This window comes from Pagrus pagrus, assembly GCF_965226575.1.
Source record: "Pagrus pagrus genome assembly, chromosome: 4".
In the NCBI taxonomy this organism is placed as follows: Eukaryota; Metazoa; Chordata; class Actinopteri; order Spariformes; family Sparidae; genus Pagrus; species Pagrus pagrus.
The window spans coordinates 28,652,385-28,796,563 of record NC_140188.1 but is presented as its reverse complement, the minus strand read 5'-3'; the positions used below and the strand labels follow the sequence as shown (position 1 = coordinate 28,796,563).

General features: G+C 40.9%; 1 protein-coding gene across 1 annotated transcript; it reads right to left on the bottom strand.

Moving 5' to 3' along the window:
* Positions 1-72,702: 72,702 nt before the first annotated feature.
* LOC311256405 (solute carrier family 12 member 9) lies at positions 72,703-143,272 on the bottom strand. The gene is made up of 13 exons (XM_084351459.1): positions 142,715-143,272; positions 138,090-138,224; positions 136,773-136,910; positions 135,764-136,084; positions 132,705-132,812; positions 132,482-132,593; positions 111,016-111,173; positions 106,720-106,802; positions 97,377-97,501; positions 85,618-85,810; positions 79,505-79,679; positions 77,434-77,580; positions 72,703-76,445 (listed from the first exon to the last, which is right to left on the bottom strand). Exons 1-13 carry the CDS (start codon positions 142,932-142,934, stop codon positions 75,484-75,486), a joined length of 2,877 nt encoding a protein of 958 aa, XP_084207585.1. The 5' UTR covers positions 142,935-143,272; the 3' UTR covers positions 72,703-75,483.
* Positions 143,273-144,179: the final 907 nt, after the last annotated feature.

Sequence of the window (144,179 nt, the reverse complement as noted above, 5' to 3'; positions counted from 1 at the left end):
TCTTTAATGGAATGTGTTCACAGTATCATCACAGTATTCTTTCATACAGTTAATAGTTCATGATAGATGCAAAAAGAAAATTGTCCTACAAGCTACGAGCGAGGCAGGATTAGAAAGCTTTTGGTAAGTGCATTCTGGACAAATGGGATTTTCAGATTTCCAACTAAAAGCTCACTCATGTTCCAGTAACATGAATGCGAGGAGCCAGAAAATGGGAGACAAAAATGAAAAATGCATGAAGAAGAGAAAATGTGACAACCTCTAAATTGGAGCGACTTGGGCACTAGTATATAAAGACACATCTAAACCTGCTAAAGTCTTCCATTTTCCAGTCTGCAGCCCTGTGCCGTTCTCTGATTCTCCAAGGGAGCCATAACTTTCATGTTTTCGAGTGCGACTCGGCGGCTCTGCATGGGAGGTCTGAGTGTACGGCCCGAACCCTCGCAGGGGGAAACAACATCAACCAAATGACTGAATAATTGAATGACCAAATGAAACAGCCTGCGCTGCCGAGCGGATCAATAGACTCCCCCACTTCCCATTAGGTATTCACTGCTACCCCTCTCTTCCTTTCCATCTCCTAATTTCTTTCTCGCTTTCCTTCTTCTCTCTTTCCCATTCCTTTCTTCCTCCCTCTCCACCCTCCTAATCTCACACTCTTGCTATATGTCATCTTATCTTTTCCCTATTATCTTTCTTCCTGTCTTTCTGTCCTGATGTCTTCATCCCTTCTTTCTATCACTCTCACTCAACTTTCTTTTTCCCCCTCCCCCCTCTCTCCACTCAAGTTTCTGTCTTGTTTTTCTTTCTCCCACTCTTTCTCTATAAAACCTTTTAAACTCTCCTGTCTGCATCTGCAGTGCCGGTCCCCCTCTGCTCCCTTCTCATACTCTCTTTTCATCTTGCATTGTAAACACGGAGAGGCAGTGTTCTGTTGTTTTCAATATTTATTCTGCTTCCATCGAGGGTACGACAAACCAGCATATAAATATTAGACTTTTATTAAAAAACAGACTTTGCCAAGTCAGTGTGGTCAACCACACGATGGATATGATGCAGTTTGATTGACGGTTCATTCACTGTAAAGCTGATGATATTTTGTTAATGTAAAGCCCTAACATGAGCTTTCTCTGTTGTGACAGCATCTACTGATCGGAAAACTGAGAAGAATAAAGCTCCGCAAAAAAAAATCAGCTACTGACGCAAAGCGGCTTCAGTTTAAATGTATTGATATCAGCCCCCACAGACTTAAAATAAAAGACTAGTTTCAATATTTATTCACTTCTTTGACTGAGAAAACCGCATTCGTCTTCGCCATGTTCCCTTCCTTACTTCCTGTCACAATCCAGCCTTGTAAATATGAGCCGGGCCCGCATCAGAGATCCCATCTCGGGGGACGGCGGTGTAGTCAGCGAGGCAGAAAGACACTGTTGGATTTCAGAAAAGAGGTTAACAGGTGAACGCAGAGGAGGGAAGAGAGATGGGAAATGGATGAGCGGAGGTGTTTTTCTGTGCTGCCACTCTGAGTGTGCGACCTCAGTCGAGCCTCATGAGCACCTTCATGTATCTACCTGATCAGATGAATAGTGGCTACTGAAGCAGAGAATCCCCCTGCCTTTTAAAGTACACTATGTAAGTGTGTGTGTGTGTGTGTGGTCTTGTGCTGGGATTAAATGTGTTTACAAGAGCAGAAAAAACTCTAAAAGTGTGGATGTGTTGCTGATCCTTGTCAATGCAAAATAGTTTCTGTTCAGGTTTATGCAAAGAATAACACGGTGGTGTTCAGGTAACAATTGAGGTTACAGTATGTAGCCTTTAGTGTTTTAGTGGTCTCATATTGAGACGTTTCACTTCTGCATTGATTGTTTTCTTAAACAGATGATGATGTTTCCATAACGACGACTTTTCTCAAGTCTTGAGAAACTGGAGGAAGTAGATTTTGAGGGGATTCATTCCCTGCACCACAAATAGAGATAAAACAAGTGTTGTGCATGCTGCCTTTGACTCATGCCGAGACCACACAAAAAAGATATTTGCTTGGTGAAATATCAGCATGCAGCTCACTGCACGTGCACTCTCTGAAATGTAGCTATCTACTGCTAGCAATATCCGCTTTGTAGCTGGTATTTAGTACAGTGCTCCTGGGAGGTCTGGATTGTTAAATACTGTGCTGACTAAGGAGCAGCTAAAGACCCTTGTTTTCCCCACTGTAATGTGAATAATTTTGAAGGTACTTAGGTGCTGTCCTACTTTGAGATCAAGTTTCTGAAGTTTAGCACGTATAATGTTTACTATATTCACCATCTTACAGCATGTTGCAACATTAATTAGTATCAAACACAAAGTACAGCCGGGCCTGATGTGAATATAATTAGTTTTGTTTGTATTTTGTTCACAAATGCAAGTATTGGAGAAATAAAAATAAAAAATACAAAAAAAGAAATGAAACAAAACTAACAAGAATCTACCTGAAGACAGCACCAAATTAAAATTGAAAGATGTACGATATGTCGATTGTAATCCCAAAAGACAACAAGTAATCTCTGGGCTCTCCTCCCGTAAGTAACAGTAAGTTTCTCTGGATCAGAGCAGAATCTGATTTGACTCTGGCTGTTTATTCCTCGAGAAGGTCTGGCTCTGCACCCAGCTCTCTTCTCCAGAGTTAACTGGCTCTGAGCAGCGGCTCTGCCCCACCTGGCCTCCCCACACAACACTGGACAAATGTCTTTTGTTAGAGTTTATAGGATCACAGAAGTTGTTATAATTCATCCTGAATTGTATCATCAACTCAGGTTATTTTCATGGCAATCCATCTAGTAGTTGTCAAGAAAGTTCATTCAAGAATACAAATTTCAACCTTTTGGTGCCACTTAAGTAACGGTACAAGGATCAGTAAAGTCAGCCATGTCCAAGCCGTTCTCATTCTCAGGTGGTGAGATACCGATATTTCATCGCGCCCCTCTTCATCGCTTACAGACGCAGAAGGTACGTACAAGATTTGAAGGTTTTGGCTTTATTCTCAGCAAGAACAGTGACTGTTCAGAACAGTGACAGTACCACTGTACCACTTCCAACTCCTTCCAAGAATTGTGGGAGAAATATAATCTGAATTATAACAACTTTTTTAGATTTCTTCATGTCAGGAAATCACACGTGCAGGACTACAGCACTGCAACAAACTCGACAACTCTTGACAACAACTAAGTAAGCAGGTGGATTCAGAGAAGTTGATATCCTATATCTACAATGTTTTGCAAAACATTATCGCCCCTCCTCTGAGGTCTACAAACATGCTTGGGAGGATGAGCTGGGCCTTAATATTTCCAAAGATATATGGTACAAAAGTTTACAGTATATACAAACCTGTTTAATAAATGTCAGCTGTTCCCTGATAAAGTTTAAGGTGTTGTACAGGCTATACTATTCAAAGTCAAAACTCAACAAAATATTCCCCTACACGTCCACTTATGTGACAAATATCAGTTCCAAGAAGCCAGTTTAGCCCACAGTGTTGTACTTTGCCCCACGACAGAAAGTCTATGGACTGAAATATTCAGCATACTCTCCTCTGTACTGAAACCCCCATGGAGCCAGATCCTGAATTGATTATATTGGGCGTTTTTCAGAGGCTTTTAGAAAGCTGACTACCCCTCAACAACACTTTTTCTCCTATGGGCTTATAGCTGCAAAAAAACTTGCACTTAAATTCTGGATAAAAGCAGAAGCCCCTCCAGTGAAGTTGTGGATCACAGAGCTGACTGATACACTCCACCTGGAGCGAATAAGGTTTGTCTTAAACAACAAACTGAAACAATTTATCTTTCTTGAACAACACATAAGATGAATACAAACTCCGAATACATGTCTGAATAATAATTCAGCAAACAATAATAGCACGAGGCCGCTCACCTCTTTTAAGCTTCGGTGCCAGAGTTTGATGCGGGGGGTCTACATCCACTGGGCCATCAAAATGTCCTTTTCCCTGGACTTTGGGGAAGAATGCAGCAGTGAACTGTGTTGGGTTCCAGCTTTGGCACCCTCCTCAATACTGATGAGCCTCAAGTTTTGTCTTCGGCTCTGTTTCTCAAGGTCCAGGCACTTGTCTTGTAGTTTTCTGTACTCCTTTGCCATCAAGTCTTGTTTTGCAGCATGGAGTGAGGAAAACTGGTTAGCTAGTTCAGAGCGGATGGAACATATGTCTGCTTTGGTTTCCTCACAGAGATGAGATATCTTGTTTGATTTCTTGGCGCAGGCTGGCTTTTACAGATTCAATGTCACTAAGCACAGCCTCACACGACAACTGCAGCTCGGTTCTGAACACATTGAGGGAGATGCAACCGTGTTGTCTTGATGGAGCCTACCGAAACTTGAAGTGCCCTGCTTACTTCTAACTTAACACAACAAAACTGTCACAGTTTGGCATGGCTGGTCACCTTCTTATTCCTACCTGCCCTGTCACCAGCCATTCTCACCTGATCAGCCAACTCCACTCACCTGTTCTCACAGCTGCTCCTCATCACCTATCAACACTCCAGCCTCACAGACACTTTTTGCCAGATTGTTCTTTGTCGCTCATGCAAGACTTTTCAGCACCTCTCTCCAGACTGATTTCCTGCTGCCAACCCTGCCTGCCTCTGACCAACTCATCTCGTCTGATCCCTGGTAAACTCATCTGCCTTCTGTCCCCAGCTTTGAGAGTTTCCCCCTCTTCTTTGGATACTGTTTTGCCTGTGGCTGCTCAGCGTAAACTCTCGCCAGCTACGCTGCAGGGTGAGTTTTTCATTCCTTCCCCCATTTTTCCCGCGGATCGGAGACTCTCGCCGTGTTGCTTCGCTTGCTGTTGTGTGGACGCCGTGTGCATTTTCACCTGTTGGCTTCCACCTTCACAAGCTCGTTGTCTGCCTGCCTCTGCCTGGTATTGTAACCCTTGTTCTTCTGTACTACAAGTGTGTTTGGACTAAGTGCACTGCACACCCAGCAAATATCCTGCCCAATTCTGTCTGCCATATCAGATAATCCACCAGAGACTTTGTTCAGAGACACTTTTTCTCACCCTCTTTTGCTCTGTTCCTGCTGAATCTGGTCATTAAAACTGCGTATCAACTATTCCTGGTTTCCCACGTCCTGCAGTTGGGTCCGTACACAGCCCGTTACAAAAACAACAAAACATCTAGTGTAGCACAGACAATATATGATCAATAATTCAATTATATTGACCCAAATCTGATTCCATATTAGCGTACCCACGCTAAAGTTTTGTTTCTCTGAGATGAAGTTTTGTGTTTGGCCTGCAAAGTAAACACAGTTCTTGTTTTGCTCCCCGAATCCAGCAATCCATTATATACAAAAAAGATCAAACCAGGTGACACAAAATATATTAAAACGCAGCGTTATAGCTGCCAATCTTCTCAGTGGCCGTTTTGTTTGTTTATGGTAATTATACCCTTGTTTCAACATTAATGTGGTAATGGTTTATTACCTCTGCCTGCTAATGTTGGATGGGGGGTTTATTTTTATTCGGTCTGTTCTCTGTTTGTCTGTTTAGCAGGATATCTCAAACACTTCTGAATGGATTTGCATAAGATTTTGTTTAACAGCAGGTCACCGGGCAAAGAAGAATAGACTTATTTCACTCTGTTTAACAGAAGCTGTACTCTATAGCATACCGATGATGCTGATCTGATAAATGGTTTTACTGATCATCAATTATAATTAATTTCACTTAAGATAATTATTGAAACTTCCGTGTTAATCAACAGACAACTGGGGAACTGGAGAGCTCATCTCTTGTTTACATCATAAACATTCTGAACATTTTACTGGGTAGATAAAGCAAGATCGTTTTGCCATCAGTTTTCGACACCATTCAGAATTATGGTGGAAAGTACATTCACCTATTTCTCCATTTCTTTTTTTTGTTTTTATATCAGACATATTATGGCACTGAAGTCCTGCAGAACCCTAAAAGTAGTATCTGTGCCCATTTCCCTCATTCAGTGATTTGTTTCAGTTAGTAGTTTTTACTTCAAAGATGGAGAGTGGCACACATTGTGAAATGAATATTCTATTAAGATGTTATTGTTCATTGGGGTACATTATCCTGCCTTTCATTGTGCCTTTCCTCTTTTAGTTATTTGGTCAACGGAGTTGTATCGCTTCAACACTTTCAGTCAAGTAAGTCAAGTGGAATGTAAAATTATTAACACAGAGAAAGACCTTGTTTTGTTAAAAGGTGAAACATAAGGTTCAGCCCCCCTCCTTCACCCCAAATATTTTCTATCATAGAATTATATGACCTTTTGAAATTTGATAAAAGTTTTGCATGTTGTAGTACTGCAACTAGATATAATTTGGCTGATTTTGATTAAGACCAAAATTCTGCCTGTTAATATTTATTACAGTTCTATACCTGCATTATCCTAAATAAGGGGTGTAAAAAATGAACCGATACGAATCGTAAATGTGTTTTAAAGTAAAAGATAGGACTACAGATCTACGCAGACCTCTGAATCAATCTAAATGTGCTGTCAACCTGTCGATGGCCCAATTTTAAAGTTATGAATCAGTTGAGTGAAGCTGCTAAGCTGCTACTTCCTCACAGCATCTTCAAACTCTTGGAAAATTCAAAGTTCAACGAATGGAATCACTCAAGAATAAAAAGAATCGTCCCTGAATCGTATCGTATCCAATTTATCTAGATAAGTCTTGAATTATCTTACAAGGGAGAGATGCACACCCCTATCCTAAACATTTCCAACAATGTTCGAACTCAAAACTAATTTTGTTCAAGGTGACACCGCATTTCATTTGGTCACCTGTCAGTATACATTTCTGGGAGATATATTTTGATTGAGAGGCCCCTAGTGGCAGATATTACATATTGCATGTTTAATTCTTAGAGGTTTGGGCTTGAGTACCACATTCTGCACTTGGGTATTCGACTTCGTCACAAGTAGACAGTAAAGATTGGCAGTCACACCTCCTCGACGTTAGTGCTCAACGCCGGAACCTCCCAGAGCTGTGTGCTCAGCCTCCTCCTGCCACAATGTACAACGTCAGCAAAACCAAGGAGCTGATTGTTGACTTTAGAAAAAAGGAGACATATACCCACACCCCTGTCTACATCACAGAAAACCTTCCCTGGTCATCACACAACACCATCCTGGTTAAAAAAAACTTCAGCGCTGCATGCTGAATCACCATGCTAACTTCTCATTTTAACCTGCATGAAACCACAGAGCTGTCCACTGACATATATCTGTACTCAATCTCTGGCTCCTCTATCTCCATGTAGAGGCCTCTGGTATCTGAGCCCTTTCTGCAGCTGTGGCAGAGCGTGAAGACGAGCAGCCAGCCAGCCAGTCATCCAGCCAGTCAGTCGGGCAGCAGGGGGAGCACTGCTTCTCTGAGACACTGATTTATTGGACAATTTCACAACAGTGTCCGCAGTAATGGGACAGGATAAATGGCTGACCCCTCAGTGACTGAACCGACTCCTGGGGAAGAGCAGAAATGGCTCTCACTGTGCGTGTGTGTGTGTGTGTTTATTGTGTGTGCAGTATGTGTCAATGCTATATCCTTTGTTGAGTGTCTACATTTTATTTCTCTCTCTCTCCAGTGTGTATTTTTTTTATACCTCCCTGTGCACCACCTCATCTCGATACACACACACACACACACACACACACACACACACACACACACACACACACACACACACACACACACACACACACACACACATTCTACTGTATCTCTTCATCCCTCCTCCACTATCCCGTTATGACTAATTTACTCTCGGCCTTCGTCATCCTTTAGCTGTGTCTCTGTCCTCTTGCCCTCTGAGTATGTGTGAACGCATGTGTGTTTCTTTTCTCTCTCACTGTGTGTATCATTACTCCTTCCTCTCCTCCCTTTCTTCTTTATCCTATATCTCTCTGTATGTTGTTTTTCGCCCGTAGCCCTGCAAATTCTTTTCTATGCGTGTTTCTTTCTGTTTTCATACTCTTTGTGTACATGGCAGTGTGTGTGTGTGTGTGTGTGTGTGTGTGTGTGTGTGTGTTGCCTTTTTCTACACAGTAAATTATTTCCCCCATTGGGCTGTGAGAGCTGCAATATGCTCAGATATGCAGGGTCACATTCACACCAACACGACAGTCAAACAGGACCTTTTCATAGCTTCCAACATTATTTGGACGCTGTGAAAAAAGAGAATGACTTTACATCGGCTCCAGCACTGGTGGAAGTCAGCTCTACACAAAATACCGAGGCTCTGTACATGTTCTGAAGGCTGGAGTATTCAATATCTTCAAAATATTCTAAGTTATAATAAAAAGTATTCTGTTTATTTTATTGATTTATTTATTTTCAAATCGAATGCAGATTATATTTGTCAGGTGGTAATTTCTTTGTGCTTGTCGGACTGAGACATTGCCCCAAGTTGATTGGATTGGCCCAGTTTATGTTAGTAATGCAGGTTTGTTTTGTTTTTTAACATTTATTTTGGCATGAAACTGAACTTGTTTCTGCTTACTCAGACCCCATCTTTCAAGATGCAAGGCAGGTTCTGTGGCCCTAAATTCAATTATTTATCCAGCTTCACAATTACTACAAATTTAAATATGTATTAAATACACTTTTTTTGGTCAAAGAGTGATCAGAGCTGAATAAGTATTTATCTATAACAGACTAAACTAACCCCATGGCCTTTGTTTTGTTGTTTCTCCAGATAAACCCCTGTAATTTGTATGGTTTGTTTGATTTCACTTAAGTTGCCAGATCATCTACACACAAGCCACACTTTTCAAACCATCTGTCACCAGTGTCGGGTAAGTTACCTCTGAAATGTAATGTATAACAGATTACTAGTTACTATCATTTGAAAGTAATATGTGTCTTTACAATATTACTGTCTGTGCAAAGTAATGTGTTACGCTGTTTTTGTTTTCACCAAAATAACTGCAGAAGGTCGGCTGGGCGTTTTATAATTGAAGAGGGTAATATTGTTGCGCTACTGTAACCTGAGATTAACCTGGTCTCTATTGACAATAAAACATTTTACTATCATTCAAAACGTATTGTTTATCGTCATTTTCCTTATGGTCTGCGTTCAGCTGTGTTTCTAAAAAAAAAAAAAAAGAAAAAAGATGCCTCTCACTGCTATCATTATTTTTATTATTATTATTATTATTATTACTACTACTATTAGTAAAGCTGCAAAAAAATCAAACTCAATTTGGAAATTGGTTAGATACAAATAAAGATAAAGACTGACTGCCAAAACTGCGCTCTGTCCAGTGTTAATTTGTTCGTCAGTGAGTTTTTTTTCCATGACTAAAACGAGACGATGACGAGCTTAAAATAGATCTTTCATCATAAAAACTATGACGAAATGTATGTTTTGTGTTAAGTGACGAAAAAGGAGGGGAAGAAAATGTATGTGTAACTCAAATATTCACGACGCGTCACTCGCGGCACCCAGCTCGATGAATTTCCCCCCGTCTTGAGTTGCGTCTGGATGGCAGCTTCCAGCACTACCTGAGGCTGAGCGGTGCCCAGACCTCAGATGCGGAGCACCTGTACATCTGTCTCTGCTGAGTGGCAGTTTCTTAATTGGTGTGTTCAAATCAATAAATAGAAACTTTGACCAGCAAGTAGATGTAGACTGAATGAATCTGCTTTACCACATTGGTATGAACCCAAAATGAGGAGATTTCTCTGTGATCTGACTGTATGAATGGGTCGAAAGGACACTGAAATAACAACATCATAATGTTGCCTTATGAAAAGCCTGAATTCATGCGTCATCAGGTCTGTTGGCCAGACGACAAGCTAACGACTTTTAAAAGTTACATTTTGACTGAATGTGATGAATGAAAGTTGACTAAAATATGTACTTTTCTTTGACTAGAATTGGACAAAAATGTTTCGAGTTGTCATCGACTAAAACTGAACGATAAAAATGACTAAATGTGACTAAAACTAATAAGTATTTTCGTTGAAAGACTAAGATGACTAAATCTGAAATAGCTGCCAAAATTAACACTGGCTCTGTCTGACCAGAGTTGATTGGCCTTCCAAACTGGGAGTACTTGCTCTACTCCAGTGGCTGCCCTGGGGTAAAAAAATCAAACAGAAAAAGGTGGCAACATTTTCATGTTGTCGGCAGCAACATAAAGAATCACACATACCCAGTGACACCGGGCTGGAAGAGAAGAAAATGTCTCCTGTGTGAAGAATTTATGTTTTTGTTTGATGAAGGAGGTTGGCAGTCAGCGAGCAGTGAACTTCACAGGACAATATTCAAACTTGAATTTAGATGAGTGGACCCTTACAGACAAAAATTATCCACAAATGGAACTAGGTAGCAAAATAGCATTAGAGACACAAAAGTGAACAGAAAACTTAATTTAAAGCGAAGTAGACAACTTTTCAACTTTTTTTCCACCTCCTAGCATTTCCCTCTGGTGTAACTGTTGACGCCAATGTTGCAAACAGAGTGTACTGTAGCAACACAGCTACCGCTAGTGGCCTGGCTTCTATATAGCTGCAAAAAAACACCATAAGAATTTGACCTAGAAAATTATCTAAGTGCTCTGCAAAGGCAGGGTTACACTTGGTTGTATTAATATGTAGACAGGTTTTGTTGTCGGTTTTGAACCGTCTCGGTGGTAAGAGGACACACATAACACTGGGGTAACAGATTTGACACAATACCGACACTCTCCATCATGTGAATGTCCGTCAGTTCACTCTTGTTTTACCCTGGTTTCTATCACTCTTCCTCTTCACCTTCTTTGCGTCCTCCATCAGCGGGGTTCTTTTTCTTTTACAGTGTAGTTTCCACAGTTATTCCAACCTATATTTTTGCAGGAAAAATCCAGCCCAGTGGCAGACTGAATAGCAAAGTAAAAGCGAGGATTAAAGGGAACTAATCTATGAGGATGTTGTCACTTTTCTGCAGCAAGTTTTTTATTGCTAGTTTAAAGCACCCTGTCTGATATCTTCACAGCTGTCTGCTCCAGTAGATGTAGCTTTATTATCGTTTACTCTCAAATAGATTTAAGAAGTTTTTAAAGGTCGAGTGTAGCGGTGAGGTTCTAGATTGCAACACTCCCTTGCTCACACCTCCCTTTCCGAAGACATTGCAGAAGCTATGGTGGCCCTCATGGACAAGAAACACATTTTCAAAATATGGACTCGTCCACAACAGCGTTGGGTATTTCTACTAATTCAAGTGATGAGGTGAAAATGTATTTAGTTATTTAATCTCTAATTCTCATATAAAGGGGAAATATTTGTTATGGTCAGTTATAACCTTTAATGTTACTCTTACAGTTTAATTCCACCAGATCCGTGTTCAGTCCGGCTCCGCTCCGTCATGGCTACGCCACGGCAGCTGGAGCTGATAGGTTTCACTCTAATCTACGTGTTTACTTCCACTGGCTCCGCTGCGTCGCATATCTGCTCCGTCCCAGCTCCTGCCAGAGCAGATACACAGGGCTTCTATTACTGCCAGATGCCGTGGCACAACACAGCAATTCCGCCAAATTCGGCACAGAGCAGACAGGAAGTCTCACACCGAAAGAACAACATAACATTCGGCTAATTTTCAAAATAAAACACTCCATGTTGAAGCCAGCACAAAAATCTCAAAAGAGAGACAAATACAAGGGGGACGGCCTTCCATTCTAAAACCCCTCCATTCCGAAACACCCCCACTCCGAAACACCGCTGTTCCGAATCCGATTTTCAAGTTCCAATTACTTCCCAATAGGGTCAGGATCAGGGGTTCCCCAATAGCCTTTTCGGAATAGCGGGGTCTTTAGAAAAAATGGGAAACCACGCCATTACGAAGAATGGAAGTCTATTTTCGGAACAGTGGGGTTTCGGAAAGGCGGGGTGTAACCAAATACAAGCACTTCTAATCCTTCAGTTGTGAACGCTTCATGTTGTTGTGTTTATAAGACATACCTATAACTGCGGTCGCCCGTTGTTATGCAATTATCGTGGGAACTCCTCGGTCTCGCAACTCCACCTCCAACTCAAAACGCAGCTGGTGGGGGTTGCTGGACGATGGATGACGGAGCAAAACCGTACCGGAGCTGGAACGCAACACACATGCATCCAGTGGAATCTTAGAGTTACCTGTCCAACAGAAAGCAGGCAACTTTGCTGTCAGTCTGCAAACATTTCTTCTTCATTGATTACCATCTTGGAAAGGAGACTCAAAAGTTTACTCTTGTTTTATATTGTCCCTTGTCCCGATCTCGTTTAGCGTCTTGGAGTTTTGGTTTCTTCAGCGACAATTCTTGCTCCTGTGATTTTCTTGTACAAAATAAATATAATCTGGCAAGTTTCAAACTTCTCACAATACAAATTGGTTGGCAGAAAACAGCAACCACTCACTCTTCACCTTCGTTTTCCAACCGGTTTATTTCCATCGTCCACATACTAAATTTAAAAACGCGAAAGGCCCCTCACTAGCACTAGGTTTCTCCTTTCTGGGCTACTGTAGAAACATGGTGGTGCAACATGGCTATGTAGATATAAATGGCTCATTCTAAGGTAATGAAACACAACAACTCTTATTTTTGGGTAATTATACACTAATTCCTTTCATTCCACTAGAACCTTTTCAGATGTGTGGTTACTGCAAATACCAGTCAGTCTTCCTTTTCTCTACAGTGAATTCCTGATTCTAATGACATCAGCTCAGATTCAAACTTCCTCTCCTACAATTGGCTGGCAAGCACCACTATAATCATGTGTTTTAATGGGTCCTGACATCACCAAAGGACATCCAGTAACAGTGATGACCAACCACGTTGGCATGGAATTGTCTAACCATTTTCTTTTTTACTCACTGATGGCTCTGTGTGAGCCATTGGCATGCTGGGAAGATATACATTTTCAGTAATTAAATCTGATGTACTTGTTTCTATGATTGGACAGTTAGAAGTTATTTTGATTAACACAGTCTTTATAAGTTTTTCTTGATGCTACCTAACCCGCAGATTCCACTGGCAACGGTACGGCTGCGTTACGGCTCCGCCACGGCGGCGGAGCTGATCCGTAGCACTCTAGTCTATGTGTTAACTTCCACCAGGTCCGCTGCGCTGCGTGTCTGCTGCGTCTGCTGCGTCCCAGCTCCCGCAGTCCGCAGCCCTGTGGGTCAGATACGCAGGACTTCTATTCTGGCGGACGCCGCAACACAACGCAGCAATTCAGCTGAATTTAGCACAGAGCAGACAGGAAGTCAGACACGAAACAACCACAAGACATCCGGTTGATTTTCAAAATGAAACACTCTGTGTTGATACAAACACAAAAACCTCAAAAAAGAGACAAATACAAGGTCTTCTTCTAATCCGTCGGTCGGAAACACTTTGTGTTGTTGTGTTTATAACACATACAGATAACTGCGGTCGTGTGTGATTATGTAATTATCGCGGGAATTCCTCGGTTTCGTTTCACCAGCTGATCGGCGGAGCTGCGCCGTGGCGGACTCAAAACGCAACTGGTGGGGGTTGCCGGACGAGGACGACGGAGCACAATCGTACCAGAGCCGTAACGCAGCCGTACAGTAGCTGTACCATATCCAGTGGAATCTGCGGGTAAGACTGTTTCTTTTTGTGTCTTGTGCTCTACATAAATCTGTGTTTTCTGCTCTAAGTCTGTCTTACACTTTGTGTGTCCTCTAACTTCTTTGTCCCCTATTCTACCTTTGTCCCTTTTCTCCCACTATCTCTGTTGGACTGGACCTCCTCTGCTTTGCTGAGGAGATAATGGGGCAAGCCTCTTTTCAAAGCCACACTGAGGCGTGCACACACACACACAAATCCCTTCATCTTTTGTTGTATACCACCTAATTGAAATCCCATTCCCTATTAGCTTCAGTGTTACATGCTGTTAGTATGTGTAGGTGCATGTCAATGTTTTTGCATTCAGGAGGGTGGAACATGGGGAATGGGCCCATTTCTTTCTGTCACAGTGGGATACCTTGGCAACAGGCAGGCTGTCACCACATCACCCCAGCAAGGCATCTTATTTGGCGATCAGGGAGCATCTGAAAATACATCAACCTGGAAGAGAATCAGGACTTCAGGTTTTGTCATCAGCACTGTCTTTGAACTGAGAATGATTCTGAAGAACTGGGAGAGGCATGAAACTACTCAAAGTTATTATTCATTGATATGTCTCTGGATTTCCCTTTATGGGCCTGTTGTGAAATGGGCTTCAGTGATTCATTCAGGCAAAATAATATTCTCCTCACATGGCCTATTTGTTTCAGGTGTGATAAATGAATTGTTGGAAATTATCTGGAAGAGTTTTAAAGTTCTGTAAAGTCTGATGTCTGATCGATGTCTTATTAGCATGTCTGTGTAAGCTCCAAATAAAGACTATTTAGTGAAAATAACAGTAGACGCATTTGGAAGTACTTCATATCATTGGGTGCAGATGTTCAAGAGTAACTCATGGATCTCTTGTACGATAAACTACCAACTTGAACTCTTTGTAGGTTTGTCCAAGGCTTTTGATATTTTTGATGATCATCATCATGTTCCATGGAATAATCCTGCTCACAGATGGTTGAAATCCCATCTTTCTGGTTGACAGACTTTTGTTGTCAAAGGTTTCAAATCAAGTCCGTGGAGGGTTGAAAAAGGTCATCCACAAGGATCAATATTAGGCCTCTTGCTGTTTACTCCAAACAGATATCTGCACATGAATGCAGACTGTAGGCTAGGGACAATATTTTTATTTAATTTTAAAAAAAAACATTCACTTCATTAATTTGCAGATATCTGTTTGTAGAGATTTGTTGAAATGTAATCTCGACATTTCAAGTTGCTATTCAGACTTTAAACAAAGAATAGCTCACAGAGTGGAACTCTTGGCCCAGATATTCATTATCTATTATCTGTATCTGCTGGCTACACTGGATGCCCCAACACATAAGGTGTTTACCAGAGATTATTCCGAGATCAATATGCTGATGATAACATCTTGTATGTCTTCCACAAACCATGGCTTCTCCAGATTACAGTCTGTTTTTGGCAAACTCCAGACCTTTAAAGCTTGTTCTAAACTCCAAAAGGAATGAAAGTATGCATTTCACAAGAGCATTTGAGGTTCATACTGCAATCAATACTCCTGATTACTCTTTAATGATTACCACAGTCATTTGATTCATCACAGTAAGAGGTCATCACTAGTATTTACAGAGCATCAGCATACCTTTCTTTCCATTTTCACTTGCTATCCAACATCTTTAACATCTTAAGTTGAGCTCAAAGTGAACAAGCAGAACACTGATTTAGAGGATTTGCTTTTAAAGTTCCTAAATCTAACTCTGGGAACTGGATTTCAGAATTATAGGCATTACTAACAGCAAAACACGGTTGAGTTAGACAATCGTGCCTTTAAAAGACTTTAAACTTATACTTACTGATATTTTATAGCCACATCAGCAGCTGGGTTGATGTCAGTTGATCAGTTGGTCAGTCTTCTGTCTGTTTGGCAACCACTTTGGTCCAGACTGAAACATCTACTGGATGGTTTGCCATGAAAATTGGTATAGACATTAAATTGGTCCAGATGATGAATCCTACAGACTTTAATGATTCTCTGACTTTGTGTAGCAGCATCATGAGTTTGATATGTAACCACTGGTGATGGTGGCAAGATGAAAATGTTTCAACTTGAGTTCAAAATGGCACATAACCCAGAGCTTCATGAATGTGGTTCATAAACCTACAGGGATAAGGGGGAAAGTGAAAGCAACTGGAAGGAAATTTGAAACAAAACTGGCGTGTCTGGTCAATACTGATTTCAGTCAGAGATTGAGCTGAACCCAAACACACAGACATACCACTACAGGCAGTCAGTGTGCCTGTTGCTAGCTAGCTTACAGCTAACGTACAGTTGGCACATTGGGCATTTTGGGTTTATTTGCCCCAAACTACCAATGTGTGATGACTGATTTGTGTGACTGAATTGTCTTGTGATTTATGTGGTAATGGAAGTAGTATACATGTATTTTTCATACCTTACTTCACATTACTGGATACTGACCGGTCAACACGGCTGTGCATTTTATTGTGTGTTTTGGACACTGCACAAACTTGCCAAAACTGTGTGCCAGTTTTGGCAAGTTTTCGTTAAAAGTGCTAAAAGTTGCAAGGGATCGCTTTAGACTCAACCTGCCACACCCAAGCCCACATCAAAGCAACTTTACCCCAACATTGGGGTGCATTAGTGGGAACTATTGAGCCCACTGACCACATCCAAGCCCTGTTACAGCAGAGGTTTGCAATTTTTGCCAACTATGACACCTGTGCCGAATTCCTTGAGTTTTCAGTTATTCCTACCCCATCTATTGAGCAGAACAATGATGACCTCTACAAAAACACAGGCGCCAAGGTCCATTCAGGCACTGGAACCCTTGACCCCCAGACATTTATTAGTTTATAATTCGGAAGCTTACTAGCACACTTGGAAACACACTTGAATAAATCCATCTGCTGCTACAGCTAGCACTGTGGTCTGATACATGTATTTGGTATTTGGAACCCACATAAACACAAAAAAGCTCAGAGTAAGAGACACACACTTTTTACACATGCTGAAAATGTGCAGAAAAAAAATGCATACATTTGGACTTGGACAGTGCTCTGGGAGCTGATAGCTGCCTATCTTTAGTGCTGAGTAGGAGCCTGCAGTCCCCTCTCCCCCCAAGTAAGCAGACAGGATAAATATCATTCTGGATAAACCTCTCTCTCATGCTCTCTTTCCCTTTACACACACACACACACACACACACACACACACATGCAGCAGCAGCTCTGTCTCTCTCTTCCCTCTATTCATACACACACACACACACACACACACACACACACACACACACACACACACACAGTCAGTCCCACTTGCATTTTGTTGCTCTACCAGATCTCCACCCTCCCCTTCATGATCTGTACACTTCTCCACTTTTGACCTCATGTATTTCATTTATGTAGCTCCACCCTTCGCTCATCGCATAACTCATCTTATTCCAACACAGACCACCATCCCTGTCCCCTCTCAGCCTCCCTTTCTCTGTTCATGTTGCTCCTCTACCTTCTTCTAATCCCTTTCCCTTTTCTTCCTCCCCGTTCTCTCTCCCCAGCTACATTACTCCACTTCCATGCATCACTGCCTCTCCCTCTCTCCCATCCTCCATTCATCGAATCCATACATTTGTACATTCATCTTTTGCTCTCTCCCTCCTTCCTCCTGTCTTTCGTCAAAGTCTCAGACACCCTCGGGTGCAGTCAGGTTCTAAGTTCCTCTGTTACTAAGAGTATTTTCACACCTAGTTGATTAAGAGTAGTTGCAGACCTGGAGCAGTGTCACCATCAGTTCGGTCTAGGAAACAGGCTTCCACTGATGCATTAACCTGCAGATGTCTCATGTAATGGCTGGGTCAACATAAACAAGGTCATCCGAATGTTAAAGTTGTCACTTGTTGTTTTTTAAATTCAGTGTTTGGTCACAACAGGACAGTAAAAGAAAACTAAATTGGATCTAGATAGGCAGTGATAATTAATGGGCACTTTTTAAACGATCTATAGTGCATGGTATAAAGTGCATGATGCAAATGCATTTAGGGTGTGTCCAAGTCAGTTTTGCTCTTTAAAATGCAGATAATCTGCGTGCAAAGTAAGTCACATGGCGCAAAGGGGTTGTATTTACACTTTGAATTAGTCATGGTAACATAATTAGACCAATCAGGGTGTCATTTCCCACTCCCTTTCAGAGCCAGGCATGCCAGGAGCTGGCACATTATTATTGAACAGTGCCACTCATTTTTGCTGAGGGACATGTATGTGGTCCTCTGCTGCTGGACGCTCTGCCCACAGTGTTTCATCATCTGTCCAATCAACAGCTCCATTTGACAGCATATGAGAACATTCACTAATATTTAACTGAAGAGGAGGAGGACTGGTCATAAAAATTATCATTCTGATCAATAACAGGTGGGATGCAAGTGGGTGTAATACATCTTTAATGAGGAATATGTTAATGACTTTACCTGTAGCGATCCTCCAGTAGCAGAAACCTTGTGTATCTCTCCCTTAACATGCACATTTGCATACGAGGAACACCAGATACACTATTTTAATCTCCTGACTCGCCAACAGGATTGGTTAGTATTTCATGTTAATTAATGTTCTGTGTTCTTCTTCACGTCAAAAGCTCACACACTCAGTCCAGATTCATACAGTAAAATAGTTTGGAGTGAAGCAGCTGTCCTGATAAATCCTGAGATCCAGTCTGAAATATTTATTACAGAAGATAAAAGTTGAATTCTGTTTTCTGTTTGGAGAGTTTCCTCTTCATCTTTTAGTTCAACTGTTTTAATGTGCAGCCGTACTTGTTATATGTACGGTTACATAACTGCATGTATGGAGATGTTTAAAATTACTTAAAGCAGCCTCTCTAATCCTAAAACCAGAGTGTATGCAAGTTTTGTACCTGTATGTGTACACATATCTTACTATCTGAATAATCTGCCCTTTAAATAGCAGGAAAAATACTGTGCCCTTGAATTCAGACTAGTATTTTGTTGGTCTATGGCGCTTTCAGTTTCAGCTGCCTTAACATAGCAGTGCGCCAACAGTGCGCCTGACCACATTTCACTTTAAGACCAACATGCCCTGGCGGATACAGATGTGTGCAAGTATATTAGCTGTTTACACAACGTGGGCACTGGGTGTGAAAATGACGACTGCATCAGTCTGACACTAGCAATGACACTTGCATTGCGCTGTGCAAAGATTTGCGCCAGGTGAAAAATTAATTAAGAATTAATTGGCTTCAGGCTTAGGTATGAGGAAATGCCCATATGTGGTTTAATCAAAAACCATGGCCATCAAGATAAAACCTAATGGTAGTTGTATTCAAGGTGCAGACCATCACATCTGGACTGAAAAGCTTGTTGAAAGGGCTGGTTGGTACGTTGGCGTTGTGAAAAGTGAACTGGTGTATTACCAGTCTTTTAAGTTTGGGTGTATTGTAAGAGTTTATTAGTGTTCATGTACGTTGCTTGGAGCCAACTTTCTGAAACATGTTCTACTTCAGTGTGAAATGAATCTACACCAGAATTCTTCTCATACAGTCTGTATACAGCACACTAGTGCTGGGTGGTGGGTGGTATGACAAGAAATGTCTCCTCATCTCATTTTCTTTCTGCTTTTCCCTATTGGGGTCACGGGGTGTTGCCGCTTTTATCCCCCCTTTTGGGGGGGTTGCGGGGCTACTGGGGCCAAATCCAGCTCACAGGGCGAAGGCCAGGGCACAGCCCTGACTGAGACGCCAGTTCATCCAGGGCCCTCTGATGGCAGAGGCTGCCTTGCATCTTGCAAGGTGCCAACTGCACGTCAGGAGCAGTGTAGGGGTCCAGCATCTTGCTCAAGGATGCTTCGGCATGTAGCTCAGTTCCGCCCAGGGGAGCCGGGGTTCGAACCAGCAACCTTCTGGTGGCTGGTCACCTGCTCTACCCACTGAGCTACAGCCGCCCCGACAAGAAATGTGTCATACCACAATTTGTGTTTTTATGGACTCCACTGCTTTTCTTGCCAGATCAGCCCTACTCTGCCTCTGATTGGTTGCCTTCAGTGGTGATGTTCTCTATGCTTGACTCAAACTGTTAAAGGTGCTTTTTTCTAAGAAAAGTTGATTTTCAAGTCTCATTCCCAACTCATCAAAAACTGATGCCTCCAATCTCAAAACTTCATTATTTGATGAGTATCGAAAATCAATTTTTCTTAGAAATAGCACCTTTAACTCACACTGTAGCTCCAATTTTGTCTGCTTTTCTTACAGTTCTGAAAGAGTTTATTAGCTGTAGTTTTCCAGGATAACACACATTTCTGTAGCCTCCTTCCCGGTCTTCTGCTGCTCCTCTCGGGGTCACTCATCCTCCGGTAGTAGTATTGAATGACACAAGTAAGAAATAAGCCTAATATTATTTCACATAGAGTGTGTTTATACAGTATGTGGGCTAGCATCCTGGTTTTATTCCATTTCTGGTCAATCCAGGTTATGTGTTTAACTTGTAAACATTGTTTGGTCTGGTTCTGATTTGGATCTGGTTTTGAGAAACTGGATATGCTATCTGCAGCAGCAGAATGTTCTTAAATAACGTTGCGACCGAGATGTGAGAGACACAACTAGAGGCAGACCATCAAAAAACCTAACCCTATGATCATATATACAGGGTTATGGATAACCAGGTTTTTCTTGTTACATAAAAACTACATATCCTGAATATAATCACAAACAGCACAAGACTCAAACCCAGGACTCATGTAACTGCAGGTATTGTTATCCCTCAAGCACAGGAATTCAAGTAAAGTAAAATGCCAGTTGGTCAGTTACAATTGCATTGGTTCTCCACTTAAACAACACAATACATACTGTAACTTTTAGAGCAATTCTAGAGAAAAATAGTTGATTGTTGTGTCTCATCCCCAGTTTGTCACATACTGATGCTTCGGGTTGGCGTCAGCTTTGAGTCAACAACCAAAGGCATCGTTGGTATTTGACAATCTGGGGATGAGACACAACAATCAACTATTTTTCTCAAGTAATTTGCATGTTGCTGCTTTAACAAATAAAACATTATGAATGTAAATTTTTCACTGTACGGTATTAAAGTATTCAAAGGGCTAAATTGCTCATGTTTTGTTCATTGGACAAATAAACAGTCTACATTTTAACTCACAGAAGTAGTATACTTTGATGCTAACATCTTCATACATTGCAACCGGAGCCGATCTTAGCCGTTCTAGACAATGCTCGTGTTTCCATCAGCTGCACCAAGGCATGTTTCAGCAGCGTCCCAGAAGCAGCTCTCTCTTCTGTCAACAAACACACTTAGCCTACTAGGGGTGGAGCCGAACCCGAATACGGTATTCGGAAAGGCACAAATAACGTTTTTTACAAATACTTATTTCGAACAAATACTTTAAAAAATATTTGTATACGGGAACAAGAAAAACATCATATCAAAAAGCTACGTTTCCTCATGAGACCGCAGTACATGCCCGGATGAGTGAGTGAGTGAGTGACGTTCAGGAGTCGGGGGTGGGGGCGGGGGGGTCGAAACACTGCTGTTCCGACCCCCCCGCCCTCGCAGCTGTCCATGGTGCTGCTGAACCAGGTGACGTTGTTGACACTCTGCGTTGTGGCTTGTCTGTGAAAGGCGCGCTGCTCAGGGACTGGGCAGATCTGTCCCACTTGCTTTGCCCCTCACTCCGTTGGGAGATCTTCCACAGAGTAAAAGAAATACACATTGTTTCTCTCCCCCACCCCATTTGAGCGCGGCTGAACGCGGCTTGAGCCCACTTCACGGGCGCGAGGCTGCTGCAGCCGGCGACCCTGCTGACAGCAGACTGGGGGAGAAAAAAAATTCTTTGCTCGGTGCTTTGGTTGGGTTTTAGGCAATGAAGAAAGGAGTTGGTTAAGTTTAGTAAAAAAGCCCAGGTAGAGGCCAGAAGCATAATGACCGTTAGCTACAGGCTACTATGTCATATTATTTACAGATCAAGTTTAGTTCTTGGAATTCTGTGCATTAGAAAGAACAGTTCTTTTAAGTATTATTTGTTTTTATTCTGTCTGTTCAACGTCCTCCAACAAGGACGGGTGGTGGTGGGGTTCATAATGTTCACAATGATATTTTATTAGTTGTTGGTTTAACCATGGATGAGGAAATGGCTGCTATGTTATTTTCATTGCAATGACATTCCTTGTTACATGTTCATTGCTGGATTTATGGAAAAACATCAACCAATATTGCATATCCATAATTATTATAATGGATAATTAAAGAATACTTACACTATAACGAAAATTAGAAGTGTATATTTTTACGCCTATTTTGAATTTTACTCGAATACAAATACAAATACAAATACTTTTCCCCCCTCAACAAATACAAATACAAATACAAATATCGGCTGCTCTGCACACCCCTATAGCCTACTCAACCATGGTAGAATATTGAGGAAAATTTACGAAATAATCAAAATTTGAGCAACTCAACAATATCAGGCAGCCAGTGAGATAGGAAGCTGCGTGGAGGACAAAACAAATGTCACACACGTCAGGTTACAAAGACATGCCTAGTGGAATCAAGGGGTAACAAATATAGGCTTTGGTAATCAAACCTCATCAAGGAATTACAGATTTTGTGCCAGGAAAACCAGTATGCCCACAGCATCTGGTTTCGTTGCGGACCTGTGGAAGGTGACAATGTCCCCAACGGTGCAGAAAGCTCTCAGATGGCACGCCGGTGGCTGGAATACACAGATACCTCCTGGCTAGCTTTGCTACACAAGGGAAATTTGTTTCAGCCACTCCAAAAGGTTGCAGCACTGTTGACTGTGGTCAGCGGGGAGCTTCTCAGCTCCACTTTAACAGTCTCCTCATCTGAGAAAGGTGTTCTGCTCTCAGCTGTGCTGCTGCTGCCCTGCTTGTTGAAAAAGCTGGCCAGTCTTTTTTCTTTTTACCTCAGGTTCCGCTGCTGCTGCTCCCTGTTGCTCTGTCAGCAGTGATTTGATCTCTTCTACTGCTCTAGCTTTGATGCCATCCACCTTTTCATTCTTGATGTAGGTAGTTTTGAAGCAGACATCAAGAATAGAGGCCATGTCTAGCAGGTCATCTGTGCCAGAATCTAACTTTTCAGCCAAGTAGGTTAGAGTGGTCGCTTCTATGTCCTTCTGTATCAGTTGACTGTTGTTTTCTCCCTCAGCATAAATTGGTTCAATTGAAGCGATGGAGCACTGGCCTGAGGTATGCGATGCTAACATAGTTTACCAGACAAGGCATCTGGGAATTAACACTTTGTTTACTGCCTCCAGAACACAACGTGGGCACTGGGCCACGTCCTGCCAACTGGACCTTTTTTTTTTCAACTTTCAACACCTGACTTATGGCTCCCTGCCGCACAGTCAGTCTTAAGACTATATTTTGTTGTGATCCCCACCTATTATGCATCTATATTGTGAGCTGGTGCTTTGGCAGGCCAAAGTCAGCCTGAGCAATGGCAAGTACTCTTTTGCTGTTATAGAAATATTGGACTGGACTAAGTTGTTAATGTAACCACCATCAACAACAAGAGAGGGTCGGCAAGCTTTGCAATATGTGGTCTTTTGGTCTAGGTTGGAGTCTCTAAACAATGCACACTGCTCCTCTATTGGGCACACGTTTGTTAGGTGCATGACCAGCAGAGGTGGCAAAAGTACACATCTTCTTCACTCAAGTGGAAGTACAGATACTAAGACTGGTAAAAGTAGAGGTAGTTATTCAACTTCTTTACTCAAGTGAAAGTAAGAAAGTACAGGCTCTGAAATATACTCATGTATATAGTATAAAAGTATCCCTCTGAAGGACAGCAATTGTTTCAACTATGCACTGATATGACTGACACAGCAGTATATAGTTAAATTCATATTGCATTGGAACAGGTATATTGTCTGACTGTATACTGTATAACAAATCTGCATTAAATTATTATCATGTTGGATTTTGTTTTTCGATTGTGAGGGGTTTTTATTGAACTTTGTCACTGGTCATTTTAAGTTTAGTGCTGTTTTCTTGTGTTTGTCTTATGTTATGACGTGTGACAGATTAAATGAAAAAACAGACTTATTACATCATAAGCCCACAGCTTCAATGCTTGTCATAGGTTGTCAAGTCTCTGAACTCTGAATGGACAGATGGACACCATTCTTCCTCCATTCATGGTGGTAGAGAATGCTGTCCAACATGGACAGACATTTTACAGTTTACTTAGCAAAAGGATTCCAACACTATTTGTAGCTTATGCCAGATATGATGTCCAGATACTGATTGCATGTTAATGACAGGTGATTGTTATTTTCATACTCATTAAGCCATCAGTGAACACCCATGTACTCAAGTTTTTCTTTTAATTTGTCCACTGTCACTAATCTTTCAGAGCTCCGAAACCGTCACCAGCACTGTAGAAAGTCTCTGCTGTGAATCACAATTTCAAAGGCAGCTACAGTACCACTGAGCCATTTTAATTAAGTTGAAAACCAATAAGCACACCAGATTGAATCCACAGTTTTTAGGCTTAAAGGAGGGAGTAATGCAAAATTAACAATGAGCTGCACTAAGCTAGTATTATCTGCAAGATATTGTAATGTAAAATGTTTTTGTTTATTGCCGAGTCGCTGCATGCTGTTCCATTTTTGCTTTATATTTATTGTTTTAGTGTTACGTGCGTTGCACAGACATAGTTTGCATGTAAGGTTGCTGTTTCACTTGCATACTGCGTCTCAGGGGGTTAATGTGTAAAATTGGTGGAGTTACCTTTTAACTGCACGGGGCTTTATCCTTTTATCCTCCTTTTTGCTTGATTTCATAGTCATAGATCATAGTGTTTCATGTCAGACTTTCATCCACTTTGACCCATTTTTTTTTGCTGCATTGATCCCATTTCCACAAATTTTATCTTCTACCACAGATTGGTGTGCGTGTGTGCATTTGTGTGTGTGTGTGTGTCAAAGCATTACAGCAAACATCATGATCCACAACACCAGCTGTCCTGCAAAAAGCTCCTGTCAACAGTTTTGCCAAATTTCTGGTATCACTGATAAAGGTCTGCTACAGTATGTATCACCGCTTTTCCACCAAAATTAGCAGGTCTACACAGGTTTTTTAAACGTTGGTACACCTGCTTAAAATAGCCTATTGACTCCATTACCACTTTTTATCCAAAGCGTAACGTTGTACATCACTGACGTCACGTTTCATGTCATGAATGTGCCAGAAACAGTTGTAACAGAAGAGAAAACAACAATAGACCCATTGTGAAAGAAGTGTCTGTAAAATGGTGGATACATTATTTTGAGCGTCACAACCCCCCGCGAAATGACTCGTTTCACTGTCATAATCTGAGCCATTTGGTCAAACAACATTTGGAAAGTAACTTATAAATTATTTTATCCCCGTTCAAGTTAGCCAGGCGCTAAACCGGAAGTTAGCCGGCTCGGCCAGCAATCAAGGTATTTTCATAGCTGGGAAGTGGCTTTTTTGGCTTCAAAACACCACTGAGCAGCTTTCATAGGAATGAACCTCCAACAATGGCCCAGTAATTGAAACATCCTTAATAGACCGCATCCAAATTCCTTCCTTCCTTACGCGACACCACTGGATGTTGATAAAGCATCATCACTATGCGTGGCTGAATTTAGCGTCTACACCCGGGTCTTATGTTTAGATCAAAGCCGAGCCGAGGTGATAAAAACCTGTGTCTACTGCAGAGTCACTTGACCCAGGTGTATATGCAGAGTTTACACATTCCCATTGCACAACAAATCCTGATCTTAGCAGCTTTAAGTGGGATTTTTGACCAGTAGAAAAGGGATATGTGATTCAAAGTGAGTTTAGATTTAAAAACTCTGACCTGCTCTGACTCCAAAATTCTTGGGCCTTTCCGCCCTAGACACACAGACACCCACCCTTCCCCCACCCAAATGACCTCAGCGCTAAATCACTGTGACACCCAGTGGCTAGTGCTGCTACTGCTCACATGAAGGGGTGTACGCACAGGAAAGCATACATCCACACATATGAATGCCCACACACAACAGCTCTTCATGCAAATTCTTTGACTAGAGATGAATAAAGACACCTTCACATTTTTATGGACTTAACATATGGACCATACCCCTGGTGTGTAATGTGATATACTGTGTGTGTGTGTGATGACTTATCCAGATGTTGTGTGGTTTCCTCTAGAATGGGTTTTAATAAGAGACAGCAGTGTAGGACAGCAGCAGCCTGGCACACAATACCTCTGATGTTAACATTATACTCTCATGCGCTCAGTTTCTCCTCTGATATTCACATTACACTGGTCATACATATTCACGCCCACACTTGAGTGCAATAACACATGTCTGTCATTTTACATGAAACACACACACACACACCTATAGACACACAGAGTCCAGACTGTGTCCCTTATGAGCAGGGTTGAGTCTGACTGATGGACTGACTTTCACAGATAGCTACATACTGATCTGCTTTCCCTCACATAACACACACACGCACACACAGAAATAGGAGCAGCGAGCATGGTCTTTCACAGCAGAATGGTCTCTTTCTTGGCTTCCTGTTTGATCTCAGCACCACTGATGGAACCGGAGGAGCAGGTCTAGGCCATAACACTCACCATATGTCTCCTGGAAACTACAGAGAACAAAACAAAGTCATCAACAGGCTGCCAGCAGCGAGCAGACCAAACTCTTTAACTCCCAAATGACCTCAAATTCATTCAAGCCGTGGCTGCAATGACACAAAGATTCTTATACGTTTCCAGCTCAGGACTGGAATGTGAAATTTATTCGTGCAATGAAGTCCCGGCTCATAGATACACATTATCGAGACCTTTGAGAAGTCTGCCTACTATTCTGTATGTATCAAGCTCCATGGTGGCATTATCAAAAAGCCCAGCTGGTCAGTCTGGTCTCAGCTCTGATGAATGTGATGTTTTTTGAATGCATATTCACATGAGAATCAATCAACACTTTACTGCGTGCTATATGTACGTCCCTTATACCCAAACTGATTAAAAACACATCAGTATTCTTATTCTGCATATCAATCAGGCTCAGATCCAGGGGGATACTGGCGCCTACAGTATGCTGAGCCTCCCACACACACTCATAAGCGAAAAGTTCAATCCTCTGTTACTTGTGACAACTTTTATCATCCACTCTCAAGCTGAGTAACGGTTAAAGGAGATAAGGCTAATCCTGGTCTGATTGGCTTAAACATTATTGCACTTGATAATACTGATATACAGCAACATAATACTGCCACATTAGTATGCAGGTTTAAGTATGGAGTTGTACAGCACAGGGTTTAGAGTTTATTTGTGCAGCACCTTCAAACTACAGGCAAATCAAAGTGCTTTCCATGACAGACATCTTATGATCATTTTCAGGTTCATAGTTTTACTTTGGGTTGCTAGACATACATGCTACAGTTGTCTCATACTGTCCAGTGCTGCAGCACTGTTTTCACCCTCTGTCTGAAATGCTCTGTTTTAGCTCCTGTCTCTTTAAGGCCCGCATCACAAATAACCCGTCTCCTCTGATTGGTCAGTACACATGCCTGACCCAGCACCGCTAACAACAACAGAGCAGCTGTGCTAAATCTTTTCTTACATGCCAAACTAACCGCAGGGCATTAACTATGCAATGTATGACATGGTGACGTAGTGTGATGTCACCATGTCACAGATTTGAACAACTCCAAATAACTGCTGGAACTTTCTGCCATCAAGTACAACATATCAACTTAAACTCTCTAACTCTCATTTATCTGTGATGGAATGAGTGGAACACATTACTTTCCACTTCTTTGTCACAAAAATGCAGATCAGCTGTTTGGGACTTGGGTCTGACGGCAATGTAACACACCAAATGTTAAATGAGAGTTTTAGAAATCATTGGAACTCAAGACTGCCATATTTTCTGTAAAAGTAAGCTTTCGTCCATGACTGTAGTATCAGTCAGTAGATGACTATTAAAGTCTACCAGCAATAAGCCTTTTTCAGACAGATTCCACAATAGTGTCACAACGAAGGGTCGCCTCTACACCCTATCTTTGTTCACAGCAAATGAAGCACTGAACCAGCCTAACTCCGCTCCAGAGTGTCATTTTATACAGTAGGCTGGCTGTACACATCGTAATGTTAAGATTAGTGTGGTGTTTTGTAGCATGTTTCCATCCAATTTCCACCTGCACCTCATATGGATGCTGTTATACTGTGTTGTGATTTAGATCCTGACCAACCCTACATCCTGGTAAGCAACAAGGATACATTTTTTGCTGGAAATTACATCACATAATCACCATCAGTAAATAGCGGAGAAAAAATTCTGATGGTTCAGACTTTTACAACCACAAGAAATATTTATCAGATAAACCACATATCAGTCACCTGAATCAGACTTGAAAATGTCAGAAGATGTGTGGGATTTGAGCTGTTCAAACAACATTTCTGAGGTGCAGATGAGAAATTAGATTTTGGCCAAATGTACCTGTTGCATTAACATACACAACTTTAGAAGAAACTGACAGCACCCAAATATTTGAATCCATTTGCACACGTCTCAGCTGTCTCTCACCCTACCCGTCTAGCTCCAGTACAAATATCACCTATTTGAAGCTTCAATCCCAAAACCATCAGTGACTGTTCTCAAAAGCCCACATTAGTTGATTCAAATTAATTGAATAGAGGACAGTGTGGTTCCATAGCACACAGAGCCAACAGGAAGCTCCAGGCAAAACTGATCCCAGCACCACCCCTGAGAGCTAGCTACCACCTGTGATGATCAAACACACACCGCGTAGTTAAGCCTGCCATCTGACCAGGGGAAGACAGGCTTTCAGGCCCAGAAAGGAAGCAAAAGGCTGTGTGCAGTTGAATCAGTAATCTTTGACTCCTTTAGTCCCCGTCTTATAATGGGTTGATTTTATCGTTGTTTTGGAGGTATGGATACCAGCGATAATGTGACCCAATATAAGCCAGACCAATCTATTGTTACCACATAGGATGTTAGTAACTGCTAAAAACAAGTCCTCTGTTGTTCTGTAGTCTACATTAGAAACAGGTTTCTCATCAGGGCTCTTAGACTTCAGATTAGTCTACTGAAGAGCTTTGCCTGTAAAACCTGTTACAACTTTTTAATCACTTCTCAGAAATTATTTTATAGACTTGCTCCTGCATCGGGCCATTAATGTGTGGGAGAGAAGTGAAAGAGACGTATTCACCCACCAGCAAAGCATTACATGACGGATCCACAGGGAAAAGTTTGAACTGGAGCTAACACAGTATAGGGCATGGTGTGAGTGGTGGCTGGGTTCCATTCATACACTACTCAAAATGAGTTAGAGATATTGGCATATGGGTGCATATATGCATGTGCATGGATATGCAATAAAAGTCAATGAAATGTGTTGCATTTTTGTGTGGACCAAAAATATTCACAAAACACAAAATAAAAACTCTAATAGACAACAAATAATAAATAATAAACAAACAATAAATAATGTTTCGCTTGATTGTTTATTCTTTGACATATTATGTCACAGAATAAACAATCAAGTGAAACACCAAAATATCCCCATATTCCTACCTAATTCTGTGTATTTTCTAATACTATAATATGTGATACTGATATATGTCATGCCATATATCAATACGACTGCTACTACTATAAGACTATTATAAGTGAAGGTCTACCAATAGGCCAACCAATTACTCTTATTCTGCAAGGAGCAAAACATTTTATTGGCCTCAGTGACCAGTAATTGATTTGTTTGGGCAGTTGTATTTTGTAAGGTGAGAATTATCTATTTTATTTAACTGGGGTCACACTATATAAAAAAGCTCCCTTAATGCCAGGTTCAGACTAGCTTACCTGCTATACAGAAAGATGAACCGTTTGACTTTGGCTCTTAATGTAAGCCCCTGTCTGGGAAGCTCAGTTCAGAGCATAAATCTCCATTTTCTGTCTTATTTTCAGTTCAGCGGTATCTGCAAAGTCACAGTCACAGTGAGTATCAAAAGATAATAGTTTCAACTTGAAACAAGAGTCTGAAATCATAGATACAGACAGATTGAGGACTAAATGAAACATTTTTTGTCACACTGCAACTATTTTACATAAGCCATCACCTAATGACTCCAGATTTATAATCAGATTAATAGTAATAGAGGAAGTGAGAAAAATTGCTCAGTGCGTCTTTTTACCAAATAATATTAGTTGCCTAACTTCCATTCTATTCTTTGATCACAAGTGGCAAAACATGGCCTTTCAGATTTAAGCTATTGTTACATACTATAGTGATGGAAGGAATAAAATCATTTGGCCTCATACAAGAACCACTTGTATTAACACATTTGTTCTTAAACATGCAAAAAAGGTTTTTTCAGCCACTTTGGTGCAGCACAAAAAGGTGTAGATACAAAATTGACACTAAGTTGATAGATAGCTCCAGGGCTGCTGACAACAGGGGAACACTGAGGCAGTTGACCTGGGCCCACGGCCCAAGGTCACCTATAAATAATATGTTGGAATAATAAGTAAAAATACATATTTATAAAAAATTTACAGTATATAGTATTTGTGATTTGTTAAAGCATTTTTGTCCTTCTTTAATTTTTCTCTACATGGTCGTAAACAGTTTTACTTTCCCTCCCTTTTATCAAGAAAAGGTTTGGTCTGTCACACTACTGCAGGTCAAAGCTGAGATACTTTCCTGCATGAGCAGTGAGTGAGAACTGCTGTAGCTCACACAGCAGTGTGTCTGTCCACACAGGCAGCCTTGCTGCTGCAGCACTGCTATTTTCTACATGGAGTTTTTGATAATTGTCAGTAAAGGTAATGATGTGATTTTCTTTTACCCTCGCTGAAAGAGAGGGAGAGCAGGGGAGAGAGAAACAGAGAGGGAGGAAGAGAGAAAAGATCAGAGATCATCTTGTCCCGGGCATGGGCAAGACACATGGTGGGCCTGGGTCACGCAAACAGCTGCTTGTTGACACATTTATTATTATTGATTAACACATTTAGCAGATACAGAGCAACATAAGCATTAAATGGAGCTGTGTCCTCCTGACAAATACAGGTCTATTAGTCGTTTTCCTTTGAGCTCTGTTTTGGTTTCCACCTAATGAGGAAGACATCTGGCTCGTTGGCTGCTAAATGTTCCGCCAGGTTCATCTGCTGTTTCGTGCTGAACAGGTAGTGTACAGTGGGTTTTTCTCATTGGGCCAGAATTCTGGGTTCACCACTACCAATTTCAACAACAGCTTCTATTTATATTTTTAGTGGTATGGGTAATTGCTAATTCTAGCACTCCAACCACTGCCTCAAGATCTATACGCAAGTCACTATGGATCAACATGAATTCCTCTGCTATAAAACTAGACTGCGTGATGTAATGAGGTTTTTACCAGACAGTGACATTTGTGATTGAAACCTGCACTCAAATGGAGCAGAACAGAAGCCTTAACAGGCAATTTGATTATGCTGGTACTCAAATTAATGAACATGCATCTCCTCACGTACAATTTACGACACATTTTTGCAGTTAAGAGAGTTTGGTGACTGACTTGGAAAACGTGTATGTGCCAAAAAATAAGAGAGAGTTAAGATAAGAATATGAAAATGTTCTTTCATGAGGCTCATTGTTGAGGCGAACAACTAACATCTCACATAAATTATTCCTGTAGAGTCCAGATGATTGAATTGTGTTTATTTCTTTTATCAGACCCTTAAACTGCTACAACAGCAAATGTGTCACCTGCATGAAGGTGAGATAAATCAAATGCTCCTCAAGTATTCAAAATGTATTCAACTGTTCTTTGTGCTCAATCTGCAAAGCCATTAACTCATAGCTGAGTCATTCTACTGCGTCTTAATTAATGAGGCCACTTTGGAGATTTATTCTTGAGTCCAATTACAGCATCTATGACTCGATGGCAAAATCAATCAGTGCTGCTAATATGACATCATAAGTGACTAAGCAACTCTCCTGAATGGCATTACAGCATCATGACTAGAAATTGCTTTGACAGAGCCGTAGAGTTTTAATTTTGGAGCCAGAGAGTTTCTGTAGAAACTAATAATGTAATCCAGGTTGTCAAATTATACCAAAATATTGTTTTAAATGAGCGAAAAATGCATTAAACATAATGATATCATAAAATGATAGAACATATTACTGCATGAAACTGTTATTAGAGTAATACAAAAACACTTATTTTAAAGTCATAATCGTCAGCAATATAGAACTTTAGGAAGTGCATATTTTGTTACAAAATCTTATATCTACTATGTTATCAGACCATCCTCATCAGAAAAATTATCACATAGATGGATTGTGAGCTTATTACAGGTTATTCCAACCCATAATTATGTTTAATGATAGACAGTGACCTCTAGTGGGCGTAGTAATTATCACAGCAGCAAAGAAGGCAGTCAGGTGAAGTAGTGTAAAGAACGACAAAGTCTGCAAAGGGAGGAGGTTTGGGTAGATAGTTTAACAAGCATAGAGCTTTCGCCCAGGAGACCACTGCTAGTTTGACACAAAATAGTCAGCTATTTTAACTTACTAGCATAGTTAAAGGAGTATATTCAATATTTACATGCTTGGTTGTGTAAATTGTTCATACAAATTTTGGAATCCTTTCAGTAGCTTCCTTCAGCTGGCAACTGCAGCAGCTGCAACATAATCCTTTGGGGCAACTGTTTTTGCCACTGGCAGGCTGTCATTTTGAAGTGTCTGACAACATTGCAGGAACGATTCCCATGGAAATGGACCTTTTTGTAAAATAATAATTTCCTTTTTGTTACCAGAAACACAAGTCCACCCAAGGAGATGTCTCTATGAAAACTCACAAGATGTAAGTTGTTGCAGGTATTCGACGGTGGAAACGTGAGCCAGAGTTGGAGAGAGGAGTTTGGGGTTTATCAAGCTTCTGGTAGTCCTCTAGCTGAATTTTTAACCACTCCTCTTGACAGAATCGGTGAAGTTCAACTTAATTTGTTGGCTACCTGGCACAAACTTGTTTCTTCAGCACAGTCCACAATATAGGACTTTGGGAAGGCTGTTCCAAAAGCTCAATTCTGGCCTGATTTAGCCGTTCCTTTACCATTTTTGATTAGTGTTTGGGCTTATTGTCCTGTTAGAACGACCAACTGCACCCAATACACAATCTTTTGGCTGATAATTTGGGGTTTTCCTGAAGATTTTGGAGAAAATCCTCCTTCTTCATTATTCCATTTACTTTCTTTAGAGCACCAAATCCACTGGCAGCTAAACAGCCCCCCAGCATCATATTACCATCATACTAAAGGCCTCACCTTCTCGTCTTCAAACAACTCAATTTTTGTTTCATCTGACCACAGAACTTTCCTCCTTCCTTCCAGTGATACAACTGCACCGTGCACTTTTTACCTAAAAACAATTGCTTGCACAGTTGATCTTGGGACCTGTAACTGCTTTGAAATGTCTCCTAGTGACTTTCCTGACTTGTTCAAATCAATAATGTGTTCTTTCAGATCAGTGCTGATTTCCTTAGACTTTACCATTATAGGGTTTTGTGGCTGAGTCTAATTGGTGTATCAAACAAACCCTATTAAAATAGGCCCAGTAAAGCTACAAGCTGTTATCAATCAGAATCACTCAGCAGAAGTTAAGAGGCCATGCTACAAAGCCAATTTGATTGACACAACTTTCTATAATCACCAAAATTAATCATTCAAGTTGCTGTATGTACGTTTTTGATCCAGCAGATTTGGTCACATTTTCAGAAGACCTGTAATAAATCTATTATGGAACCAAACTTCATGAATGTTTTGTGACAAAGTAGTCTGATTTCTACTCATTCCATCACAGAAAAATGAGACATTGGAACTCAAGACTGCCATGATATATGTTCTTTACAAGTGTATGTAAACTTTTGACCACGACTGTAACACTAGCTTAAACTTGACAGGCCATGCTTTGCCAATTTTTCTCATTTCTACAAGAGCATATAAACTTTTGATCTTGACTGTGTATATATATATATATATATATATATATATATATGTATATATATGTATATATATATATACACCGATCAGCCACAACATTAAAACTATTGACAGGTGATGTGAATAACATTGATCATCTCATCACAATGTGATGTTCTGCTGGGAAACCCTGGGTGCTGGCATTCATGTGAATGCCACTTGACACACACCACCATCCAAACACTGTTGTGGACCAAGTACACCCCCTCATCACAAAACACTACCTGATGGCAGTGGCCCCCCAGCAGGACAATGTGCCCTGACACACCGCAAACACTGCTCAGGAACAGCTCGAGGAACACAATGAAGGGCCCGAGGTGTTGACCGGGCCTCCAAATTCCCCAGATCCCAATCTGATCGAGCATCTGTAAGACGTGCTGGAGCAGGTCTGATCCATGGAGTCCCCATCCCCCAACATACAGGACCCAGAGGATCCACTATAAAAAGCGATTAAATTGCCATTAAATTTGGTACATTCACTGTCCCCAGACAACCAATTCTACTGGCTTTGGAGATCCTGGTTATTCAACACAGAAGGAGCCAGGAGGCTATTTGGAAGTTCCATTCACAATGAATGGCAGCTTGTTGTGCCTCCAAGTCAGTATTTGTGAACAGGGGGTTTCTCTTATTAGATCACATTAATTAGCACCAACCAAGTTCCAGCAGTAATTGAGCTCATCTTGACAAACTGAGCAGCAAATATTGATATGATTAGCTGTGGATTGAAAATACATACAGAATATGAATACAGATATGGATTTATCCTGGAGATCATGCCCAAATAGTTAGCACTAAAAGTACATTTTTGTGTTGAATCCCCAGTCTCTAAAATTGTATCAAATCTCATCTCTTCAGCCACTTTCCTCTCCGTACACTTACTCTACTCTCACATTTGAATAAAATCCAGTTAATGAGTCAATTTAAAGTGAGCTCATATCAATCCACAAGTTTGGTGTAGATATTCAGATGAAAATGTTTACCTCTTGCACTTGAATTGAGGCTAAAATGAGACTAAATTAACTCTGTGGAACAGCGATTACAAATGACCTGCTGTGAATTATGAGGAAGACAGTAAATGTTGGAGAGTAATGACTTTCCTGACAGTACTCCAGGCGGTTTTCTGTGTGACTAAACTGAGATTTGTTTGCATGCAGGAAAATAAATCAAATAAAAAGATTTAGGTTAAAGTTAAAACATAAATGTGAGTTGACTGTAGCATCATTTATTTCCAAATAACCCCCACATTGTGACTGAACCAGCTTGATGTATCACACTGTTTTCTGCAAACCTCTTATTTCCAAAATGTCCCCTTAGAGCTACCATAAGACTAACACACTTTGCATTTTTTACACCAGACAGTTCTTACCTGAATGTCAATCAAGTAAATCAGAGACATGAGAGTTTAAAGGCTGTCACATAACAGCAAAACACATGTGTATTGCCTTTGTAATGCATTTACAGTATGTGTGGACCAGTCTGTGATTCTTCACCCCTGTCTGCTGTTAGTCAGTTAGTGTACATGGATGAAGGAGTGTGTGCATTTATTTTTCATCTATTGCTGTGCCTGCACATATACAAAGCTATATTTTAGTTCGGAGGGAACACTTCTAATTCACCAATCTGTTTCTTCACTAAATGATTATTTAGTGGTATTCCACAGTAATAGCTCTGCTGTTTAGGACACCCCCAACCTGAAATTAAGCATGTGCCAAAGATTCAGCAGGGGGCACTTATGTCTTCGTTGTAATCACACTGAAACAAAGCAGTACTCAAATATCACTGAGATAAGGATTTTGCTAACCAAGTGTTCCTTTTAGTTATTCGTCAGGCAAACAAATGCTGGTTCCAGCTTCTCAAATGTGAGCGTTTTCAGCTATGTAGAATAATTTACAATCAGAATAATAATTTTCTCTGTCTTTTGGTTTGTAAATTTGAAATTATATTCAGATTCTCATGGTCACTTAGCTACAGTATGTGCCTCTCACTCTCACTGCACTTGAGAACTGCTGGCATTAAAACACCTGTAATTTTACTGCAACACCCACTTAACCACATCGCACAGGGTCACATCAGTTAATGACACCTGGAGCTCATTCTGGATACACTGTATGGACAGTACTAGAGCTGGGATGTGCTGTTCAAGGGAGCGAATGTGATAAAATTGTTGTTAATGTAGCATTGCACAGAATGATGTCACACAGGCTCAGTCTGGTGCAACACATTTAAAGAAGATTTTTCAGCAAATATATATTATTTTAGATTCACAATGCATTGTCTGCCTCCATCTTGTACACAGAGATTCTCATTATCTAATGTGTTCACCATAAACTATAACATAATATAATAAATGCAGAGAAAACTTAAACTTAAAGGGCAATATGTCTCAGTCATTAACAAATAAACAATATTTGCTCAGTATAACACGATATTTCTTATTATAAATTGATATGAAATATAAACGTCAGCAACGGGGGCTCCCTCACATGAGGGCTCATTGTCATGACTACCACCCCACACTGCTACCTCTGTAATGCCAGAGCAGCTTATTATTCAGCACTGATAGAGGAAAATAAGAACAACCCTGGGTTTATTTTCAGCACTGTACCCAGGCTGAAAGAGAGTCATACCTCTATTGATCCTTGTATTTCTATAACACTCAGCAGAAATGACTTTATGGGCCTCTGTAATGATAAAATTCTACTTACTAACACAATTATTCACCTTCTGACCTCAGATGGTACCAATATAGCCTCTAGCATAAAACCCTTAGAAACAGCTGTTAAACTAGATATATTATCTAGACTGCTTTTCTACCATTGACCTTCACCAGCTAACTGCAATGATTTCATCATCTAAACCATCAACATGTGTTAAACCCAATCCCAACTAAATTGCATAATGAAGTTCTTCCTCTAGTTAGCACTTCACTAATAGACATGATCAATCTGTCCATATTAACATGCTATGTACCGCAGTCCTTTAAAGGTGCTGCAATTAAACCTCTTTTTAAAAAGCCTACACTTGATCCAGAGGTTTTAGTCAAGTGTAGACCCATATCTAACCTTCCTCTTTTCACTAAGATCCTTGAAAACAGTTTACCTACTTACCCACATAATCTGTGAAAATACAGATCAGATCATTTGCTATTTACCGACATTGTGGATAATTTGATAGTTAATGGAAATGTCTTATTTACAGTAGTCTACAGTGGTGAAACTGTTATTTTTTTCTCTACAAAAATTGATTCCAGCTTGACCCAACAGACCAGCTTCTGTAGACTTTGATGAAGTTGAGGCTTAAACTGTTCCAGGATGATTTGGCTGAACGATTTAGAGTGTCCCAGAGCGTTGTAGGCAGAGTGTTTGGACTAAAGCACTTCAGAATTATTTCCCAGGTTGTGCCGATCAACCTTGCACCAAAAAGCGATAAAATCCTGAGAATTTGCTCTGCACTTTGTAGTCTGCGAGTTTGGTCTAGACCTGCTCAATTTGGAATGTGTCATGAGCAGATAACTTTTGTTGTGAATTGGTGCTTTATAAATACAAATTGATTGATTGACTTACCAACATTATAATAACCTTACTTTGGATCCAAGTGATGTGACTAGACTTATACTTACATGTACATCTCCTGGAGAAACTGTCTCCATACCTGTGCAACTTGTGTTTTGATGTAGAGAAGATTTGAAGTAGCTCACTTACCTTGACTCCATACTCTGTACTTACCTTCTTCCTCTGCCAATATGAGATTTGACTAGATACTTACAGATTCTCCATGATTCTCATTCTTGCAGTTTTTGCAGGAGTAATGCACGACCCACTTTACCACTCCTAAGGTACCTGTTGGCTTCAGTGCTTTTGTAATTTTTCATAATGGCACCATCTACTGCAGAGGAGAGCACAAAATAATTAAATATATCCCGATATGTTTTTCTCAGGTCATCCTCCCGTTCGCTAGTGGAAATCCTTGAAGAGTGCAGTACATTTACGCCGTCTGATCACCGCAACGTAGACATGGTATGCTCCGTGTGTTATTCATGTCGGCTAAATTACAGCAAACACACCATTTTTCTCGCTGTGCGCTGTGCCATTGCTTACACTCTTCCAGCAAGAAATCTGGGAGTTATCTTTGATCGGGATCCTTTGACTCCCACATAAAACACATTTCAGGGGCTGCCTTCTCCCACCTGCTGAATAGTGCAAAAATCAGGAACATCCTGTCACAAAAAGATGCAGAAGAGAAATCAGTCCACACTTTTGTTACTTCAAGGCTGGATAATTGCAATTCCCTCTTTTTAGGCTGCCCCAATAAGTCTCTTAAGACTCATACAGCTCATACAGAATGCTGTCAGCGTTTACTGACAAGAACTCAGAGAACAATTTCTCCCATATTAGTCTCTCTGCACTGGCTTCCTGTGAAATCCGGAATAGAATTTAAAATCCTCCTCCTCACGTATAAAGTCCTTAATGGCCAGGGACCCGCATATCTAAGATGCACCATATTACCCCACTAGAACACTGTGTCAATTACCTTTCTCAAAAATACCTACCGCAACTTTAATGCCGATATATATAAAGCTTTCATTTGCAGGCTAACATTACACTATTATTTACTTCTATGAGCTATATATATAAAATAACAATGTACTTTGCAATGAACATGAGTCAACTCAAGGCAACTGCGTCGCGACGAGTACGAGTCAAGTTCTCCAAGTAACTCTACTGAAGTTGCTCAACAAACCAGGGAAGAAGATGAAAGAACATAACCCGGCGTGGGAGAAGAGTCCCGAGCTGTTGTTAACCCCTATGGACACCGGACAGAGCGGCTGCCGATGACAGTGTGTGTGCAGCGCAGCAGAGCTGCAGGTTGTTGTGGGAGGAGGCCGGAGGAGTACTTTGCACAGAATTATGTGAACACAGCTGATTTTCCTTCATCACAAGTACAGATATGGACACATTTTACTTGAATGATACTCATGCTTGTAAAAAGTACATTTTCTGTACCCGATTCTCTTTTCAGCTGAGTACGTGTCATTCCTATTCAATACTCTGATGCAGCTCCCTGCAGTGTTTTAATGGAGAGCTGTTTTTTGTCTGAATGCCACTTAAAAGTGAACAGGGGGAGTCAGGGCTGGTGAAGGAAGCAGGTGTAGCTCATGGCAGGCAGAAATAAGAGGGCTGATTTCACAAACAAACCCTCCGGTTTACAGTGTCAGATGTGATTGGTGTTTGTTTGGATGAGCGGACTGAACTGATCTGCTGTTGTGCCATGCATGACTTATGTATCCTGTCTGAAACACCATAAAGCGTCACTTCTGTACATATTTGACTGCGGTGTGTTTATGGCTTTGACATTATGATGCAGGATCTGTGATAAGGTACCATTTCAGCCGGTGGCATCATGTCAGCGAGTGTGGGAGATGATTGGATGCAAACTTGCGCAAGCTTCCCCATAAAGTGGGCAGCAATGTGACTGGCTGAACAAGTAACCATTGGAGAATCAATCAAAGTGTAGCCATACTCCCGTTGCTTTGCAAGACAAACAAAACGGCTCCCAACAGTTTTTTTTTCCTCTGTCGCTGTTCCTCTCATCTTTTATTCCCTCTCCTCCTTCTTCCTTCCTCTTAAAACATTGGCACAGAGCTGAGCCAAAACTAATCGTTTTTTATTCATGCTTTTAGCAGGCCAGAGGAAAGTATTGGATTCCTTTAAGATGGAGCAGGAGGCACAGTTTAAAAACAGCATTATCCTTCCAACAACCTTCAATCAATTAGATTCCCTATTAAACAAAAACACTACTAATGGGGCCCAAAGAGCTCTGGCACCCACACACATACACACATAAATTTTTTTACCCTCTTCTTTCTCTGTAAGTCCTCCAAAGTTCTTTAGTGACTGGCCAACCACCATCTTAACGCTGGAAACACACGCTTGTTAAAGAGGGCGGATGCAGGCAGTTGGTCGGTAGGTTGAGATGCTGTTAACACATTGTAAACCAGTTTGTCTGCTGCCCTTGATATTAACACACATACACACTCTCTCTCTCACACACACACCTCACCAGACCTCATCAGACAGCGCAGCCAACAGAAAATGGACAGGGATGTTCAGGGAGTCAAGGCAGACACCCCCATTGGCTGAGCGACCAAAACAAACTCCCAATTAGAGCGGATAGTTAGAGGCTAGGCAGAATAAACAGCTGTTACTGTTTTGGACACTTAGCTGACTAGAACTATCAGCCAACAGGGAGGCTCGCAACAGCCTCAGTCACTTGTGACGGTATGAAAACGATCAGGACACTTTAAGAGGTGCGAACAAAGAATGTGCCGCCTGCAAATCAGCCAGAAAAATGATCCCTTTCTTGGGTTGTAGCTAACTGATGCCATCAAACTAGAATCAAACCGGCTCTTCCACCTGAGTTTTGTACTAAATATGATTCGGGTTTTGTGCTGAGAGGTGACTGAAAGTCTTGACTCACTGTGTGTGCAGACCATTAAACAACAACCAGCTCTCCAGAGAGGCTCCTCATTTCGTTTTCTTCATCTTCCAGCCAACACATCTACTCCCCTTCTTTTCAAACACTACCTCACTCTGTTTTCCTGACTGATTAGATCTCTCTTCTCCCTCATAGTTTAGATGGATTGCAAAGTTTCCTGAGCTATAAATCTATTAATATTCACTTTGGAGACCGAAGGAGATAAATCACATCCATAAAAGCGCCACACGGGACAGAATACCATCTCGCACACACACACACACACACACACACACACACACACACACACTGTACACGCACAGACATAGGGTGTCACATACACACAAATCAGGCAGGTCCTTAACTGCATGTGTGTCAGTGTGTGCTGTTTGCAGATGTAGTCTGTTTATATGATGGATTCTGGACACTGTATGTGTTGTTCTAAGGCTGATAAGGGTCACTAAAGCAGACACACACACTCTTTCTAATGGAAGCTGACCATTGATTTGCTGATTAGCAATTGATTTTTCCTGCATTAGGAATATTACAATACTTTGTATGGTTTCACATTTGTCTTGATATTTCAATTTCCTGTGGAATTAAACAATCAGCTTCTTCTTCTTCTTTTTTAGTGTCTGTTGACTTTAAATTTTTCACGAGCCTCTTGGTTTTATGATTTTCTCTCAGCAGCACGATCTGTAACTGCTTCTGGAAGCTGAAAACACGACAGAGCAGACCAGAGACGTGGTAAGCGGTGAGGGCTCAGACGTGTGTGAGCTGGCCAATCAGAGCAGACTGGGTATTTAGGAGGGGGGCCTTAAAGAGACAGGTGCTAAAAGAGAGCATCTCATGATTTATAGGCTGGACACACTGGATGACTGTACTGCATGGCGGCTAGGTTGCTGAGCTGCTGTTCCTCACTCGCATTTTCGTGTTCACAACAGCTGCATGCCTCTTTAAGGCTGCATGCCAGCTGCGTTGACGCCGTTTACACTGAGTTTGCCTTTGATAATTATCAATAAATATGATGATGTGGATTTCCGTTATCCCCTTTGAATGAGTGAGAAAGCACAAGAAGGAAAGAGGGAGGAAGGGAGAGAGAAAGTTAAAAGAAAGATGCAAAATGCAGAGGAAGAAAACTGCCCCTCACCTGTTGTGTGTATTCTCTTCATGTCTGTGACATGTTCTACACATACAGATATTACATTACTGTAGTAAAAACGCTGGTATGATGTCGATACGACTGTCTGCAGGTTGTTTTGAGGTCTATTTTTTGCGAGAACTGTGCTTGTGTCGTGGTAGAAATGAGAAGCGCCTCTCATGCATCCAGTGTGGCCAGTCTGACCTGTTAACATGGACGCTGAAATGAAAAGCGAGAGGTAACGCTGCATCCAGTGTGTCCAGCCTGTTGGAGTGGACTGGATCTTAATCAGAGATACCTCTGCTGAACAAAGAAACAGAACCTGTCCTGAGTCTTGAACTGGATGTGAGCTGCAATAGGGAGCCAATGCAGTGACCAGACAATCAAATGGTGTGGGAAATACCAAGTTCACCAATGGACAGGATCAGCATTCTGGACTCTACAGGTATCTAGGGATGACATTTCAGATGGTTCTCTAAAACAACCATCTGGTGCGTCAGGTTACATGCTGGTGCCTCGAAAAGGACTCGTCTCGTGTCCAGCAAGTGAAGGTGTGCTGCAGACTTGGTCCAACAATGATGACTTTTGAAACCTCTGAATTTCACAACATTTTGGTTCAGCTGATCTATTTTGGTTGCATCTTGTTGGTGGGATTAAACTCAAATTTAATTAACTTAAATTAAATTATTTCCCCAGCCAGCAATATTTAAGAGTAAGTGTTGCACCTATTCTTAATGTGTTTTGTACATTTCCAATTGACAGTAAATCCAAAACCTGATGACTACCCCAAGACACTTGGCTAGTCAGTGTTGATTGTCAGTAAGTTGACTTTTGGGACCATAATACCAATTTCTTTATTTAATTATTTAAAAACGTTATGCTCTCCATGATTTCTTATGCTATACCCACATTAAGGTACTCTAATATGTGCAATGATTATGTCCATGATTGTGGTACTTTCTAAATCCTGTGTTTAAAGCTTCTATGTCCACCTTTGAGTGGGATCACATCCCTCTAGAATAATGCTATCACAACACCCCCACAGGCTCTTTCCAGATAACCTCCCACTTGACATTACCTTCAGTGTCTGAGCAGTTTGCAGGTGTTGAGGAGGTAGCTAGTGTGCTATACTGCTGAAACAAATCAATGGTGCAATCACACCCGCTGTTGTTGCAATGTAATCATTTATTTATTAGGCTGCAGTGAGAACGAGGCCTTCCTGGGAGGTAGATGGTCTGAGTCAGCTGACCCTCCACAGCAAGAACATTTACCACCAAATATAGTTTATAAATAGCTTTGTCTAAAGCTCAAACACCCAGCTGATCTGACAGCTGTACTCTGTGTGTGTGTGTGTGTGTGTGTGTGTGTAGGTGTGTGCATGATTAGATCTGAGACAGAATATGTCAAATGATTGATCCCTGACTCTTTGAGCTTTGTGTTTGAATCTCTCTTTAATTTTTTTTATCTGCGTCAGCATATGAGTGTGTGTGTGTGTGTGTGTGTGTGTGTGTGTGTGTGTGTGTGTGTGTGTGTGTGTCTGTGTGTGTGTGTGTCTGTGTGCGTCAGAGTGAAAGTGAGTGATTTGGGTCGGTGCGTTCCTGAGAGAAGAACTTTGTGCTTATCTGAAACACCACATGGCCTTTCTCTCTCCTCACTCATTGTCAAAGCTGCTATGACCAGAGGGAGCTGTTACAGTGAGAGAGAGAGAGAGAGAGAGAGAAACTAGGTGGATCTAGAAAGAGAGAGCATTGCTGAATCTTTATGATGATTCATTTTATTCTTCTTATTATTATTAAAAGGATTAGTTTTAAAACGTGTTTATTTCTTTACATTTTTGGAAGCAATATTGTTTGGAAAACATACATCAATTTACTTTTTTACCTTATCTTTAAACAACAACATCTTGTCAGGGCAGGTAAGACTGAAAAGGTAAAATTAGAGCTCCAAATGTAACTACTTCTGTCATGGGTTGGGTTTTTAGTTCAGTTATCTCCTGTTTTATTGTGTAGGCTCTCTCCTCGTGTGTCATGTTTTATTTTCCGCTTCCTATCTTTGTCCGTTTTGCTGCCCTTTTTTCTGCTCACCTGTGTTCCCAGTGTTCAGTTTCCCTCCTGTGTTGTGTTCCTGTGCTCCTCCACAGCCTGATTTTCCCTCACATCAGCCTCATTAGTCCACACCACTCCTCTCACCCAGGTAACCTGTGCCCGTGGTTTATTTGAATAAACATTCATTCATCTTTCTGACTGCCATCTCCTGCATTTGGGTCCACCTTTTTCTGCTCTCCGTGTCACAACTCCACTATGTTCTATGAATCCTGCCTGACCACAAGAGAGTGGAATACCATCATACCCATGCACATGATGAATACACAGGTACTACATCCAGGTGTATATCCAGGTATCTATGGCAGTCAGCATAATAATAATAATAATAAATGAATCCAAAGTTTTGCAGAATTGTCCAGTGTTGCAGTTCTAGTTGTTTGTGTCTTTTAAATTTAACCCTAACCTTTACAGGTGACTGCTAGTGGGCTTGCAAATAAAGACTGTCAGATACCTAGGCAGAGGTTGTGTGATACAGTGTCGCATAACACCAAGCGGCTCCTACTTAATGGATCAGTCTCGCTCTGGGAGCAGCCTTTGCCATGATCTGAGAAGCCAAGTGGACCTGCATGACCTTGCCACTGATATATGGTGGAACCAAGTGGAAAAAAAGCACTTATATGGGTCATTCTGGAGGGCAATGACAACCATAATATATTGGACTTGGAACATTGAAACATTCTAAAATAATATTTTTTAGTAGTCTAGGTGTAATTGCAAGAAGACAATTCACATTTGAGTCCTGAACTAAGACACAGGTAGACACAGGTACAGAATGAAAAGGAGCTTCGACTCTGTTCCAGGCGGACTGTGTTGTCATGTCACTATGTCGGTTTAACTTTAGGCAAAGCTAAAGATGAAACAGAGCACATGAGACAAAGGAAAATGAAAAAGAAAACATCAGTAAAGCAGAAAAAAAGCTGTTTAGCAGGTAAAAACTGAAAAGGCTTGTCAGCACAAATAACACAAGAAAGTGCTAAAAAACGAAGGCGATCACATGCTCACAGAGAAATGAAAAGGTCAGAAGTAAGAAAAGCAATAGAATTCAGGGGGAAAAGGTCAAAATTATATAGACAGCGAAGAAAAGAGAATAAGGGGACGGGTAACCAATGAAGTCCCACAGTATGAAGTGAAGTGTGTGTGTGTGTGTGTGTGTGTGTGTGTGTGTGTGTGTGTGTGTGTGTGTGTGTGTGTGTGTGTGTGCGTGTGTGTGTGCGTGTGTGTGTCAGCGTGTTTCCTGCATTAATGGACTGTGGCTCAGTGAAGTGAGGAGGGCGTACAGGCCGTCTCCTCCACCAATCCCTCCTTATTAAACAGGCAGAGAGAGAAGGGGTGAGAGGGACAAAGTAACAGTAGAGAGAGAAAAATAAGATGGGGAGACTGAAAGAAGAAGGGATGAGAAGGAAGAGAGAAAGGGAGAAACGGTAAAGGCTAAGGAACCAGGAGAAAGAGTAGAGAGGTGAAAGGAAGTCTGCATAAACAGTGTTAATAGTTCAAATGTTTACAAAAATTAGGGGGGTCATTTATCAGTTTTTTCTAGGTGCTGTATCGTAGGCAACTGGACTTGTGTCAGTTTGTTGAAGACGTTTCACCTCTCATCCAAGAGGCTTCCTCGCTTCTCACTAACTGGACGGGAGTTTGCAGGCTTTTACACCCTGTGTGGGAGTGTCCTTACAGAGTCGTTAAGGACACGTGAGATCTCTCTCAAACCATCTGTCTTCTCTGGCCAAGATGTTTACATTGTTGTCCTGACATATGAAGGAGAAAAACCATTCCTATAAGTGGACAGCAGAGTCTTGACTTGAGGAGTTGGCCCTGCTATGTTGCGCTATTCATTTATGGACCATGCCCACTAAGTCGGAGGGGAAGGAGAAGGAACAGAAGCACATCAGGGGAGCACTTAAAATCTGTGGTTACCCAAATTGGACCTTTGTCAAAACCTCTGAAAGACCCAGAGCAGACAGAGAGGAGGAGATGAGAAAACGTAACAACATCGTCATTCCCTATGTCACGGGAACATCTGAGAAACTCAGGAGGATCTTTAATAAACATCATATCCCGGTTCACTTTAGACCTACCAACACAATGAGGCAGAAACTTGTCCATCCTAAGGACAAACACCCAGACATAAACAGAGTAATGTAGTTTATGCTGTTCAATGCAGCCAGGACCGCACAGAGTTGTACATTGGGAAGACAAAACAACCTCTCCATAAACTAATGGCACAACACAGGAGGACCAACTCCTCAGGTCAAGACTCTGCTGTCTACTTACATCTAAAGGAGAAAAAAACTCAGAGCTCACACGTGTCCTTAACGACTCTGTAAAGACACTCCCACACAGAGTTTAAAAGCCTGCAGCTCTCCTCCAGTTAGTTAGAACTGAAGAAGGCTCTTGGATGAGAGGTGCAACGTCTTCAACAAACTGAAACAAGTCCAGTTGCCTACGATACAGCACTTGTTTGGTCTTCTTTTAGCTCTTTTTTTGTCTCCACAAACTCTTGAGAAATATTTCTTGCTGTTAAATGCTCCACTCTGGTGGCCTGCCTGCTACTACTGGAATTGGGGTTGATGAGAGTGGTGAGAATGAACCAAAATAACAAAAGTTGCAGGCCATAAAATCAAAACATTTACAGGAAGAACTACTAGATACGGAATGAAAGATGGCGTCTATTCAGTCCAATAAAAATTCTAAGTTTTCTACCTCCAGGTTATGTGAATATGTGCAGCAGAGTTTCTTCCTACTTGGCCCATTGACTTTACATTGTGATGACATTACAGATTTTTAAATCACTTTTCTGTGCCAAGGCAAACTTTTGCTAAACTTACATATCCATGAATAAAAGATTCATTAAAGACAGAGTCATAATTTACATTGTTTGCAGTTTGAGTTGTCCTGCCAACAGTTTTACATTATGTCTCTTTTATAATGGTAGTGTATGGGGAAGATGCTTTTTTGGGCTGCAGGGGAATTTTTCGCTGCAATGCTGTGAGTGGCCACTGTGAACAATGGACCTAATTTTAGTTTGAACTTTGAAAAAATGAATAAACATTATCAACAAAGTGAAGAAACAACAGTACTGACGTTACATAGAAGACATGCATGTATTGTATCTACTGAAGTGAGCATGCTAACCAGCTAGCCCTGGCCTGTCCTGTTTGTAATACCACTTTGTATGATTTCATTCAAACTCCACATACACTAAATAAATGTCAATGACACAGTCTTCGCTTGTCTTTCCGACGTCACGTCTGGTTTGATCTAAATAAATCCTCAATTCACTGAGTAAGATGTGCAAATAATCCAGCTCTACATACCGTTTTCACCCACTGCTGATGTCCCACTCTGTCACTTCTCTCCTGCTGCATGCCTCTCCCATCTCTGCCTGCTGTGTCTTGTCATCCCTGAAGTCATCGTCTTGATCAGAGCCGCTGTAAATCACTTCCGCACTGTATCCCCTGTCTTCAACCTGACCTCAGTCAGTCTTGGAGGCTGTGTTCAGTCCCAGTTTGGTGTCCAGCTGTGTCCACTCTCACGTCAGGCGGCCAAATCCATTTGAGTGAGTTGCGTTGCCCACCATGAAATAGGAAATTGTTGTAACTTCAGTGTACATTGTCCAATCTTCTCCAAATTTGACATGATTGATTTACTACCAGGTCCAACATCAATGACAAGATAGAAAGTGTCATTTTTCCAATCCAGAGCAATCATGAAAAGGTGTAGATGGCAAGTTTTTAAAAAAACTTGCGCGGGTCCATTTTCCATCTAAAATCAGTCAAGATTTCCTTTATAAAAATGTTGTTGCGCTCACATCACACGAGGCACCATAATGTAGTGCTTCATGCAACAGTAATAGGGAGTTTTGGGTTAAATTTGGCTATCAATAATAATTAATAATAATTATCAGGAATAATTATTAATTATGACTACTAATAAGATCCAATTTACATTAGATCACCTCGGGGCACCACCCCTGAAGAAGGGAAAAGATAGCCAATTCACCAAATCAGTCTCAGAAAAGGTACTAAACTGTTTGTAACTCTGATTAATAATTAATTTAATAACTAGAACCAATATTACCATAACAGCTAGTAATGGTTGAAGGATTTTGGAGTTCTTGACAGAGTAGAGGCTGGCAACATTCATTCTTGTACAATATTAAATAGACAGCTTGAAAGTTCAAATGTCTTTTATTTTCACAAAGATGGAAACACACTAACTAACATGTACTATATACAGGTGTGTGTGTGTGTGTGTGTGTGTGTGTGTGTTTGACGTGATGCCAGGTTACAGAAGATGGCTAGTTGCATGTAAAGACCCTGAGTCTGTGTGAAGCATCATTCGACTAACGTCGAATTAGCCGTCTGGGGAAGCAAACTAACAATAACCTGACCTGAGATCACAATAACACTCAAACAGTGGACACACATAAATTGAACACACATGCATTACATCTACCAGAGTTTAAAGTCCTGTGCTTAGCCGTGCTATGCTATGCTATCTAAGCCCAGTTCAACGTTACCAGTCTTTGAAGAAAAGGTGCTGGTGGCTGCAGGAGAACGTTGGGATTCCAATGTTGAATGTTGTTCTTGCTGTGCAAGGACTGATGAGTTGGCAGAGGAGGAAACGGTTGGCTCCTTTCCTTTGCAGGGATAGCAGCTCAGTGCTAACCTGCTTGGTGTTCCTCAGATTGTGAAGTTAGCTGGCAAGCTTTGCGTCGCAGCTGCTGGTGCTAACTGATCAGGAATACTGGCAGGACCTTGTGTCGCTGCAGTGAGGAGAAGTTCTTTGGGCCTACTGCAAATGCAGCTTGCAGCTCTCCGCAGCTGTTAGGCCCAGAAGAAGAGATCTTGAGGGGCCCACTGTGGGGGGGAGATGGAGAGGAGCCCTTGAGGATAAGAAGTCGAAAGAGTGGAGGGCATTAGAGTAAGAGAGGCTTGAGGAGGAGAGAGGCTGAACAAGGAAGGCGCTGGAGTTTTGACTATCTGATCAGAGGGGGGTCTGTCACCCTGACCAACAGTAGCTCAAAGCTGAATTTTGCACCTAGGTGTGAAGAATGGGGAATTCTGGGACACTGAGTTCAGTTCAGAGTCCATTTTGAAATCCACAATGAATGACTTCATCTGTGGGTCCCAACAATGTCTAAAGTTCATGAGTGTACATTTTTTATGACTACAAAATATTTTAAATGATTCCAATAGTGTTCCTTTTTTGAATAAAAAGTGTTATAATGCCAGTTAAAAGTGGTGAGTGTACTTATTACTTTTAGCACAGTGACCCCTTGAACACACTCAGTCATGTACAAACTTGAAGCAACATTATGTAGAAATTGGCCTTTTGTGCGATTTGGTGCCCCACACAGTTTTTGAGTTTCTATCAACACCACTGTTGTTAATAGAAAGTCCAGGTCTGTAACAATTTGTCAGACGTAATGTAGGTGCTAACTACACACAAAACTCATTCAGTCATAACAATGTCATGTGTTGAAACTTGTATGTTGAAGTAAACATGTATATAACGCTGTGATCCTACCCTCTCGCTGAAGCTACATTGTGCAGAAATGAGCGATGGGGGGTGGAGTGGCTGACACCATTCACCCTGTTAAGGTAAAAAGTTACATAATGTTGCTTTAAGGTTTGGTATAGTCACACCCATACATATATTATTGTTTGGCCAGTGGATTTTAGCCTGATAATCAGACTGAATTGCAATGCTATTTCACAAGTCTGGAACCAGGCAAAGTGGACTGGTCATGACCACCCTTAAGCCACTGCTCCCGTAGAACTTGTAAATCTGTTTTAATCGTGTCCTGCTTTATACTATTGTTTCAAATTCCTTTTCAGCATTGTGTGGGCTTTGGCCATAAACACTTGTCTCGTTAATATTCAGTGGAGAAATTTAAAGTTGCCCTCGAGACCACATTGAGAAATGTCTCAGGGACAAACATGGAAAAGTTTGCTTTTCCAGTATTGTATGGAGAGAAAAAAACAAAAGAAAAACTAAACCATATGTTTGATATTAACTATGGAAGGAAAACATCCTTCCTGTTTCTATCTTCTGGAGATATTTTAGTGTTTTACCACTGTATATGGAGGAAGAAGAAAGGAATAGGGGAGAGTCGACTGAGAGGAGAAGAAGGGTAAGCTATAAACCAAAGATCACTTTCATCAAAAAAACAAGACTTACAACCTCATAAAGATGAGCCACATTAAATCATGCTCATTCAGTCCCTCCCCACTGTCCCTCCGTCTCTTTCATTTCCACATTTTTCACATCTCATCCAAACTTTACTGTTTTTTTATACATCCTCTCCTGTGTCTCACCAGACTAAAAAAAGGCTAAAAACCCACTCTTCTTCAACATCTATCCACTCTTTCAGCTCTTTCCCAGTGCCTCTTTCAGCTCTCCATCCATCTCTTTCTCTGTCTCTCTCTCTCATCATTCAGCTCCATCTCTGTTATTGTCATCCATCCGTTCTCTCACCAACGCTCTTTTTGTTCTCTCACTGGTGTTTTTTATTAAAGGAGAGGACTTGAGTCGGGGGTGATTCCTTGATTGTTCCAGCACATGTGAGTGGCCTATAAATCTATCATCGCACGTCTCTCTCTTTAGGCAGGTGAAAAACAAAAAGAGAACTTAAATAACTGAGCTTGAAGGTTAGGGTAACTAAAAACGTTAAACTATGACAGTGATGCGTTTTAACAGGATTTGCCAGTTGGTATGTCCAGCAACGCATGACCACCCCAGATTAAGTGTTTATAGATGTTTGTCAGCCTGGGCACACCCACCTGGTCACCGGTGACCCCTTTAAACCAGTTCACAGTGGCTTATAACGATACATATGTTTTAACATTTTATTTAACAGACACCATAAAAACCAATGAATAATTTAGTATAGATTTGCCAGCTTGGAAAGAAAAAAGAGACTGAGAAAAGTGGGGACTCCACTCACACGAGGCTACGTAATAAAGTCATGTGATGGCTGTTGCCTGCTCAGCTGTCATGAAACTACAACCTGAAGATGGACAACTAAAAGTGTCCTTCCCATATGGTCTTATTGTGCTGTTTAATCACGGCTTTACGAACATGACAACAGGTGAAAAGAAATGCTCCATTTGTGGTGCTGAGGAGGCTGCAGCAACACCTAAAACCAGGCGTTACTAAAACCATCAACCGATATAAAAAAAGGGTGATGCACACTCACAGCCAAAAAGGGAGGGAGGAGGATGAACATGATGAACGGATGAACATTATGACGGAGCCTCGACGTATTATAAAAACTTTGATCATGAAGACTAATGTCTGACTACAATTCTGTTTTTTCAGTGATCTGTATGAGTATACTGCAGACTGTCAACAGTGACAACAGACAGATTGGTCTCCTATATTAAACATCTATATTCTCACTGCGCTGCAATATTATATGATGAACTGTTGTGGGTTACATCTCCAACCCTATACTGTCCAGCCATGTCTCTCCATCTTCATCTCATTGCATAGTTCATGCATTCGTTGAGTGTGTTGCTGTGGCATACAGTTTAGTGGTACGATTGTATTCAAATATTTGTTAAAATGATGCAAGATAGGCATAACGTGTCCTAATGTTACTTTATTATTTTCTTACATTTCAACCTTGCTTAATTAAAAACATCCGGATAAAAACATTTCGTGTGACCTTCAGCAGATGCTTCCATCAGGGCGGCCAATCATTTTCCCTTTCCAACAGTGTATGTGAGGGTAGTTGTGTTGCATGGGAGAGAAACTATTTCAAAGCACTTCAGTGGTAAGTCAGACAGGGCACAGCTTTTCAGTGAGATCATCTTTTCCAGTTGTTTTCTACATGCTGCTGAACGCAGAACATAAGAAAAAGGATGATAAACAATGTTTTTCGAATGATAGTAAACGGTTTAGACCAGGTTAATTCCAGGCTATAGTAGCAAAACAATATTACCTTCTTACATTTTATAATGCCTCATACTCATGGTGTATTACAGTAGTATTGTAAAGTAATGTATTACTTTTAAATGATAGTAATTGGTGGGGGGGGGATTCACTGATATGAATCAGAAATTGGTTTTCAATGTTAAAGATGAGAGTACATGGATATAAATGTACTATGAATGGCCCAAATTTAAAGCTAATAATCTGTTGACTAAGGCTTAGCTTAGCTGCTAATTCTGCACAGCCTCTCCAGATCTTGTTTGAGGTTAAAGTTCAAAACGAGACTCTTAGGCTACTTTTTACGAAAGTTACGTTAGCACACCCCCTCTGTTCTAGCCATGAGTAAGTTGCCAAACAGTGGTGGTGGGCTTTGTAAAGAGTACAGGTTTTCACAATGAAGGTGAGGAGGGTACATTTGTAAGGTACAAACTGTAGCTCATGAGACACACACACACACACACACACACACACATGAAAGAGACATTTGGAAGCTTGTAATTTAAACAACAAGATGAGTTTTATATTCCAGAATGCTTTCTGGTGATTTATCTGTCAGTGAGACAATCTGCGAGACACACAGATGTTCCCTGGGAAAATAAACTTGTTTTAAAATGACAACCCATCCACATTACCACACAACATTCTTACAAAGTCGCAAATTACGTGAATCTGTTTGAAATGCTCAAATACATCCAGTAGCTGTTTTGCAGTGACTGATGCTTGCTTCATAGCCTCCAGCATAATATAAAAACATGTACCATTTAGGAAAACCTAGTTTGTAGAGAAATCCCGTTTGATGAAAGTTGTTTATGAAACAAGCTGGAGAATAGTTTTATTGTTTCTTTTGGGTTTTTGTCCTTTTTTTTTTGAAAAGCTGTATACTGTAGGTGTTCAGGCGGACAGCTTTAAAGATTTCAGGATTTATCTTTTCCATTATGGTCCTGTGGATTTTTCATGACTTGAGATCAAGCACTTCTATGAGTTTGTCAGTGCCATCCAAAATCTAAAAGCCCTATCTTTTTCCATGGAGTTTACCTTTGATAATAATTGATAAAAATGATGACGTGATTTTCCTTTACCCCCATTGAAAGAGCAAGAAAGACAGTTTAAAACTTCTTGCCAACTCCCATAACCCCTCCCCAAAAAGTTTTTAATTTTTTAAAACTTCTTCCTCTTGTCCCGTGTTCGTATCTGGCTTGAACTATTGGCCACACTGCCCCCCCGCCCCCCCGACTACCAGAGGTCCTGTTTTGTCGGTCACTATCTGTACCCTTTAAGAAAACGTGCAGAAGTGGGGATGAAATGAACGCAGAGCACAGACAGAGGGCTCCGTCCAGAAACGTAGGCTTATCTAAAGTAGGGCATAAATGAGGCTTTACTGCTGACACTTTGTTCAGCTCTTTTAATACATCTATGGTATTTTCTAAATGTAGCTGTACATTGTGCTGTCCACTTGTGTATGTGGTTCAGGAGCATTGAAAACATAAACATAGCCAGGACCATGTAAAAAGCTTAGCAGCTCAGCAGCAGTTGAGGAAACAGAGGAGTGACTGGCATTGATCAACAACACTTCTGAGCCGCCCTTCAAAACATATTATGGTAATTGCCTGAAAAGTGAACAGCCAATCTCAAAGAGGCACATGCTCATCCTTAAAATCTGTGCAGGTGCTTGTGAGAAATTATCTGCAGTGACAGATGAAAGAAAAACACCCGTTCTGTGTGCTCATTCCCAGTTGTTCTTTTTATTATATATAGACATGATTGACAGCGTGTCGACCACAGATGGTCTTCGCTGTCACCTTTCGCTGCACAGAATGAAATGAGGAATTGGCAATGAGTAAATGGATGTAGGTATTTCTTGTCTGTAACTGTTTGCAAAGTGCCAAAAAACACATTACTGATTACAGCTTGAAGCCTCAACATCCTCTCAATTTAACAATCATTTTCTAAAACCACAGCCAAGACTCACAAAGAGGAGAAATCCCATTCATTTAAATTGATTTGGAGGTTTGATGTTAGGGTGGAGCACATTATGATAACATGTTTAAACCCTGTGAAAGTGAGTGAGCTCCTCTAAGACGAAATGTATATTTAAATGGGTATTTTACAAGTTATTTTCATATCAGGGATGTTAGTGTCTCATCAGTAATCAGTAAGTTTATGAATGGGACAAACTCTGTGAACTCCTTTTAAAGCAGATATGAAATGGTGCAGCAGCGCTCTGATGTGCCTTTCCTTCTACCTGTGTGTGCTGTTGTGATTGCTGAGTCCAGGACGCAGTGTAGCGTAAAGCCGTCGCTTCAAACCGCACTTAATCACACACTGCAGCACCGAGTAAATATCTAATCACACACACTGGGCTGCATGAATGCTGATGCACACACTAATGTGTTTATTGTGCACACGCACACACTCAGCCTGAACATTTATGAACAAATAGGCACACACACAAACACATACTGCTACGTGTCTTTCAGAAATGGATGGGAAATTCTATCTTTTTCCACGTTGTGCAGCGGTCAGAGCAGGCAGGAGCACATGCAGACGCGCACACACATGCACACACACACATCACTGTTTGTGATCTATCTCAATGCCACGCCTCAACAGATTCAATCAGAGGGGAGCCTTTGTTTTTTTTCCTATCTGTGGTTTTATTTTCCTATTCTTTCTCTCACCCGCACACACACAGCCACACACAATCTCTCTTTCGTTTCTCGGTTGGAGCCAAATAACTTTAGTCTGAATGTTCCCATAGCTCTCGCTATGGAACTAAACACAGACGTACAACAGGACCACACACACACACGCACACACACACACTGAAAGTGCAAGAGTATTGTGTGTATGTGTGGTGGGGCAGGTGACAGCAGGAGTGAGTTACAGCTGCAGCTCGCTTTCTGTCCAGCCCTCAAGATTTATTACATACTCACACACTTAAGGTGTTACACGCTTAGAATGATTTACGCATTTTATTACGCACACACACACCCACACACTGAGTTTATAATACTTTATTTGTGTGAACCTTTGACTATAGTTGATAAAAGCTGATTATTGATCAATTATGGAAGATTTGTTGGTGTGTTGGTAGGATTTTTACCTACCACTTTTAGATATTTGTTCTAAACAAACCAGAGGCAGATCAGTTACTGTGGGTTGGTTCTCATTTAAGGTTTTTGGGTGTGCGAAGACTAACGCAAAAAAAAAGCATTAAGCTTTTCTCATGCCTGGCATGAAGTGCATTGTGAAAAGGTGGAAGCAGAAGCACAAGAAGAGGTGTTGGTGTTCCTGTAAAAAGTAGGTTTTTATGTTGTGCTGAGCATGGACGTCTGTAGATATGTGAAGAAATATGCAACACTATAAAATGTAACAAACAAACAACAAAAACAAAAATACTTTATACCAGCGGTTCTCAAACTTTGTCATGCTCACGTTCAGGAGCTGAAACAGTTCATGTTCCAACTTCATCATTTTGACTAACCAATCACTAGTAATGATTAGGGAAGCAACTCATAAAAAAAATGATCCAAGTTAAATTTTTGTAAAATAAAAGGTGCAAACTCTTTATTTTCCCTACATAACTCCTGTTCATTTAATGTTGTTTCACTCCATATTTCTTTCCTGGTCATCCAGGCCACCTGGAGTGGCTCTAAGCCTCCCTAAGGGGGGCTGTTCCTGAGGTTCAGAACCAATAGCGTTGAAATCACATTCAGATTCACATCAGATTTTGAGCTTTGATGAGCATATGATGAATCATTGCCAGTAAGGTAGGGGTATGCTAATGCTAAGCTATAGATCAGTAAATTAAAGCAGTATTCATAGATTTTTGACACAGCTAAGCAAGAGTAAACACAACATTGTTAGCACTAAATTGTATTTTCGGCCAATGACACACACACAACATTCATTTGGATGATTCATTTGAATGAGCGTCTGTGGCCCTACTTGTTGCAGTGGGTCCTGCACCGTTGACACTAGTCGGCCCTTGTCGGCTGCTTTTTGGCAGATTGAGCATGTAGAATGTGTGGTGGAGCCCGTTAGTGTGCCATGGCTGGTAATGCTGATCAACAGGTGTTTGATCAAAAAGTGACAGGGGAGGCAGCACGATAACTTCACTGATTTATTACTGAAGCTTACATGCAGACCAGAAGGCAGACAGGCAGGTACACAGGTAAGTAAACAGGCTGGCAGGTTCACAGGCTGGGTTTGAATTATGTGGGAGCCAATGGGAGCTGAGCTTATGAGGAGGGTTCTGAGCTCCTTTGAGAGCGGTAAAGTCACAGCGTGGTTTCTCCTCATTTGTTACCTCTGCCTCTTCTCCAGTGCAATTTGCAACTTTTTATCAAACATACTCTCAATTAGAACTTGCTGCATTATATTAGATTATAGAGTGGTGTAAAATAAAACACTGCTTATCGTAAGAACTGTTTGTAATGTCTCGGTTCAGTTTTTTGAACGCCGAACACAGACCACCGCCACCTGCTGGTATGGACAGGTTATTTCCTCTTGCGCAGGTGCAGAAGGTGCAAGCCAGCTGGTTGCTGGCTGAAGTCTTTGTGGTGGGTTCACATGCAGCTTTTTGGCCAAGACACAGGAGGCATGAGGCGATGCAGCAGCCTCTGTCCAGCTAGTTCTTTGATGTTGGTTTGGTGCCTGGACCCCAATTCCTCACATGACTTTTTAAAAGCTAATTGCTTTGATGTGTTCACCAGCTAGTTGCTAACTTAACCTATCTGCCATTTGATGTTAGGAAGGTGGTGCACATTGTTTTAATAGCTCTCTGCAGAAAGCAGCTGATAGAAACAGCTGGAGACAAGGTTAGAAGAGTGCTGAGACTGAATCAATACAGTGAAGTCTATTCATATGTGGTAATTTCATCCATTGCCAATATAAATATATCAATTAGAGCTGCTTGAAGTGATTCTGTCATCCACACGGCCTTTTTCTGTATCAAAGTGTTGATCTAAAGTTGATTAAATAAATCGCTGCAATCTTTCAAACGTACTACTAATTATGACCAATATGTGCTAAATGATAGACAGACACACAGAATGGGAAAGGATCATTTTTTTCCGCCTCAGTTATCCGTCGCAAAAGCACAATAATGTCACATCCATCCTCCTGTTATGTCTTCTCTTTCTTTGTCATTCTAGCTCTTTTCGTGACAGTTAATTGAGAAATATACACAATTCACAGCCCCGAGGTACCAACCGTACAGGTGGGGCCCTGAAATATGGCAGCGGATTGACTAATTAAAAAAGAAAATCCCATTTACGCATCGACTTTTCATATCCCAAGACCGATTTGATACGCTTGATTCAATACCAAATTCTAAAATCTCACCTGAGGCGGCGAATATTGCCAAGCGTCTGAGTCTAAAAGTCTAAATCCATCTGTTAGTGTGAGGAGCTAAGCCTGCTGCTGTCTGCCTGAGCAGAGCAGGTTGCACTGCGGAGTTAGGCAGATGTTAAAGCTAAATGAAGATGTCGTATCTCATTTCCTCCTGCTCCTCAGTGCCCAGATCACTGTGTCCCAGTCAGTGCCTTGTGCACCAGCACCCCCACCCACCCCCACCCGCCTTCCCTCGATTTTTCGGTTATGCCCAATTCTTTTTCTTCCTTTTCCCAGTATAAACTCTGCCGTGCACGAGTGACTTTTATACGACAGTACCATTTTCCAGCGGGGCTAAAGTACAGGCTAAGCAGTTAAAGTGTCAAGAGGACATCATTCTAACTTTGTGGCTACCTCAACAAACAAACGCACGCTGCTTCTCTGTATTCAGGCCTGCAGTTTTCAACAGGCGACAATTTCATCCATCAGCTAAACACTGCATTTTCTCGATTTGATATGCAGTTGTTGAGTGATTTTTTTCCACTTTGTATTTTTTTAGTGAAGCTCTTCAAAGCTTTTCAATGCTGTTTACACTTTTAAGCCGCCATGTATCTCCTGCTGAAAAGGCCAAACACAAGTCAAGTCTGTTCTGTTTATGTAGCTCAATATCACAAATCACAAAGGCCCTACAGTCTGTACATCCTCTTCCATGGAAACCTGATAAACATCACACGAAAACAAGAGATTTCATGGGCTGTCTTGATGAAAAGAACAAGTCATAATAAAATTATTAAAAAAAAGAGTCTAGATCTAGATGAAACAAAACAATTTACGGATAAGTTTACCCAAAGGTAATAGTCCACAAAACATTTCTGGAGCAAAACAGCATTCCATCATTCTCTTAAACAACCGAAGTAGATGGGGGCTTTAAAACATAAAAACAAAAATAAACATAAAATGGCTCCACACAGCATAGAGATGAGAGCAGGCATACATCACTTTCCTGTTGCCAGAAGGACCACGCCCCCTTTTGGGTGAAAACACGCTGTGAAAGTGCCAAATAAAAAATAAAAAACCCACAGTTTATGATTTTCTTTACTTTCCAGAAGAACGAAGGATCGTAAAAGAGATCTGTGGCTTCAGGCCGTCCGCAGAGAGGATGAAAATTGTAAACTGTAGGACCCGGCCAGTCAATACGGTGTCTGTGGCAAACACTTCATCACAGCTTCATTAATGATGTTAGCGAGTAAATGGCATGTGCCGGTTGTGCCAGTCGATTGAAGTGAATCAGAAGAGTCTTTGTGAGTACGGTTTTTACTCTGACAAAAATGTGACCCAACCATAAAACATCTGCTTTTAGAATGGAGTTTGCTTAACAGTCTGTCTACTCGTAAGACAGCAGGGAGCAGAGGGTATTTTAATGTTAATAATTAAATAAATTGAGTTGACCTACCCACTTATAATCAAGCTCACGAACAGTATAAAGTAGTGTAGGAATTGGAGCTTAAATCGACCTGTTTTCAGCTCCTCTTGGTTCATAGTAAAAGGTTGCGTAATAAACACAAACAGATATCAAAATAGAGACAGCGGTTGTGCTTCGCCACAGCAATAGCTCTCTGAATGTATCACTCACGATAAAACTCTTGGAAAGAGCTGTTTCTCATGCTGATGAAGGTTCTCAGTCATCCAGGTCATAATAATTGTAAGTGCTGTATCGGAGGCAACTGGACTTGTTTCAGTTTGTTGAAGACGTTGCACCTCTCATCCAAGAGGCTTCTTCAGATCCAACTAACTGGAGGGGAGCTGCAGGCTTTTAAACTCTGTGTGGGAGTGTCCTTACAGAGTCGTTAAGGACACATGTGAGCTCTGAGTTTCAGAGTCGTTAGGGCCACTTGTGAGTCGTTGGTCAAACAGGCCTTCATGTGGGTTGCTGAGGCTAGGTGAGCCCAGGTGTGAATGGTTGTTAAGCTGTCTGGGGAGAGAACTCAGTACAGCATGGTAGGTGGGTGATAAGTAATTTCTTAAGCCACCTCCTCTGTTCAAAGATGGTTTGGCATAGATGGATTCCTTCACTCCTCTTTCAAACCATCTGTCTTCTCCACATGTTGACATTGTTGTCCTCACAGGAATGATTGTTCTCCTTCAGATATAAGTGGACAGCAGAGTCTTGACCTGAGGAGTTGGCTCTCCTGTGTTGTGCCATCAGTTTATGGAGAGGTTGTTTTGTCTCCCCAGTGTACAAATCTGTGCAGCCAGCTCAGGTGTCCTCCTGGATACACACTCTTACGTTTAATATAATTTCCTTATATGAGATATTCTGTTAATGCAATTTGTAAACTGCGATTCTGTTGTTCTGTTCTGTAGATGTGACATCTATTGCATGTCTGTGAGAGGGATCCCTCCTCTGTGGCTCTTCCTGTGGTACCCCCCCCCCCCCCCCCCCCCAAAATAAAAAAAAAACCTAAACAGAGCACAAGCACAGCATTGTGACGAGAACAAATGGAAAGTTGCAACATAAAGAAACATTCAGTTTTAACTCATCAGTGGTTTAGCGGAAACATATTTAGCTAACGTTTATTCTGGCGATTGGGTTGTTTTTGTAGCTGGGAATTCAAATCAATTGTTCAAACCATGTTTTTCAGACCAGTATTTGGATAATGACTTATCATTGAGTTTTTTTCTTTATTTTTTTTTATCTATGTGAAGAATATTGTACTGAGGTACAATTAAGAGGGAAAACAAAATTGAACAGCTTCCTTATAATGGGGAGCAAAGGTTATTAAGACCTGTTTATCCAGGTACCTTAAAGAGCCATTAGTACATCTATTTGTGGCTTGAGTGGCCTCGTTGGGAACCGGCTGCCCGCCCTGACAACGTTAGAATGTTAGTCTTTTCATTGAACCTGACTCCACTGCTTGACTGTTGAGACCTTGCTGAACTTCTAACAGCACCCACACTAATTTACAAGGCTTTAAGTTGCCTTTCAACTTCTGAAATCTGATTAATCACACAGACCAATGATCATTTAAGTAAAACACTTGCAATTATCCTCCGTGACATTTTGTTTCTGTGTTTACTGGATGCACCCACAACCATGTGTGTTTGTGTGTGTTAAATGAACCCTGTGGGTGTGCTTTGGCGTAGGTAACACTCCATTACTTGTCCATTTCCTCTGCATGGCTGGCCTGAGCATTTTACCCACAGCATAATGCACTAATTACTGCTGTAAACACACACAAAGACAAACACTCATCACCATTTACCCTGCTAATTTCACTGAGCCTCTGTATTCCCGTCATGCTCCTTCTGCTCTCCGTCTGATTCCATTCAAGTGGTGGCTCTTGTCTTGACTGTGTAAGGAGGCATCATTTGTTTGTTCCCTCAACAACAAAGGGATGACCAGACTCAACCAGGCTCGAACGGCAGTGGATGGAGGAGGAGGAGCTGCATGGAAGGGACAATTTTATCTTCGTCACTGAATAGATGTGATTACATCTCTGGGTTGAGTAGTGACGGAAAGAGGAACAGAGCAGAAGAGGTCTCTCGCCTCCTTTTGTTCTTCTTTTGGGTCACTGCTCTGATTACTGTAGACAAATTGAGCAGTGGTGTGCTCTTTACTTAATGTTGTTTATGCAGTACAGTGGATATAATGGCAAAGTTGTGTAGTTAGTTCTAGTAAAACATGATAGGTAGAGCATGATTCAATTCTTACTGTGGTTAGCCATTGAAAAAAGTTGAGATTCTGCTGATTACCGGATGAAATTAAACAGTAAATGTTCCAGCAAGAAAAGTCAAAGTGTTTCTGAAGCAAACAGTGATGTATTCCAGTGCAATCACTGTTATCTCAGACTCCACCTCAGGCTCGTGGCATGTCTGAAAGACTGGAGAGACTGCAGTCAGCAAATCACTGAGACAAAATTCTCTAACATCACCTGCAAAACAGAGCAGCATCCAAACGTCCGCTTTAGGCAAACTCCATTGTGATTCATGATTAGGCACCATGGGCCCTATATGTTGTGCGCGTTAAACTCTCTTTTGCTAGTTAAACGGCAGATAATCCAGGCACAAAGTAAGGCGGACAGTGCAAATGGGTCATATTTGGACTCTTAATTAGTCGTGGGTGTGTTTGTGGGTGTCACCTCCCATTCCCTGGTGCATTGCTAATAAACAGTGGCACTCGTCTGTGGCTGCTGGACCATTTGCCCCCATCATTTCATAATCAAAAACTCTGCTGCTGCTGTGTGTAATAGTGATGTGCGTATCTCCGTACATCAGGCAGGATGGGTAAGTGTTTTCTCTTCCCTTAACATGCGCATTTCCAACAAGGAACAGCAGATTCCTGTCACTGATTATTTCAAACTCTTGACTTGCCGACAGGATTGGTTGGTATATCATGTTAATTAATGTTCACACACACAGTGACTGATTATTTCAGAAGCTTAAAGTTTAGTTCTGTTTCTTCTGAAGAGTTTCCTCTGTCCTGTCATGTTTATAACTGCAGCTTTACTTTGGTGCATAAACTGGCCACGCTATTTGCTGCAGTAGCATCACTGTGTGCATGGGAATGTTTTAAATAACTGAAAGCAGCCTCTCTTATGATAAAATAGAGATAGTAAACACAACTCTTTTTCCTGACTCGAGCTAGTATGAGTTGCTCACCAAAGAGAGCTTACCCTAACCCTGTTGGAAACACCCGTAACACCTGAAGATATCGTCTATCATACAAGATTTACGACATGACCGCAACAATACTTTCCTGGGGCAGCGACAACATCAACACATTAGTCAACAGTGTATATCAAAGCATACTCTCCCATTATAATTCAGATTTTTCAATCATACACACACACACACACACACACACACACACACACACACACACACACTCTTTCAAACATCTACCCCTATTGCATGGATAGATTGTTTTGCCACTGAAAGGCTCAGATTTTGACAAAATAATAGAAAGAACCCTACAGAGACAGACTTTTTTTAAAAGAGTGAGATCTCTTTTGTTTAATCACAAACAACGTGCGTAATGCACCAGACTCCATTTGCAGAAACAATCATTTCATTATCATGAAACACACTTCGTTCAAACCAGACAGAAACAAAATAAAAACCTTCTTGCTCGTATTTTTTTCTGTTTCAACTATCACTAAGTCTGATTAGGTCGAACTAAACCCATTATTCACTGCGTTAGATGTGAAAATATCAGGAGAAAAGTGAGATATGTTCACCGGCTCTGTAAATGGATTTGGCGATTTGGCAGCTATTTCTAGTTCAACAAAAAACGATCACTAAGTGGCACCTGGCCTGAATGGTTGGAATATTTATCTAAGGGTGTCTGAGAAATAGAAAGGTATAAAGTAAAATATACATTGTGGGGATGTCAAAGTGGTAGCCTACCTGCCAGCAGGCGTCCGCCACCCTCCGTGTCAGTATTTTTCCATATTTTAATCTCACTGCTCTCCTTTTCTCTTTTAACCTTACTTTTTGATGTGCCATCAGTTCTTTTCTCTGTTATGTGTTTGTATGTTTCTGCTAATGTAGTCTACAACCTAACTTGGCACTGTTCAGTCCCCACAGTCACCTGACTTATCATCACCATCATGATACGGACACAGCCAGCCAGCAAACCAACTATAATATTTTTCTTATACATGAGACAAATGTATGTACATCAATGAAAAGTAACTTTCTTTGCATAAAGGTACTTTTCATTCATGTATTTGCCTTTCAACACACATATACACACCCGATTAATTTATTTGAGCGGGCTCAGAGAGTGAGCACTCAGTTAGAACAAGAAAGTGGTTTCTTTTCTCACAGGGTTAGGTTATTAATGTAATTAACCATGTATACAGTCAATATAAGAGTAACAGAATAGTGTGAGGAACACATGGTCTCGCATCCTCTTAACAGTTAACACTAGCTTGTAGCAGGTAAAAGGGCTGAGTCAGTGAACGAGTTCGTGGAGATTAGGAACTTGTCAATCTCAAGTCAGTAAAAAGAGTCTCGAGTTTTGAACAATTGATTCATGACTCGCACATCACTTTTGTAAAATCAGAGTGTACGCATGTTGTGACCCCAGCTGTGTAGGCACATCTCTCTATCTGAATAGTGCGCCTTTGGTATACTATTGACTTTAGACCAGTATTTTTTGCTGGTCTATGGCGCAGTCACTTTCTGCTGCCAATGCGCCATCAATGCCCCTGTCGACACCTCATTTTAATGCCCATTCCCCCCCGAGGTGCACAGATTTAATTTGCTATTTAATCTAGCGAAACTAGCAATAATGACACTTGCGCTGTGCTATGCGCTGCTTTGCACAGGGCGTAAGATAGAGCCCATGAATGTAAACACAACATTTTCAAGCAACTCGACCAACCCACATAGCCAATCATGGAGTCACGGTGCTACCATGGCTAATTAATGGAGCGTAGAGGGATGAAAGGGGCTGCTAAATCTTCTAAATGATGTTCTCATTTGTTTGGTTATTTACCTAATGCCCCAAAATCAATGCATTAATGATTTACTGATGTTAAAATGCTGCACGTAGCACGTTTTAGAAAAGGAACTGAGAAGAGAAAGTGTTGGAGAACAAAAGGTGACAAGAAACGAAAGCAAATCTGGAGATTAATTGTAAAGCACCAGGACAGGTAGTAAATGGGGGGAAAGGAGCGTGCAGCTCGAGTGGATAAATGGAGAGTGGATGAGAGGAAAACATTGTGAAAACAGACGTTAAAATGAGAGGAGAGGGCTGTTGTGGGTTGCCAGCTCACACACACTCACACGTAGTATGTTTACTCAGCCTGTTTCAATTACATGGAATTAATATAGAATCTGCCATGGCAACAGCACCAATCCCCACTACTCAGGGACACACAGGCCTTTCACAGTGGTCCTGAATACAATCTGCAAGGACACACAGCTGTGGAGAGCGTACCCACTGTTACTGCTAAACTTAAACTAAGGATAGAGACCAAGGACGACGGCCAAGGACAAACAGGAATGAGACCTTTCTGCAAAATCATACTGTACCATCTCCCGTCATCCCACACGCATCGCCTCACCCCCTACAATACAAACAAAAACTGGGTGTTGCCGAGCCCTGTGGTGCCACAATGAATTCAAAATGTAATGACATTCAGCCAGTAGGCTGCCATCTTTATGCACTTTATTGTGTCCAACCTGTGCGTGGAAAATGAATGAATATCGCACTGCAAGGTAGGTCAAACATAAAACAGAATAAGCAATGAGGGATGCTCCTCCACCTGTGGCTCTGCAAGCAAGTTCACCATACATATTCAAAAGCACGATGGGAAACTCAACATTGAGCACAGTGTGACTTAGCACACACACTGCTGACACTGTACATCTATGCTAGTTTGACTGTGTGTGCATACATGCCGTCTGCATTTAATGGAGTTTGTTATTTGCAGTATGGAATGGCCTCATGAGGACCTTTAAACGTCTACTGTGAGTTGAAAATTAACTATCAGTCCAGTGAGTGTGTGATGTGGGAGCAGCAGAACCTAAATTTAAGTTTAAGCAACAAACACGCTTTGGTTAAGATTAGAGAATGGGTCAAACACATAATTGTGTTTTTGCTTAAAGGGGACATATTGTGCTCATTTTCAGGTTCATAATTTTATCTTGATTTACTACCAGAATAGGTTTACATGCTGCAGTGCTATAAAAACATATATTTTTTCATCACTGTATTCCCCCTCTGTCTGAAACGCTCTGTTGTAGCTCCTGTCTCTTTAAGGCCCACATCACGAATAACCCAGTCCGCTCTTATTGGTCAGCTTGCACACGCCTGAGACAGCACCGCTAACAACAACAGAGCAGCTCAGACAGTGACTTAGTGTGTTGTCAAGTCACAGAATTAAAGGCGGGATTACTGGCACTTCAGGAACAATGATTTCAGTGGGAGACAGGAGCTTCTATCTGTGCAGACTTTGACCTTTATAAGTTTCGTGACCTTTTGCATACACAAGAATCTGTATAAAACACTGAAGGAAAGAAAAAAACAGGTCACCTTTAAATGTTAATAAAACTAGAACTACCACGTGGCGGTTATGTCTCAGCCTTAAAGAAGTTAAAGCTCCTAAAAAGCTACAATATAGAACAAGGTCACTGCGACCTCACAATATGTAAGGTTGCAGTGACCTTCTCATCAGTTCACCCTCGAGTCCAGGTGTAGGTTTGTGCTAAAATTTGACACAAATTTGAAGACCCAGAAGTGGCTCTCTGCTCTGCACCGCAGAGAATGAGGGGTAAGCCATGCAGCTAGCAGTCTGGAGCTCAGAGCAGCAGGAGAGCGTTGGTGTTTACACCGCAAGCAAAGGAGCTTCGGACTATGGCTGGGGCTAGCTGGTTAGCATGCTATCTACAGTAGAAATCTCTGCAGTACAATACATAGATGTCAAAACTGTTATTTTTTCACATTCTGTTGATACATTTTTAAAAATGTTTTTAGCAAAAATCCTTACATATTTCCCTTTAAAACCCTATTCTAAAACTGAGGTAACTATCGCAGGGCAGCAAGGACTGGTCACTTCTCTTTATGTGTTACAAGCCTGGCAGTACTACTTCGGAGCAGGTCCTTCACCGGCTCAACTTTGTGCAGTAAAACTGGTGATGGAAAAGCAAATCTGCGAGGCTCACTTTGACTCGGCTCGTCAAATGTGCTAGTGGATAACAGCATTGGTTGTTGCGGTGCACTTTTCATCTTGGCACTCGTTGCCTGCAAAAATTCGGTATACTCTGCCAATGGTGTTTCTGCAAGTGTTTTATCAAGTTTGTGGTGTTGAAGTTTCCATTGGTGCTGCCACCCTTAACACTGCATAAGTTGCACTCAGCTCTTTTGCTTTTTTCTTCTGTTAGCTTAAAGTAATTCCACACAGCTGACATGATGAGAGTCTCACTCAAAGTTAAAGCGCAGACTGCACCAATACGCAGACCTCTGGATCAATCTAAATGTACTGTCAACCGGTCGGTAGCGCAATTTTAAAGTTATGAATCGGTTGGGTGCTGCTTCTTCCTCACAGCATCGTCAAATTCACGTAAAAGTTCAAAGGTCAATGTGAGACTCTCGCAGTGTGGCACAGAAATGTGTCCAATGCACCATCAAATCTAAAATCAAAGTTTGGAAGAGATTTGTATTTTATAAGAAGGACGGGAAGTTGGACAAAACGCAGGTTGTAAGCTCTGTAGAGCAGCGTTTAAGTACAGTGGTAGCAAATATCTTAGCGTTCACCTGGTGAGACACGGACATCAAACTGTTTTTCCAGCCACAACTCAGCAAAGTCTGAGGTAATCACAGCATCTAGTCCGTGATGTACTGAATTGAACCATACTGCACACTGCATACTGTCTACTGACAGTTGCTGCACAGTGCACACTGTTAAGTTAATCCAGCTTTTGACTTTGTTATCAGTAGTAAACATTTGTCTGATTATTAATCATTGGTGTGATTTTCTACACTGATTATTAGGAAGCAGAAGATACAGACAGCCAGGGAATCGTATCGAATCATTCCAGAATAAAAAGAATCGTCCCTGAAACGTATCATAGCCCATGTTTCTTGATACGCATCGAATCGTCTTATAAGGGAGCGATGCACATCCTTAGTGTCAGTGCATACCTCCAAAAGTTTTATTTAGTATTTATTGTGTAACAAAAGAACGGAACAATGGAACAGTTTTAACAACAATGAATTTGCATAGAAACAAATGAAATAAAATAGAAAGGGTTTGAACTAAACATTGAGAAGGGGGGAATACTGTCTCCTATTTGTTTGAAACAGGTGGCTGGGAATTACAAATAGGTCCTTTAAACTGGGTTTTATGAAGAGTTTTAGACTCCTGCTGTGATATGTCTTTTGGTTTGGTGAATCAGGGCTTTTCTGTTGGAAGGGATTATGTCTCACAATTGGAACATGTCTGCTGTGTTATTAGCCAATCGTGTATTGCAAGTCAGGAGGCCAAAATTGCAGAATTTCTCATGTTTTCACACATGATAATTGGGCCATGTCTTTACATGCTGGTTTTCATGATTCTAGCAGTCAACAGGTTAAAGTCTGGTGTCTGAAAAGTTTGTGACCGGCTCATTTCCTCACTCTTTCCTTCTCTGCTCATGTCATATTTCTTTTTATAGACTGTGGAAGTCTGTGATGTGTAAGACACTGTACCATTGTACTTTTGCCTTTTGTTCAAAATGAGTGGAGTGCAGTGCCAGCCAATAGCATGGAAGCATCAGTCAGCATTATTATGATGACATGGCAAAGTCAACATGTTAGCAAGCATTCAATAAAGAGAATAAAAATAAGATAAAAAGGTATCACAAGAAATAAAGAAAAAAATAGGTATAAGTAAAGTATAAGTAGTATAATATACAAATATACAGTGTCAAAGCTCGCAGATCATACACCTCACTGGTAACCTATGTATCAAACAGAGTTACTTTATGCTTCATGATAAAAGAACTTCTGTGCACATGCAAGCACCCTCTCTCCCCCTTGTCCATTCTTCTTTATAGTCAAGAGCCAGATCACATATCCTATTGTTCTCTGCTTAGTGGCAGTAATTACAGTTGCATAATGTATTCATGCTATAGGTGACTGAGTCAACTCTCTCCAGGGGCCACTCTCAGAGAAACTGCATTGCTTCCTGCCAGGAAGCATTGTGAATAAAAAAATTATATATTGATGACTGACGGATTTAAAGCGACATTATGTAGTAATTCATATTTTATGCAATTTGGCAGCCCCATAAGTTTCTGAGTGCAACACAACTGTCGTAAATACGAATCCCACGTTTCTGTATCACTTTACACGCTAACCACAAATAAAAGTTGGCACGACATAACGATGTTATGTCTTCAAACCTTGTGTCTTGAAGTAACATACATGGTCGGGCATTTTTGCCATGCAGCAGCGGGTCTTTACAAGTGCTCCTCGCAGCTTAGAACAGTAACAGCGGTTGAAATTGAATGACTTGGCTGATGATCAAAAACTAATTGCCGACTAAGCTCAATCAGTCAATCATCAAGCAGGTGAAACAACACAAGACATATCTTGCCAAGCCAGCTAATATTACTATTACTCAACAGCAACAAGTCCAGGCGTCTGTCGGCAGCCTTTTATTTAGTGAAGCTCTTCGGCCTCTTCGGTTCTGTCATGATGTCCGTAGAGGCTGCTGAGCCCGGTACTGTTGCCCTCTCAACAGGTTCCAGTTTGGATGTCCATTCCAGCCCTAGACCTGAGAACTTCCTCCTACCGAAGGTCTGAGTCATGTGTAAACATCATGGTGTAGATGCCAACACTCTCTGACGGGGCTCCAGTCAGAGTGAGCTAACACAGCTAACTTGCAGCCCCAGTACGCAGCAGTTACAGGTTGCTTTCAGGAAACTCTGTAAGTCACAGAGTTGACGCAGAGCAGCCGGAGGACATCAGATGGAAAACCAGAAAACATGTTCTCTATAAAATATGATCCAGTTTCATCAAAATGAGTGATAGTTGGTGCTGTGTGTGATGTACTGCCATAAAGCGTTATGCACTGTGATGCGATCAAAGTTACTGAGTGCAGGAAAAAGCAGGGGTGGCTGAGACAGAGACACCATTCACCCTGTTTCAAGTCACTGTAACATTTGAAGCTGTTACTTTAGATAAAATAGGTACATAATATTGCTTTAAAACAAACTTAACCTCTTTCCCATGACAAATATCAGTCATGGGATCAGTCATCAGTCATCAGTCATGGGATATATACATACAGTATATATCCCAGTAAGAGAAAGTACCTCGGTGGAGTGAGATGTCTGCACAGAGCACAAAGGATACCATACGACAACACCCACCCCAGCCACAGTCAGTTCACCCTGCTGCCATCTGGCAAAAGATACAGAAGTATCCGCCATGCCAACAGACTATGGAGCAGCTTCATTCCCCAGACTCCTCAATTAATCCTCCACACTTTTGTTTTTGTTTCATAACCCTGGTGTAGTTCAAAAACATAACAATAACAATTCAAAAACAACAAACAATAATAATAATTTAACCTTGTATCTTTGTAACATCCCTAAAATTCCTTTTGGAGGCTTTTTTAATAATTCTCTCACAGGTCAAACACTGAATACCTGTACACTGATGCAAGAAAATGCCGGCAGATCCAAACTATCTTCCTACAGAAACCCACACAGGTTCATTCTATTTATAATGTGTGTCAGAGCAAGAGACACAATGAAGTGCCCGCTGTCTGAGCAACACACACACACTGAGTTCATATTGTCGTAGAAAATGGAGCTGCAATTTGACATCGAGAAAAATGATTTGCTCGAACCTTCACTTAAGGCTTTCGTGACACCACTCAGTGCACTTTCCTCTGGGCTTGTTGTCAATAAGGAGCAAGAAAATACATGTGCGCTCAGAGAGCATGTACTGGCTGTTGAGAGGAATCTTAGTATCACGCTACTGAAAACACTGTGGACGTGCAATCACAGCAGTGAAGAAGTGCTTTGGCAATCAGACTATGAACTGCTGTGCTGAACTCTTTAAATGCCCTCGTAGTGTAATTTGAATGTGCACACACACTCTCTGCATATTGGAATGCAAACATGATTCACAGAAAAAGCTGGGGGCTCTGTTTGGCCTCCGAAAACCCTAACTAGTAGCTGATTTTGGGTGTCAGTGTGACTAAATTCTACTTGACACTCCACCCTTCTCTGCCTCCAATCCATCTGATGACTCCGGCAATCTGTGTGTCATGTAAAATTAAGTGGATCTGAAGATGCAGAGAGGGAGATGAAATGGAAACTGTGGTAGAAATTATAAGTGATGAAGTGTGTGTGTATTCCGGCGGCGGGCCCGGGGGTTAGGGCTATGACACACGGTGGAAGTGACAAGGTAGTGACAAGTTTCCTCTGATCTGGGCTGTAGACATGACAGAGCGGAGTTTTAGACTTGGAGGCAAACACACACTCAGTCCCTGATGGTCTCCATATTTGATTTTGTCACACACACACACACACACACACACACACACACACACACAAACGCGCACACACACACAAAATCCCTTTGGGTGAGTAGCTCCTCTCTTCCATCATGGCCACCCTCCTTCTTCTTGTCATGAGCTCTTGGTTTTTGTGGCCTACAGCTTTTCTTTTTTTTAAACAAGCGAAACACTTTGAATGCAAAATCTAATTCTGAAGCCTAAAGTATATGGAAAGAAATTAGTGTCAAGTATGTATGCTTCATGATCCAAAAACAAAACAGGATTTACAATGTATGACAATTCTTAAGTAACTTGTGGTCTATACATTTTCCAATCTTGGTCAGTTTGAACAAATGTCAAACCGATTTACAAATAAATGTGACTAAACTTGACTAAAAAATGTCAGACTTCTCCATTTATATTCTCACCTTCAACTTTTTAGAGCTGATTACGTTCTCTTTTGAAAAGCTTCCTATGCATTTAAATGTCTCAAGCACTTATTTACAGATTTGTTGAATGTGTGTTCATAGATCTCCTGACATGATTGGATTCACCGACTCTACTGGTTCTGCCACATTAAGCATGTAGAGGCTGTGTCCCTCCCTTACCACTATTGACATGCTGATCGACTCCCTCAGTCCCAAGATGATAACCATTTAAGAATCAATGTAAATTGTCTTTTAACATTATTGCAGCCAATAAGTTCAGCAAAGGGCCACTTTCTACAAACATGGCTTAACTACTCCAGCCTAACATGCTGTTGTCAGGCAAAAAAAGGACTGATTTACTTATCCTGGATAAAGTTATCCTCCAGAACTGAATAACAGTGCTTCAATAAGTCTTATTTTGAAATCAAATGTTAAGAGTTGAAACTCTAAAAAACTAAAACTAAAACAAAACAAAAAAAAACAAACAAAAAAATTTAAAAAAATTCAATTTAATTAAACATAGTGTGTAATTTTTATTTTCAGACTACTTCACATTCTGCATTCATACGTTCTTTAAAATAACAGGATCAGCATATGAGCAGGTTAGTCAGGTTTTATGTTTTTTTACAATAATGAATACATTGCTAACCATGATAAAGGTTAGCATTAAATTCAATCAATCCCTCTCACAATTTGAAAAAAATCTACAAGGAGGAGTTTTACACATTGTGCGTCAATGCTGGAACAAAGTATGTCCGATAGAGGCAGCTGCAGCTCTTCTTTGTGTGAACTGAAGAACTGAGAAAATGGAAAAGGAAGTTGAATTTGTTTGTAATATTTGTCAACTGAACAGTTGTTGATTGGTGCCTGAGGTCGAGGACTGGAGGAAAACCGGCATCCTTCTTTGGAGCAAGAACATACGTTGACTAGAACCCGGTTGATTGGACTGAACTTTCTACACATTAGATGGTGCCTTTCTTGAGAAGCACCGAAATTCCCCGCCTGAGAGCCAGACACCTCAGAGGGCAGTTGACCGCAGTCATCCTGACCCCATTGAACTTTGTAACTGATGCCTAAACTGCATACTGTACCCCTTGGATAGAGTTGACAACACAGAAGAGTCGGAAAACTAGGCCTCTCAAGGGCTGAGATGTTGCAGGGTGAAACAGCTGGCACCCGGACATTGGTAGTCAGGCTCGAGGGGGGCATCAACTCCAGCAGTCTGGATAGACAGAGCTAAACCAAGGGCAGCATTCCTCATTGATGAAAAAAAGGCGTTTTAACCAGTGCACAATGGCAAACTGAGTGAATAGTTGAGCTTTTTCAACTTTTGAACGTTTTTGAAGCTGGCTGGATCTTTTTTTTTTTCAGAACCCCTGAGGTCAGCACCAGTCCAGCCAAAAGGCACAACCCTCATTTAAATTAATTGGAGGACTTGCGTTTTTGAATGCCAGACTTGATTCTGGCATAAATCTTCAATGGGGTTGAGGTCAGGTGACTGAGAAGTGGTTTACAAAACTGCTACTCATCCTCTATGACCACTACAAGACAGCCTTCTTCTGACAGGACTTTGATGATTGGAGTCTTTATTTAGTAAATTCTGTATCTGTTAGTGCTTTTCTAACTCTCAGGGAACTAAGCTTGATGTATTGATCGTCTGATGTGTGGTCACTTTGGGTCTGCCTGATCATGCCTTGGATACAAATGATCAAGTTTCTCAAGAGCTTAAGAATTGCATGCACTGCCCACTTATAAACCTTTAGTCTAACCGTGATTTAACACTGAGAAAGACCCTTTGTCTAGAATAATAATTTGACTTTCACTTACTTTCTAAATCCTCAAACGTTCCGATTATTTCCAGGTTTACATAAATAGACAATAGTGGACATTCAACAATGTGTAAAAAATGCAAAAACAGAAAAATGAAAATGTATATTTAAACACTTGTTCATATAGGATGGTGTTGTATTGTTGCATTTGTTCAAATTGGTTGTTATAAGTTTCTGGTTGGGAAAAAGCATTTGTGAGCACCATCAGTTACTCACAAACTGTCATACACAGTTGTAAATCTGTCACCAATAGTGCTCATACATATTTGTCATAGAAGTATTTAATAAACACAAACATATAAACAAAACCTAGTCCTAAACCTATTACTTTGCAAATAAACACACACACACATACATCAAATCCTTTTAGAGCCAGGGTCCTTTCCCCCAGTGATAAATGTCAGCCTTCCTCCTCCTGAACAGATATCGATGGTTATTTGGGCTTATTTCTTCAATCTGTTGTTCACCTCAGAGCAGAGATAGAATCCATTTCTGCCTGGTTGGCGGCGAGGGTGACTGTAGGACAAGGTAATTTGGCTGGCTGGCACCTCTAGTATCTCTCTGTCTGAGCTGCTGAGCTATCTCAGCCTCTATTTCCAAAGTTTACCTCAAACAAACAATTGCAGCGGACACAAAATACCCCCAGTTCTCTGCACTGAGATGCACAAACTGGTCTTCAGCTGACACGAAACAAAGTCTGGACGCTCTGAGCAGTTGTTAAGTTTGAACTGGCTTTTGCAAACAATCTCCTGAGGAAGCAAAAAAAATTGACACAATATAAACATCTGTCTTTAATGTCATTTCAGTTTACATCTTGTAAAGTACACATATACTGTACCTATATTTCAACAGGAAATCAAACACTGAACATTTCATCTCTTCAGTAAACGAGTGTGTCTGCAGAATTATTTTGCACACTTGTGAGTTCAGGAACAAATCCAAAACAAAGAAGAAGAAATGTAGTGTCAATGGGTTGTTGAGGAGTGTCCAAACAAGATGCCATCCACATAAAACAGGACGGATCCAATTGGTCCACAAGTAAACATATATCTCATTTCAAACACAAGTCCTTCAAATAAGAATCTGAACCTCACAGAAGTGTCAAAGTCAGTGTGATGGAGATTGTCTGCATGAATCTTTTTAACTGAAATTTTTATTTTTTTAGAGGATTTAGACAAAGATGCCAACACATTAGATTATCTTCACAATAAACCTACAACTGACATTGATTTTAGAGGATTACAGGTTACATATTAATGCGTCAAGGAATGGAAATACAACACTCAATATTTATGTTTAAAGTGAGTCTAAGTAACTTCTGACAAAAGCCATATCCAATTTATTCTCTTACCAATGACAAGTTAGATGTATATGCAATAAAACGTACCTTTTTTCAAGTCAATACAGTTTTGTTGTTACAGTCTTAAGGCCTTTGCGCACCGGATGTGTTTTTTCCTGCTATTAATTTGCACAACAATATTTATTTTCACACTTGTTTCTGTCATGAGTACTTCACACAGAAAGCGAAGATTAAGGAGCGAAAAGCGAAAATAAATCGTAACAAAGTAGGTTTCTTGGGAACTGTAATGCCACCGTTTATGAGCTGCAATTTTCCCAGTAAACACACCAACCTCTTCACTCTCTCTTCCAGCCTTCTGCTGCTCCTCGCAGGGTCACTAATCCTCCAGAACAGGTCTTCGGTGCCAGGGGAATAGGTTGGGGTGTTTACAGGGGCAACTACAGCTCACAATCTGCATATCAGCTCCACTGCTCCACTGTATCAGTTTGTTTTTTTTCATTTCTGGCTATGGGAGAGAAGGCACCTATTAGTTTTTCCATTTCTCCCATGGAAAAACTAGTTGAATGCATTTAGTACGGAATACCAGAACTACAAAGCTGTTGAGGCTTTTGTCCTATGAACACGACAGATGCAAGCCAATCAGAGGCAGAGTAGGTCAGGTCTTGCAAGAAAAGCAGTGGAATCCATAATAATGCCACTGGGGCCCTCCCGGAGCTCTGTAAGCTGACACCTTTTTCCTGCCAGTCCCTGTCCTGCTTGGTCTGCGGGAAGTATCATTGTGATGTGACACACTCATGTTGCAAATTTGCATACTGGAGCATACTATGGCATATTGGCATCTCTGCCAGTGTGAATAGTTTTGATGCAACATATTTTCAGACAAGTATCGTGCATATCCGTGTTGTTTATTCGTCATGTCTGCGATGAGTAAAGGCCTTTACAGTACTTGGTCTGGTATGACCAGCAGCTTATGTTAGCATACTTTCCAATAGAAAAGTTTGTTTAGATATTGCTGCGCAGTTGACCATATAGGGTAGGTTTCTTAGACTTCTTGCACTACTGGCACACTATGTTTTAATATGTACCATGTGTGTATAAATGCCACTTGTAGCCTCTGTTCAGCAATAGTTACATAGGTTCACTTTAAATGTTAACACTTTTGGTAAAAGCCAAGGCTGTGAATAATAAAATGTATTTAGGCACTTCAGTTCAGGCTGGTCAAGCAACGTGTTCACTAGTGAGTAAAAACTATTCTAAAAGTTACCTAAAATAAAAGTAGCTAAAATGCATTAAAAAAATCAATAAAATATTGTGGATAATCACAGTAGTTATTGGCACTGTAAACATGTTTAAGGAGTTTGGGAGAGCTGCACAACATGCAGTTTGGCAGAGGAAGTATAAAAGTGCATTTGGAAAATAGAGGAATGTCTTCCTGAGATCCCACAAAGAAAAAGGATTTTTGGAATGAAACTTTGAAGACTACCATAGTAGCACTGTAGATATGATTGTTCAACTGTTTCCTTTGTTTTAAGCTGCTAAAATGGAAAAGCAGATTTTCAGTAGACAACTGCTCGAAGATGTAAGGCAGTCCAACCTTCTGTCCATGATGGAATGTGTGCAGCTTTAGCCCCCCAACTAGCGAGGCACTTTTTGATCTGAAGGCCTATGGAATGATTATTTAAACGAATTTGAGCAGCAGCACAAGAAAATTGGTGAAAATTTCAGGAAAGAGACAAGGGGAGTCTCTCTAGAATGTATCAGGAATTAAAATGCTCTCTCTATTGTAGATACTGTGTGGATAAAGAAGTGACTGATGGAGTACAGAGGCAGACTGGCAATCTAATTGATCCCATATGGGCTGTCAGCTTGTGGACTATTGGTGAGTATTGTAACACAAAGATAGACAATATTCACTATATTGTGACAATATTCACAATATTCACGTATTTGTTTTGTCAAAGTGGCCAAGTGATCATATCAGGTCTTTATCTTAAGTATTCTAAAAATAGGCTGTACCTGTAAATTGTCAGATGATACCAAGTATCAGCAGTGACATCCCTGTCCGGGTCAATTTTCAAGGGCTGTTCTCTTTTCTTCAGTCAGTGGTTGGGTGGGAAGGTCAGTGCCCAAGCACTGCTTTGCACTACTGCAGTGATGTTGCACTGAAAGTGGTCAACACACCTCCAGAGGAAACCTTCAGCAGCTGCTGGGGACACCACATAACTCACCAGTTCTCAGCACCTAAAGGAAGTGGAGTGTTCAAAGGTCAGTGGTGATGACAGGTGTGACACCGTGGATTAGCAATGTGGGACCCAGATCCTGGGTCAGCAGCTCCAACTGGTGTAAGTAGGTGGTGTAGCGGCGGGTATCAGCTGGGGGGCGGGGCAAGTACAGGAAGCGCACAGCAGGAGCTGGATGAGCTGCGTCAAGGATCAGCTTATTGACAGCTGACAGGTAGTCATCTGAAAGGCGCGTGGCGTTGCTCGGGAAGCTATTAGCGTAATCTTCATCCTCCTCTTCCTCACCTGCTCTCAGCTTCTTCTCTTCTGTAGTGGCGTCAGGGGATTGTGACGAGTGCTTTTTGCCCCACTCGCCTTGGCGCTGCCAGTGTAGCGCCACCTGCTGGTCCCAGGGCACGGAGTAGACCTGAGCTTTGATTCTCAACTCTTTCAACAGCTGGCCCAGCTTCTCCTCAGAGCCTCTCACGCTCCGTCCTTCCTCTACGCACAGGAAAAGACGGAGCGTAGCCTTGCGCCAGGCTCTCACCATGTTGAGGATGCATGCTAGCTGTAGTAGGAACAGAGAGCAGGTATCGACGTAGCTGCTGCTGTCTGGACGCAGGAGGTTGACTGGCCAGACGTCAACATACACAGCACCCTTCCCTGGAGAGGAGGAGGACGGTGACAGGACCTGGGCTCGGTCAAAGTTGTTGAAGTAACGGGCAAGCACCACATTCTTTAGCATCTTCATGGCGTCAGCAATGATTGCGACATACTCCTGGGGACCCAGAACCTTCCCGTCCCCGAATTCACCACAATCCTGTCTGTCGCTGGACCCCCGCAGGGAAGTAAAGTGGAAGCGAGGGGGTTGTTGCTCAAGCTCCTGCGAAAGGCCTGAGGAATCTGTGCACTGAATGCTAGACAGCGACGGATCAATCAGCTTGTCCTTTGGAAGACAGTCGTCATAGAAACCGAGGACAAGAGTGTTAGGACGCATCCCACCTGGAAAGAGAGGAAGCAGAAGGATGAGAGAGGATCATTTGTTACAACCTAACACAAATTGTTTCTTTATCATTATCATTGATTTCTTAAGTTGCGGAGGGAGAAGTTTTGTCATTTTATTTGATGAAGAAGTGAAAATAAAGACAGATGTGAAGAAGTGCTGGAGTAAGAACTGGAGGGAAGCCAAAGAGAGATAAGAAAAAGGGCAAAGGTAGACATTAGTGACAACTCTCAGGAAAGCAGGAAGACAGAAAATAAGAAGGAAATAACTAGAAAACCAGTCAAATGTCTTAGTGAAGAGGGGAGTACGCCCAAATATTAGTTGTTCTTGTTAAAACCAAGTACAAAACTACAGTCAGAAAATGATATATATATATATGTATAAACACACATACATACATATATGTATACATATATATGTGTGTGTGTGTGTGTGTGTGTATACATACACATTTAGAAATATTTATATACATGTGTGTATGTATGTACATTTGTGTATGTATATATGTGTGAGTCTGTGTCTCTAATTGAGTCCCAGAATAAAAATGCAGAGCTGGAAATGAACATGACAGGTCCCTTTTAAAAATAATTTATACCAAAAGTACAGAAACAGGCAAAAAAAAAAAAAAAAAACATTACCAAGAAGGAAAAAATCTTCTCAAATTTAAGTGAGCCAGCAGCTGAAAATTTGCAGTTTAAATATTTGTAATCCTTTCAGTGTCTTAACCTTGTCTTTGTAAGGACCTGAAGTCTGAAGGACAAAAAGAAACTGAAATGGTAGTTTAAAATTCAGAGTTAACTCGACCCTGTGATTTGAATACATTTCACTGAAATTCTAAATTTCAGTACTTAGAAAGACAAAAATCAAAAATCACAGCACAAAATCAGCTCAACCTATCAGCAGCTGTTATCCCAGATATCAACAAAGGCTTTCCAATGTCCTAACTGACACATAGGGAGATTTTATGGTAATGATGGTGGCACTGACCTAGTCCAGAGATGAAGAGGAGATGTTGGATTCCATGACGCACAGAATTGGCTAATGTCAAGTTGACAAAAGCTTTGATGTTCAGATGGTCCACCAGGTACAACCAAGAGTCATACTGGGACTGCAGCGGGTCGGACGGTAAAGTGCCTGGGAGGGGAGAAGAAAACAAAATGGTAAGACATGAGAAATACAGGTGGCTGTTCAACTGAAGTATAACGGGTTCAGAGAAGGTAAAGGAATGAGAGGGCCGAGAACAATTGATATACAAGTCAAAGGAGAGAGGAGAGAAGTCGGCATGACAGAGCTGGAATTAGAGGCACAGCGTGAGTGAGATACGAGACAAGATGCTGAGATGTGGGGGGGCACAGAGAGAGAAAGAAGCAAGCACAAATGACAGCGTAGACAGAATGCGAGACAGAGAGAAAGATACAGGGGAGCACAAGCAGGCAGGCAGGCGATCAATCATCCAAAAAAACATCAATATGTATGTCGAGAACAATCCAGAGGCATCTGCCAGCTACAGAGACGATTCCTGAGGTAGTTTAAGCTGCGTATGGATATCTTCTGACTCCTAACACTGTTGTCTTTATGGATAAGCACTTGTTGCATTCAGCTTCAAAGACAAGTCAGAGAATAAATGGACAGACTTGAAATACTTAGGAGGGCAATGTGGAGTAGCTGGAAGTCCTCCACAACAAACTCCTCTTGAATGTAATCATGTGAATGAATGACTCCTTCATATTTCTCAGGAGCAAGTGCCTCGTCAGTGCTCAGAATGACAGAAGGGCTCTTCAGTGGCTAATGAACATGTCATTTTTTCACTGTGAAGCACTCAGAGGATTTGGATTCTGAAGGCTCCATTCAGGGCCAGTCTCACTCTCCCATCAACACATAAAAAGGCCCAACAAAATCCTCAAAAGACAAAGAAAACAATCAATGACCCTGCTCCTTTCGACTCTGTAAGTGCGTGCCTCTGCAGAGAAGAAAGGACACGCCTCGGGAGCTTTGTGTGTGCAATTACTTCCCTCGAAATGAAACAGTAGCAGATGAACCGATGTCATGGAGAAAGGTCTAGTTATGCAAAAAAGGGCCATTGAATGCTCACTGTGAAACAGGGAGGCATTTTGATAATTCATATACTTAAATATCTTAAAAAGACCTCACAGTTATTTTGAGCCAGTACTAAATGGAAACACTTAAGTAAAGTGGCAATATTGCTACTTTTCTTTAGTAGTTCAACAAATGGCTATTACAATTCAGCAATAATGTTGAAGTTGACAGACAAAAAAACAAGCTTTTAGTTTTGTCTGACTGTCACACTGATGTTAAATTATCCAAAAACTGTGTGCTAGTGTAGATGAGGCATGGTGCACAAGTAACTCATTCAAGTACTTCTGATGATCTGATGCAAATACGGCTGAAACAACAGTGGACAACTGGTTTGTGCCGGTAAGCTGTATGCAGAAATGGTGTAAAATAAATAAAGGTGAAGAAATAGGTGTCAAAGAACAATAAATAAATTAATAAAAAGCTGCAATTACTTGTGTTTTCAAGCTATTACCGCCACCAGAAAATGAGCTTACTATGCATTCTCAGAACACTTTCTGATATTTTACATATCGTTGATTAAATATCTCGATGTAATTTGTTAAACATTTTTAAGTCGTCTAATTTCAAAACAAATTTTACCAAAACATACAAACTTATGTTCTTACGGTGTCCAAAGTGCAAAAAACCTATTTTCAAGCAGATAAGCCCAGACTTTGCTGTAGGTATACCTTACCATTAGTTCGACAAATTCAAAGCCTTCTGGGAGAAGACAGCACTGCAGCTGAACTGGCAGGAGAATATGTTACTGCATGTCTCTGCATGTTTCAGACTTTATCGATCGCCACCTACTGGCCCGGCATGCTTGTTTGAGTGTTTGAAATTGCGTTCTCCTGTGTATATATATATTTAAATAAGGTTGAGTGGACAAAATGTTCTTTTTCACATAGAGGAAAATCTGTATATTTGTATACGAAACCATGAGTCAGTTTCTAGAGGCTGAGCTGAATTTCAGTGTCCTTACTGAGATCTCCTAGCTGGACGTGTCCCAGCACATAGAGACCGCTCTTCTTGATATCGTTGATGAAGGTGATGAGGCCCACACTGCTGCGAGGGTTGGAAACCATCAGCAGGACCTGAGGCCTCCAGAACTTGACATGGTCCTTCCTTACATCCAGCATCAACAGGTACTTACGCACCTATAGGAGACAAAACAATTGAGAAATGGGTTATAGAGCTCAACAGTGACTGCAGACTTCTTGAACGTCTCCCGTTCTGAAAGAGAATTTCCCATTCATTCACTCCATTGGCATTTCAGAAAATCCTAATTTAAATCAGTATATATGAACATAAATACAGTATATATATAAACCAAGCAAACCCGCTACGAGCTGAATCAAGTCCATAAAAACCTTTTACATAACATTTTACATAAAAACATGAATGTGATTTTCACTTCCAGAACCTCAATGCTGAGCTCTACTGAGAAGTGTGTCTATTTATTTATTTATTGACCCTGTGGTCCATACCAGTGGATGCTGACATTCAGACAGCCATGTGTGTAGGGTGCAGTTTCTGAGACATCTCTGCAGTTATCTGAGACTCAGGCTCAGAACTTCCACTTTAATTAAGTGATACCCACTGCCAGAAATTCATTTCTGTAGGTGTGTTACTAACACACACATGCTTACAACACTTGCAGTAGAGATTTTCTGCATAACATTTTCTATAATATGTATTTGCCAGCCTACAGATTTGATATGTGATTCCCTGTGCTCACAAAATCACTGCAGGATTTTAATTAAGCAAGTAAAAGTTGGCCATTTAGAGACTTGAGCATGCTCATTCATATATTTAACACCTGTTTCATGTTTTGCTTTTCCTCCATGATTGGGAACATGTTCAGAAAGGGGAAGTAACTTTTATGGATCATGGTGCATTAAGATTTCACATGGGGTTCATGTAACTGCCTATATTAAACTCAATAATTACTTTCACATCTATAATATATAGAATTTCTTATGCCCCCCAAAAAATACATTTAATAAATAAACCACTTAGAAAAACACTGTTAATGAGCTAGTATGAGGTTAAGAGAGAGTTGATGGTACTTTATATGAGGTATTACGTGTATATTTCAGCCCCTAAGCTCCTAGTGTTTGTATATTTTAGCTGTAATATAGGCTCAAGATTATCAATAGTTTTTATATAGTCTGTTTTAGGATAAGGTTATTTGTCCAAATTAGTTTCACCTGTTAGTTTCAGAAGGTTTATTTTGTGGAATTCATGGGGCCATGAGGATGATAAAAATACAAGTAAAACACTATGGAAATACTGAAGTGCACTTGCTGATGCACCAAATTGCTGCTAAAAACAATTTTATAATGACCATTTCTGGGTGGACACAAATTTTCAATTAGCAGCTCTTCTGGAACTTTCAGAAATATTACATGACCTTTATCAGCAGAGAAAGATTTGCATTTTAACTCACTAGAATTAACTCTGACCCTACGCTTTTACACCAACAAAGACTAAAAGTTCTTAAAAAGCTGAGAAAAGTGGAAATTCTTTAACAAAGTCATCTGCTGTTAAAGATAATGTGATATAATCAAGAGCCCTTCAACGGCTTGTAAATGGATTCTTTTCTAAATTGCTGTTTCCAGACTAAACTCCATCGTTAAGTACCAGACTAAGTACCATCGTTATTAAGATAGAATACTTCTGGAAAAACTTATACTCAGTAAAGTATTACTACTAAAGATGTTGTTTTGCATCTGGTCTTATTTTTGCCCTATACATTTTTATTCTAATTTTATTTCACTGTACATTTTTGATTAGATTCTATTATTTATTTGGGATTAAAGGCAAATGCATAATAAAAACAAATCCCCGAGCTCTCACATGACAGATCTGGCAGTGTCGGATACAGTTGGTGAACTGGATGAAAGTGATTTGAATAACCTGAATGATCTGCCAAGAATGCAGGTAAGTAAATTAGTCGTACGATATGGATCAATGGACTTTTCTTGTCCATTTGCTGACTTAAGTTTGAACTTAAAATTAGGCTATGTAACTTTTGAAAAGGAAATGGAAGAAAAAGGAAATTTCCTTTTTACAAATGATGCTACAAATGGCAAATGTTGAAGCTGAAGCCATATTTGGTCTCGTATGACCAGTAGCTTATTGGGGCTTATGTTAGCTAATGTTAGCAAACTTTTTATAGATATAGATTGCTGCAGTTATTAGTCCTAAAAACAGAAATAAGTAAGGATTTCTTAACTTCCATTTTGACAGCTCAAAGTCTATATATATATATATATATATATATATATATATATAAAAATATGTACAGCTGTACCGCAGCCATGATTACCAGCTGTGGCGGCGTTATTTTCAATCACACTACCTTGCTCGGCATAACCCGCCCTACTCTGCCTCTGATTGGATACGTCCTGCCCGTTAAGTAATGCACATGTGCAACTCTCATCAACGATTGAACAGAGGTGAGATGTCTCATTCCGTAGCTAATATAGAGCTTTCAAGACACAGTGTGTAAAGGGATGCTGCAGTAATGAGAACAATAGTGTTTTTTAAAATTAAGTATGTAAACCTGTTCTACTAGGACCCCCGAATAAAAGTATGAACCTGAAAGCTAGCATAATATGACCTCTTTAAATAATCATTTATCTGGTGTTCAACTGGGAAGATTATTTTTCTGAGCAAAACGTGTAAGTATTATAAACTAGAGAGTCCATTTCTGCAATAATTCAAAATCCAATAGGTTTTTTGACCAGGGAACCAGGGCAATGCTAAATCCCATGATAGTCTAGAAAAATACACCCTGCAGCACTCCATTGCTGCTTATCTGACAGTAATCAGTTCACTGACTTAACAACTCTATTTGTGCTACTGTCACTCTGTGTTTTACAGTAACGCATCACAGGTGAATGTTTCAATTCTTCTATCACAAAAGTAAGATATAAACTAAATATGTGTCAATCATGACATTTTTTGTAATGTAGCTGCCACCGGCTATGGTGGCCACAGTTCAGCATGAGCGTAGTAAGTAATCTTGCTTAAAGGGGCTGGATATCTGTTGTGTGTGTGTGTGTGTGTGTGTGTGTGTGTGTGTGTGTGTGTGTGTGTGTGTGTGTGTGTGTGTGTGTGTATGCATGCATGCATGTGCCGTTGTATTGTCACAACAATGACTTCTCTTGTATGAACACATTCAATCTCTCATCATCATCCCGTTAGGATAAAAGAGACGGTTTTGTGTGTATATATTTGTGTGCATACAAGAGTATTTACTGCATGCATGCATACAAATGTGTCAAACCTGTTATTGGTAAAAATCTGTGATGGCTTATGAGCCTGCCATGAATGCTACTGTGCATCAGTTTTACAGTGCACACTATAACACAACCATCATTAGGATTCTGAAAGTGTGTTGATGAGTTGGCATCAAGGTACCATTAAGGAAGTCTAACCAAGTGTAACCAAACATTAGATCTAAATCTACAATCTACTAGGAATCATTAACACTCGATTTATATCCTTATTGGAATTAATGACCATTAGCTCAGTGACGACATGTCCACCACGTTAAAGCTGTTGCTGCTTGGATCACGTCTTTGAGAGACGAAGCCTAACTTAAAAAGGATAATTTTGTGTTCTTTCAGGGTTTTGCGCTCTTGAGTGGTCCTTATTAAAAGTTGAGTGACTATTACTGTCTTGGTGCTACAATTAAGTTGCGGGAGAAAGCCATCACTGACGCAAGCAAAGAGGGGATGTAATGTGAAGAAAATCAACTTTATTGGAGTAAACCAATTAACTCACATTTTGGGGGAGAGAGTGGAACCTAAAGCATTAGCCACTTAAAGCGATGGCCCTTTTTTGGTTAGAAAACCTCTCTGACTTTCACTTGAAAACACTTCCAGCGTGTGTTTGATAGACTAGAGGTAATGATCTGAAACTGTAGGAAAAATTCAAGAATTCCATTTTTCTGTCAATAATGACTGTCTTGGCAAAATAGGTTGAGCTCAAGGTCCTGAAGCTGCTGAGTCAACGTGTGTGTCTATACAGCCATCAATCAAAAATGAAGATGCAACTGTTTCTCACATTATTACCATCATAATTTCCGCGTCTGTTTTCATGCTACCGTCCGCTAATTGCCGTAAAAACAAAAAAAAAACAAGGTCCCGGAGGCAAAGTCCAACTGCATCCACTCATCTTATCATCTGTCTCTCTTTATCTCTCCATTTTCTCCTGTCTACTCATCCATCAGGCTATCATCATTTCTGTCGCTTCAGTCTCATCCATCACTTAGCTTCTCAATCACTCATCCCCTCTCCCTGCTTATATTCTGTCTCTATCTTTCCCTCCCATGATACCATCAGCGTTTTCTTGCCTCAGTTTGTCTTTTTCTTCGTTCTCTTTCTCTCCTAAACACTGTTGTCAGCCGCCTGTTATCTCCCAGTGTGTTTTTGTTGCGAGCTGTTTTGTCCCCCGTCCCTGCTTCAAAGTCACCCAGTTGGCGCCCTGCCATACTGGGTACTGCTAGAGGGTGTGGGAGAGGAAGATGAGTGCATGTATGAGATGTATATGCACACACTTGGCCTCTTCTGCTAGGCCTATTAGTGTAATCTGTAATCACGTGGGCCCAGTTTAAAGGTAGGAGGCACATAAGATGCACATAAAAAGCCCTAGTTCTTGGCAATAACAAACAGTACATTATTAATAGTTACAATGTTCATTCAGTGCAATAGATGCATGACGAATAGATGAACAAGTAACTTATAATATATACTAATCATATATTTATATTTATAACTCCAAATAACCTAGGGACAGATTATGAGACACTGAGGTCTTTTGTCTTTTTTTTTGTGGTCATTTTGTATTTTGGGGGGATTGTTGTGTATCTCTTCGAGGTCTTTATGTCTCTGTGTGGTCATTTTGCATCTCTCTGTTGTCGTTTTGCGTCTCTTTGTGGTTGTAGTTGTTTTGTGTGTTTCTGTGGGCATTTTGTATGTCTCTTTGTGGTCATTTAGTGTGTCTCTTTGTGGTCTTTTTTCATCTTTTTGTGTGTTTTTGTGTCTCTATTTAGTTGTTTTCTTCTCTTTGTAAATGTTTGGCATCTCTACGTTAACCATCTCTACATACAGAGGGTCTTGTCAGGGGCCCTGGGCCTGTACCCAGTAGTCCTGCTCAGTAATCAACTCATACTACTACTACTACTAACCTGATACTAATAAGTTACCAACCAACTACCGATCAACTTCTGACCCTGATCGGGGGGCACCTGGGGCAGCCAATCAGATTGGCCCCACCCCTGCTCAAAGCTGCTGTTTCAGGAAAAACAGCAGAGGAGGGAGAGAATGGGGAGGAGATAAAGAGAAAAGGAAAGGAGGGGAAGGAGGATGAGGAGGAAAAGCTCAATAAGTTAAGTGGTTGTAATAATGTTCTGCCTCCTGACAAGCTGCTGGCAAACACAGCCACCCTCACCCTCCCAGCCTCCCTCAACCCCCCTGCCTATAACCCCTGCCCGCAGCCTTGGCAACTGTTCCTCTCGGCAACGGGCCCTCCTGGCAAAGGGGCCCCCTCTCCTTGAGAGCAACAGGCTCGCCAGATAGAGGACACGGAGAGCTGGATGATGTAAAGCTGTGTGTGTATGTTTCTAAGTATGTGGGTAATAAATTTAGAGAGCTTTGCTGAGGGAATATATGCAGATGTGTGTGTGTGTATGTATATGTGTGTGTGTGTGTGCGTGAGTGAGTGTGTGTGTCTGGACAACCTGATATAAATGTGATGGATAGCTGCTGTAGGAATGACAAGGCAGTGTTGTGTGTATGTGTGAGAAACGAGAGCAAGCAACAATATGTGTGTTTGTCTACTAAATGCAGAGGAGGTTGGCTGAGGGAGAGTTTGTATGTGTTTGTGTGTGCGTGTGTGTGTGTGTGTGTGTGTGTGTGTCCGTCTGCATGTCTCAATAAACATGATAGAACGATTGCTTGGCAGAGGTACAGGCTATTGTAAAGCTGAGGGGATGAGATTTTAGTTGCTCTAGTAATGACAATGCAGTATTGGGAGTGTGTGTGTCTGAGTGTGAGTGTGTGTGTGTGTGTGTGTGTGTCAGACCTGGTGGAAAATAAGAGCCTGGCTGATGTAGCCCCAGCTGGATGTGGGACTGAGGTAGTGAATCAGCAGGAGCAGCAGCAACATGAAGGCAATGCTGGCCGAGGCGTAGATGGCGTTGATCAGGAACATCATGACGGCACAACCAATGATGCCCAACACGCAGGTATGCCAGGTGAAGTAACGAAAAGTGGGCCTAAAAAAGCGGACACGAGAGGTAGACAGGTCAGATTTCCCTTAGGAGTAAGTCAGAATCACCTACCTCTAATCTGATGAAGGCATTTTAATATCAGATGTATGGGTGTGTCCACATTATCTTGAAGCTAATGTCCCTCGTGGTGCTGGTAAAAGTTATCCTTACTGTCCATATTGGCCTGTCTGCCTTGTGACATTGCCTCACAGTGTTTACTTATCACTGCTATGGCACCATTTTCAAGACTTAGGATACTAATATAAGACATCAAAAGCAGTTACTTAGTTATTGTTTTAAATACGTCATCATTCTACAACATAAGGAAACAGCCTGTGCTGAACTTAAAAATCTACCAAACTTCTCTTTTGGGCGTCTTGGGGACATGCACAACAAGCTGCAAACATGAAATATTATAAAGCAACATTATGCAGCTTCTTTACCTTAAAATATCAGCTTCAAAATCATTTTTATAGTACATTGTCTTGTAATAGTGTGAATGGTGTCTCTGTCATAGACACTTCACCCACCCATCACTTTTTTCTGCACTACGTAGCTTCAGTGAGAGGGTACGATCACAGCGTTACATACATGTTTACTTCAAGATACAAGTTATCAAGACATAACATAGTTAGGATGTAATGAGTTTTGTTTGTAGTCAGCACCTACATTACATCTGACAAATTGTTACAGACCTGGGATTTGTATTTATGACAGTGGTCTCCCGATAATTCTCAGGGAGCTACCTCTCTTTTTCACTGCTTCTGCAAGTCCTGCACTATGTTCACGAGCTAGTGGCTAACTTTGTCTGTCTGTCAGGCATTTGGTGCTGGGCAGCTCTCTGCAAATACTCTCTGCAGATCAGCAAAATACAGTGTTATAAAACATAGTTTCCATGGTAATGACTTTTCTAAAAATGAAAAAAATGATATGGTAATTAAGGCCATTTTGATTTGATCCTGCTAACTCATGCACATGAAAGTTTTCTTATTGACATGACAAGATTTATTGTAATAAACAGTGTTAAGAGTATTGAGATTGAATTTTGTAGGCAGTTATATGGTATCACTTATCTGGTAAATGGACTAACCCTCAGCCTACTGACCACTGCAAGCACTTTACAACACTTGTTACATGTATCTAGTCACACACACATTCATACAGAGATTGCAATGCAAGGTTAGGGTTCAGTATACTGCCCGAGGATACTTGTGATGTGCAGCCAGGGGATCCGGGAATCGAACCACTGACCTTCCGATTAGTGGACGACCCACTCTACCTCCTGAGCTGCAGCCGCCCATGATATGTACCCCTTACTGTGCAAACTCCAAATGTCATTTTTCTGTCTAAAGGAAAAATTCTCTCTGAAGTCTATGAGACTGTCCAGTTTTAACCATAATTTGGCATATTTTATAGATTATAAACGTTCCGTTTCTTTGTTTAAAGTAAGGAGGGTTTCTTTATAGAATATAAGAAAAAAGCTCGTTATCTTCTGGCTCATATCCAACACCTTTGAAGAGGCACTTTCTAAGAGTCAGTTCTTTAGACCACTGAGGATTTTGGTGAAAAGGCAGCTGGAATGAAATCAAGATTGTTCGAACATGGTTATCCATCAAGAATCACATACTGAATTATCAAAGTCTGGCAGGAGAGGAGCAAGGAATATATTTTCAGTCAGAGTAGTGCAACAAACTGACCTTATGCCCAAGCTGTCGTCCATTTTCAGACAGCAAAGGTAGATCCTGAATAATCTTTTACCCTCTTTGTGCCGCCTCTTTTAGTCTTTAAACAAGACTGTTGTTCATTCACATTGTGAACTGTAAAATTTAAGATTTATAGCTCTGAAATCTGCCCCATATGGTGCCCGAAGATGAATCCTAATGACTTTCATGATCAATGCAGACTGATTTACCACCATCTCTACTTTCACCACAGTAAACTTTTTATGGCCAATTATTTTTACAGCCATTTTAAACTAATGGTCTATCTAATTTAATGTAATCTAATGTAATCAGAAGTAATCTAATGCAAACTGAAGTAATCTAATGGCTGAGAAGTGTTTCTTTAAAATCTTTAAGGTTTTGTCTTATTGACAAAATCATCAGATTAGCAGCAGAGTGAAGCTACGACCAGAAACAGAACATTTTCACCCCAAAAAGATCAAAAACTTCCTTTCCTTTCCTTTGGCACCAAAATATCGAGCAGACAGGCAAAGCCCATTTCAAGGTCAGTACAATACCAGTAGCACTTCCATTAAGTTATGAAGTTCTAACATGGTTGTTTGGATCAAGTGAAAAGAAGACTTGACGCATGAATCATCTCCTTTTACTGTCAAAAAGTAAAGAATATGAAATACAGCAATTTCATAGGAGTGAGTGAGCCTGGAAAATGGAAAATGAATTAACTTTCACCAGCACTGAGGGAAGCTTTTAAATAGTCTCACAGCCATGAAAGAATTACATTTGCCTGTGTTTCAGTGTCAAAGACTTTTCCACCTCAACAGGAATAAAATAGGAAATATTTAAGACACTTTTAAAAATTTGGGAATGAAATAGTCAATGTATGAGTCAGCTCTGAGGCACAACATCAGTTATACAGCAGAGAATTTAGAAAATTATACACACTGCAATATCACGGCATTGTGAATACCTATTTGGTGAAGCTCATGCTGTTCTGATTTGCGAGACTGTCAGGGTTGTTAACTCAACCCACTTTTATTCAACTCGACGGTGATTTCAGAGGTGATTTCTGCCACGTTATTAAACAAACATCCTGTTCTCTCGGTCAGGTTTGCTGAGGCTGTACTTGTGAATGCTTTCTTGGCTTCTGACATCATGACTTTTTTAAAACCTCACCTCTCTCCCACTCTATCATTTTCCACTATTGTGACTGTTGCTCCAAAAGATCAAGCTGTGACTATCCAGTCTCGTTGTACCACTGTGCGATACAACCCAGTGTCGGTTGAATACTAATCAACACTCAGACAGACTCTGGTGAAGACAACACACACAAAGCAGACTTATATACTCTCAAACATATTTACAAGGTGTTACATTGGCAAGGTAAACCATATTTTTAAAATGATTTTTAGGACATTGAAAGATTTAAGGAACTTTGCACTCTGTGTTTGCTACAAGTGTGTCACCATGGGTTCTTACGGGTTAAAAGGTCAGTTTTTAATGTCACGCAGACCATAATTACTTCAACTCTAATTATCCACGCATGCACAAATGCACACAGCCACACAGCCATTTAATGTGCGACTACACAGCAGCATCAGAACGAATGTGGAGTTAATGCTGGGACAAGAGTAATTAAAACAAACACCACACATAGATAATAAGCTGCAGGTTTCTCAGTGTTTGTGTGCATGAGTTTCAATATATGAATGAGTGCATCAGTTGTATGTCAAAATATAATGTCATCCACAGTATGTGTGTTCCATCTAAGTGTAAATGAGTTGAAGAGGTCCTGGAGTTGGGAGCCACAGTGGATGGAAGCACTCACATATTTGGAGGATCATGTAATTGACCCCAATTTCCCAGCAATAACTGCAGCAGTGTGGATAAACAGTCATTAAAATAGTCCCAGCTGTAATTATACAACACAGCTCAAATGTCCGAACGGGCTTCCTGCACGGATACACCAACAGATTTAGACTACTTAGGAGGGGGAAAAGTAACTACTGCTGAGCACCACACAATAGGAGAGTGTTAAAGTATCGAGGGGACAGACCACCACGTCGCTAAATTAGAAGACAGATCGACAGACAGTCATGAGTTAGTCATTAACCCTCCTGTTGGTAAAGTTATCCTCATTAACAACAGGGGGGAAAGGAGAATGGGAGCAGGACTGAGGTTAGAAACTTGAAAAGATCAGAGATGCTGAAAGCCGATATGTCACATCAATATCCAAAAGTCTCATCCTGTGTAACTGAGACTGTAAATCTGCCCCATTTGTCAAAATTAATAGTAGTAGTTCAAACCAGATCAATCTTCATTTTTGAGGCAGATGTCAAAATCTGAGTTACAAACATCCGATACTGATATACTGGCTGAAATTCATTTTTGGCTAGGGATGGCAATGTCATTCATTCAGTTGGTCCACCACTTTGGTCCAGACTGAAATGTCTCCTTTGGACATTGGACAGATTTTCAAAAAATATGGTGCGGATATTCATGGTCCCCAGAGAATGAAGCTTAATAACTGTGGTGCTCCTCTGACATTTGCTCTAGTGCCACAAGGAAGTTTATGTTTTTTGGCTTCAAGTGAAATATCTGAACTATGCCATGACATCTGGTACAGACATTAATGTTCCCCACAGGATAAAGCCCACTGTGTTTTCCTCTAGCATTACCAGCAGGCCAAAGTTTTAGAAAGAAATATTTCAATATCTACTGAGAGACAATCATAATTTTCAGTTGTCCAATACTATGATGAAATACCTGCCAAACATATTACAATCCCATCAGCCTTAGCTGTACTTTGTGTTTGCCATTAATTAGCAAATACTTAGATAGTGAAGCTGTTAAACATAACCAGCTAAACATCAACGCGTTAGCACCGTGGAAGTAATAGTTAGAACTAGTGCCCATCCCGAATATGGATTTTTTGGGGCAGATACCGATATTATAGAGTAAAAAATCCAGATAACCGATATATAACTGATTAAGTTGTTAAATTTTCAAAAAAAAAATATATAAAAACAAATAACATGGGGCATTTTGAAACTCAGACATTAAGAATTTGTCTTACTGCAAGGCATGTCTACATCAATATAGCTTTACAAATGAAATTATTATTGCCTTTATATTTAGGTAATAGGTAGGTGTATAAGCAACATAATAAGTAAAGTCGCTGCCAAAACCTCATTTGAAATGCATCTCTCTGATGCCCTTTAAACATTAACTCACATTTTCTCTACTCTCTCATTCTGAAAGATTAAGTCATTATGAACCAAACTCGAACGAAAGAAACGCCAATGAACTAGATACGGGACTTAAAGATGCCGCCTATTCAGACCAAAAAGTATTGCTCGCCTGATGCATATGCCTACAAAGTTTCTAACTTTACTTTTAGGGTATGCAGCACACTCAATATGTTTAACCTGCACCGCCTGCGAGTTTCTGCTCTGCCTAGAGACTTAACAATGTGATTATGTCAGGGATTTTTAAATAGCTTTTCTCAGCTAGAGGAATGTTTTACAAATATGAAACCTCTATTGATCCAAAATTCATAAAAGTAAGAGTCATAATTGACCTTGTTTGCAGTTCGAGGTGTCCTGCCAACAGTTTTACAGGGGTTTTTTGGCCCGCAGGGGAGATTTTATATACCAATACCACAAGTGGCCACTGGGCAAAATTGGGATCAAGACTGAGCAGCAGGGCCATATCCAGGTTATGCATTACACAATCACTGATAGCATGGTCAGTTAGCGTGCTGATGTTAGCATTTAGCTCAAAGCGCCTCTGAGCCTCCAGAACTGCTAGCATGTCTGAAGACTCCTTTTTAGTTATTTTTTTGTCAAAGAATAATGACCAAGTCATGCACAGAGTGGGACACATCAAAGTTGAAAAATTAACCTGATTGTGCTCCCTGGTGGACAAAGTATGTAGTATGTATGTATGTTGGCTTTTCTGCTCTGCAATTACATGTTACTTCTTTGCCGACATGTACTCTTAAATTAGTGATACACTTCTGGTGTAGATCACCACTGCTGTTTTAAAGTTCAGATTTTTGATATTTTTACTTCTTACCAAAAAAAGGACAGGGATTGAAACTTGTCATCATGTTGAAGTCGTCCTTCATGAACATATAAAAGTTATTCCTGAGCAATATTACCCATCTTGTCCCTTTGGTATCCATCTAGCATATAGGATCACCCCAGCTGTGTTGGTTAACATAAGCCTGCACTGTGGGGTTTACTGATGTTATCAGAGGTGTTTTGGCTCTAAACAATGTAACAGTTACCTTTAACATTCTGATGAGTATTAATTGACTACCTTTAGGCATATACATACATTGACGCTCGACAGGGAGGAAAATTCTCTGACTCATCATACTGGACCACATGGGACACTGAACCAGGACTGAATGTCACATAAATGAATGTCAGTAAGGTGGTTAGCAGCTCTTTAAGCCAGAGTCGGGCAGGTTTCACAGCAGGTTTTAAAGACTGACCTTCCTCACACAGCTCAGTGGGATGATTCCTAATGTTAAAACCTGATAGGAAGCTCCATCATATTATAACTGGATGACTACTGTATATCATCTTGACGTACCTGTATTAGCTCTATCCTAGCGCCGTGCCCACAGTTGCACCATACAGAGCTATAGTTTTTAAACTTTGCTTTTCTTCCACTCGACTTCATCACTTAGCATCGGCAGTCTCATCTTATCCCTCTCTCCATCCCATTGAAAAACCGGTGTAATCACGCTAAAAGCTTGCCCACCAGGTCTGCCTTCCCCCACCCATGTCTTTTGTCTCTGAGCTCCCTCCACACAATCACCTCGCTCTCACCCCTTCCTGCTGTCCCTCTTGTTCTCCAGCAACTGATGTCACTTTGCTGACACAGCAAAAGCACCCAGAAATAATTGCCGCCAATCAAGTCCTTAGAGACATTAAGAAAAAGAAACCGAGAGCGATGAAGATGGAGAGAGGAGACCCGGCCTTCAGCCAAAAGACACGTCATAATTGAGGCAAAGTGGGGACAGAAACTTTATCCTCACACACCCACACAGGGGGGCTGCCAGAAGATGCCAGATTCTATAAGTGAGAGGTCAGTGAGTGTATGAGACGTTACGTCAGGCAGCGTCCCAACACTGGCACAACACCAGTGATGACTGGAGTGACTTTACAGAACCACTTAAGAACTGAAGAAATCTCTTCATATGGGAGCAGCCTGGTTTAACACGATAAGTCAATGTGACTTACCCCGAAAACTACCTGAGCTGCATGATGGGATCAATCTCAGGTAATCTTGTTCCACAATAACTGACATCATGGCATGACATAATAAAGAAATCCTGTCATTAGGAAAAAAAGAGCTCTTGTTGCAGCTTCTTTTGAACTATTAATTCAAGTATCACACTTCCATTGAGTTGGGGGAATTGTGAGAAACAGGACGGTAAGGTTAAAATCAAGACAACAGAAGCTGAATAAACTGATCTTGCCAAGCAAACAAATCATCTTTGACACTTTGTTTGCTTATACATTTAGAATTTATATTGGAATCTAATGTGACATGGCAGGAGCAATCCAAGTTGAGATACAGTGTACCTATAACCCCAATTCCCCAAATGTTAAGGCGCTATGTAAAATGTAAATAAAAATAGAATGCAATGGTTTCAAATCCTTTTCCTATGTATGTGTTACAACGATTTAATCTTCAAACTGATAAACTTGGTCAGTGTTCTTACTTTTTTGGAATCAGGGTTGCACAAATACCTCAACACTTCAAGAGCCTTCTTGAAAAAAAGACCTGACCACAAACCAAAGCTCTGAATATCTGGTTAAAGCTACGGCCGAGGATAAAGGCACCTTTATCCTCAACCGTTTTCAAGTCATACCCCTCCATTAACAGATAATGATTCTCTAACAACCTACTGTCTCTCATCCATCTAGACGCAGCTGACGATCCATCTGGAATTTTATACACCCCAATCTGTCAAATCACTCTGACTCAATTTGGACAAAGGACAAGGCCAGCAGAGGACGAAGCTTTTGTTATGGGAGCTAATTCAGCTGGTCAGTTCACGGATTATTACAAAGACTGCCGCAGAGAATGCTACTGATGTAATGTGGACATCAGATGGCACCAAGCTAGTAAAAAGTAAAACGAGTAAAAAATGTGTTTCTTGTTGAGCTGCCAGTTGTTGCTTTCCAGCGTCCCCCTCCAGCTGAAGGTCAGCGCCTGCGTGTGACCGAGTTCCACTTTCCAAAAACATCCTTTGGCATCAGTGCGAAGCGCTCGCTTGTGTCCGGGCCATTGCCTGTGATACTGCGTGCGTACTGTATGTGTGTTTATGTGCACAAGTGTGTGTGTGTGTTCATGAGTGTTTAAGCCACAATTCTGAGTGGCCGGTGCCCATGCAGCAGCAGCAGCAGCAGCAGCAGGACACACAGTACCCTCTGAGGGACACTTCATACAGCTGGAGTCACCGCTGATAAAGCTGCAGCCAACAGAAGCCTCCTCACACAAAACACACGCAAAGATAACACCGCAAACACAAACGGAGGAAAATACCCACACAGACAGTCCTAAAGGCAGATTTACTCACACACCAATGATCATTAAAAAAAAAAAATCGTACGACGTGACTTGGATCTCAGACACACACTGTTTCCAAATTGCATACCTTCACTTTCCTCTTGTATACTCTTATGTGCAAACACGCATGCACACAAATACAAACACGCTTAACAAGCAGACATCTTTTCCGCTACATCATAATTTCAATCCCTCCCCTCCCCTTCACAACAGCAAATTTAAGGGAAAGGGAAATATTTCTGCTAAATTAGTTATGCTAATTACAGAGCAGTTCTCAGGGGGAGAGACGGCGCTAAATGGCTTTTAATTCCTTTTGCCTGGAAAGAGACGTGGGAGAGAGCCAGACAGAAAGCACAGTGAAATAAGCACAGAGCACAAGCAAAAACAAAAACGAAAAACAACACACAAACAACTGCCGTTCAAATTCGCCCGGTGACACGGCAACAATGAACTAAACGTATTAACAACTCAGGGGAAGAGAAAGGAGCCCCAAAGCAGGCGGCCGGCCAGACAACAAGCCGCCTTATCAGCTCTGGGGCCCGGGGTCCTCCGGCCGACCGGGACAGGAACGATCGGTAGGGAAAAAGTTTTGCAGCTAACTTTGTGTCCTGTAGCCTTTGCCAGCGGTCACACAGTGATAACGAGGCATGAGCAGATAGCACGCAGCAGTGTACATGGAAGGCACCAGAGGAAACACTGGGCACTCTGAGTGTGAGTGTGCTGTACACAAAGTTAGTTCTCCTCTCACACTCAATCAACAAACAACTCCTCACAACACTTATACTATAAAGACCGTGCATACTGATGCTGACAGTGCACTCTAGTGGCAGTTGAAATTGAGGCATTTTGATACTCGTAAAGCCCAGATTCTAAAAAGTTCTATTTAACGTTTTTACCTCATCAACCTCATTGATTTTTGTAAAGATATGTTTATTCTGAACTTGATGCCAGCAACATGTTTCAAACAAGTTAGGACACGGGCAACAAAAGACTGGGAGAGTTGTGGAATGCTCCAAAAACACCTGTTTGGAACATTCCACATGTCAGTTGGTATCATGACTGGGGATGAAAGGGGCGTCCTGGAGAGGCTCAAACAAGGATGGGGCAAGCACTTTTTTTGGAATTAGGAGTTTATAAATGCAAAATTATACATGAAATAACCAAGTTATAACCAAGAGGTGGCAACTAAACAAAACTTCTGCCAATTTCAAATAAAAAAAAATCTTTTTTTGACAAAAAGCTTGTCAAATTTAATTTTTGAAGACCTTATAACTTTTTTGTTTGAGGTGTTAGGTACATCAGGTACTCTCTGTATCCACTTGGGACGAACATGGCAACTCTTATTTAGAAATAACAGGTGCAGGTGAATAATTGAAAAGTACTGTATGTGCACATTCATGTCAATTCATCATTTCCCGGAGGCAAAAACGTTACTTGGGAAGAAGCTTTTCTCAAGGCCCTTTCATCACAATATTAAATGAACAGGTCTCTGAATGGAGAGGGCTGTAGAATTGTAGATTAAGGAGATAACAGGCTCAGAGTTAAAGCTGCTGCAAGCATTTACTGTTTTATTGCATCTTTTGCTTTGGTTTATTCAGTTTCTCTCTATGTGCTGGGACAGTTGTCTCTGCCTATTTCAACGATTAAAAAATCTAATTATAAAACAAAATTGCTTAATGATTGGAGTAAATGAACAGTGGAAGCAGACAATAGTAAATAAGCTTAAACTCTAAATTAAATATATCCAATAAAGGCTCATTAAGGATGAAACACAGGGACAGAGCTGGTTGCATCTCTCCCAAAGATATGATTCCAGAGCTCTTAACAGAAATATGTTTGCCATCCAGTAACATTGCAGTTAAGCACTAAAAAAAGGGCTGCTGTGATTTTTCGGGGATATTCGTTCATCGATCAGCTTCTCTAAAATGTGACAAGACAATTTGCACAAATATCATCTCTGTGCTCACATTTAAACAAAGGGAGAAAAAGCAAAGGAAGCCACTGCTGTTGAGGAGCGTGTTCTTACAGGTGAGACAACCGAGACCAGGTGTGTAAACATGCACGCACAAAAAACATGCCTTTTTACACACATGAACTGGCATTTATATGTGAATGCTTTTATACAAGGTATTCAATCCCCACATTGCTACAGATGTAGCCCAAGCAACGATCATTTTAATCCACTAACATCATCCAGATAATTATACAAAGGCACAACTATTGCATGAATCTCATCGTGCTGAGAATCAATATTACAGAAAGAACTCATCGAGTTGAGAATTACTTCTCAACCTCCTTGTTTTCCAAATGTACAGTATGTTAACACTGTCAGCTGCTGTATCCTGATTTCAACCAGACTTGACACATCTGTCCTTGATGTTGGGACCTGCGGATGTTCTCACCAGTCTTACAAATCACTTCCAACTATCACTGCAGAAGAATACATAATACCAAATGCACCACTGGAGGCAACCTGTCATAACAATAAAATGATGCATGGTGGTTCAACAGTTTCTCTACCCAATAAAAAAATAAAAACCGTTATCATGTTCAAATGTATTTTCCAGGGAGTGGAGGAGTTTAATAGAGGAAGGAATGTATTTTAGGGAAACAATAAAGGCTATTGGATGTGGAGATGGACTTTTTGAAGTTGAAGATAAAGATTTGAATGCCAACATATTTTCTCTATGACACCAACATCACATCGCTCATAAAATCTGAAATAACTCTTTAAAAAGTTGCAGAGTCAAGCAAACACCAAACTCTGGCCGTGTTGATGTTATGATGTAATCTTCCAGCGAAATACACACCAACACCGTCCTCGGGTTTTGCTACTGTTGTGTGGAAATGGCTTCAGGGAGCTTTTATAAATCAGGATCATTGCAGGTGTCCGAGGAACACAAACAACACACACCAATGCACATACACAAACGCTGTAAATTTAAATCTTTAAGCATCTGCACCGTTACTTGAGCACCCACTTCAGGCTGCGCCCCCACAAAAACAAACACACACAAACTCACATTTTTATTGTTGGTCCCTCTCCAATATGGGGCTATAAGCAGTGGCCAGTTTTTATGTCTTTTAATTAGTACACTGTCACCATGGCAGCATCCAGCTGGCAAACAACCACCGCCTTATGCACACACACATAAACAATGGCAGAGGTAGAAAATAAAGAAGAGAAGGAGTGTGTTTAGCGAGGAGAATGTGCGACAGAAAGTCACATCGTGGGTGCTGCCCATAGGCCTTCATTGTGATGGGTGAAATGTGTGTGCGTTAAGTAGGTGACTCGTGTGTACCTGAAATTTGGTGCAGATGCCCATTCCAGAGCCAGGCAGGCCAAGTCCACAGCAGCATACACCAACAGGAAGAAAATGGTCACAATACTGGCGATGGTGTTGAGCTTCCCTGAAAACAGCACCAGCTACACAGAAGGAACAACGCAGAGGAGGGAGAGGAGAGAAAGAGAGAGGATTAACATTCAGAGCAACCAGTCATTCCAAAGTGGGACAGAGGAGTGCATTTTAATGTCTTCCTCATGTGACCTTTCCCGACGCCAACCTACTTTTCATTCCCCAAAACGAATCTCTAAAATATGAAGTCAAGCGCGTGATTTGCATGTGCATGTGCTTTTTGAGTGAAAATCAGATGATAAAACATCTGATTTATAAGCGACGCAGTGTCGTCTACCTTCTTATGGAAATTGGCAATACAAGCTCATGTATCAGTCTTAAACGCCTGTTCTGTATGTATGAAAGTGAAAGACCCCCGCTAGATATGCTTGAAGACACTCGTCTGTTATGGCTAATACTGAAATTTGCATCCAAAATGTTTTTTCTAACATTTGCTGATTAAAAAATTCTTTAAAAAAAACGCTGAAAATGACATCTACTCTTTTTCCCTCAATGTAAAAAAGCTATGATTCCATAAACATGATCACACATACACATGTACAACTGAGATTTAAGTTGAAAAACAAACAAACTTTCCATCTTCAGCCGATAAATGTGAAAAAACAGCCTTCTAGTGTCAAACTCTGAACAATGACGCTCAAACATCAAATGGGGCTTTTCTGCTGGCCCTTCTTGGCCATGCTGAGTCAAAACTAACTTGCGTTTCCATTATCAGTTTAAGCTTGGTAGTTTGTGCCAAGCCACACCCGAGATGGACCTTCTCCCTAGTGGGACCAAAGCACGCCCTCCAGGCGAACGGGTGACGTATTACGATCCCCATGACCCCCCTTCTCCCCCTCAAACAAGTGTGTGTTGTACTGCACTCATGTCTGTTCAGGAAGGACGAGAGAGAGACATTTTTAAAAGTCTGTGTCCAGGTCTCAGTTCATCTGGAGTTTCTAATTGAGGCTCTTTAGTTCCTCTCCTTAATTTTAGCGTCATAATGTTTGCTTTAAGCTGTTTCGGGAGTCTTGTTTAGCTACTGCTGATTAAAACCCAACATTTCCTGATATTGCTGCCTGATGATAAAAGCTTTTATTTAACAAAATAACGGGGGACTTCTATTGCAAATAATTTATAGGAAATGAAACATGTTTATCACCGAATTAGCAAAGCTTTGTCAGCGGTGATTCTTTGATAATACTGCAGGGAAGAAGAGCCGCTCTGTCAACCACTACACAAGACAAGTGCATCATCAGCTTAAGACACGACTTCGAGCAGACAGCCTTGTTGCGATGGAATTGCAAATCCCTGCTGCACTGGGCTGATGTGACAAGTCAAACCAAGTCGAGCTAAGAGAGCACATGTATATGGTGGACCGCTTCAAAGAAGTCAGACTCAACTCAAAAGCAACTGAAACAGTAGAATCAAAAAACACATTGTGACAGACGGCAATGCTGTTAACCTACAGGATCTGACGACAACGCTAAATAATCTTTGATGATCTTTGATTGATCCCAAACGCAGTAATGAGTGCATTTATCAAACATGATCGCTTTTTGTAAGTAGCTAGTTAAAAACAACTAAAACTCAATTCAAGATTCAATTCAGCTATGTTATTTTCTTCATATCTCTCCTTCTATAGTTTTATATCCTGCAGCAACAACTTGAAAATGAAATGAGTAGCTGAAAGCATAAAGTGTTTCTCTTACTATATGGACAAATCCAACCATGGATGACTACATCAATCCAAGTCCACTATTTAAGGTTTTAGCTGGAAAAAAATGAGATGCCTGCTATCTATGTGTTTTATACACAATACACTCATAGTAAGTCAGGGTAAATGCCAACTGTGAACCAGATCCAAAATAGAGCCGGTTATCAGATCTGAACCCTGGCCACTGAGAATAAATGGTAGAGACCCAGAATAGTCCCCTTTATGAAAAAATAAAAACTAATACACTCAAAATAATTTGAAAAACAGTTCTAATTAAAAATACACATTCTACACACAGTGGCTTTGAATAATCTGTTGTCAAGGTCAGAGCTTCCACACATTTTTCGAGTCAAGGACCCCAGGATAATTGAGCATTTGTCCAGTTTGGTCCCAAGACACCTTTTCTCTGCCGTTAGATAGGACTATCTGTCTGCACTGTAGTTGGAAGGTGACAGCAAGGATAGATTTTTAGCAACATCTAGGGAGCAAGAATTAAAATGAATTTGTTCTCCGTTTTCCTGGGGAGCAGTGTAGGACCTCAGGTGGTCCCCAGGCTCCACTTTTGGAGCCACTGATTGAGGCTAATGTTCAGTTTGAATTAAGATGCTATCAGCTGCGTGCGGTCAGCTACGTCAGCCGCAGCAGCTACGAGATTAAACAGCCAAGTCGAGCGACAATTAAAATTCTCAGCGTGATGTGGAGAGAGTCGTGCATGAACTGACAGCTCGTGAATGTATGAGATTCTCCCTTCCTCTCTGACTGAGGAGTAGTAGGTGACTTGTAACAGAGGAAGGAAATGATGACCCCATTAGAAGTACTGCTCACTGCCATGTTCTCTGACATCACTGTGTGTGAACAGGGCTGTGTGTGACTCACTCCTTTTGTTCTTGGCTTTTACATCTGTGGTAACTCGCAGTAAGAGTTTCCACTGTTTCGTCTGCATTACATTTTGCTGCAATAACCACAATTATGCTTGGATTTATATTGTAGGAAGGAGCAGATATTTGTGTCAACAAAGCAGAATTTTGTGTTTTAAAGATGCATTGTTTGAATTTTTTGCCCATTTGGGGGTAACGCAATAGGCCAACACAACGCAGATGAACAGTCTTTATCACCTCATAAAGCTGCTTTGGATAACTTGTTAGCATACAGTTGCATATTTACATGCCGGGCAGACAGCTTGTTAAAATAGAAGTATTGGTTGGTGCAGCTTTAAAGCTCCATTCAAGCCAGAGTTTCTTCCTGTTGTTCGGTTAACAGGACGTAATTCATTACCATGGCTACCAGATGTGATCATTTTTACTTTCGAAAAGCTTGCTGTGTTTACAGACTGTTTTTACAGAAAGACATTTTTTGTATTTATTTAAAGATTGTTAAATGTGTGTGCAAAGATCGCCTGGTATGCACAGATGAAGTAAGTGTGTGGTTTTGAGATATTTTTCACATGTCAAATCAACAAATGCACGCTGCGTTTAAGTAGTGGTTGAAAGCTGGGATATCTGGGCTTCCTGTAAATTTGTGGCTTTCTGGCTCATCCTTGAAAAGTGAGTTAGTGTTATGAGCTAAACAACCTGTTGTAAGCAGGAAAATATGTACACTTTGCATTATGAAAACTATAAACTCAATATTTCAGGTAACATAAGATAACGTTACAATGTCTGGTAGTTGGGGCACTAGCTAATCATCTTATCAATTTGTAATAACAAACTAACATTGACCTTAACTTAACTACCACAGTGTTTTCCTGGTCACTTTTATCAAATGTGTTAAATGGGTTAAAGTGAAAATCTCTGTGTAAAACATTTGTATTTATTAGGTTATGATGTGTGCATTTGTTTTTCATACGTGTTCAAACTGCTTGGTAATTGTGTGTGGAATGGAACACGCATTTGTGAGTACCCAGAATTACGCACAAATTGTTGTACACATTCGTAAATGCAATTTTTCATTTGTTGATCATTTGCAAATTAATCTCTCTCCATGAATGACTTGCTTTCTGGGAGACAGTGCTGGTGCCTCAACAGCTTCTTAAAGCGTCCTCTCAACACGCCTGCCGGGCTTGGAGGATGATGTATGACTTCCAGATTCTATTTTAGTCACACATCATTGTTCAATTTTAGACAACGGCTTATTTTTTTTCAAGTTTGAGCACAAAATTAAATTATTTGTCAACAAGTATTTGATCAACATTGTCAGGAAATAACAAAAATGCCATTAAAGGAGACCTATTATGCTTTTTACTTCAGTGTGTTATACAAGTTCTTGTGCATGTAAAAGGTCAAAATGTTCACCAACAGAAGCTCCTTTCTCCTACAGAAAACACTGCTCCTGAGACACCCTCATCAGTAGTCTCGCCTGTTATTCCGTGACTTCGTAGCGACACATTAGGTCACCATGTCAGGCATTTGCATAATTCATGTCTAGCGGCTAGTTTGGCACATCTGTTATCTGTTATTAGCGGTGCTGGCTCAGGCATGTGTGAGCTGACCAATCAGAGGGGACTGGATATTTGACTTGAAACTAAACAACATAAAAGAATCAGGAAAGTAAACAAGTATAAATGTCCCGCGTAAGTTAAAAATTGAACACGATATTGGTGTACTTACTTTATTTTTATCCACATATGGTCAGCTGTGCCTTCCTGAACTATTCATCCAGTGTCTAAATTACAATCATTACTAACAACTGTGTATTGAACTGAGCACTGGCATAAACACTCCCAAGTTATAACAATGGAAAACTTCTCCACTGCCGCCCTCCATCACCACAGCTTCTTACTTCGGTGGAGGAACACTAAGCGAGCATAGACATTAAACATTTTAGCAAAGACCATCATTAGATCTTCTTTACTGAATGAAACCTTCTCTGTGGATGTTCATTATCAAGTGTGCTTTCTTTATGTGTATGTGAGCTGCTGAGACTGATTGTGCAGAACAAAGAGGTAACCACAGCGCTGTACCTGGGAGAGTATAGTCTCTCTCTCCAATTATCATGCCTTTTAAATTGGCCGTTGAAAGACTATGCTGGAGTTGGAGTATATTTTCTTGAGCTCAAGGGCATTTCATTAGTATAAATGTAGGAAAGAAAGTAGAAACTGTGCGATCACTAACTTTGTGACCACGAAGCAGGAGTAAACTGAAGGGGAGAGAGAGGAGAGAAGGTAATGATGGGGAATTGAGATTAATGATGTCACATTATTGACAGGCGGTCAGAAACAGAGAGAGAATGATGAACTGAGGGAGCAATGAAGATGGAGAAGAGAGGAGAGAAGAAACGAGATGGATAAAAGAGAGGGGAAAGAAAGAAAGACAAGTGAAAAGGACAAGGCGTGTTGAGCGAGCATCTCTGACCTCTGGCAGTCAAAGTCAGTGGGAGTCTCTCCAGCGCTCCCTTGGGTGCGGGCTCTACTAGAGCATTAATTAGCCATTAACTCACAGGCCAGCATGGACAACTGCTGTCGTAGCGCACAAAGTATGTGTGTGTGAGATGTGCGTGACATGTGCACGAGCGTGCAACCGCACACACTAAATCTCAATTTGAAAGACTGTTTTTACTGGAAAGCAGTGTGCATAAATTGCCATAAATTTGACTGAAATAAGTGGCCTCACACAGACACTTTTATCAAATAGGAATTATGTGGAAGCAGCTGAGTAATGCGCTGGGCTACAACAACAACAACAACCAACCGTTTTCCAGAAATGTCTCCATGTCACAGGTAGCAATTGGACTCTGCTTCCTCCTTCAGTGTGTGTTTGTGTTCAGATGCAGATACAGCAGCTCTCGTGAATCAACACAATTTTGAACGACACTTTTGCAGCTAACTGATTTTGGGTGATTATTGAAGCCATACATGACAGAATTTGTACAAAAGTTAGCTAACATCTTAGCTAATCATCATCTGAAAGGTCCCATAATATGCAAATTTTCAGGTTCATACTAAATATTTTGGGTTACTCGTAGAAAATGTTTACATCCTTTAATATTGGAAGACATTTTTTTTCTGATACTGTCCATTCCCGCAGCACCTCTGTTCACCTTCTGTCTGATCGCTCCGTTTTAGCTCCTGTCTCTTTAAGGCCGCCCTCCCAAAAAGCCCAGTCTGCTCTGACTGGTCAGCTCTCACAGGCCTGGGCAGGCACCGCAGACTGTAGTCCTGCATCAGTCTATCCATCTCTTCTTCTTTTTGAAGGTCTACCTGGAAATGATGGCTCCTTAACACACAAGCTCTCTCCGACTCTTTAGATTAAGGGTTTTAGATCATATGGTGTTTTATTTTTACTGTGAGCTCTGAACTTAAGACTACTGACAAGTGACTGAATAAAACTGACCGCATATGTGAAATTTCAATGTCGTCATGTGCAATGTCCATTTGTTGCATCAAATTCTTTTTAACCAGACTTACTTTCACCTCACCTATCCAAAACTTCGCATAACTTTTTGTTTTTCTTCTTCTCTCCTTGTTCTTGTAGCCCGCTTATTTTCCCTTTACTTAACAGTCCAATAATAGAAAGCCTTGGCTTGTACCATCCCCCTCCTCCTCCTCCTTCCCTTTCAATCCTGCGGTGTGTGAGTGTTCAAGGCGAGATTACAATCAGACTTTTGTCATCAGTGAATCATTCAAATGGCGGAGGAAGAGGCAGAGAGAAAGAGGACGAGAGTCAATGATCTCTGATGGCGACGGCAGCGCAGCTAACGATTTCCATCTAATTGCTCCTCCTCCACTCATGGAGAGAGGCAAGGGATGAAGAGAGGAGGACGAGAGGGACGGAGAGTGAGAGGAAGAGAGGGAGAGCACAAATAATGACAAGCCATTCAGCCTTTAACACTCACCTCTGATAATGATGGGATAGTCAGGCCTATTTGCTCTTAAGATCCTCCTCCTCCTCTTTGTCTCTCTATCCTCACCCTCCACCCCTTCTGCCAATATTTTCTTCTCAGTCTAAATTGACTTCTTTCCCCCACGTAGAAGACACAATAGAAGAGAAAAAACAGTACAGGAAGATTTCAGCTGTTCTAATACTAATGTATTCCTGGCCTCTGTCTAATCGGTACCTGTCTGTTCATGAAACTATTTTTGCACTCCTCCCACAAATTTCTCAGGCGCCACTGATTTAGGCGGAACTTGGGGAAATGATGGACTTTAAAGTCACTCTGACTGGTTGAGGGAAGCCCTGCATTTATGAGTTGGACTTACTCTGACCTTCCAGTTGGGGACTGCATGAACCATGGATCTATACATATATTTATATATATGTAAATCTATAAAAACTGCTGTTTGCACTTTTGTATTATTATGTCAATAATGGAAATTGTTGAAGTGGCCCTCCTACAAGATGACAATACCAGCAGTGGCTGGTTATATCTGCCAAATGATGTATAGTTTGTGCTCGACTACCAACTACATTCAGCAGGACTCAGTAAAAAAGGACTAAATCGTCTTCACTTGGTCCCAAATGCAGCTGCTTGGCTTTCAAGTGGAACTTTTAGAAAAAAAAAAACATTACATCAATTTCAGCATCCCTACACTGATGTCCCACTGCTTCCACAATTCATTTTAAAATTGTTTAATTACTCATGAGGCATTAAATGTACTGGCTCCAAGCTGTATTTCTGACTTACTAATTGTACAAGGGAGCTCACTGAAGTTGGCAGCAAAAGCTCCTCACACAGTTCCCAAGTCAGTACCACCTTATAATAAGCATCATTAATGAATGGTAACCTTATATAGTTAGTTAAACTTTCGTTAATAGCTATTTCACTGTTAACACTCACTGTTTTAAACCATTTATTAAGCAACTGTTTATTGTATGGTAGCAACTGATGTTTATAATACTTTGTAAATTGGTAAATAAATACTGTGTAGTTCAGTTATAAATATAATTTGGATGGCCATTAAAAAGTTGCAACTGATGTTTGTGAACCTTTAAGATTAATTCATAAATTAAAAATACTTATACATCAAATATACCATTTATTAATGATTGTTATTATAAAGTGCTGTGCCTGAGTCTAATGGTGAACATACATGCTGTTACTACACTGTGCAATAAAAAAAGGCAACATTGCTAATTCCAGTTTTAGAAAGTATATTATTACTGCCTCTCATGTCCTAAGTGAGGGCACTTTGTAACTATTTTAAGAAAGTGTATTGATCTGATTTTTCCAATTACAATTAGAATAGCGTTTTGGAGAAAATGTGTTATTTGGCAGGAAAAATCAATTGACTACAGACCCTGCAGCTAGTCAAAATATAGGCATCGCACAGCAGAGACACAGCGGAGACAGTGTTGAGCATTGTGTACACAAAACATAAAACGAATCAAAACATAATCAAAATCTTTTTCCTTTTTTGAGAAAGCCAACGTGTGATAAACAGTATTATAGAAAAAGTACTGTTGTGCTGCAGCGATGCACTGGTCTAAAAGTCTTGTTCTCCAGATGTAAGAAAACATTCATCCCCATTAATCATGCATCATATGGCAATATCTGGAGTGAATGATGGCAATGTGATATTTTTAGCACAACATGATGCCCTCTATCAGAGTTATTTTTTTTAAAAGTCATGCAGTTTTAGTTGCAATGGGGGTTAGGGTTAAAATAGCGTTTTCCCCCTTTGTAACATCTGTTTGTTGGAAAACAATTTAATTACTTTTTCTGGGAAACTCATTGAAAACTATTAAACCGAAACAACTTCAGCACTTTTTTGGAACATATTAGTCAACCAAAATTTACGAGTTCAAGCATTATTTGTTCAACACAAATGTAAAAATTAAAGACAAGCAGAACAGGTTTGCGTGGACGCAGGCTGAGCAGTCACAGGACACAAAGACATCAAACTGCCCAAACTGATCCAGTTTCTTCTCCGAATGCGTTTGAAGGAAGAATCTTTCTGACCTTTCTGCCCGAGGAAAGTTTCTATGACAAGACTACACAATCCAGACAATAGGAGCTCGGGCTGATTTTGTCCAACTACCTTGCCAACCTTGCCGAGCCTCTATTACACTGAAATAAAAGTAGCTTGTTTGAAGCTCCTCTTCCTTCCTATTGTGCTTCATTGCTCCCGTAGCTCAGCAGGAATTTCTCCTTGATATATTGATTTCACTGAAATATTTAATACAAAGTCTACAGCTGGTGCTGTATCACAATTCTTGACCCTTGAAGCTTTCTATTTTTAGGCCAACAAACACTTGAATTCAGTGAAACTTTTTGGTCTTTTAATCTAATAGAGCCGACGGGGGATTATTGGAATTTGGACAAAAATGTAGACCTGAAGGGAGAAAAGGAGTGTGACTGTTGTGTCTGAAGAAGAAATTTGATTTCTACACCCAGTTTCTCCTCAGACAACACTTCACATTTTCTTTTACAACAAACTAGATCAAAATAAAAACTCTGACTAAAACATGTCGTCCGTCAATGCTTTTGAGATATGATGCCTTAACTAAAAAGCAGCTTTGTTGTGATTTTCCTTTGGGTGACTAAAGTCAGTAACTTTTGTAGTATCAACTTTCTTTGTTGACTACCGTCTCCACTAACCTGCACAAGGAACCAGGAGATGAGCACCGACATCCAGGGGTTACCACTGTGGGACGTCTTCTTAGCCGGAGATAGCACCTTACCTACCGGGATGAAAAGAGATCTTTCAAAACCCACATCAGTGAAACCCTTGATGCATACACGGACAAAAAAGCTTTAATCACCGAAAGAGTGAATGTCATGAATCACCATCCCGTGTGTTTGATGAGAAGATGTAAATAGATATGAGCCTGTTCAACTGTCAATACCTGCAAAACTTCACACTAGCACAGTTTTACTTGAGCCCTTCTATTGGCACCTCCCTCACTGCTATCCTGATGATTTCTGACACTACTTTCCACAAGTCATCATGAAATATTAAAGTATTCACTTTTCATGCAACGTTTGCTGCCAGTAGACAATTTCTCAGTGACTCACACAAAATAGAATATAAAATAGGAAACAGAATATTGAAAGACTACAGAGCAGTGGAGGTCTGCACGGGAGAGTCTTTGTAAGGACACTGGCTCGGCCCTGCAGGATTTATAACAATTAATGGACTGTGCTCCTTTTTCTCTTATAATTCATGTTGTTTTCTATGGCAGCAGACACAGACCAAATTATGGAACATCAGTCCTCAGACTGGCAATGATCATGTTACAGTTTACAGAAAAGATCCGATTTGGACTGGGGACAAGCAATCTCTAATGTTACTGACATTTTAAATGAAATACATGTAATTAAAAAAGAGAGAGCGAGAGAGAGGGAGGGAAAGTGAGTGGGTGGGCGAGACAGCGGTGGAGACAAATTGAGCTGACATGTAACTTTATTTGATACCTTATATGGCTGTATGGTTTGCTGGAAGACAAATCATTTACATACAGCCTCTCTTTCTTTGATCGTCATGTCATGTATGAAAAAAACATTTGTGACATGACATGACATTTGTGTAGAATGGTGTGGCAGCCCTGCACAGTTACACATTAAAGGCAGACCCCATAAACAGCGAACACAAAAAGAAGTGAAAAAAGAAGGGTATATTAAAAGGGGGTTAGACCAGGGGTGGCGAGGGGGGAGGTGACTGCTGGTGGAGCAGGAGTCTGAGTTTAAGTCTAAATTTCACAGCTGATAAAGGACTCGAATTAAATCAGTGAGACTTTAAAGTCAAATCAATGCCGCTGAGAGGGGTAGATTGAGTGATGGAGAGGATGGAGAAAGGCAGGACAGAGGTGAAGGAGTTGGAGATTAGCGAGTTATTGAGAAAAAAGAAATGGAAGAAGTCTGCGTGTGTGTGTTAGTGTGTGTGTGTGTTGGAAAATTGACCCATCCATCACTCCGTTTGCATAGGACGGTGGCAAGGTTAAGCTGCGAGCAGCATGCATGAAATGACAACAACAAGAACAACACATACACACACACTCTTGCACATACAGTGTGGTCATACTGACCATTTTATCCCCCCTACAAGACCATTACACGTTCATGGTTCCACAGTCATTGACTCTTAATGAAACAGATTAATCTAAGTTAACCCTTTGGCTGTTGTTGAACAGACGGAATCATCTGCTTCTGCTCCAGCTAATCACTACAGAGAGGAACTTGCACTTATACAGTCATTTACCTCCCGACACACACACACATACAACCGCACACACAGTCAGAAACAGGCTAAATATATTTGCAGCTGATCGAACCAAGGAGCACAGGATCGGATACGGAAGTTGCTCAGTCATTACTAACGACAAGGCAGCATGCAGTATGGATTCACATAGAGGGACGGAAATCATACGAATGCTGCGTTCGCTTAATATGGGAAAAACTTCATAAATAACTTAATAGCTAACATGACAACTCAAGGGGCCCAATCTTAAACCTGGGGCAAAGGGCACACGGAGCAGCGCAAGTGTCATTGTTTCTGATCAATGCAGTCGTTTTTGTGCTCAGGCCCCACATTGTTCAAGTAGTAAATGTACTTGAGCCCAACTGTGGTGAAATGAGGCGTGGTCAGGTGCACTGATGGCCATCTTTCTGCAATAATATATTTTTTATACAGCTCTGATGGAGCTCAGGTTTAATCTGGAGGACAGCTGCTTTTCTCCGAACCATTTCACTGTGAGGGCCTGAACTGTGTGTGTGAGACCTTTTGATGTGTAAAGAACACAGAGGATGTATTAATGTAAGATCCTGACTGATTCAGTCAGAAGGTCTAAACAATCAATGAAGTTAAGCTCCTGTGCCTTGGGCACAAATGTGCACGCCAGCTCTCTTAATTAAGAGACGCACCCATCCTCTCTGCTGCAGGTAATGTAATTACTATGTTCCTCATTAAAGACGTATGTCACCCATCTGCATCCCATCCACTATTAATAAGATTTTTATGACCCAGCTCGCCTGATCACCGCATCACAACTACACACAGAGGGATGTGCAGCAGCGCTCCTCCTCCTCCAATCGATATCAGTGCATTTGGAATCGTTGATGGGACAGGCGATTGAGAAATGGCAAGGTCCAGCAGCCAAGTACCACTTACCTGACCCTCAGGGAAGATAAGTGCAGCTGTGAGATGACACTCACTTATGTTATGCCCAAAAACACACCTATGACTAATTAAGAGTCTAAATATAACCTCTTTGTGCCTTGCATCTTACTTTGCACCCAGTTTACCTAGCAAAAGGGAGTTGGACACACCTTAAATGCACCTGTGCCATGGACTGTAGACCATGCGCCATTGATCGATTAAATAGGGCCTGCGGTGTTTTTTGAGTTACGTTCCTTATCGCTTGATTAGATTCTTTAAAGAAAGCATACACATAGTCCCATGTGTCTTTAAAGGTTCAGTATTCTTGAGATTAAACAGCTGGTACAACATGTCATCAAACCATGTCTAAAAGGCCAAAGTACTTCTGCTTGTTTTGAATGGCTTAACTTGACAATGGAGAAAACATCCTCCTGGTGGTTCCACTGCACTGCCTTTTAGATCCCTTTCCAGACCTTGTTGTTTTTTGCATGTCTTGTCTAAATATAATGTACTATACAATATAGATAAGGTCCTACGTCTTCTGACAGTCTCTCTTCTTGGTTATACGTGTGAAAAAGAAGCTGAAAATAGTGAGGAATGAAAAAAACATCAGGGTCAATCATCAAGTCTTTAAAAAAGTGTTATGTTAGTGACATTTCACTTATGATTTAAATCATATCATGTGTTTTAAGACACTGTGACATGAAATACAAACTAAAAGATAACTCAACTCCTGCAAGAAAAGTGCATTGAGGAAAACTCAACAAGCTAATTTGCCTTAGAAGCCAGAGGTTTTACATGATGAGATCAGATTTTTTCAGGTCCATCTTAAAGTCACTACACTGGGAAATTTCTTTAATTTGAGAAAGATTTAAACTCAATGTCTGATTGTTTACTTATTGCATTTACTGAAGCTAGAATGGGCAGCACTCCAACATTTTTTATATTTAATGTTTTTAAGCACTGTCATTTACTGAGCCACTGGCTGAATACAAACATAAGTACAGAGTACTGAAGAATTCAGTTTGTGACAGGATGTATTAATTAAGCTTGTTGGCTGATGATGAGGTATCAATATTTGGCCCTAACTGAGATGATACCAATCATTTGTTTCAAATAAAAAGTACCTATTTGCGAAATGTGTAACATTTAGATGGGCTACATAGAGTTGTAGGTTGTTTTCACATTAGGTACAATTGTTTTGTACCGTGAGTATGATTGCCCCTCTTCCCCTCTCCCCCGACAGTCAACTTTCACATTAGTAATGTCCTTTCATACCCGAATAAACTGTACACCGTCTGATACAGCAGGTAGTGGTATGCACCTGCGATCCACCAGTATACACACAAAAGAAGAGGAAGAAGAAGCGAATACCTGCATCATAAACCCATGTCATAGTAGTCCACTTCCTTGTTTTTGTACAGGTGCTTTCACACCTGATACGAACAGTTCTGGAGTACAGATGAACCGTACTGGAGACCACCTTTTCAACAGTTCATTTGTGTTCACACTAATCAAATGAACTGGACTTTGGGGTCAAGTGATCCAGGCCAGGGTCCCTGATGTGAAAACACCCTTAAAAATCATTTGTGTAAAAAGCTAGTGTGTGGACTTTGAGTTTAGAGTATTTTGTCACACTTCGATTCAATGGTGCTGGGAGAGCTTTCGATGAAACATTCATTTAAACTTTCTATTATGTAATCAACATTCAAAATAGGCCAACTGCCTCTCTCCCCCAACAACAACTTTAGCAGCATTTTCAGAGATCATTCGTCCCGAGTAGGAAGTGTTACACCTACCAAACAAGTCGTCCCTGGCCAGGGCGTAGAGGATGCGTGAGGCTCCGATGAGGTTGCTCATGGCAGCGGAGAGAGTGGAGGAGTAAACCCCGATTGTGACAAAGGGATGCCAGATGTTGATGTCTCTTAGGAAACTATAATCCCTCTGAAGCAGGACTCTGTAAAGGTTTGGAGAATACAATTCAACAAATTACTTAAAGAGCCATGCATGGAAAATTGGTATTGGCTTTCATTACGGACTAATCACCTGTCAGCAGAGTCAAAGCTTAGCGTTATATTTGATTATATTCTATTACTCACTTATGACAACAAGATGGCACCACATGAGTGGCAGACTGTTACAGCAGCTCTATACTGAACTGTCCTTTGGCTGCTGTGACGCACAAATTTCCCCGTTTGCGGGACTAATAAAGGAATTTCTGATTCTGATTCTGATCATGTTATTTATGAGACAGCCTCTTAATTTTACACTCAAAGTGCACCAGATTGATGCATTTAACTGTAAAATGTGCATAAATTTGTCCCTGGGGAGCACAGTACCACCATAGTCTCACAAAATCCTGTGGGACACACTGCAGATACATCTGCAGCAGAAGGTATAATATGTTGGCAGATATGCACAAAGGAGTTGTGGAGCAGTAATTGCAACTGTAGTAGTATTTGACTTTAATTCGTCTTAATTCCAAGGTCAAGAATAACCTTTCATCCTTTACTTCTAAGCCAACACAGAGAGGAGGTCCATTTGATGAATCAAAACAGTTTCTGAGTCCACGTGTCAATAACTGACTAAATTCCTTCTGCTGATGAAGATCATGTGAATCAGTCTTAAGCTCCAGAAAAAGCTGGTACGTGATCTGTTATCTTGTACTTCCTGTAACTGTCAGTGGAGATAATAACAGTTATTGTTCAACTGTAAAATATTTTACACCCAGACACTTTACGAATGTTTCTCCACGTGTATGTGTTTCATGACTAAACTAGCACTAAACTCTGAGGTTGCTGGCAATATCATTCGTTTTACAGGTATTTGGTCATGAATCAAAGCATTGATTGACTACAGTTAGAATTTTTGACCTGATGATGGCGTTGGATGGAAAGTAAGGATCAGCAGAGTTATTACAATGCATCCCGACAAGAACACAAATAGTTGCACCAAATTTCTTGCCAATCCATCCAATTGTCAAAATATTTGTACTCCAAAACACAAATGTCATCCTCATGATGACAGATGAGGAAAGTTTCAGGGCATCAAGAAAGTCTGAAAGATTCGTCCTATAGGGACCATAAATATCTGTACTAACTACTACTAACTTGTGTGGAAAAGTTGTTGCGATATTTCGGACTGGACCACAATGGTGGACTGACCACCTAGAACACAGTACCACTATTTTCATATTTCAGAATAGATATGGGTGTCTGTCTCATAAATCAAGTAGAGGTAGAGCTCTCATCAGAGGGCAAAAGGGTAGCTTCCATTATATTCTGGACACTATTCATTTCTGGAGGGTATTTTGACTTTCAGGACCTGCTGTTTGTTCCTATAGGATGGCAACACTGATAAAGTGAATAAAGAATGGCAGAGAAACAGAAGCACAAATAAAGCCAAAACCGACATCTACTACCGCAACCTAGCATTGAAAATGTCTACACTACAGAGGAGACACTAATCGCCACTAGAGCCATACACAGATAAACTCTAAATTCTATTACATTCATATCAGGACATCAAAATCAAGTGGTCTGAGGAGGTTGTGTGTCATTTCAAACTCATTTGTTCCGGGGGGCAAAACGTGTCCAATGAAAAAGAACAAGATTGAAGAGGAAGTGGTGATTACTCTGCCAGCGTGCCTAATGATGAGATCTTGGAATAAGGACTCACTCCAGCGGGGAGGTATGTGTACGTGTGTGTGCTCAGGAGATGCTGCACTAGACGCGGAGAAAGAGAGATCAGAGAGTACGAAAAACCACAGCAGGGTCTGCGTGATTGCGACCTGCCCCCCACCTCTTTTCAATACAACACAGCAAGAGAGAGGAGAATTAGAGTGCAAAGTGTTTCTCTCTCTCTCCCCCTCTTTCTCTCTCTTGATCCATCTCAATCTCTCTTTGTTTCAATACACACCCAGCACACAATCCATCTATTCCCCTCCCTCATCACCTCCATCTCCCTCATCATGATGTTTTTAAAACCACTCAAGGGTTTTTTCTTTTTTTTTTTAATAGTTTTCTGTCTCACTTCTCCCCCACTCATTTTATTTCTACTAGTGTCACTGGCCATTCTCTCTCTCTCTCCCTCTCTCCTTTCATTTCTCTCTCTGTCTTTATTTCTCTGGTAATTAAGAGTCTCGCCACGTTTTCTTTCAGGTCCAGTGATTTTAATACTTATTATCATGGCCCTGTTAAGTATTGTTCACTCCATCCAAAGATCTGAGAACACTATTATTTCACAAGGAGCCCGAGAGGCAGGCGGCACGCACACACACACGCACCCGTGCACGCACACACACACACACACACACGTTTGCATTAACACAAATCAAATAAACAAAGGTTCTTGGAGAAGTTAACATCACCCTGGAAATTAGGAAATGCCAACTACTTTATTTATTTGGCGTGTGTGTGCACGTGTGTGGCTGTGTGTGTGTGTGCCCGGGTGTGTATGTGAGACGAGGGTGCTGCAGTGAAAAGTTTATGAACCATTGCTTTAATCAGACTCACTGACATATTCACAACACCAAAAGAAACTGTTGAGTGGTCTAATACACGGGCACATGCCTGGAGCAGAGCCTCAGCATGGTTTGTTGCATAAAAAAGAGAATCGTCCAAAAAAAAAAAACACACCAAAAAAACAGGTGCTAAGCGTGATGAGGAATTAAAGTTGTGTGTGAGAGGTGAGTGATGATGTGGGTCAAAAATTATAGGCTGATTATTAATTTCTCTGACGTGCAGCAGAAGCTAAATAAATCTTGAAAAGCTTGACATTTCCAAACTGGCTCTCAAAAACAAAGCCGCTGTAAACGGGGTGACAGTGATGACAAATGGTGTGTGTATTAATGTGTGGGTGTGTGTGTATGTGTGTGTGTGTGTCAGAGAGAGAGAGAGACAGAGAGGGAAGTTGTTGTTCATTTGTTGGGTCATGATAGAATGAACAACTATATGTATACTGTGTTTTATCATTTCTTCCAATGCTGTGTATTCATTGCCCAGGGAATACTGTTATATGTGACTCTCTCTGCACGTTTCTGTGTGTGTGGGTGTGTGTGTGTGTGTGTGTGTGTGTGTGTGGCCTGGATAGTAATTATTGATCAGATCATCCAGCTGAAATGAGCTCTGCCATCCAAATAAAGAGGAGAACAAAAGCGCGAGGGAGCGAGTGACAGATTAAAGGAGCTCGTTTAGAGACGAGGAGGAAACAAAGCTAAAAGGACTAAAAGGAGCCCGCAGAGATTGTTTGGCCGATTGTTCTCGCTCCTCCCGGCCCACTCCATCCTTTAGCTCATTTGTTTACCACGTTTATTCATGCCCTCATTTGTGCATTCATGCGTATTCATCTTTTAATCCATCATTTCATGTGTTTGTGCTTCTGATAATTCACCAGCGCTTCGGTTGAACATTATGGATTAATTATCCTCGATGTTTTTAAATGGGAGGAAAAAATGACGTGCGGACAAGGAGTGTGTGTGTGTCGAGGTGTACAGTATAATAACATAGGTGTAAGAATTCTCACCACAAACGTGGTCGTCTCAGCTCTCAGAGGGCGAGGTCAGTCCTCATCAGCACTAACATAACGATTGTGGATCATCTAGTTTAATGATCCAGAGAAAAAAGGCTCAAGTCGGATCATAGTTATTGAGATGGCCCCGAATTATGGCTAACATCACTATCACGCTATGCTCAATACACCATTATGTGACCATTTGTGTCTCTGCGATATGGACCCGATGGCCCTGTTAGTCAATACTCTGACTCTCTCTACATTTCAAAGGTTATTCGCTCTTATGAGTCTCTCCATCAACATGACGTGGACATCATTTATATATCACTGCATTTTTATTTTGTTTGTCCCATGTCCACAAACAGAGATGCGTGGATACAGAACTGATGTATTTTAGATTAATGCCAATTACAGCCGATTTTTCTGCTCTTATAATCAAAACAACTCAGATGTAAACTCACTTAGCTGCCTCAGAATATGGATTTCACCTGGAGCTGCACTGATCAATATTAACAGTGAATTAAATTATTTTGTGTGATGTAAAAAGGGTCACTCGTACTGACAAACTGAGAATTACTGGCCAGTTTTGTACCTCTGTGGTGCTTTTCACCCATTTTAGATCTTTGTTTTTAAGCCCAAATTCTACTCTCATTCGTCTGCAGCAACAGGCAGATGTTTCCCACCGTTACCTACCTGCTCTGCATCGAACAGCAGGCTGACAAAGTTAGTGACCGGCTGGTGAAGAAAGTCAGACATCTATAAGCTTAACGGTAAGAGGATTGTCAAATATTGGCTTTTCATTTGTCAGGTGGATATAAAACGCGACACCAAATGAAGCTAATGTTGCTTTGCATGCGCTTAGTGTGTAAATAGGCGACTGCTTGCTAACACATTCACCATAACAACACAAAAATGGGGATACCTTCGAAAAGTAGCCAGAAAAATAAAGAATGCAGATTTAGAGATCCCATGAAATGATAGTCAGTAACAGTAAGGGATCCATCTTTTGTGTAAAGTGAAAGGCTTTTATTAATGGAGAGACAGGCAGTTTAATTTAATAGGACAGTGGAGATTGCTGAAACACACTTTAACCAAGTGGGCTTTTTTAGTTACACCTAGTACTTTAGTTACTACCTAGTTGTAGTTGTGGCAACTACTAAAAAACTCAATTCAGCGAAACTATGCTGAAAGTCTCGAAGCCTTTTGGTTTTCAGGCACGTTGCTTCTGTCCTCTGTCATCTGCCTGTGTCAGAGCTTGACACACAGCACAAGCACAGGGACTTATTGATCCACTCAGACATCCAAACTCAAATGTCCACACAGGTTGTATAAAACTGGAAAGTGTGTGTTGTTTATAGGCCTATATCTGTCATTACAGCATTCAGTATACATTATATGTGTAAAATGCGTGAAGTGCCCCTTTATGGACCTTTTTAAAGGCCAACAAGAGATTAACATAAATCATATGAATGTTGAATTAATTAAAAAAAATCTTGTGTCTTAAAAGGAAAAATAAACTATGTCCTCCTTGTAAAAGTGCAGCTTCATCTTAATCACATTTGAATTGAAAGTGTCAGATATTTAAGTGTTGAGGCAACACCTGCAGTGAAAGACATGAAAAGATGACAATTTTATGGCCCAATTTTCCACCATGCCAGCGGGGAAAAAACAAAGAACTCTTTCTTCAAGCAAAGCCTTCAGAGCACACTTGAAAAAGTCTGAACAGTGACAGCCTGAACATGTGGATGTCATTTCAGAAAAGACCCGTGTTACCTTTACAGAGTCTGTGTCTGGCCCGGTGTGCTTTGAATAAGTTCGGGCCTCTTAGAGGCGACTGAATCGACTCCACAGCAACAAATGCACCAGCACAGAACTACAACCTTTTACTGCTGGGATTTAGCGTCGGTGTTTAGCCCCACTTCACCTTGACCTTGGAGGTACTTGGTGTGTAGCCATGGTACACGAGGGGCCAGGAAAAGATAAAGACACATAAAGAAGCAGCAGAAGGAAAAGGAGGCCAACAGAAAGTAAAAGGGAGGCAGAGAAGGGTTGTAAGAGCCAGAGAGAGAGGGAGAGGGAGAGTTAAGTGCTCTCAGGGGAGCAGACTGTGGTTAAGGATTATTAAATGGGATCAATAACTAACAAGGCCTCTGTGAACGCATGCACGAACGCACACACACACACACACACACACACTTCCTCCTTCTCTCTCCTCCCTCCCTTGTTTGCTACCCGCCTTCCCTTCTCTCCCAACTCTTCGCATGTACTCTGCAGACTTTCTGAGCCCAGTCTCACCGTTCACATTTAAAAATGTTTATCACAGTATTTTCCAGATATTGTCATCTTGTTTAACGGCTGCTCTCAATTTCCCTGTATCCAATTTTCTTCCACTCTATTCAGTCATTCTTTGCACCAATTTCCAGACACTTTTTTGTATTACACCATCATTTACCCGCGATGCTTGTAACAGGGGGGATAGACTGAAGCGGGGTAGCGATATTGACAGACATTTTCTTTCCTGATATTTAGGGTCAAACAGTCCGTAGGAACATCGATCATTTCATTACAATCAAATTGTCTGCTGGGAAACCTTGGTGCCACTCCCTGATAGCAGTGGCTGCCTAAGCATGACACTGCACCCTGCCACATCAAGAGCTGCTGAGGAATGTCTTGGAACATGACAAAGGAGCTCCAGGCACCAACCTGGCCTCCTAATTCCCCAGATTCCAATCAGATCAAGCATCGGCGGAACATCTGTGAACAAGACTGATCCCAGAAGGCCCCGCTGTGTATCAGACCTGGCTCTGACCCATTGAAGCATGACAACGGGACCTCTGGGGGTGTCTCCTGTGGTGTCAGCCACCGGGGCATTGGCAGCAGATCCTTTGAGTTCTTTAGGTTGCAAGGTGGGGCCTTGATGGATTGGACTTGTTAGGGCAGATCCCAAAGATCAATCGGAATGGGATCTCTGTAATTCAGAGGCCTTGAGCTCTTTGTCATAACCTTGACAATGACTATGACCATGACCCTGGCCATTGCTGAGCAGTTTTTGTGGTGTGGCAGGGTTCAGTCGCCTGCTGGTGCTGCCATGGCCCTGGGGGATCGCCGTTCCCATGACGGGGTGTACCTGGTCCACCAAGGCATTCGGTGGGAGACTCCCGTCATCCACTTCCACATGTTTGCCAGGACCCAATGTTTCCCAGCAGCACATTGCATTATGATGAGATGATTAATGTTATTCACTGACAGGTTAAGTCTGCAGTGACATGCCAAACACAGGCATAAAGAGACTATTTCACGGGAGCCTCAGTTTTTTAATCCAAATGAGATCAAACAAAGTCAACAGTTCAACAGCATTAAAACAAATAGGCTTACTGATTGATGAATGTACCACAGCTCTATTTTTTTTTTTTTTTTAAATGGAAAAGTTTAATGGCATATTTAGCTAACATTGTGCATGCTTGCATTGTGTTTCATTGGTCTACTAAATTTACCTTGTGGTGAGATTTCTTTTCAATAAATGTTTCCCAGGTTGAAATCTTAATTTAATCATCATTTCACTGTGAAAGTCATCAAGGGTTCAAATTATAATAGCAAAAACTCTGATTGTCGTTTATATTGGACTATGGATGGTTAACCCAAGGAACATTTTTAATTTCTCTGGAAAGACAGATGAAAGAAACCCTGAATGAGAGATTACAGAAGACCAGAAGTGACATCAGGACTTCTGCTCTTCGCTCATTGATGCTTGTGTAGAATCGGATCAAAAATGTTCAAGTAGCTCTTACTATATCTGACAGGTGAGGTATTCATCAATTATAATAAAGTCCCTCATATCTTTCATGGACTGCACAAAGCCCCTGCCAGCCCATTTTAAATTGAAAAAAAGCCTGACATCTAAACAACTGTCACTCTCCCGCTCTCTTCTCTCCCGCTGCTGCTCTCCATCCCTGCATCTCTCCCTTCAATCCCAGCAGCTTTTAATACAGACCGGACATGTTGTTAAAGACTTGGCCTGCACTGCCACCATTGTTACCCCCCCATCCTCAAAAACAAACAGAGGAGAGAGAGGGGGCGAAAGTGAGTGGAATCTCTGCAGTGGAGAGATACGGGGTGAATAACAAAAGGAGGCAACATGGCCGTGTGGATGGATGGATGAATGATAGACGGGGAGAGGAGGTAGAAAGGAGGAAGGGAAGCCAAGAATGCTGCTGTGGGGTGATAGTGCCAAGACAAAATAAAGGAGGGAGAGGGGAAAAGAGGGAGGAGAGGGAAAAGGAAGGAGTGAGGGTGAGGGGAGAAGGGATGCTGGACTTGTTGCCTTACAATGGCCAGAGTCTGGACAAGAAGGAGCAGAAAGCCTGAGAATGAGCAGAGGTGATGAATGCACACATAAAAACCACGTTCATGTTTACTTTGCCTTTGCACCTCCAAACAAATGAAGTGACAGGAGAAGTGTGAAGTGTGATAAGCCTGAATCTGTTTCTTTGACTTTTTCCTGGACAAGGCTGAACCAAACGAGGAGTTTGACATTTTGGGGAATACACGTATTTGCTTTCTTACAGAGTTAAAGCAAATAAGTGAGGAGTCCAGGAAGTCCCTCACATGATAAAGCTCCTGCACGTATCTCACCATAAAACCCCAGCTTGTTTTTGCACGTAGGTTTTTGAAACTAAAGGGATATAACATGTTAAATTGTGAGCCGTAGAGCTGGTGGTAGGCCAGCTGTTACCACAGGTTTTACAGTACCTTTATTTTTAGCAAACAGACATGAGAGTGAAATGATGGATTCTCTCATTTAACTCTTGGCAGAAAGCAAAAAAGCTTATTTCCCAAAATGTCAAACTATTTATTTAACCAGATGGGAGACATCGGCCTCGACTGGCACCACACAGGTCCCCTCTATAAAGATACAAGCCAAACATTCAATAATACTGCTCAACATGCTTTAGTTGATCGTGTACTTAAGCAGTGCATACTTCTGTAACAAATTTGCCAGAAGACATCAATATGTTCTTGGGGTCTGGAGATTGTTTGTACATGTCTTTTACTGTGTTTGACTAAGCAGTCCACTAAGCAGTCCACTAACTTAGCTTAAATTAGCTGCTCTGTTTCACCAACGTTAGGCTGAAATTCCTCTGTGCTGTTCCGTCAGGAGATGCAGTGACTTAAACCAGCAGTGTGTAAGAAAGAGTATAAATAATACATGTAACTTTTTAAGCAATGAGCAGAGGAAAAGTCTGCTAGCTGCTAGACTAATTCATGCAATGTAAAATTCCATAGGCTTAAGTTAATAATGGGGACTAATAGTGTCTCTTTGACACTTGTTGAGCTGCATTTTTACCTTCTGTTAAATGTTCTCGCTGTTCAGCCATGTTTTCTGTGTGTTAGTTGAGCGTATGAAAGTAAACTTTACTGCACTTAACTGGTAAAAATTATGTACAATTTCTTTATGTGCTGTGTATTTATTTTATTGCCAAAAGCAGAAAATAACAGCGTGGCAGCCTCTTCTGACTGATTGTGTTAAATTGGCAGGTGAAATCGACTCATATTGATCGCAGGCCCCTTGAATTGAATCAAATCGAAATCTTACCTACGTTGTGATATCAGCAAACATTGCGTCTTTGTCCAAAGAATCAATATCATATCTTGATGACACTGGTGATTTATACCATTAACATTCACCTCTATAAACTACAAACTATGGCCAAGAATCTTTAATCCCTTTTCAGATTGGAAAGGAGGTAAAGGTTGTCGAGTCATTCAAAAAGCTTCAGAGTTGTGAGGAAGATCCAGCAGACAGGAGACAGAAGATGCTGAATGAGTCAAAATTGAATAAAAGTCTATGACTGAAAGGCAAACAGAGTGGGGTGGGGAAAAGGACAAAATATAGAAAAAGAAAACAGGAATTAAAATAGACAGTGTGTGGGTGACAAGACAAGAGACACAGCGGAAATATAGAATATATTTTCTGGAGGATGGAGTGACGAAAGAAAAGTGCTGTGATGAAAAATGGGGCTTTTCTGGAAAAGTGAGAGGAATTAGATGCAGTATGTGCAGGAAGGGGGTGAGCAGAAGTAAGATGAGAGACAGAGGCACTTCGGGGGGTGCGGATTGCACACACATTGACAAGGCTGCATGTCAGAGATAGCACAACAAAAGGAGGCCCAGCAGATTCAAATTAATATAATTATCAAGTCCGTTATTAATACAAAAGCTTCTATAGCGCGGGGCGGATTAGCCCACGGGTCACAGACGCACAGTGCTGTGGAAGCACATGTGTGCATGGTATAAGCACCAGCTCTCTCTCTCTCACACACACACACACACACACAAACACAGACACAAAATGTAGTCAATCAAGCCAAGACAAAACTCCCCCACACACACAAAACCAGTTAGCTAATATTCAGGCATGAAACCAGTAATACCAGAACAAAAAACGATAGAGCAACAGAATGAGTCTTCATGCTAACACTGTTAAGATTTAAGTTCCAAAGCCATACACACACACACTATCAAAAGAGCTTGATAAAGTAGGGACAGGGCAATCTGTCATGGTTGGCTAGCTGGTCACATGAGGTTAATAGATTCCCCTCTATCTCACATCCCCTCGGCCTTCATCGCCATCATCAGCGGCCCTCTTACCGTAGTGGCATATCATCAGCGATAATCTCAAAAACAGACAAAATATGGGGTCGCTCTATTAACGGTGACCTGGAAACCACGCGTACGGCTTTCACATCCAAATGAACTTCATTCTCTTTGCAGCGCTAATAGCTGTGAAGCAGAAAATGCGCTCATACGGCTGTTAAAAAAAACACACACACACACACACGTACACACTCAGTAGTGTCAGTGCATCTGCATAGTCAATCACACAGTCACAGGGATCCCGCTGTGAAGTGGGTGTAAAATCCAAATAGAAGTTGAATTATGTAGCTGGGATGCTTCTGAAAACATATTTAAATGTGTGCAAGAAGTGTGTATTTGTATTTCTAAAATGTTGTGAAATTCAGTGACTCACTACAAAAAAAAAAAATCACCCAACAAAGCCATCAGGCCATGATTCTCCAGGAATGCTGTGAGCAGTGAGCAGAGCCACAGACAGAGTATAATGGAGGAGTAATAGCTGCTGAGGTATGTCATGTAATAAGTCATGTTAAGACTAAGTCTGAACTGGCTGATGCTTTTGGCCATGGGTTAAACAACCTCATACCTCGTTATAATGAGCACACACTGACATCCCCCCATGTACCGAACTCACAGCATCAGTGTGACACACACACACACACACACACACACACACACACACACACACACACACACACAGGTAGGCAGTTATAAAGAGGCACATATCGTGCGGTACAATTATTTTCAATAGCTTTTGCTTTGACATTCACTTTTAAAAATATGATCTTAACTGCTTTGCCTTTTAAAGCTATGATGCAGAACTACAATTTGCAGAAGGTAGCAATTTAGAAGAACTTATGTAAAGGTTAGTTTGTCACTCTAAGTCTTCTGTGTTAAGGGAGCATGGCTGGTTGGTAAGAGAGCATGACTGCCACCCCTTGGACAAGACGAGCAACTACAACAGGCACTGAATTTTCCTTGAGCTTTTATTAAGAACCATCAGTGAAAACTCGCTTTAACATTTGTCAGCACATATAGGACCAGTTGTGATGAAACATGTAACCACACAGCATTAGTACCATACTAAACACATTCGGTCACATGACTGCAGCCTTTTAATCTTCCAATGTATTGTAACTATTTAATGAAGAGTATAAACAGTTAATTAATGGTTTCGAACACACTATAATTAAGTTGTAAGCGAATATAAATATATGTTTTATGTTTACGTAAAGATATTTCAGACTTATTTTCAAAAAATGCTCAGTATCTGATGCATGTTGCACTAATAAAGAATGAGCAGTATTTTCCATTTGCACATGGTAAATCGATGTCACTTGAATTCTTGTGCCATGCCAAACATTGACATTTTCTTTCAGGCATTTTAATATCATTCGATTTATCTAATTTCCATTTGTTAACTCCTTCTGTGAAGCTGCAAGAATCTATTATGTTTCATGACTATGAAATAATAAGCATAATCATTATTTCATAGTCATAATTATGTCCATTATGCTTATTATATCTAGTGAAGTATAAATGCTTTTTTATTTCTCTAATTACAACTGAGACAACTCTAACCTCTGATGAAGGCCTTTAGATCAGGGAGAAATCTAGTAAGTACACCTTGGGTCCTGTTAAGACGGTCTAAAGCGCAGCACGCCTGTGCGTTTAGGGTGTGTACGTAAGTCCACTTTGCTAGTTAAACAGCAGATAATCTGGGCGCAAAGTGCGGCACACGGCACAGACAGGTGGTATTTAGACTGTGAATTAGTCATGGGTGTGTTTTGGGTGGAACATAAATCAAACCAATGCGAGTGTCGTCTCCCATTTCCTTTAAGAGCCAGGTGACCTAGGACCTGACACATATTAACCGGTGGCACCCGTCTTCGCTGAGGGAAAGGGACGTGATCCTCAGCTAACTGGACCCTCTGCCCCGCCATTTCACAATCATCTGTCCCATCCCATCTGTTTGACTGCACATGAAAAAATAAACTGATATTTAACTGAGGAGGAGGAGGAGGGGCGCTGCTACACGTCCCTCTGTGTGTGTGGATCTCAGTCCGTGGATCAGGCAGGATAGGTCATAAAAAGTATCATCCTGATCAATAACGGTGGGATGAGAGGGTGAAATAATAGGGTCCTTAATGAGGCAGATATTAATGACTTTACCTGCATCGATCCTCCAGCAGCAGAAATGATAGGTGTATCTCTACATTATCTGTACATATGTATAAAAATTAATTACTTTGAACATTGTAAACACAAACAAATTGTAAGTTTGTGATCGTGTGTGAATCACATATATTTTAATATGATTACAGCTATGTTTGACTGTGTTGACAGTCATTCATTATCTGTTTATAGACCAGTCTGAATGCTTGATAGGAGGTTGTGGCAAAGGGGTGGGGACATGTCCAGAGGGCCTGGGTTTCTGTCTTCTGCCCAGAAAGAGGTGGAGGCTTAGTTAGAAACAAGTGCCTGAGAAGTATTTTTGAATGTGTTTACAAAATTCTTGTTTTCTTTTGTATGTAGCCTATTTTGGAGAAACAAGCGCTTTTTTAAGGACGTTAAGTATGGCAATTGTTTTTCTCACTCTGCTTTGTCATGATTGCTACTGGGACTATTTATCCTTTAAATCTTGTAAGTGTACTTCTTGTAGGGTCACTTTGGACAAAAGCCACAGCTAAATGATTTCAATGTTTTAAAAATGTTGTTTTAAATTCAAACAGGAATGTAGGAAACTATAAGACACTGTAATGATGGTACTTAAAGTGACAACAGACAGTTTTCCCCCCTCAGCGCGAGTTTATTCAATAATTTAGTCTTTAATAGAAATGGATCGACAGTTAACCTTCCTTTTCCTGCGTGACTGTGTGCCAAGCAGACAAAATTGTAAAGTGAGGTTTATAGAAAACCAATTGAAACGCTGATGGTGTAATTAATCTATAACACACATGGGCAAAATCTGGCCCACGAGGACTTCAAAAAATAAAACTATCTCCAAAAAGTCAATAAGAGGCAGCGCGTAAATGAATCTCGAGGCGAACGACTAAAGTGAGTCTGCATTGCCATTTAGCTTGAGTCCAACTGTCTACACTTCTATTGGACAATAGGCCTGAAGCTGACTCTTGCTCACTCAAGTTACAATAGCGGTCGTCAAGACAGAGACATGATCGAACTTCAACAAGTCACGTTCCAGATTACCACTAGCTGGTACACACCTGTCCTCTGTGCTGTGCATTTCAACATCGCTTTGATGGTTTTGCAAAGAGAGGTGAGCGTCTCAGCTGTTACCAACGGGCTGACTTACATGGGCAGGCATTGCTTTTCATGCTGTCAGTCACAAATATCTAACAGTAATTCATTCTCATAGGTTAGTTACAGTTTTATCTATTAGACAGACAATAAGTTAATGTGGTCTTTACGTGAAGTATAACGCCACATGTTTGTTCATGAATAGTTCTTATTTGCCTGATCTTTTCTTCACTCAGTGCTGCACGTCTGTTCTGCATTTGGTACTGAGAAGTAGTTTAACATAATTCAGCACTATGTGTTTAAGGTTCGACTCAATTGCCCAATATGTAGCGTTCTGGAAAAAAGTGTTGCCCACCCCTGATCTATAGCCATTACATTGTGCAATCAAAATTCACTTCATAATGATGTTGAGGCAGAAAACTTGTCGATTGCGGGTTTAAAGAAGTTATGAAAAATGATGAATTTATTCTGTTGGGGGGGGTGTGTGTGTGTGTGTGTGTGTGTGTGTGTGTGTGTGTGTGTGCTTGCATGATAGTGTCAGTCAGTGCCCCACATGGGTCACCCCTGTCAGGGAAAAGTCAGACACAACCCTGCAAAGATTTACTTGCATACTAATGAACTCTATAAATATCCTTACACAGCTACATTATAGTGTGCTGTACAATATAAACGCTCCATAAGGGTTGTTACAGTTAAAGGTTAGAAAACATATTTCTACTACCCGGTCCCACAGTGACATCCAACAATAATGAGATACCGCCATCATTACAGTTTCCCTCGAGTCTCGTCTCAGGTGCGACGGCTTCCCTGATATGTAGCATGGTGGCGCCATAATATGACGAACGACTTTAATTGAAGCGGTCATATTTTAATCCATGATAATTTGCTTAGCCTGTCCGTGTGTGTGCTTTAATGACAAGAAACCTGCTGCCCGCCGGCCTGACACATGCTTGTGTGTCAGCGTGTGTGTTATTTGGTTATGGCATGAGACAAATGTAAGATAATTTTTCGCCCTCGTGGTTTTGGTTTCTCTTCATGCTGAGCGCCTATGTTTTTATAAATCAGTCAACGCACAGTGATTCTGTTTGTATACAGATATCTCAGGGTCATTTCCACGAAATGCTTTCTTTGAATTGGTATGTGCTCTTGTACTTCTAATGTATGAGCAGAATCCCCCTCATTCCTCAAACAATTTGCACTTGGTAAATGGATGTTACTTATTCCTGCGCTATGATAAATATTAGTCTTTTTTTAATTTCCTTACAGAAAAATCAATAAAGTTTTATGATGCACTTTTGGTATTGTTGGTAATATTTTTTCCAGGAGTGAGCCGACTTAATGTAGCAGAAACGGCGGTGAATGAAAATGTTTTTCTGCGAGCAGAAGATGAAATATCCTGCGGCACACAGCTTACAAGCAGGTAATGCTCAGAAGCTCCTACATCCTCCATTAGAAAATGAAAGGTGGATATTAAAATAAATTGTTCACCAGCGGGACCTGACACTGTCACTACTGGCCCACTTGTCATCTCCGGATAGTGGCTGCTGGCCAGTCAATGGGGGCATTCTTATGGGTTAAGTGTCAACTTTTGTCCGGTGACTTTTTCCTCTCTGCACAATCAGCCACATTGTGTATGTGAATCTGGGGAAGTGAAAGCAGTAAATTCCAACATTGAGCTTTTATTACATGCTGAGATTCATTTACGCAACATAGGAAATTCTGCATAAACCACTATGTATAAGCAAGATGAGAAAAACACTCAGGCATATGAGAAAATCTACTCAATAAAGTAACTGGGTGAAGTTTAAATGACTATCTTTTCTTCCGAGGTCACAAAGTCAGACATCTGGCCCACATGAGGATAAACAGAAACAAGTGCACAATTAGGAAATATCCTGTCAGAGACAATTTTCCTTTCTGAGAAATTATTATTCATTTTCTCCGGCAAGATAACGCTCATATCAGTTGGATTCTGGTAAGCCTCAATAAACCACATGACTCCAAGCTAAGTGAAGATAAGGCAGATAGTGACAATAAAACAGGATTTTACACGCCATGTTTAACTCTTCTGTGTTTCATAATTAGCAGCTGCCAGCTCTGAGGAACTTGGTGTTTCACTTTCTACCACATACCTCTCTTCCTTTATACCAATCTGTCTATTGATATGAATCTTTAACCTTTCCTGTCTACAGTAAGTCATCAAGTCTTATGACCAGATTTCCACATAATGCAGTGTTGCATAATCTATTTCCATCTCTCACACACACACACACACACACACACACACACACACACACACACACACACACACACACACACACACACACACAAAGTATGCACACAGTGTGATATGTTGTTGCTGCTTTCAGTAAGAATGGTTCCGAACAAAACAAATCTCCACTGATAAAGTTGAAGGAGAGCTTCATTTAATTGGAACAGCACAGGCCTGGGCATGCAGTCCACACGAGTGTGTCATGTGTCCAGATAGTGTCTAGATCCAGCCACAGTTCACAGCCAGCAACACACTGTGAATCAAATGTCTCGTGTGACCACTAGTGGGCAAAGTCCACTAACCTGCTTCTGTTTGATTGTATCAATGGGGAAACTGCTGCCAAACATAAAAGAAAACACAAAAACACACATACACACACACACACACACACACACACACTTCCTCTCAGGCATACTGCTAGAGAGGGAACTGCAGTGGTTCTGTGATACCTCGGTTCAATGATCCAACTCTGAGTGGTCTGACAGAACCAAATAAATTGGGGTGCACTTAGTCAAGACTACATACTGTATATGTTGTCTGAACCCTGTACACCCACAGCCCTGTCAGGTGACCTGGAGTACACCCCCACCCGTCATGTAGACCTACATGGGCCTATGTGTTGATCTGAGTTGATTTTAAACTGGACGTTGTTTAACTTTTAATTAAACAAGAGTTTGGTTTGGTCAAGTCTGCATTAGTTCCACTACCACCATGGACTGGTAGCAGCTGGAGGCTTTCTAACATTTATCCATGACTTTTAGCTAACCTTTGCAACAGTGTAATACTTTCAGCTCACTATTTCAACCATTAATCCATTACATTAACTATTTTATCCATTACTTGTAGCTATATAGCTCATATATTATTATTTATTTCATATATATTTCTACATTTAGCTATTTAAACTAGCCTTCTTATTCAGTAGCCTACTTTAGCTAACCATTTCAACTGTTTATCCATCAATTGCTATCTGCTCCAACAATTTCTCCATTACTTATAGCTAACTATTTTAACCATTTTCTTTTAGCCATCTATTTCAGCCAAAAATTTCGATTAGCTTACTTTTTAATTTCCTTTTGTTTTTCTGATCTAAACATATTTTCTATTTTTTCAAATTAGCTGAGTTGCTCTGCAATATTTCCATTTACCCACTGGCCACCACCGAAGTAGCCTACATTCTGAGGTATACATACTTGGCCTACTAGTTGGGAACTGCTGCTGTACGTGTTCATGTGGCCCAGATTTGGCCTGAGTGCCCAGATTTCACTGCATCCACAAATGTGTTTAGAGCTGTGCATTTCTGACTGAGACACATTTTAATTCCAAGTGTGAACAATGCCCCCATCTCTCTCACACACTCACACACACACACACACACACACACACACACACACACACACACACACACACACACAGGTCATGTGAGGGATCTTTGTGGCCTCTTTGCTGGGTCATGTGAGCAGGGGCTCAGTGCTGACTTAGTCCCAATTTAAAATATTGGCACTGCCCCCTGCCATCATTGATAATAAATAACTATATATCTGATATTTTTAGCAAGGACAACTACGTTAAATATCTACAATAGATGAAAACATATTTAAGCATACACTAACCTAAAGTACAAGTAGTATGTGTGATTCTAGATCGAGTACTGCAGAGGTGGAGCAAGTGTGTTAAGAAACTGTCTCTTATCAGTGAGTGTGTGTGGACGCAGAGGGGATGGTGCAGCAGGGTAAATGATGGCAGTATTGATCTCCAATGCTCTTTTATAGCCCCGTCATGTCAGTTTAGCACCTTGGCAACACTGGCTTTAGAGCTACATCAATACTGAACTCTGGCACTCAGCAGATAGAGAGACAGATTGAGAGAGGGAGAGGGACAACAAGAAAAGAAAAAGAAGTAAACACCTAGTGCAACACCAAGGTTAAGACTCTTCCACACTAACTTTAAGAGTGAAGTGAAGCGGGGACACAGACGCCAGAAATACCCACGTGTCCATGATGGATTGTTAGCTGCCTGCTAACACTTCATTTCATATTTCACCACATTGGTATCTTAAGTGTTACACAGGCTTGTGGATTACACCGTTTCTCTGGACATCTTGATATGATCTGACATGTTTTTTTGCCAAGACTCGTTGTAAAAGCGAGCTGGGTACATTTACCATCCTCTGTGAAGGAGAAACCAAAAACTGTTCAAGCCCGTGGGTAGCAAATATTTGTTATTCAAAACATGTATTTTTATTAATTTAAAATTACACAGCGTTCCATGTCAAGTAGCAGTTGTCCTCTAACACAACTCAAAACCAGGAAACTTGCTTCAGGCTGCTAACGTGTAGCAGGTGTAGTAAATGAACATGAATAAATGTTTTATGCTATAATACCACCCAGAAAGAGACTGTGGGCGGTTATGGAAGACCATGGACAGCTAGATCACTGAATATACCTTATGCTACAGTGTAAGCGTGCTGTAATGGACCTACTGATAGATGTACTAAAGGCAGGGATGATTGTTCCGTCTGTCGTTTCATCACTTATCTCCACAAAAACTGTTCAAAGGGGCGAGTCATGCTGTCATGTAAAATTGCAAGAAAGAATTTCTAAATCCTTCAAGACAGAATTCCCATCCACAGATCAGAGCACAGTGCCCCAGATGTTTTTAAGACCCCATTTCATGGCATCACATCTAATAAGCTATAATTGTGTCTCAATCCTGGCTGCACAACGGTAACCAAAATTTACAAATGCACAAATATTTTGATGGGAAACAATTACGTATTCAGTGCTTAGACAAATTATTTGTGTAAGTACAAAATTATAACCTCCCACTCAGTTTTACTCAGTTGCCCTTTCTCAAATTCCCTGCTCTGTCTGCTCCTAAGTCTGCCTGTACACTTGCTTCACCTGACGGAGTGTTAAAATGTGCATGAATCTCAGCCAGTCAGAGCATTAGAGCAGCTCACTTTAATTGACTGTTTTGTTTTTAATCTGGTCTCTACTAGCTTTACCAGAAACTAGGGAATTAATGGACATTTAGCTTCATGAATATTATTTGCAAGCGTCAAACATTGTTGAACATAGACTGATCCAGCCAGCTTTCAGTGTGCTCGCATGGGCTTTTTTTGCTGCAACTACTCTAACATTTAAAAGTGCTAGTATTTGCATTAGGACTGCATTATGCAGTAAAAAAAACTGACTCACTAAATTGTTGTCAAAAAATGGGCTTGAATGGAGTCACACTGGTCATTCTTGCACAAAGTCACAAAGTATTGTGTCTCCATTATTTTGTCCCCTTTCTTTCAAGCATGCTGCAGTTGTTCAAATTGATTATCTGACACCTGGTGTTGGATAACATTCACTCGGAATAGATGGTTTTGAAATTGGCCTCCTCTGATGCTCCAGTTCTGTTTGGTGAAGCAGAAAATGAACCCTGTCTGCATTATCTGATAGCCGCTGAGTATTGGATTTCATCTGCTGTATCTATTACTACAGCACCACACTTGTACTCTTATCAACCCAAAGGTTTAATTACCTTGTTGGGTCTGTGTGGATTAATGTTCAATTATGGGTCGTTTCACTGCTTTTTGTTTGCTTGTAGATGTAAATGATATAACTTAATGTGTTTTATACTGAAATACTATAAACCCAAGACAAGTATATGAAAATGGGAAGATGAAAAGTCAAAAGCATAAATGAATGCCTTTCAACAAAGTTAAACTGCTTGGAGTTTAACTTTGTTGAACTGTATAAGTCTGAGTCTGAGTGTGAACATTTGGATTGGGCTCTACATTCATTTCCTGAAGACTTACCCTAACCATAACCATAACCACTACTTGCCTAACCCTTACCTTAACCCCAGTCTTCACACTTAAATGTTACGCTGTTATGGAACTTCTCCCTGTGATTCAAACCAACGAGACAGACTGAAATGTCGCAGTGTCCCATTCCTATTCATATCATTTAAGCCTCTTGCAGCTTCTCAAACACTTACTAGATGACATCAGCTAAGCCAGTGAGGGTTCAGGGCTTAAGGCCTTAGGGGGACATTGGAATAATGCCTTAGGGCCTGGACCACACCAAACGAACATAAACGAAGTAACTGCATCAAAGTCCAACTGTTGCGTCGACAAAACTCTCTGCCAATATACAACCTGTTGTTATGATTCAGCAGTATTTTTTTTTACACCTCTCTCGCTTATACACCGATCAGCCACAACATTATGACCACCTGCCTAATGTTGTGAAGGTTCCCCTTGTGCAGCCAAAACAGCTCTGACCTGTCAAGACATGGACTTCAGGCCTCTTAGGGTGTCCTGTGGTGTCTGGCACCAGGGCGTTTTATAGTGGATCCTCTGGGTCCTGTATGGTGGGGGGTAGGGCCTCCATGGATCAGACCTGCTCCAGCACGTCTTACAGATGCTCGATCAGATTGGGATCTGGGGAATTTGGAGGCCCGGTCAACACCTTGGGCCCTTTATTGTGTTCCTCGAGCTGCTCCTGAGCAGTGTTTGCGGTGTGTCAGGGCACATTGTCCTGCTGGGGGGCCACTGCCATCGGGTAGTGTTGTTGTGATGAGGTGTACTTGGTCCACAACAGTGTTTGGATGGGTGGTGCGTGCCAAGTGGCATTCACATGAATGCCAGCATCCAAGGTTTCCCAGCAGAACATCGCATTGTGATGAGATGATCAATGTTATTCACGTCACCTGTCAGTGGTTTTAATGTTGTAACTGGTCGGTGTATAGCTGCTTCTAATCGAGAATATGTCTGATAAAAAGTTGCAAATGGCACTGGTGAAGAGACGGAGGAGAAAAATCAAACCGCAGCAACTATAGCTAGCAACACTCACTGACTGCCCTGACAATGCCCGAAGTACATAAGACAGCAGTTCCTCCAATGGCCACTTGAGGCCGGCTCCAAAGGTGACTTTACGGCAGAAATAAACATGTTTACAGCATAGTGCAAAAAACGGTTTGGTCCCTATACCTAATTTACCCCATCATGACAATTGTACGGGGGGGGGGGGTGTGGTACATTTTTATATTACTCACTTGTTTAAATAATTTTTAAGGCTTAAACTTAAGCATAATTGTGGGGATGGCAGCTTTGAGTGACAGGTAGCCCCGATCTGTCTGCTCGGCTTCACCTCAGCTAATTGCAGGCACTCGGCCGTATTTGTGGTGATGATGCCTTTTGGAGGATTTTAATTAAGATATCTGACACACAATATGACTTTCTGTACGGTTAATTGGACTAAAAGACGGGTGTGGAGAGACAGAGGCCGGTGTTTTGAAATAACGAGCTACTCTGTTAAGGAGTGTTAACTTGTAGATAGCAGCTGGAGCCAGCAAGCTCTGGAGGAGACAGCCGAAGCCTGGAGCTTCTAGAGGAAAACACCAGGAGTCAAGGAGAGTATAGAGGTTTTGAAACTTTTGGGATTAAAAACTGGATTTATCTTCACTCTTGTTTGCCATAACCAGCCACGGAGGTGCCGAAATCCACTGTATGAAGCTACATTACAAGAAAATGTAAGGCTAGTTTACTTAGCGCATGTGTGTGTGTGTGTGTGTGTGTGTGTGTGTGTGTGACTGACCGGTCACAGGAGCAGGCCACCAGTACGCAGAGCAGATTGTAGATGATGAAGGTGAAGATGACAGCTGTGATGGTGCCACGTGGGATGGAGTAGCTTGGATTCTTAAGTTCCCCTGATAAATAAAGCAGTTCACATGTGTTCATTTTTAGCTCACAGATCATAATCAGTCAATATCAGGTCACAGAAACAAAAACACACCCACTCACAACCTGCCCTCACCTACCTGACATGTTAGAACCAGCCATGATGCCGGTGCAGCCATTAAACATGACAGCGAAAACTGTGGCAAATGTCATCATATATCCTGTTGTGTAATCCACAGTGTAGTCGGCTGCGGGAAGAGATAACAGATAAGTTACCGTTGTTGTGCTTTTATCAGTATCATCAGTCTTCTAACGGACAGTTCCATTTGGTTTGTTGGCCGACACTCAACTGTATCTGCTCGGAGCCAGACTTCATCTTCTTTTATGGCATTTGAAAAAAAGCATTCTCTACACGTATTTCCTGCTGTTTACAGAGTGGCATCTACTTCATCACAGGATGGTGGATTTATTTCTTCAAAATACTCATACTACTCTCTCAATCAAATCTTTATGATTGTATGGGTATAGTTGGAAATACATGCAATATCTTCCCAAACCAATCCAACCCATCCCAGTCTAACGTGGATCATGACTGACACTTTAAATTCAGTAAGCACTCTCTTTTTAATAATAATAATAACAATAATACCAATTTTACCAGGGGGGTTCCAACAAGAACTTAACTCAAAAAGATTACTGTGTTTTACTGATTCAAAACAAAGAAAATATCAAAAAGCTAATATTAACAACAGCAGTTTGATGCAACAAAACCATTTAGGTTGTTAGACACATTCAGAAACCATCCATGGAGGTTTTAAACACATTTACCCTTTTCTCTTTAAACTAATGTAAACATGTGAAATTAGAATTTGACATGTCTCTGTGTGCGTTTGTGCTCCATTTAGTCAGATCTTGGGATTATCGAAAGCTTTAAAGTGTAATAGTCCTCACGTGTGCCTGAGTACATGCCCGAGTTACAGCAATTAGCTTAGTAATCATATGCTTGGATATAATCCCTGCACACACAGTGGGGTGCTTGGTTAGTTTTCCCTGGATGTCAAGAATCGGAGAGCATGTACACCTAATTACAGATCAATACAAACACCCACTCTCTGCCAACAGTGTAGGAAATGATTATGTATGGTCAGAAACGGGGACACAATGGTGACAGCAAAAAGTTCACGCCACCACTGCAGAGGCTCTGCAATGCTGATTTCAGCTGTGTTAATTGGTGGGAAGCCAGTGAGGGATCATGTCCTTAGCGCTGCAGTAGTGAGTCCTACAGGTTGATGTAGCATTCACATAAATGAAGTTGGGATCTAGTAGGATAGTGTGAAATGCTCCATCTTTCTTAAAAGGAATAGTAGGAATAGAAAAATTTGGTAAATACACTTATTTGCGTTCTGGTCAAAAGCTCAATGAGAAGATCGATACCACCCGAGTCTGTACAGTGAATGTGAAGGTACTTTGAGCAGCTTAGCTTACCTTAGTTTAGCTTATCTTAGCGCAAAGAGCCCCTCTGAAGTTCACTAATTGAAACGTTAAATCTTGTTTAAATCCATACAAGAACCAATGTGTAAAAACAGGCAGCAATGGAAAATGACAATACAAGTTCTGCATTTGGATTTACTGAAATACTGTATATGTACAGTAGATGTACAATAAACTATGTCACTGAGGCCATACTTCCAATACGCAACTATTTAAAGTGAAAATTCCAAACCTAAATTTTTCACACATTGAATCAAGTGACAAATCTATCATTAATAACTGTATTACAATATTTTTTAGGCCTGTTGCAATTCAATAAATGAACAGAATTGAGCGACTGCATTGTGCAACCCTGTTAAAAGCTGTAAATTACAATGCTTGTTAAAACCCTCTGAGAAAAAATATCCCAAAGTGCTGGTTTCAACCATTATGTAGTGGTTAAACTGGTCAATGTAACCTTCTACTGTTGACCTCTTACCTGCATACACATTTAAACAAGAACTTTTCAAAGAGCTTTGTGTCACTACAACTTTAGTGGTGTATGCAAATGAACAATGTTAAACTTCTGTCTATTTTGCCTGCACCCAAAGCCTCCCACTCATCGGGCAAACTTTTTTAAATCAACTTCAGATTGTTGTTCTGCATTTTTGTATGCCCACACCCACGGACACAAATAGAGTAGTCGGATCGTGATAGAGTGCCATTGCTCTCCCTCTCTCGTACTGAGGGAGCGGCGTCTCACTAAACTCTGATCAAACTGTCTAAACTAGACAGTGCTGATAAACTATAAACCAAGATTCTGTTGCTACACTGCCTATTTCTCACCTAAACTGTTTTCAGAAACATTTGAACATAGTGGTAAGATGCAATGGAGAAATATTGTGGACATGAAGTGGCCATCATATTGTTTGTGTATCGTGAAAACAAGCTGAAATAACTCAAACTGTAAAACAGGGTAGTTCTGATCAAATAGCCACAATCCTGTTCATAGTCCATTTCTCTTAAGTGTTTACAGAGACATATTTTAGTGAAATGTTGTTCGATATGGCCACTATACTGTTTCCCATTTCAAAACTGACTTCAAGCCAAAAACAAGCACCGCCCAACTCGCATTACGTCACCCATCAGCCCAGTCTTGGGGGGCAGTTTTATGCAGTCAGAAAATTACTTCTTTAAGTTTGTCAAATCTTCCAGTCTGGCATTGTCCTGATGTCAACGTAAGTTTGAATTACAGCCTTTAAACTAAAGACACAAATTTCAAGGAATTTCCTAAATTGAACATTGGGCTCGTTAACAATCAACAGCTTGATCATCAGCATTTTTAAACTGCTAGCATGGCTAATATAATTGCCACTAAATCCATGTAAATTAGATATCTGAACAATGAATTCAATAATTTAAATTATGATTTCAATGAAAGTTGCAGTGTTTCGACTCCTTTTCGTCGCTTTTCAGCTAGATTAATGTAGAACAGCTGATGCAACCCAGAAGTACAACCAAACCACACAACAATTTCAGGCAGTTCACATCCCTCTTCTCTCGTCTTCTATAATGTTGATTAACATGGTTTAAATCTATTCAATTATTAACACTAACTAACCGATTATTCATTGACATTCCTTTTTAAAAATTAAACACATCACAGATCAAATGAGGATCTTCAAACATGCTGACAGAGCTATTTTTCTCCCAGCCTCATCCACCTTACCCCACAGGTTCCCGAGCAGCGTTTCCAACTTGAAGCCAGTGAAGTTAGCTGTGGTTGGAAACACGGGGCCCGTTCCATTGGTTATCAGGTTTGCAGTACTGGGCAGGACAACGGTACGAGGGTGTACAGCAAAGAAGCTGACGAAGATGGTGCCCAGGACAAACATGACCACCAGGAAAATGAGGAAGCTGGCCTTGGCGTAGATGTGGGCTCCCACCAGGCACACCAGCAGGCACAGCAGGAGGACAGCTGTGGCGTAGAGCAGAGACCACCAGTAGCCTGATGGCAGGACCTGGTAGGGAGAAGTGGCCACAGTTCCATCTAGAGAAAGTAAAAGGTGTGGAGGCAGGAGGTGAGGAGGGGAAAGGTACTGCTTGTAAATGATCGACAGGATGTATTTAAGAGTACAACATTACAGCACAGAATGAAAATTGGAACTGGTGAATTTAAAGGTGCAGCATGTGATTCTTGGAAAAGATAAATGAGTCTCATTTTCTGTGTCGTCAAATCAACCGCTATATAACAGGGAGAGTAAATGATTGTTATTGCCATGTTGTGTCATTTTTACAAAGCACTGCCTGACACTAAAAAATATCACACTAGATGCCAACACTGTTTTGTTTCACATCATGCCTCTTTTGATTGCGGATTGCAAGCATGCTTTCTTAAATCACACTGTGGCGGCATTATGCGGCAAGGGATAGTTTATCGACCTGGAAATTGAACTCAACAATCAACAATTTTTGCCCAGAATCGCTTGCTGTACACTTTAAAAACAGCTTTATTTCATCAATAATACAATAATATCTGAGCTTTTCGGATCATCTCAGTATTACTTCTTAACCCTGCTGATATTTTAAAAGTATAGCAAATACATATAGTGGATTGATGGATGAAAGATGTTGTATGTAATGTGTATTATAATGTGTGTAATATGTTGTAAGCTAAATCTACTGTATATAAAATCATCTTTCTAAACCAATACAATCATTTCCAAGCTTGAACTCACCTTCTGGCACTCCAAAGGTGGCCACAATGGCTTCAACCAGACCCAGCACATAGAGAGCGCTGCCACACACGTTGGCTAGGAAGAACATGATGCCGATGCTGCCACCAAACTCTGGCCCCAACGCTCGACTTATCATGTCTGAGCGAAGTTAAGGCAAAGTGAACTTGGTTGTTGGATACACTGTGAAAAAGGTGAGTTTTTAAAACTTTTTATAGAACCCATTTCTGTCAAAGAGGTTGACATGAGTGAAGTGGGGAGATGCTCTTGGCTATGGTGCGTTTTGTCTACAGAAGGAGAGAGGGAAACAAACCACAACTTTTAGATTTTAGTTTGCCTTCCTCCTGATCTAAGGCTAGCTCTTTCCCCTGTTTCCAGTCACTGCGGTAAGCGAACTGCCTCCAGGCTGTAGCTTCATATTCAACAGACAGATATAACAGAGGTATCAATCTTGGTGAATAAGCAAATTCGGAAAATGTCAAATAATTTAACTGAGATTAAGAGATTAATTTAGAGCTAATTACTGCATTTTTTAGGATTATAGTCAGAGGTGGGTAAAGGACATGATAAGATAAACTAACAATCATTTTCATTAGTGATTAATCTACTAAATATTTTCATAATTTATCAATTAATTGTTTTACTCTATAAAATGTCAAAAAATGTGAAAATGCTCATCAGAATTCCACAGAGCCAAGTGTCGTCTTCAGATTGCTTCTTCACAGTATTCACAGTCAAAACAGTCCTGACAAGCACTATAATAGTGTGTGTAAATATAAAAACATAGATTACTTTCATACAACTTTACTTCCACAATTAAAATACTGTGACATACTATGTGTTGGGGGACAGTGCTAATTACTGCAGATGATCCATGTTTAAAGTATTATTTCTCTACAAATCATCTACAGTAAGTGACAACTTCAACAATTGAATGTTAAGGAGACAATGCCGTTTAATGCACAGTCTGTGTGTCAAAACTGTACGTGTTAATATGTTTCAACGATAGAAACAGCCTGTCCTGACTGATAAACAGCACTGTGTGGGCTCAATGACCAGACTCCTGGCAGCAAAACATACTGGCCCCTATCGAACGTAGCAAACAATGTCCTATAGTGCAGTTAACAAACATATCAGTCCGCCAGTCAGTGACAAACACTGCCACATACAATGCTACATACTTCAGTAACACAATGCTAGAATGAGGGCACTTTCTCTTTGCTGAGCCTATCAAGGAATTCTACAAGTGTGTGTTCTTGGTATCTTGACGATGTTCCTGATACTGACTGTCATGTGATGGTGCGTATGTCAAGAGGATACAATAGGCTCCCCCGGCATCCAGGGCTCCATTGGTGGAGATGGCACAGACTGACAAAACGGTCATGGAGATGATGAAGTAGGCCACCAGAAACATGGCGATGGCTTGGTACAGTCCGGACTGTCCCACCACGAAGCCTGGTCAGGGAAAATAAAAACACAGTGAGACAAACATGGAGCAGCTGGTCGAAAGCAGAACTTCAGCATTAGCTGTAACATCAGAGTGGCTGACGAGGGAAGTTATTCTTTCCAAGGACGAGCACTGACAATGTGAGCATTCAGTGTGGCATGAGAACTACAAAGAGGAAGAACTGTGCTTCCAGTTTATGATGAATAATATATTCCTGAAAATGTTATAAGAAATCAAAATGAAAGTGACCGTTGCACAAAATGACTCAACAGTCCCTCTGAAAGTGAAACTGGTCACATGTTGAAGGTGACTCCAATTTCCTCTCTGTGCTCTGTCTGTACTGCTGACGTCTGGAATCAGGGTTTGTATAAGGCAGCTGATTTTTTTTTTGTTTTTTTTGTTTTTCCCTTTCCTTCAGTGTGTTATATAGGTTTTTGTGTATGTAAAACATCTTGACAAGGGGAGCTCCACTCAAAAAATGCTCCTGAAGTGCCTGAAATGCTTCGTCAGTAGTCCCGCCTTTAATACTGGGACTTCTTGACATCACACTTCGTCACCATGCCACACATTTACATTATTTATGCTTAGCAGCTAGTTTGGCACGTAAATAATGTGGTGAACACATCGTCAGAGCTGATCGGAGACACTGTTAGCGGTGCTGGCTCAGGCAGGCATGAGCTGACCAATCACAACAGAAGGGAAGGGGGCCTTAAAGAGACAGAAGCTAAAACAGAGCATTTCAGACAGAGAGTGAACACAGAGCCGCAGCACTGGACAATACACAAAAAGAAATAGAGCATTAAAGCATGTAAATCTATTCTAGTAGTAACTCCAAATAAAAATAAAATGGAACCTGAAAATGGGCATAACACGTCCTCTTCAAGAGAGGTCCAAAATCCGTCAGGAGTGACCAGCAAAGGCAGGTCACATATTTTGGAAATGTATGATGACAGATTAATAAGATACACTGTCTGTTCCTGTCACTACCTAACTACAACTACGTGAAAATATTAAAGAAATGGTGGATTCAGCATGAATACGATCAACCATCCAGTTTCTGTAAAACGTTTAAGAGTTCCATGCCGTATCGCCTTAGGAAACCTTTCGTCTAGTCATGATTAGAGACTGAGAAAGGCACATATCACAGATGTATCCTTTAATCATTTTTATATCCCCCTTTATAATTCACTAATTAGATTTGGATTAATAATGTTCCTAACAGCATCTAAAATGAATGCATTTTAATGCAGCATTCTTGAAGTTAATTCTCCCTTTGTGATGTTTATGATATTACAATGTTCAGCAGAGATGATTTCGTTTGTGGTCACTTTGGAGGCTGCACTGTAGTGACTGGTGCCTCTGTCAATACCTCAGCAGCAAGCTCAGGTACCAGTTTAATTAATGAACTGGTTACTGAGTGTTTACTGCTAGTGTCAACATAACTGCAGGGCAAATATAAGCTCTCCTTTTGCATGCTACAGTGTACTGAATCATGCGAACACTGGGCAAAATGAATGACCATTTGTCTAGAATCACCCAAAAACTCATTCAGTATAAGATATACTCAGTCAGTGCAATCTGCACTATAAAAAAACCTTGACTTTGTTAAAAGTTGCTTTAAGTTTCTTTTAACATAGCTTTTAAGTCCTGCTTCTTACTAAGATTGTTTAACTAATTAGTCAAAGTTGAGGCTAATTCTTCAGATGATTTCTTATATGTTTTATACATACTTGCTCAATCGAGAACTCTGCCACAGCTTGACAGGATTTCACACTTATCAATCTGGCCATTGCTCAAAAAAACTCAATACCCCTCCCTAACATATAGGGCTCTATGTTAGGCCAGGCACAAAGCGGAACACAGTGCAGCACAAGTGTCATTGCTAGTTTCAGACTGACGCAGTTGTCCTCACACCCAGCGCCCACATTGTGTAAATAGCTAATGTACCTGCGCCCACCTGTGCGCCCTTTAAAGTGAGGTGTGGTCAGCCGCACTGATGGTGGATTGCTATCTTGAGGCAGCAGGAAGTGACACCAACAAAAAAGCTGGTCTAAAGTCAAAGAGCAGTCTGTTTACTGCACTACACAGGCGGGTTCACACCGTTTATACACTCTGATTTTATGATTTGAGAGGCTGCTTCAGTTATTTTAAACATTTCCATGAACGCAGTCATGTCACTGTAACAAATATCATGGCTCGTTTTAATCAGCAAAACTGAAAGCTGTAGTTATAAACTCTCCAGAGGAAACGAGTCAGGAGTTTTAAATCATCAATTTAGTTTATCAGCTGTTCCTCGTGCACAAATGCGCATGTTAATGTAGAGATTCCTATATTGTTTCTGCTGCTGAAGGATCGATGCAGGTAATGTCATTAATATTTTCCTCATTATGGAATTATTTCACCCTCTCATCCCACTGTTATTGATCAGGATGATCAATTAATTTTTCGCCCAAAACACATCCATGACTAATTCAGAGTGTTAATACCACCTCTTTGCGCCGCGTGCCGCACTTTGCGCCCCGAGATTATCCGCTGTTTCACAGCAAATTGGACTTGGACTAGGTAACCGCCCTAAACGGACTTGCGTGCTGCGCTTTAGACCGTCTTAATACAGCCCATAATGTGCAAAATGAGGTCAGATGATAGCGATGGTTGATTAAAATAACTAAAATCTTGCATCTTCATAATCAAAGTCATGTGTATCTAATCAAAGTGTGGGAAAAGATGTCAGTGCCATTTTACAGCATGTTAGACACATTTTACGCATTATCACCACTTTCAACTACTGTAGCTGTTTATATACGATCAGTAAATGTGACTAACAGCATAATGCTACCATTTTCATGGTCTGCTTTTATCTACAGCATTGCTCTGGGTGTCGCATGATCACAAAGCATCGGAACCAAAATCTCATGGAAAAGGCAAGAATGCAGCCGTGGACACAGCATTCAGTTTGACTTGCTGGGATATGTTAGACCGTGTTTTACTTTAAAGATAAACTGTGCAACAACACATCTGTCTCTTCATCTTCACGTATGTGGAGGCTCTCGCAGCTGAGGATTCTACAATAGTTTCACATCCACAATTAAACGACTGTGAGTTCCTGTGTAGAGCCTTAGTTTAAAAGTACAACACAGACAGCTACTGTGTGTGTCCATGTGAGTGTGTGCATGTGCGTGTGCGTGTGTGTGTTCACAATGCGTGTCCACTGCACAGCAGCTGACATCTCATGAGACTGGGGGGGCAGGGGAGGGGGTAAAATGAGAGAGAGAGTTAGAAAACAACTAAGAGGTAGAGCAGGGAAAAAACAGACGAGCACAAGACCGTAATAACCAGAACAGACAGAGCAAAGTTAGAAGAGGAGATTATCTACGTTGTCAGCTTCTTTTTTATGTTTTGACAGCAGAAATGTGAAACTGGATTGCATGACATACGATTACTAGCTTCACGCATTTTTTCACAGGAAATTGGAACTTACACCCTCTTTACAAACTTCATAATTCAGCTAGTTTTACACTTAACCCTAGACAGATTTCCTTGAAATAGAAAAACAGAAATCCTTCCTTAATATGAACTTGACCTGGTGTCGCCACAGCAATAAGACTCTGAAGGAGACCTGTAGAAACCAATGAGTTACACTTCACTACCAATAATAACACTGTGAGGAAAATGTTAGAACGAATCTGTTCTGTGTGACTGAAATATCAAAAGCCTGAGCATCTGAAGCTCATCAGTCCATGCCAGAGTGCATCTCTCTGAACTGCTCAAATTATTATTTAAACCTCAAGAAATAGATCCGAGATTAGGTTATACGTAGCATTCAAAACTAAAAAAAGTCCAGTCAATCACTGTATTCTTACTAAATAAATGTAAACAAGGAGAGATCGTTCTCCTGCTCACTGGGGGAATTCTTTGCATGTTACATGCAAAACTGTGTTAGATGCTTAGCTACATTTAATGCTGAATGTAATTACATAGTACAAATAGGTAAACTCACTTTGCATATAACTGGTGATTGCAAATCACACATCTCAAACTACAGCAGCACCAGAGGCCAACAGAGGACTGAAGCAGAAATAGGACCCTGATGTTTAGTGCAGGTGTGTGTGACACCTGAAGTCACTGCTTTTAACTTTTAAATGGATTTATCATATCAGTTTGAATGTCATTGAGCACAACTTTAATTCAATAAAACATCTACTTGTTGAACTGGTCTGCATGCTCACAAGTGGACCTCAAATGTTATTCAGATAAAAGAGGATTTCTTATTGAGTTGATATTAATGAAACAACTATTTGATGACTTGCTTGCACACCGAATTCACCAGTGACTCCTAGAAAAAAAAAAAAACGTAATATTATACATTATGAACCCTCAGTGATTAGCTGTGCATTAACATCTCAGAGTTTTGAATGGGGTTTGGCGTACCTCTCTTATTGAGACGTCAGAAAACAGTGTGCAGTGATTTATGTGGACGTCCGTTACCACCGGCACTCACCTATTCTGAGAAACACCACCACGCTGAACATCGACAGCAAGGTGGGGATGACCACACCGAAGAAGATGGAGAGTTTCTTCGGTTGCCGCTGATGTGCGGACCTCTGCCTGGGGCTGCCCGGGTGCTGCTCCGGGGCCTGCCCGGCCGGAGGTGACCGCTGCTCGGATTCATTGACGCTGGTGGAGAGGCGGTAGTGGAGGAGAGGAGTCCGCTCTGTCATAGTGAAACTTGCCTCCGCACAAGCTTCACAACTTCACAGAGGGGTCTGAATAATTGCAAACTCCGGCTTGCTCCTTCAATGTAATGATAATAAATGTTTCCAGAGGTTTTATCAGAAGATAACGCCTCCTGACTGTCCCGACCGCCTGCCTAGCTACATAGCAGAATAGTGTGCTTTCGTCATCAATCACAGCAGTTCACACCAGCGTATTAAACCTGGACATCAGACTGCGAAGTCCGCAGACATGATGTTAAAAAGCAGTCACAAACCCCCACAAGCAGCCCATGTCCTGCCACAGTAGCTCTGGATAATTCCTCAGCAAAACTACTGAATAGAAGAATATCATGTGATGTGCGAACGTTAATCTCCCTCAACCACAACTACAACTTCCGGTCAATCTTTCAAAAATAAAAGCTTTGACGGGCTAGCGCGACGCCTGTGGCGGATGCCACAGAGATAAAAACTGACATTTCAACATGAATACGCATTGAACGCAAAATTCAGTCGTTCTTCTTGTCATATTGTGCGTATCCTGCTATAACATGAATCATGATCGATAGAAACGTGCCATAAGCGAGAAAAGTAAATGAATGGTGGCGTCACTCAAACAACTATCAAACTACAAAAAAAGTCCTGAGATCTGTTTCCTGGTGTCAGGTGAGTCAGGATCAATTACCAAGAGCCAGTGTTTCTAAACTACGGGGGAAACGTATTTGTATTGTTGTTTGAAAGATAAATCATGCCGTTTCCGGTTGTGTCCTACCTGTCTATGTCTAACTTCACAAAGCTTTAAACGCTGGATCTTCCTGTGTTTTCCATCTTCCAGCCTGTTGCTTTCGGTCACATGATCAGGTGGGCTGGGCCAATCAGAGCACTGCATTCTTCCGGCCACCTGCAGACACAACTGTCTGAGCTGTTTTTGGAACAAAAATGTTAGACTAAATCAAACCTGTTTTATTCTCTTCTTTCACTTCTGTATTTTCAAATAATGATGCAGAAATTGTTCACCATTGAGGCTTTTATTTTGAAAATTATGACCGGTTTAATACTTGATTAAATTGATCTGTAGGGTAGCTCAGCAGTGTCATGGCTGGTCCATTACACTCCCAAACAGCTTAAAGTCCTGCCCAGCAAATAAATAACACATTAACACACATAACAGAGTCTGACTAGCAGAATTTCTTTTTTGTTGTCCCAAAAATGACTAGCAGAGAACCTCTTTTCTGGACACTACAGTGATTTAGT

Excerpts from the sequence above, each read along its gene's own strand:
- LOC311256405 (XM_084351459.1), bottom strand. The coding sequence starts at position 142,934 with ATGACAGAGCGGACTCCTCTCCTCCACTACCGCCTCTCCACCAGCGTC. Across the intron at positions 138,225-142,714 it reads GGTGGTGTTTCTCAGAATAG|GCTTCGTGGTGGGACAGTCC; the intron begins GTGAGTGCCGGT and ends TTCCCTGACCAG. Across the intron at positions 132,813-135,763 it reads GCTGCTCGGGAACCTGTGGG|CCGACTACACTGTGGATTAC; the intron begins GTAAGGTGGATG and ends CTCTTCCCGCAG.